Genomic DNA, 144,179 nt, shown 5'->3' on the forward strand with positions numbered 1-144,179 from the left:
GAGTAAAAATCTATAGAACCTAACAACGAAATAATTTTAAACATTTAATTTAGAAAAAAATCAAAGGAAAGCCATGTTTCCTTCACATCTGAACTGTATTTATGTTAGGTACCTACAAAATCAAGTTTGGAATCTTCAATTGAACACATAAAATACGGTACCTAACAAAATCCGTCGTTCACAGCCACAGAATAAAAATGTCCTGAATAGAAATACGAGTCGACCGTACATGTATTTTCAGATAGTCTATGTTGTTTTTTCTGACTGCGCGCAACATTGTTGGTTTAGACACATCTTTTTGTTATCCCAGCCTGAATATGGAGGTAGAAAAGTTATTTTTAGAGTTTTCATTGTGTATGGGTACCATGTGGGTACTTATTTGTTTTCATAGGTTTTTGAATTAAAAATTCTACGGTAGTTTCTTCAAGGTGCAATAAAGTTCATAGGGTCATATTCCTAAAACACACATGGTAAATATGGTTGTAGTGTTCGCCCTACCTGTGTCTCTGTAATTACCATCCGATAATTAGGATATCGGCTCGCTTGCCCACATAACGTCTTACTCCCGTGCCACACACTCTCCCGGTTTCCCGCCAACTGGCCATAGAGTATAGTGTGCACTCTCCGCGTCTATGCGACAACGAGACGACAGATATCGGTGATAATACAGTACACTACATCCCTTCCTTTGTTTAGTAAAAGCAAATTAAACTCCGTCACTTTGCCGACATCAATAACCAGTCTGGTGATCAGTCGATGGACACCGATATCCCGCCTGTTAGTCCATGTGGAATCAAACAGTCTCAAATATTGCTGCACGTTCAGCCAACGAGCACTCATCTTGCTTGGTCCGATTCAAACAGTTTATTATCGAAATCATCTACTTATATATCTAGGCAATGACATATTCAGGTAGGTATCTCATGCTCGAAACAATTACGAACACTTGAGATCCACTAGCGGCAAAATCAAAATGAATATAAAAATAGATAAAACCAAACTGTACCTGCCTATTAATGGAATATAATAAATCTTCATACTCCCAGTGGTTTCCTCACATTTTACTCTAGCTACCTACTCCTTTCCCTTTCCCTTCAAATGACCAAGTATTGCCTTTGTCCTTGTCGGGCTTTGACTGAATAATTTTACTTCACTTACTTGAAAAACAGTTTCAGAATGCATTGTCCCAATGTAAGAATTTTATTTCTAGCTTCAGAGTTGAAACAATAATGATGAAATGAAGTTTTTCCTGACGCTTCGTACTTGCGATTAAAGCCCCGTAATGACTTTTACGTGCATTTTACTAGCGTAGCGTACGTTTGCTAGTGTTTTATAAACAACCGGACAACTTTGAAATGTCACTACAGTCGAATCGTTTTACACTGACGATTTATGGAAATTATTACCTTTACCTTTTACTCACACATTACCTTACCATTACCACTTTCAATAACCTTACCAACAAGTTACCGCCGCGCCGTTTAAAGCAAACCTTTGAGTGTTACTCAAGGACTCCACGACAGTGGAACGTGACTTTCAAGTCCATGCCAGGCCCTGCCATTTTATACTTGCACACAACATATACGAATCCTCGCGAACCTTGCTGTTCGCACCTCGTAAAGCTGTACAAGACTTGCACACAACATATACGAATCCTCGCGAACCTTGCTGTTCACACCTCGTAAAGCTGTACAAGACTTGCACACAACATATACGAATCCTCGCGAACCTTGCAGGTCGCACCTCGTAAAGCTGTACAAGACTTGCACACAACATATACGAATCCTCGCGAACCTTGCAGGTCGCACCTCGTAAAGCTGTACAAGACTTGCACACAACATATACGAATCCTCGCGAACCTTGCAGGTCGCACCTCGTAAAGCTGTACAAGACTTGCACACAACATATACGAATCCTCGCGAACCTTGCAGGTCGCACCTCGTAAAGCTGTACAAGTTCTCGCCTCTCAGGCATATAGGTCTATAGGTACATATGATAGTTCTACTATCTAATACTTTCGCGCAACCTTACGATTTCTCACGGACCTTACTGTTAGCAACAGTGGAACGTGCCTCGCAAAGCTTTACGAATATAAATATAATAGTTCTACTATTTAATACTTTCGCGCAACTTTACGATTTCTCACGGACCTTACTGTTAGCAACAGTGGAACGTGCCTCGCAAAGCTTTACGAATATAAATATAATAGTTCTACTATTTAATACTTTCGCGCAACTTTACGATTTCTCACGGACCTTACTGTTAGCAACAGTGGAACGTGCCTCGCAAAGCTTTACGAATACAAATATAATAGTTCTACTATTTAGTACTGCCGTACGATCTCTAGTTTTTCAAACATGTAGGTACATAAATACATAGTAATTATGATCACACAAACGTACGTACCCGGTTGACTTCCGCAGTGGGCTCGTGAACTAGCAGATTTCTGCCAGTACTTACACATACATAATGACTAAAAGTAGAATTTAATTTAATATTTCAGAAGTTTTTTTTTATTGATAACAACATAACACAATAATTTATACGGTTGTACCTAAGTGGTAAATTGTGTCTACAAATGAAATACCTTTGTATTTCCAATCTGCTTTTCAACGTGTCTAAGTGCCAGTATACCTATTATACAATGTTTAAAACTTAAACGGTCGAAACGCAGCTCTCCTGACGGAAAAGATATCTCGTTTACTCATGTTGTATCGTTAACTATTCTAAAAATTGTACTACTAGGGGAATTACATTTAATCTCGATGACAACAGAGCACTAACAGTTTAGTGCACTACTAATGTGTTAAGTAAAGGTAGGTATTCCTATTAGACTCGGAACCAACCTACCTAGCAATCATGTTTACATAGTTACAGATCGCTTGGACCAGCCACCGTTCACATTTAATTTGACACCCCATTGCAAAATTATTTAAATTATTACAAATGAAATTAATAGCAAATGCTTAAAGCATAATATGAATCAAACTCAACTAATTTTGGTAACAGTTTCCTTTTATTAATTGAGAGTGGAATATTTCAAAGCTTAATTCCTTATCTCAGCATTGCAACAAGTAATCCGGTTTTCAACCGTATGGATCAGCACTGGCACTTGCATGCTTCTGCAGATACACTCTCTAAAAGAATTCTGATATACCTAAGCTTCGAGCGTTCTACATCAATGAGTGTCCAGGGGCGCAATTCTACAAATTTAACTTTAGTGCTATGTGTACGTTACGATTACAACGTAGGCACCTATAAAGCCGTTGCTTTATAGTTACGTTTAACTTATCAGCTTTTTAGGATTTTAGTTAACAACTACGTCGTGCAACGAAACGCGCTTTGACAGATGTCATCAGCTTTGTAATCTGTAGCTGTGACATTCAGTGAAACTACAAAACACAAACAAACACCTTAACATAGAATAGAATCCATCAATAGAGACTCTCAACTACCGTTCCTCCTCCTTTCATCAAAGTGAACAGCAACTCACAAACAGCGCTCCCGTCGATGCACAATTCCCCCTGTAGAAACGATCGCCGACCCCTCTACAACGTCCGTCCACCTATAGATTGGCCGCAGGATTCCCAATTCATGCGCCCAGCAACGCCGAATAGAAACCTAGAACCTATGAAGTAGGTACCTACTTAGTGAACAACCAAGCGCCGCAGATAAAATGCAGGTGCCACAGGACCCAGGCAGCTCGGTGCCGCTGCTTTGAAAATTTCAAAAAACTGTTCGGTCAGCAGGCATCTCCAGGTTTCACAAGTGGGTGGCAAAGCAACAACAACAATCAGTATGCCAAGAACATTTGTATCCAACAACTGAGAAGGCTACACATTGTACCTACTTCAAAAGATAGATGTATTAATCTCAAATCAATAAATGGATTCTATTTCATGTCTTGGTTATGTTATTCTCCCAACAACTTTCTATGTAAGTTTATTTAGTTTACACTTATAATTCTTGTTGGGCACTGCAATACTGTAAAGTATAATTTACAAATAAATAGCAATATTACAATGAGGGCTACTCTGTTAAACTGCACCAATGTCAGTCAATTGTGATACCAATTAAAATCCACTCAAGCCTGAATCTTGAAGGTTATATTTTAGAAGCACAAGCAATCACCAAATTATGAAATCTAAATCATTAGACAGTACCCAGAGTAAGTATCTATATTGAAACTCCTTCCATGTTTCATTCTTTTAAGATTTTGTCACAGATGTGAAACCCCAGTTAGGTAAATAAAGCAGCATTGTCCCAACAAATCTTAATGGGAATTAATTAAAGTACAAAAATGCTCCATTGCTTAGTTCCTTAAACTTTTGGTCTAAGAGTTTCATATTCACCTAAAATACTCAAATTAGGATTATGAGTTAGGATGTTTACCAAAGATTCTATCTATTGAATACCAAAAGTTTTGATCCACATTTTCCATCTAATATTGCTGTTTGGTACTGTTTTCCTGTTCTGCATCTTCTGAGATATCTCTGTTGTAACATAACAACCTCTTTAATACTGCAAAACAAACTAAATTAAAAGGATTAGAATTATATTCAGGGTGACTGAGCAACCGTTATAATTAACATTAACTAGATAGGCAACCCACTGGAAGCGTTGACGGGTTGGAATGTTGTACATATGTGCATACATACCAGTATAGCTGGGTAAGTACTTCAACATACATAGTCCAACTTACAATGGTCCTTCAATGTGCTATTTGTTTAACTAAATACCTAGCACATGTTTGTCATTTATAGAACAGTTGACTAAAGGTACAAAACCACCAGTTTGTTCTTGTAATATCCACTATATTGTAAGCAAGTCTCTTGAAGTAAGTTGGTACCAGAACAATGTAGCAAGTAAGTAGTTAACTAGACTCTGGGAGGGAAGCTAGGTTTGGAAGCTTATATTATCCAAACCACCAGCACAGAAAATCTGAAATTAATCAAGATTTAAAGAAGGTACTCATCCAGATTAACTTTCAAATACTTAAAATTACTCAATTCAAAACAGATTATTTAGTAGAAATAACTACTTAATTATTGTAGTAGGGAGTCGCTTACAAACTCAAGGTACTTATAATATTATGCACTCAGTTCACCAAATATTTCACTATATTACAAGTTACAAATTAATTTGAAACTTTCAGTCATAATTGCATTCCCAGTTATTATTTCTTTTGCTTTATATAACTTGGTTTGTTTAATTTATTAACTTCTTAAAATAGTTTGTGTAATAATTTTCTCTTATAACTTCCTAGTTCAACTTGCATTGTATAACTTTCTCAAAGTCAACCCAAAAAATATTGTAAACATTTCTTTTTCATGTTATTATCGTATGTATCAATACATACAAATTGTAACACCTATTATGTTTTTAAAAAGAGTAACCATGGAGTTTCTTGCCCGTTCTTCTCCATAGGAAGCTACTTTTGGAATGGGCAACTAGAAGCAAACTTATTTATAATTTTGACGTTCATAAGTGCTTGTAAAGGCCTACATGAAATAAATGATTTGATTTGATTTGATTACTTTTCACACTTTTATAGTCAATGGGAACCAAAGATTATTTACTTTATGATAGGAACTAGGAACACAATGTAATTTATCTTTCATAAAGGAAATTACTCCCACGACAGGTGTTTGGCTGTATGCTGTAATCATAGCCATCATGTAGCATCACAGCATTAAAACGATTTACTGATTCGCACCAATCTTAAAACAAATGAATGTTCTATGTTCAATTGGTGAAAAATGAATTTCATACGCAATGTGATATTATGATACAGGCTTTCTGGAAAACCCTTATGTGATGAATATACAGTACAATTACTAACGTACAACTTACTTATATGCTTCAAAGAACACACAATTAAACTTTCCAAGTAAAACCTAGACATGAGCACTGGTGTGAGATTCTTTAGTCTCATACAATAATTTATAGTCGAGTCGGTGACTGGATACCATACTAGCATCCTTACTAGAAACTTTAACTTGCACGTTCTTTGGACAGACGGCCAATTTGTTCAGATTTCGGCTGTTTAGGGGGACTTCTAATCCGCAAACTGAACTTACCATACCTGCCCCTTCCTTTCTTTTCAATTCAAAAGAAATAATGTTCGCTACTTACAGACACGCCGCCAATATCATATTTTCACTCGTCGCCAAATGTAGTGTTCGCCCTACCTGTGTCTCTGTAATTACCATCCGATAATTAGGATATCGGCTCGCTTGCCCACATAACGTCTTACTCCCGTGCCACACACTCTCCCGGTTTCCCGCCAACTGGCCATAGAGTATAGTGTGCACTCTCCGCGTCTATGCGACAACGAGACGACAGATATCGGTGATAATACAGTACACTACAATGGTCTAACAATAATACTACCCCTCGATGTTGACTGTTGCTGCCCCGTGCTTTCTTTCACTTCTATCAGAGAGTCTGGACCAATTGATTCAATAAAACCGCAAAAGCTAAAACCTTTTTGTACATAAGGTACGTTAGTGACGATTTGACAAAATGTTACAAAATATAACGACAGCACTACTGTTATCTTTCATCCCAAATAAAGAAATATGCTTCCATATTATTATCATCTGAATTTCAAAATATATTAACATTTCTAGTCCTTTCGTTCGCCACCGTGGCACAAACATGAAACATATAATTTTCTCTTAATAATCACAAACCTGCATTATAACTTGGCGTATGTTTGCAGTGCATTAGAGACGGTCGCCGTCGCCGGCAGATGGCGTTCACGTCGCTAATGACATCGCTCGCACTAAATTATTTTTACGACTACCCGCGAGACGCGATATATACCACTAAGCGCAGATTCTCCGCACTATTTATAATATTTTTAATGCGGACAGAATGCAACAGACACTTGATTTTATTTATTAATATTGGTCGTACTTGTGTGTTTAAAAATAAACAATATTCACTGGACTGAAATTGAGATAAGTTTGAATCATTGCGCGTCATATGTGGTTGGTATGTTATGAATTATGAATCATACATAATGAGTTTATGGAGCGTGAAGCAAAAAAACGAACATTGCCACAGCATGTAGAGATTTTGATAAGATATTTTATGTGTTAAATACAACTGCAGTTCATTAATTGGGGAGCTAAGTTCGAACTAATAAATAAGGATGTTATTTCTTGTATTTAATTTATAATGGTGCTATATTTTTTACTGATGGTTACCTTCTTCTGAACAAGCATATAAAGTACTCTTTCACAAAAGAAAATGTCTTGAATAAAGGTGAAACTGGTACCGTGAATGCCTCCGTTGCACTAACAAATAAACAATTCATAGGTTTACAACACACTATGCTAAACAGGTTTATCATCACATTTTAGGGTCCCTGATATACCTAAATAAGGTCTATATCGGGTGTGTCGTTCACAATCACATTAAATCATATCGCATATACTTTATGATATTCTATGGCGAATTGTAAAAAAAATAACCTAATCCATTCAGTGTTATAACCACAGGATTCATTTTTCGTTTTTATAATTTACAACATCATGTGTAAAGCAGAGATAAAGTTAGGTATATCGAATGTTTTGATCAGTTGACAGCTGTCAGTTTTCAAGGGAGAATTTCAGTTGTTTGTAGTGACTGACTTTTATATGGTGTTCTAATTTTCGCACATTTTTATTGTATTTACTTTGTTTGAAAAATTCATTTTTTTATTTTTACGTGTTTTTATTTTTTCTTTGTGTTAATCGTCATATTTTAACCAGTACACTAACGCATTTAATTTAATGTGATTGTGAACGACACACCCGATAGATAAATACATTATAAGTACTGCAACTAGAGCTACAAAGTTGCAAAGGCAGCATCACAAAGTTTACAGCATAATCCTACTAATATTATAAACGCGAAAGTTTGTATGTATGGATGTATGGATGTTTGTTACTCTTTCACGCAAAAACTACTGAATGGATTTTAATGAAACTTTACAATAATATAGTTTATACATGAGAATAACACATAAGCTACAATTTGTAAACATATTGTTCGAAATACTAAACCTGCGCAGACGAAGTCGCGGGCACCAGCTAGTATGAAAATATTTTAATCGTCCCTTATCCCAGGTGTAATGAAAGTGTTAACTAAGGGCGAGCTAACAGTTAGGAACTGACACAACATACTCGTAAACTGTGCTAATAAGTTTATAACCACTGGGACCCGTGAACTATCGTAATGTAGGAATAGTAATATGATTACTTTACTAGTGTAGTTATCTATGACTACTAGAATCCCAAGTCTAAGGCCGTCTAGCGGATGTGAGTAAACTGACACTAGGGCTCGTTAGATGTTTAAGCACATTAATAACAAACATAGAAGGGCTTAACAAACAAGTAGTAGACGAGCACAATAAATAGGCGGCCTTATCACTAAAAGCGATCTCTTCGAGACAACCTGATGAAGATGAGCAAGTATTGAATTTCTTCACTTTCACTATGGAAGAAGAAAACAAATGCTGGGCCGAACCCAATTAAAATTGGTAAAAGAGCAGAATGATGATGATTTGCACAAAGTCCATTCAAGCATTGGTTAAATACCTAACTAAAGCCCAGATTCTCAGACAACATAAACGACCGTTTTCTTTAAAAAAACTTTAAAAAAATTACGTAAACTGTATATAGTTATCGGCACGGATATTGAGCCCTGACCTTCACCTGCGCAGAAGCAATTTACTGCCTTATTGCCTTATGCGTACGGTGCGCAAAGCGATCCCCACTCTTCCGCCGAGAGCTCGATATCCGTGCCGGTAACTATAGCTGGGTGTTTTTCAGAAAAGAATACCCTGTGACGCACAGGAAATTTTTTATTTTTATTTCGTGAATTCTATTATATTTACTCTAATATTAAAGAATATATTGTTAACTAGCTAAATCTGCATTTTAAATTAAAATTATAAGATGATTTTAAGAAATATTAAAGTTTTTCTGTCAGCGTATGATGCATAGTATTCCTGAACGTCACAAAATATAATTAATTAAAAATAAAACAAACAAGTATTAAAATGAAATCAACTTATGGTAGCATAAAGATATACTTAAAATCTTTTAAAAACAAACAAAACGATAGCATAATTCTATAAGATTATTAAATAATCAGCTAAATAATTTCACTTTCGTCACTTCTTGGACACATCTCACTAGAAAAGTTGTTATTACTAATGATATCCGCTACAATTTCCAAAATCAAGCCTAGTGAGAAATTTTAGATACTAACAAAATACTATGATGCCAAAATAAACGCTATAAAATGAAAAATATATATTTTAAAACCATTTTGTAACATCCAGAATATGGGACAGTGACTATTATGAAAATTTCGTGATGGATAAGAATAATTTGAGCAATGTCCACACTGCCGTTTTCAAAACACAATTACAAAGAATAAAGTATTAACTCACAAATTTTTTAGATATAAACCTTTACACACACATATATAAACAAAACCGATTAAATGTAAGCCTTTTCGTTTGATACCTACCACACGCGCGGACAGGACGCTCCCATAAATTATTTAATTGTACACTAAGCTTTACAATTCAAGATCGTTACGATTTTGTTCCGGTAGTATGTAACGTGACGCACAGGAGGTGACGTTTTCATCTCACGAGACTTTTAAAATTGAAAATAACTAATATTTATTTAAACTACCTTGTTTTTAGCCTTACTAATCTAATAATGATGAGTTGTTTATGTTATATACAGTGTTATAGAGTTAAAAAAACAATTTATTAACCTTTTAAATACTGCCACTATCCGGACCAAAAATTTTGCGCGCCGATGACACCAACATTGTCGTCACAGTTTTCGCCTTAACTGACTTTAAAACGGCAATGGCGGAATCCTAATACGATCATAAAGTTGCCAAGAAGGTAGAAAAAACACAAATTAGTAGATTTTGTCTTCAGTACGATATCAAATTCACCGTGACGAAACCGGATTTTCCGGAACAATGATTTTCGTAGGACAACATTAAAATAATGATATTTCTTAAAATAACAATAAATGTATGGCATAAAAATTAAAAATACGTTTTTAGAAATACAGAAACTAAGTTCAAAAACTTAAACATACCTAAAAACGAATATTTTAGAAGTTAGATGTATTTGAAATCTCCAAGAGCGCCATAGGACACACGATATTTATACGTCCTCTTCAGGTTTATTTTAAATATAAAAATAACTATCCACTTTTTATGCTACATATCGATTTAATTGTACATTAGTTTTAAGTTGTATATATAAGTTTATTTTTAATTTTTAAAATTAATGTAAATATTATGTAAATATTTGAATAAATATGTATATAAATAAAAAAAAAAAAAAATTGTACATTATATATATACCTAAATTAATCAAAAACTCACTTTCACACGTGCCATATAAAAAAATCAAATTAAAAATGTTTGAATGTGTGGGACAGGCCCATTTTGCTAGGGTCAAGTTTTCTGAAAAACACCAAGCTATAGTTGATTTCACCATTATCTCGTAGCACGTCAGTCCGTCACGTCGTAGCCGCGTAGCACCGTAGAACATAAACTTTAACGATAATTAGAATAGCCATCGCTACGCAAACCGACAGTTAAACTATCTAACAGATTGTCACACGTTTTTGTTATTAAATGGGCGAAAGACGTTTTGTGAGTGATTGGGTTTTATTTTATTGTTATGTAAGAGGGTTAATGTTTATTTGACGTCTTCATTATGCAGTAAAATCTTACTTATGTATTGTATTTTTCAAAACATTAGCTAGGTTATAAGATTCCTTATGGAAAAGGAAACTTTTATATCAGTAATTAGTTAGGTTATAAAATTCCTTATGAGAGAGGAAATTCTTATACCTATCAACATATAGATACCTATTATAGCCTTGAAAAGCTTAAAAATATCTGTAATATAGTAGTTCAGTCAGTCAGTGCTCCTAACTTAATGACCCAATACTTATTCATCTAATATCTAGATACCTATACAAAAACAACTTAATCTTCGCAAACTAAAAAAAAATGCTAATTCCGATCGACAATCAGGCAGATGTTTTAGCTTAAACAAAGACACAAAACTACCTCAATAAACGCGGTAAGTTCAAGTAAAATCAGTAGCCTTTGTTCGTATTTAATTCGGCAGTCTGGCTTAGTGTCGCAATGAAACTGTAATTAAAGGAATAATATCGTGTCGCCGTCGCCTCAGCCGTACGACGGTTCATGTAGGAGCCGTTGCAGCGAGACGTAGGTTGTCATGGAGCGGATAGTACATGGAGGATTTAATGTACCTAATATGTGTAGATGTTCCATGTTATGTCTCAAAAAATCGAGCGAAAAAATGTACATGCATATTGTCTATGCATGTGTAAATTTGGAAGTGCTCAGTAGCACGTAGACGAGTTACGTGTCATTACTTATAGATATAAGAGTACATTTACACATACGACCATAAGGCTCACCAGATTTCACCAAATAAAATTTTCTGAACTAAACAATGTCTAGCCTAAACTTTCTGGTTTTCAAATGGCTTTAGTGATCAACAAGCAGAATTGTTGAAACTTCATCATCTTTATTCTTCAGAATTATATAGAAAAACAGAATTCAAAATCCCCTCCATGCAGTGGTCCAAAAACGGTATTTTTCGAATCCAAAACAGTATGTTTTTAGATGAAACTCAAACTACAATTAAACGTTGCAACCTCCAAATTAAAAGTTAATCCTCCATTTCCTCTCTCCTCCGTTACAAAAGTGCAGTTTCGAGATAATCGCTGCAATAACAACAATTCTTGAGATCTAATTACAGTGAATCCGAATTCCGAGCACCTTAGAGTAGTATTAAACATCGTTTAGCCAAATAGCATGTTCAGTTTCGGAACTGCACGAACATGGCGTTTTTTAATTTTCAATTTGCTTTTTTGAATACGTTTTGTGCGGAAAACGGAACGTTTATTTTACTCGGGTTATAAAGCAAGCAGTTTATAGTTTCTTTATGAAAATAACTAGCTTCTGCCAGCGGTTTCACCCGCATCCCGTCGAAGCCTCTGCACGAACCCGGATAAAAAGTAGCCTATAGCCTTCCTCGATAAATGGGCTATCTAACACTGAAAGAATTTTTCAAATCGGACCAGTAGTTCCTGAGATTAGCGCGTTCAAACAAACAAACAAACAAACTCTTCAGCTTTATAATATTAGTATAGATAGAGAACGAAACAATCTAAACTATAACTATAATTAACTTATTGCGTATTAGCACAAAAAAAATCCTTTAAGCTCATTATACAATTCTGACCATATGCCTAAAGACGTCATATCGGTATACATAAAAGGAACGAATCCTTTGTTCTACATACTTTAAAACTACCCAATCAATCAACAAACCATTTTTTAAACATCCCATAGTCAGTCTAAACTTAACACTAAAAAAAACATTCCTCTTCTAATCAAGTTACGTAACAAAACAAATTAACTATGAATAATCTACCCTTGAACCCGTCAGTCAGTCAGTCAGTTAGTCAGTCTGCAGTTAACCTATCATTAACTAAAACTGGTTTACGACAGGGTAATTATTGCTAACATCGACCTGCTAAAATGAAGGTTAGGTTAGTGGTTCAATTATTAAATATGAATGGGTTTAATGTATTTTAAAAATAAGGTGTGGGAAAAACTAAGGTCTGTGAAAATATGGGTAAAATTACTTAAGTATATCTGTTTCAGCTACATAGATGTGAAATGTGCGTCTTGTATTAATAGTTGACAGACAATTCAATACTAATTAATTTCATAGGCTTGACTTGCTAGCTTATGGCTAATTGCCGGTTTCATTTTTAAGGGAAAATAAAAAGGTAAAACGCAGACAAAATTGCTGAGAAACCCGACGATTCATTTTGTTGTAGAGCTTAAATTGGTTGCGAAGTTCAATCAGGGATAGCACATAAGTATTGTGTCTTTCGGATTTAATGTGATACAACTTTATCGGGTAAGTTAAAGGTCGCGCACGTACCTATGTTAAAGACAGCTATACGTACTTGTCTTAAATTAATTTAACACTTATAGTTCATGATCAGAATCAGTCCCAACAACTTGACGGTTTAGAATCTTGAAATCTCGCCTTTCAAGAACTAAATTAGATAGTAATAAACTAATTAAAATTTTCGATATTCTAGAGAACTTTTCAACATAACTTATAGTGCTACTTAACCTGGAAATAAGATCATCCATCATCTACCAATTATTACCGTTGCTAGTTATCTATATATACCATAGATAACTCGTTTATTACACACCTGGTTATGTCAAAATTTCACGCCTCACCGCTCATAGACCTACTCGCAATTTAAACCTACTTACTTATTATCTATCCATACATTAGATATATCGCTCTGATAGTAAATTATTACCTTTTAATGAATACCCCGAGCGTCTAGCAAGTTTTTATCGGTTCATCCACACGTAAGGAGTGTGCCTTATGATTAAGGCAAGTTATATTAAGTTAAAAGTACCATTAGGGAAATCAAATCACTCGCTTCATTGGCTTGATTATACCGTTTTTAGTGTTAATCGTCGCTTATATGAATTAAAGTGTATTTTATGATGAAATTTTAATTTAAATATTATTTAAATATGCTTATTTTTTGTTTTAGGTAGTTTAAAGAAGATTATAGAACACATACATGTACACGCAAGACGATTAGATGCGGCTAAGCAACATATTATTGGTAAGGGCTTTTCGCGATTAACGTGGCGGCAAATTTTATTCGAATTTGTGGAGACTACCTCCCTCACTCGGACCAGCATGTGTCCTTTTTCAGGCTATCAACTTCCTGCGTACCAAGTGTACATAGGTACCTGTATCATTCAAGACGTCAGTTTTCTGCAAAGCAATTTTATTAGTGTTTATAGCATTTATATTATTGGTAAGAATTTCATCAAGATATGATATACAGCTTATCAATCTTTATGAAGAGCCCGACTTCAATTCACAAAATGATACGCATTTTCATCATCATCATCCTCCGAGCCTTTTCCCAACTATGTTGGGGTCGGCTGCCAGTCTAACCGGATTCAGCTGAGTACCAGTGCTTTACAAGAAGCGACTGCCTATCTGACCTCCTCAACCCAGTTACCCGGGCAACCCGATACCCCTTAGTTAGACTGGTGTCAGACTAAAGGTAGAATTCTGTGGGTCGCGGCTTACGACAGTCGTCGGCCGCGCGCGACAATAGTCAACCTATGAAAATGTATGGCGCCGCTGCCGAGGCTCGCGACAGTTAAAAATAGGGTCGATTGGTAATCTATTTTCATAATACAGCCACAGCAATACGTCATCCTCTTCTTCTTCAAGGATATCAATTAGCACTTCGACTAGAGGGAACGGACGAACAAAATCTACTAATTTCAACACAATGCCGCGCGCGGCTTACGAATTTCGTCGGCCGCGCGCGGCATTGTGTTGAAATTAGTAGATTTTGTTCGTCCGTTCCCTCTAGTCGAAGTGCTAATTGATATCCTTGAAGAAGAAGAGGATGACGTATTGCTGTGGCTGTATTATGAAAATAGATTACCAATCGACCCTATTTTTAAAAAGTAGAAATGATACCCAATACTGATTCAAAAGCATTTGTATTGTAATGAAAACAAAAGGAAGTTTTGCCGACTAAATAAAATTACTAAGCGCTAGTAGATGTTACTAAGCGCTAGACCATGTTGAGATGCATACGGCCGCGCGCGGCTTACGAAATTCGTCGGCCGCGCGCGACTGTCGCGGACCTCGGCAGCGGCGCCATACATTTTCATAGGTTGACTATTGTCGCGCGCGGCCGACGACTGTCGTACGCCGCGCGCGGCTGTCGTAGCCGCTATCCACGGAATTCTACCTTTACTCCGTCTTACCACAAAAACTTTTTAACGTCAGTTTAAAACTTGTCTAAAAAAATGTCAAATTATGACGTTGACATATGGTTCATTTTGGAGCCACATTTTTTTTAGACAAGTGTAAAACAGTGGTTAAAGTTTTTGTAGTAAGGCCAACTGGCTTCTGACTACCCGTAACGACTGTCAAGGATGTTCAATGACAGCCGGGACCTACAGTTTAACGTGCCATCCGAAACACAGCCAATGGTGTCTAAGATATACTTAGATAGTACATACAAACTTAGAAAAGTTGCATTGGTACTTGCCTGACCTGGGATCGAACCCGCGCCCTCATACTCGAGAGGTTGGTTCTTTGCCCACTAGGCCACCACGACTTTTTTTTTTTAATTTTTTAAAATATTATTAGCAATAGCAATACGTCGACCCTTTTCAGTAATGGCTAAAAAACTACACATCCAAACTAATAGATACCTAGTTAATATAGAACCGTCTGGACATTTTCAATTCAATGATGGAGGTTTGAAAAGAAACTAATTCGGACTGCAAGTTGATCCCGGAGCCATTAGAATGATTGCTGGACAGCCAGACGGACGCTGATGCAAACTGAAGTATAACAGGCGCTCTTAACAGATTGAATTTTATATACGAGCCATAGACAGGGTTGTAACTAAGTTGGTTCGTTGGTTGGTTGTTTATGTGATAGGGTAGTGATTTGTGAATTAGTGTTTTGGGATGGTGTAGAGAAAGATGATTGTTCTGTAGTGATTTTTTGTTTGAAAAGCTTACATCCGAATTCTGAAGGAGTTTCTTCACGCATCTAGATACAAAGTATATTTTTATGGTATCTCTCAGGATCTAGCCTGTCTATGTACTTACTTACCTTTATTAATATAATCGTGATAAAATCCGTAAAAGTAGTTTTATTTAAATTGTTTTACGTTTACGTTTAGAAATAACCGTGATGCGTATTTATGTATTTGGCAAGCCATCGACTGTCTACAACTATTGACTCAATTTTATAGCCGCTGAAATCAGAACGCCTTGTTGACGAAAATATGTGCGCCATATTTTTTTCTAGATAATATAATTTTATGACTTCATACTACGATGACTATGTCTTGCACAATTGAAACCATAATCTAAATTTTTAATACATTTTTTTTTTATTTGATCAAAAGTAATTTTAACACCCTATTTTTTGATTTAACGTTTGTGTTAATAACGGCAGATTTTCGTTTCCAAACGATTTCCTTGAAAATTTTGTGTAATCAAATAGGTTAAAGTAGCAGTACTTTCAATTAAAATTCCCAGAGATTCTCACTAGTCGTTTAATTCTATTCCACGTTAAAGTAATACGACATTTAAACATTCTAAACCAGTAACATCGCAGCCACTAGACTTGCATAAACGCCAGCAATTCCATCTACAAACGAGAAGCAAACGTTTCAAGCACATTTTTATACACAACGTAAATAAAATTACAATTTTCAATTCAGGGACGTCATAACGCGATGCAATAGGTACGTTGGTACGTCTAAATTTGTGAGGAGAGCGTTAGGTCCCCAAGCACTCGGCAAAAGAGGTGTTTACATGTATTTTATACCGCGGAGCCTCTTATCAAGTCGCTACGTTAGCGCGCCTGGCGTCGTCAACCTTCTAGAAATATTTACTTGTAAAAGCCCTCCTTTCAACTTTACGCGGCCATATTCCACGTGAAAATTGAAAAAGTCTATGTTATGACTTTTTTTTAACATCTCTGAACGGAATGCCGAGTTTAATTGATGTACCCGAGACTCTGCCCCAAGTGGCAACATTCATAGAAAGTATGAAATGTTCGCCCGTAATTGCGTTCTATGAATTTAATTATTAGGTAGTATTCTAATTATGCGTTTAATTGCAGAGACTTTTGACATTTTAATGCTTCTGTTAAGCTTTCATTTTCGGGATGGTGTAGCTTTTTAAACAGATTCAGCTTTTATTTTTAGTTTCATGACACTTTAATTCTTTAAATGCTTTATTTTGAGTTTGCGGCATTATGTTTTTTTAAGGTTACACTTCCACCCTTTTCACGTCATCGACTCATGCGAACAAGAAACACAACAAGGAAAGATGGCTCCTGATAATGTGACCATTACAAACGTTCCCGAGCGCAAACGCATCTCCAGACGCGTTCGCTCGTAAAAATGATATATTATTACAGCGTTCACTGAATTTAAAAAATCGTCTTTGCTTCAAACTACAGAATATGAGGCTCTAAATCATATAGGAAATGATTGTCTTTTATTTAAAATGGCTGGGACCGCCCGCTGCACATAATGTTATCATATTTTTATTGATTGGTATGTGATGGGTTTGTGATTTAGCTAGTTATTAAACAGTTTAGGTGTCATTACCTGCCAACGAACGGATTTTACTTTTTGCTGTACAAAACCCGATCTTCACCCTTTCTTCCTTATCTTGACAACGATATTAAAAAAAAGCTTCCTGACCACAAAAAATTTGGGAGAATACAGCCAGTTCAATTTTCGATTTGAAGAAGTCTACGACATGTGCTATGAGTATTTAAAACTGCTACGGTGCTACGAAACTGTGATACACCAAAATTCTTCTATTGGACAGTGGGTGTTACCTCTAAATTGGGTATGGGTAAAGTTACCAGCTGCCTACATGACGTTAAATCTAAAACCATTAATACTAAAATCATATGATAAAGCTGAAGAGTTTTATTTTATTTAAATACAATTCAAATTAACAATTTCCACCACCAAAATGATTAACGTAAAAACCTTAACCGCCTATAACAATTAACTAAAACAGATAAAAATACGAAATAATCGCGAGAGTTAAGGCGTTTTCAACTAGCACGCGGGAAAGCGGAACCTCTCCAAGCTTGAACAAGCGAACAAGGTGTAAAAGGCGCAATTAAGGACTCTCCACACTTAGCAGACTCGAGTTATCTTAGCTCTCATCTCCTGTTTGCGCCTCGTCTCGTTTTTGAAGCTTCCTTAATTAAGATCTCTGAGTAAACACATTGGTTACGGTACAAGTTGTTTTTATGATAAAATAGTTATTTTTGAGTTTATAAATGTCCTAAGGGATGCTATTGTAACATTGTCGAGGCTGAATGGTTTTACAAAAAAAAACAAGGCGAGAGTATAACCATTTACTTAGTAGATAATCTTAGTAGAGAATCTGTAGCTGTCATTATAAATAGGATATAGGTCAAAGATACATATGTATGTACACTGTTCATACTACCCAAATCCATTGTTATTTTCTAAAAGATAATTCAACGAACAAATTACTCCCAACGTTATTGTCCATTCAAACAATAATTGCTAAAGACACAATACTTCTTACTGCGCAAAAAAACATCACTTCCTTCCCAAATTAATTAACGTGGAATTGCCTGATGACTAAAATAAACGTAATTAAAACTTTTAGAATTAACTTTCGCCTGATTTCTTTTTTAATTTGCCCCGGACTTGCCTAATTTTGGCGCGCAACGGGGGTTTGACACACCCCCTAATCTAAGCCTGACCCTTTGTCATAGAAAAAAGATTTTTTAAAGATTCGTAAAGAAAAGAATTTCGTCCCTCATTCACTTGGCTAATTTTGTTTTGATAAAGGTAAATTGTAAACTTAAGAAACAGTTGGAGTTAATAAATTATATAGATGAATGGGGTAAAGTGTAGGGTAGATTTTTGTAAAGATATAGCTGTTTTAAAATTACTTAGTAGCCTGGAGACAAATCAGACAATTAAACACGAGACAGGAATAAGATTTGAAATATAAATTACCAATTTGATTACATAGGAAAACATACTAAAAACCACAATGAATTCTTAGTATACTTTTTTTTATTTATTTATTTATTACAAAATGTATACAGATGCATCTTATGCTAGGTATACATCTTATGCCCTGTTAGGGCGCAGCAAATTAACTTAAAACTAAAAGTTATTTATTTATATTATAATTATTACTCTTAGCAATAGAAAAATAATTTGTCCAACGGCATATAAGGATGCCAATGAAGATAATGGCCAAAAATATAAGCATTTAAAAATTAAAAACATAACTATCGAATTTTCCGATAATTTACTTATTTACAGCCGACCGCCCCACGCAAGCTATACCACATCCAAGCGTCATTATATAGCTTACAAAGGTCCTTTACCTGTGACCGTCTATTTTACACCGCTCAGTAGCTTTACGAGTCATTACTTTCGCTGACCGAGCGGACGTGTACATCAAAGTTGTTGTCTGCACACTGTCTGAGGCGAGGCGAGGCGATGCTATAATATGTCAGGTGATAAGGTGAAATGGTGTCGAAGATTTTTTGAAAAGGGGCTGTTGTTAAAAATGAGTGATTTATAAGTAGAGACTTCTTCTATGACATCTATTATTAATTGGACGACGTTGCAGCGTAAGATCATGCACAATGGTCATCCCTACGTAGGTAACATTTTGTAAACCAGTGTCTACAATTGCAAGTGTGTACAAGTGCGTTATTGGACGCCTGAAACCCAAAAATATTGTCTATTAAGTGATGATGATGAAATAGGTACAAAAAAAATACACCAATCTGCGAGGATTCGTCTCACCTACAACAAGCTATACTATACAGCGTCACTCTCGCTTTCGTCTCAAACACCTCACGCGGGTGCAACATAAAACCATTTTATAGACAAGTATAAAGTCTTAGGGAGTTCATCAAGGCTCCAGCCGTCAGGGAGATTGCAAAACGATAGGGTCCCAAAGACCCAATTTTTATTGCTTGTTACGGCCCATAAACACGAGGTGGCGGTTACAGATAATGTAGGCTGAATTTTTTTTTTTCTTTTGAACATAAAAGTCGTTTAATAGGATAGTGGGTGACGTTATTACTTTGTCTCTTGTAAGGGTCGGGAATTCGGTGTACGGACGTAAACCGAAGTAATTGATCAGCATGGTTCAGCGGTAGTCGGCAATAAAATGATACAAGTATTTGTTGCTGAGATATCTCAGTATTTATTCTTGCACGAATAAATACTCTACCTATAGTTCAATTCGACATAGGTTAAAAAATAATAAGGAAGTACCTACTATGTACCTATTATTAGTTGACGGTTCGGAAAGTAATAAACTTAACTAGCTACAGCCTAAATCTATGCATACTTTGTACAAAACAGACAGCCCCGACATACCCATTTTCCCTACAATTTAAACACTACAATTTACTCTTTCCCACATAGCTGAACATCGCAATTTACTTTTAAAGTAAACCATTTTACGAGCAGTAAGCGGTTCGCATGACGTCTAGTAACTCGTAGACTTATGCAGACAAATCGTAAAGTTGTAACAAGTCGTTAACTTAACGTGTTATTTAGTGCAGTGTTGCCACTAAGTTATGTAAAGTACATATTATGTATGCAGCTTTATTTTTAGCTCAGTACATAGTAGTATCATGCGGTATTGAAATGTAAAATGTAACATGCTGTTAAGTCGTAAAGAGGTTATTTGAGATTAACACTCGAAATAGTCTGAAAGTCCCTGAGTGTGAAATGCTTTAGATATTCCTTTATGTTGCAATTTTTATTAGACAAACCGCATTGCATTGACAATATGTATAGCCAAGCTCATTAACTTTCAAAATCAAGGTACAGTACCACTGATGTGCAGTCTACCGTACATTGATTTTAAATTGTAAGAAATAAATAAAAAATAAACTCTCTCATCATTAAACAAATCACTAGAAAAATTCAATCACCATAACATGACCACACCATTTTAGAACCAAATAGTTTCAAACGAAACCTCCTTAAACTCTAAACGTGCTAAAACAAGCTAACAAGCTAAGCTAAGAACAATTGAAATCACGCACGATCGCACTAATACGTACTTTCTGTTTCATACGATAGATTGCTAATAGCCGACGCACGAACGAGCCTGCACTATTCTATTAAGTTAAAACAACTATGCTTTAAGTAAATAAAAAAGGCACGAATCCAATCAAGTTTGTAAACAGAGCAGAGTGGACAACTATATAAAATGTTATGTGATATGCGATCGAACTTTTAGAAGGTTTTGTTACTGTATATACAAAGGATTAGATTTATTTCTGTCGGGAAGCTGATTGAATAACGTTTGAAGAAAAACTGAAAGTTAGGTAAGTAATTTATCATTTGTTTATGATTATTGCAATGACAGTTAATGTTTATGAAATGTAAATAGCATTATCAATGACGTGTACGAATAACATAATAAATGTAGGTGTAATTTAGATAATTACGTTAGGTACATCTATCTACTTTCTTACACTACTAAGATAAGCGATGATAAGAAAATTTAATTAATAAACAGGTACAGTCAATCGGAAACCATCATCAAAAAAACAAATAGGATCTATCGATACTTCATACAAAGAATAATCGACAGCGAACATCCCTATTTTTAATCCATATTAAATGTATACGAACCTCTTTAGAGCCAACAGGTACTGCTAAATAAATAAACCATAGAGTAAATGCAACTAGATTATAGTAGTGAACATAAAAATGTATTACATAGACGCAACACGCAGGATGCGATAAAGTTTTTATGTTTCACGTAAGCCCGGAAAATACCCTGAGGTCTTGCCCATTGCCCGGTTTATTGCCCAGCACTTTATGACTATCAAATTTCTGTAAACTCATGGTAAACATATCTTTACCTCCTCCTCCAATGACCACCACACTATGGTCATACAACCATGAAAATTTTACGGGGGAATGTAAGTGAAGGCGAGTATCAAGATTTTTATCGAGAAGGGTTGATAATCATGAGTGTTAATGTCGTTCTAATGAATATGTATCAGCATAATGTAAACTATGAGTAATTGTAAAGAAGGTATCACCTATTAAGTGCCTTGCAGTTAGTCATGATAGGTAAACCTACTGCTTACCAAAGAATCATGCGTATAAAATGATATCCGTACCTATTGATATGATTAATGCAGAAATTACTCGGTCGGTCTGTCTGCCAAAACAACTAAACTGATTGTTGTCATTTTAAATTGATATCTACAAAGATAGCCCAGAGCCTAAGAAAGAACATAGGCTACTTTTATCCGGCTACAAGAAGTAGGTATATTCCTCGGGATGGGTGTCGATCCGAGGGAAAATATGGTTGAAGATATATATCGGCCTGAATGCCGATATTTAATACATAACTACAAAATTTAAAATAAAACATTCCTGAAATACGATATCTTACTTATATTATAAATGTGAAAGTTTGTGAGAATGTATGGATGTATGTTTGTTATTCAATCACGCAAAAACGGCTGGACCGATTTGATTGAAATTCGGAACATAGATAGGTGATAACCTGGATTGACACATAGGCTACTTTTTATCAACACTCCACGCGGGCGAAGCCGCTGGCGGAAGCTAGTAATTGATAAATTAAGCATTATGTAGTTATCAGAAATAACAAAATTGTTCGCTGTTGTTATCAACACCGACTGTGGCTTGTGGCTTAATTCCACTAATTAATTTGTGGTTTTTGCGGTCCACCTCCCAAAAGTTACCTAGCTCGTATAACCAACTAACTCTTTAAGCTTACACGAATTACTAACACTTAAATATATCCACCATTTAAGTTTATCTAACTAAATTATCATTATACGAAAGACCTTTGCCTCCTTTTAGCTTTAAACGAGATTCGCAAATGCACAGCTCCATTTGCTAATTGTAATCGTAGATAACCACCCTTTGATTTAGTACTAGTCGTTCCCTACAGTGATGTCTATGTGAAAAAAGGATTATTATGAGCCCACATAAAAAGCCACTATTTAAATGAAACAATTACTTACCTAATAACTTCAGGTAAATATAGCTTTATCCTGCAGTTTCACTCCAGTCCTGAGGGAACCTCTTGAAGCAGTCAGATAAAATCCTATGAAACTGTTAATTCGCCTATCCTTTACAGTGTATTTAGGTATTAATTAACTATACAGACCTACATACATACATATTGATTTAAAATATAAGTACAGATAAAGTGAAGAACCCTGTAGTTGGAACTAAGCTTCTTGTTAACGGTAAGTAGCCATAAACAGATTATGTAGGATAACATTTATCACGTTCGATTCGAGCACGGGTCAGAGAGATAGAAAGTTAGCCTAAGTAAGGGTCTGTGTAAGATTATTATAACTTTTACTCGGACATTATGAAGATGTTTGATTATAGAAGGGGAATATTATGAGTTGTCCATCTGAGACAGTAGGTAATTTGTCTACCGTCCTACAAAACTATGTGTAACATATTTCAGTACGTACCCAAAACAGAATTACAACACTCTAATTACTGTATATCACTGTATTCGATACTAATCTAGCTCCATAGATAAAATCATTGTTTATGCAAACTCCAGCTACACCTTTTAAGCCTAATCACTTGATTACTGCTTACCCAAAATCCTCGCATTTTACACTGTGATGCAAATTAAATTACCCTTTAAACCGTATCGTGACGCATGTTCGCAAGTAGGTAATTCAGTAAGGTTATCTCGGAATTAGGAGCTCAGGATTAGGACTACAGAAACGTTGATTCTCCAAACGACGGATTTTAATCCTTTACGAGGGTGTGTGAGACATTGCTATGGTGTTTTCGAGACATTATTTACTCTGGTGAAAGGCTGGTTTAGTTGGAAGTTACCAGGAGCACATAAACTAGATGGAGCTAATACGGTGTGAGATTAGAGAAGTGACGCTTGAAATTGTTATGGTGTTTTCCAGATTCAGGCTCGAAAATGGGAAATCCGGTAACCTGTCTTTGTCTATTTGCAAGGTAGGACCACAGATTATATAATAGTTACTACGTAACAAATAAATCACTCCATACAAAAAAGTTCATACCTACTGTTATAAGCACCTACAAGTTCCCCAACTACCTACAAATTCCTAGCTGCGTTATAAAATGAACCTTAAAAGTTCGAGCGCTTGATTGTTATTCCAATGCGATAGCGCACAGTTCAGTGACCGCAACCGTGCCGCGGCCGCGCTTAGGGTTGCTTCTTACAATTTATTAACATTTAAGTAGGAAAACAAAGTTACGCTTATTTTAAGATAGCCTTTTTTAAAACTGAAAAGTAATATCAAGAATATTTTTCTTTAGTTAACTATTGTATTGCCTACTAAAATGGAGTATGGGTACATATTACTAAATATCACTTAATACGTAAGCATAGGTAAGTACTTAAGTAAAGCTTTCGTCAAAATCAAAGGCGGTTTCCAACTATTTTTCGAGCACAAGTGCCATACCCCATATGGTACAACTCCGTCGAGTGTTGATACATACTTACCTAAAATTGGTTTCTGCGTAGCGACACGCGTAATGTGCCGAGTCGTCATTAAGTTGGACCAGAACTATACCTACTTACACTTGAGATGTGTTTTGAGCTACAAAACTCACAATACAATTCATATAACTAAGTAGGTATCTAAAGTAAAATAAGTACCTAATGTTCTCTGTTGTTAAAATCATAAAGTAGATAAGTATTAATTTATTAAAAAAAAAATAGAATTACTAGATAAGTTCATAAATATAAAATGTTTCTAAATCTTACAATAGTCGCATATAAACCAACACAACTCAAAATAATCCATCAGTTTGTTAGGTAGCTTAAAAAACCTAACAAAAACCAACAGCATAACATGCCACGAAATAAAAATAATAATATTGGAGCGCGCGCGGCGCGTGTGACTGTTGAAAGCCCTGAGCCGCGTGGGGTTACCGGTAACCCAGCGAGCGGTAGGCATTTATCGCGCGCAAAGTACGTCGAGTGACAGAGGCCTGGTAGGACTATCGTGTGGTAAAGCTTAGAATTTGATGGATTCTGGTATTTACTAGTTTTTAGCATTTGTATACCTAAATATAGTACCTAGTTAATATTGATGTGCCTTAAGCGCACTACACACCAAAGCCTCCGACCCGGCGACGCAGCCCGCCGACACGACCCGGCGGCTTATGTTGAAAGAAGCATGTCGGCAACCTGCGTCCGCCTGCAATGACTAAAGCCGCCAACCTAGCCCGCCGACAAAATGTTGCCGACATATGCCGCCGGGCCGGCGTCGTTGGTGTGTATTGCGCTTTACATAGGTACTCATACGTTGATATCTTGTTACGCATTGGCTTTCATTGTGTGCATGCAAAAAGGACTTCTTGGCTTTCGTTTGCCTATCTCGAACAGGGTTCATTTTCAAAGGTCTTTTCGGTCATGGCCAACTTTTGCAATTTTGAAAAGCCTTAAATGTATGGTTGCATTTTGTTCTTCTCGTTTACTAACATCAAGAGTGAGTTTTATTGCATGATAGGTCAGGATAAAAATAATAGTAAAAACAATCCAAATAAAACACACGATTATATTTTTTATAGATTTTATTTTTATAAAGGTTTCATTGTATTTATCGTAGGTATAGTGTCATTTGAATATTTCATAGCTAAATCAGCTTTCCAATCGATAATGTGTAGTAGGCGATTACGTATAATTAAAAACAATGGTAATAAAAAAAGAAGTTGACAATCGAACAGTCTATGAAAACTGGTCTACAGTACAATTAGTAGAAATGAAAAAGTAACTTATTGGGTTATTCATTGTGCATTAAATAACTAAAAAAGGTAAATTATTAAAATTATTCTAACTTAAGTTAAAAGCTGCTAAACATAAATTGTAATAACGTGCCTAAATCGGCAAAGTAAATAAACGATTTTATGTAATATGGATTTATTTCAACTAGTTTTTTTTTTTCAATGTTTACTCAACATTTACGCCCTCCGCCGGCTATATTTAAATGTCTGACAAGCCGTTGAGTTGCCAATACAGTATTGGTACGAACGAACAAGATGCAGGCAGGGTTCAATAGAAAATGAGGAGACGCCGGCCGCGCCCCGCGTGCCGACACTGTCGACAACGCACTGCCAACGAACGCTCGCTAAAATAATTTCCATTCAATAACAGTCAAACAAAATTGGACTAAACAACAAGGAATTTGTACTTTGGGAGATGTGATATATAGAGAATCGACTAGGTCCTCATCAAAATGAATATTAAATACTTAATAAACATTGTATCAATAATATATAATATAAGCAATATAAAACGTAACATAATCGGAATACTAGACAATAATATAATTCTGCTAAATAACTGAAATAATTCAGGATGATCGTCGGTCTGTGAGGGGACTCGCGACAGTATGAACCGCGGGCGGGTTGGATAGTGAAGCCGACGGTACCGACTAGAATCGGCTTTCGAGGAGATCGCGCGATCCACGAGCCCTCCGCTACAGAACCAACAACACAGAATTGTCTAACAATATATCATAAATCGAATAGAATTAAAACTTTGCTAAGATTTTTGTACCGAAAAATGTATCTAGCGTCGTATTAAAATGATATGCTTGCGAACAGCAACACTTTGGTAATGATCACAACTGCAGGGATGCTGCCCGCTCGTCGCCCACGTAAACGAAAACAACATAATGCATCCCAAGTCAGTACCCACTACACATTCTGCTATTGATCAGTGTTGGCTGCTTGTTCGGTAGTACTGCGTTTTATCGATATCATATATTAATAATAAATGTCACAACATCAAGCCAGTATAAAAAACACTAAGCCTACTAAACCTACTACCTCAAAAACTCTTTTAAAGAGCAAACTTACACCTATTTTCGTAAAGTAACACAAAGTCCGCCCAAGTGGCGTACAATATCAGGATCCGTATAAAATATAACATGTTTTATTTTTTCGCCTCTCCAGTTTTATTACAATTTTCTGAAACAACCTTACAGCTAACTTCTCGCTTTCCTCAACTTTACAATAAAGACAATACAACGCTCACTATCGTTACAAAAATTAATAGCTTTTCCTCAATATTTTAAAATCGTTACAAAATGGAACTTTTTCATCTTAACTTTAGTCAGAATTATCTTATTTACTCTTAAAATTTTATTTGTGCCAATTCCTTACGCATCGACTCCGAATATACAAAAATATACGTTGAGACGTATCCAAGTTTTAATAATATCAATTTTCAATGGTATAGACGTATTTAATAGTATATTTTTTAAAACGATCCTTACCGATAAATCAAGCACTTATACTTTACTTAAAATTAATCAATTGGCGTTTCCATCTGAGCATCTCAGCATCGTTCCACGACTCTTACCTTATTTCAGTTAAATTGTAAGTAAACAAGAGATCATTATAGAAAAGAACACTTACATAACACATGACCACACTCATTATTAGTAAATATTACGAAGATATCCATTGTACCTACACAGGACAACGGAAATATTATAAAATATATCGAAGTTATTCATTCATTCAAACATACATTTATAGATATACACAGTTATGAAAAAATGCTTCATTAGTGTTGAGATGCTTTTAAAAGACATCCATGTTCAGTACATTTGTCATTTAGTCTGGCCGCGGAGTATCGCTATTATATTTTTTACTCGATAGACAAGCGATGAATCATCGCTGCGGTAATTACTCTGGTACGGCAATACGGCTGAAATATTTCACTTACATTTCTCCGTAACCAGGATCACCGAAGCGAACACGCTGCGGTTACATTAAAATGCATCGATATCATGCTGTTTTTTGCATTCCGATAAACGAAAATGTATCCAATTAGAGTGACTTTTACAAAGCATCCAATCAAATAGAAAATGCACAAATATTTAAAGACTTACTAGCCTAATTACACGATGACCTTAGAGCTGTTCGTCAAATGTTAAGATACAATCTTGAAGACAGTTCTCGTGAAATCCATATGAAATAGATGGGAGATGTTCCGACAAGATTGCCTCTCAGCGTTGGACGGACAATCGGTCTTACACAATACCTATTATCGCTGTGATACACGTACGAGATCGAGTCTCGTTTGTCTTACAAAAATACTACATCTACGTTTCCAGTAAAAAAAGTATATTACTTGATGTTTAATTTATGCATTATACATATTAATAGAAAAAGTTTATTACTAAATTACTCGTTACCGTTACGAAAGTACAAAAGTTTTAGTTATTACAAATTATGACACTCATACCCTGATGTACCCCGCGCATTACGTAGTATAATCGTTTAGTCTAATTGCTACGCAATAACTTAGTTATTATCATTAACCAATTCGTCACTTTATCACCAATTTTACATGTGCGTACAAAATGCTCCGGATTGGACGTCGGAGTCCGATTTCGCGAGAGTTCTGTCGGCTAACTAACTTGTATTGACTTACACCGTACGCGCGTACGCCGGGGTCGCCGAGGCAGCCTCGTCCGCCTACAGCCTAATGACTGTAATGTAATATCACCTTTCACAATCGTATCGCATTTGATAGTTTGGAGAGCAATTTACTTGAACTGGCCCGCTTCAGTATAAAAATAAACCGACCGAACTACAATTGATCAGACTTACCTACTGGTCCGTCTCAACTACTAAATGCGAACGAGCGCGACGTTAACCCTACCTATACAAGTTAATACAAAAGATTAATACGAACTTACTACATTAGTGTAGAAAACATCGAGTATCAAAATATAATTAACATGTTTTTGATTTGCATCTTTTTCACTAACCAATAACAGCCGTATACTAGAATCAGCCATGCGTTTTGGAAAATTTTGAGCTTATGGACGCCGGGTATCATTGGATGCTGAATGTCACATTGATAACCTGCCTCGGACCTGGGTCTGCCTTCAGTTTTACCTTACGCGAGATATAAAAGCGACATCCTATAAAAATATCAATGAAATGCTGCACGGCCCTTCTCATAAAGTTCTGTTGAATTTATTGCAAAGAGATTTTACTGTTTAAGTCATTATCCTTTGTGTTTAGTAGCAACCAATGCTCTGGTAGCATTTATTATTGGAATTATAGAGACATAAACATGCCATCGCTAGATTTGCGGTTTAATTGTGATTTTATTCGGTCGGTACAACAGAACGTTACGCATTGGACACGCGACGTCTACCGTTAAACATTTAATGTCAAAAGCGGCAGTGACGAAGGCAGGCATAACACCGAGTGCGTTTAATATACGTTACATATCACGGGAAAATTTCTAATTTAATTTCACATACTTGGGCGCGAGTGCACCACCTATGACCAGAATGTACACCATTCATAATAACAATACTCGCTTGGCACGAGATTACCATTACCGATAATCATTACAATGAAGAGAACAAGACAATGACTAAACTTAATTATAAGTGTGACCACAGACATTCATCCACATTCATACCAATTATTATTAATGAAAGAAAACCCTACGACTATAAATAAGAACTACAGTGGAAATAAGATTTGATTAAATCTATATTCAAAAGCGAGACGTATTATGCCGACGATGTAGTCCTACTTATTGAGTGCTAGAGGTACAATGTACGATTTCTAATAAGTATAGCATTCGATAAAATACGTGTCATAAAGTAATGAAGATCAAAATAATATAATATAATTATAGTTTTTTTTTTTTTTATAATAAGTAACAATTTTGCTCCTAAATTTTAACGAACATAAAACAAAATTCCTTTATATTATAAAAACCAATAAAACTGTTAATATTACATAATTCTGTCAAACAAAAACAATTGCGGTTATATTAGGATTACAGCAACTATTTCATAAAGATTACCTAAGATGAGGGTTAATTTTAATAGGTATGTATTTGATTTACTTTATAAAATTTGCAAAAGTAACAAATTGTTTCTTTGTACTTTTAAGCAATTCACTAAATTACACCACATTAAAATTCAACATGAAGAAATTCGAATGTCGGTTTCTAAATAAATTGTCATTAATTACAAAATTTAACAAATATGTGCAAATAAACTAAGAAAGTTGGCAACGTTTGTGTTAATTACATTTATTATTAAAACTGAACAAGTAACTAAGTGTCTAAAATATGAATAATCAAACACATATTCAGATTATGTATCGTTTGTGTACGAAAGTTAGGAAAGACCGAACTATTGTCCAGATGAACGTACATCTGTGTACTATTCAATTATCTATACAACCTTTGAAGTGTCAATAAAATCTTCAAAATAATAAACATACTCTAAAAGAGCTCAATTTGTAGGGGAGCTATAAATGAAGATATACTCATATCATTTCAAATAAAACGGGACAAATACTGTAAAATGTTCAACTGCTCCACGATATGAGGTCCGACAGAGCTGAATCCCAGGATATTATTTTTCAGTGGCTACGATAAACATTTACTCTGGATTGTATATTTTCGCAGTCGAGTACACAACTTTGTCACTGTGTGTACTGCGACTCATAACTGTAAATATTCTCTTAACACAATTTCTGGAACCTCTCTGCTTGACACTATAATTTACTATTTTTTTTTGTATCTAAAGAGGTAATGTTTGTCAAAGATTCATCAATATTGAAATATCTATAAAATATGAAACAAACAGCCTTATTATTGATTCAGAGAACTTTGATATAAACGTCTTATTGGAATTTGTTTTCAATATGGCGTTTGAAAATACTTTGTTTTTGTACCGGATAGAGGGGGGAGTCAATGACTTGATACTTTCGATGAGTCACCGTAAACGTAGTACCTACTATGATTATACATCTACATAGATGGCTCTGTATTTGACTATTAAACAATATGATTTTATAATTTGTGTCGACTATGCGAGCTCGCGGCACGAACGCACCACACTTACTTTTGTACATGGCCACCATCAGATGATCTGGTTCATTTTTAATATTTTTCTAAATATACCAACAACAGCTCGTCTTAATCTTTTTTTTTTTCAAATACTTTATTGGATACATACATTTATTTAAATGTATATTTAAACTTTTAAATATAATTCTATATTCGAACGAGCAAACTTCGATAAAATTAAAATTGATTAACATATGTTGTGTGTTCGTGTCGCGGCCGGAACGCTTTAAAATAAGTAGGGATCTTTGATATTATTGAAATTATGTACTATCGATTTACTGCTAAACTAGAAATATGCAATAATATCTCATTAAATACTTTTTGTTAAGCATCTGCGTGTAGTAGAATAAACGGCATATTTACAAATATTACGCCATGCTATGATAAATGTCTTGTCTGAGATATATTTTAAATCTTAGAATAACTTTTAAGCAGAGGATACTAATATAAAAATATGTAAGAGGTATTACAACCACACAAGGCGACCGGCGACTATAGTCCGACGGATGTGCGCAAGCGACGATCAACATTGCATCGTTAAATATTTTATGAAAGCTCAAATTGATGATTTTTATTATTATGTCCGCGTTAATTTCTAATAATTGAATAATTTTAAAGCGTAAAAGCAGCTGCCAAACTGTGTTAGCGAGTTTATTTTACTATGCGAGGTTGATTCTACTAAATTTCCTTAAACGGGAGCTCAATATATTTTAGCTATCTTTGGATCTTTTCCAGTCTTAAAAAAACTACTGAATAAATGCTAGACAGTGATAGCTTATAGCTAAAAATGGAAATCTAAAGCTTTCAATAAATACTTAACAAGCGTGTCCGTGCTGTTGAAATTTGAACCTTATGTGTGTGGACATAGAAGCCAGTCTGCCGTCCACTCAAACCGTGCCGTGATGACGATGACGTAATGAGGTGCAGTGATGCGGATGATGGCGTGATGTGTTATGAAGGTGAGCCTATAACTACACAACAGCACTAACTAGTCGTAGTCAGTCCAAAAAAAGAACAAATACAGTACCTAGTTTTGATTTTGTGGTCTGAGTTGGGAATATCGACATGAGTAGAGCAATATTTATTTAGTACGTTATTTTTTTGGCATGATTTTTAAAGAATGTTTTATCAAAATATTTTTGTTGATCTATTGTTTAAAAAATATATCAAAAACTACCAACAGTCAGACCAAAGAATTTTGACAGAACTAGGCAATGTATCGATTAGATTAGTAAAATGTAAATGGCAGTATCGATTTAAGAAGGATAATGCGAAAAATTTTTACCTATAAAAAGTGTCAAGTCTTCATTAGAATTATTGCCTAACATTGCGGACATCCGCTCATTTTATCACTTTATCTGTATACTCCCCTATCGCCTAACTATCCGCACCACTTTTTAGTTGTTATTATATTTCATTAATCGCTAAACACGCACTATTACTAAGAATTATCACTTGTAATCACTTTGCGAGTAATAAGTATCAAATGTATAAAAACCTTACCTAAAACATTAACATTAAACAGTTACTGAGTAAGTCCGTTCATCACTTAAACGCTTAGTAAATGTCGAAGCGCTATTCACTTACAAATAAATAGACATTCATGATAATAAGAAAAACCCTTAAACCTAAACTATTCAGATAGCCAAACGTATAGACGATAGTATTAAAAAAAAACGTTTATTCTTTGTTAAGAATTAAACTTCTCTCAATGATTAACGGTATTCACTTTTTTTAAAATTTTATTCCAAAGGAGTATTTCACCTTCTTTCAACTGATATGGCACTATTCCAAAAAGTTTATATTTGAATATTTTTTTTATAATTCCTCATGCAGTCCGTTAATCAATGAGATATAAATATTTAGAAACCTATGTAAAACAACAATTCGACATTACATAAGCCTACAATAAATGTAAGTCATAGATATAGACAGGCTAATCATATTATTGGTGACACAGCAATTAGGTACTTACATTTAAAATCCTCTACCATTACTGTTTAAATAAGGTATGTATGTGAAAATACAATAAGTAAATGAAACTGATATTAAAGACGATAACCTAACATGGCATCTTCAGCAGAAGTAGACTTCCCTTACACTGCAAAGTGCCATTTGGTGGGAGGAAATAAAAGTTCACAATAAACCTACGAAAATATTGTATAACACTTAAGTTAGGTTTAAAATTTTGCTAAAATAAAACATAACTAATAAACTAAATTGAACTAAACAACACTCCACGCGAACGCCCCTATCAGATAGGGTCATCAGTATCACTGAAATACAAGGTAATCAATAATTTAAAACTCACGCCGTTTACTTCTCCAAATGGAAATATACTTCCCAATTTAAGATTGATCCGAAACAAAAAATGCAATTTCTGGCATCACTAAACCGCTAATTATTATTTTCGTTAAAAAATCAACTCCCAATCAACAAAGTGCAAAATAAAATTAAAATAAAATCAATAGTACAATCTAAACTGACACATAAAATTATTATCAATAATACCAACTTAATTTAACAGAAATTATGTCTAGCGTCATCGGACGCAGTTAAAGTTCAAGAAACAAACATCGCAACACAGAAAAGTCTATCGGCGCGTCAGATCCAGCACAGCACAGGATTAAGCAATCTGATTCAAGTAGTCGATGAAGTCGTTGGAAAACAGCTGCAGCGAGGGCTCTGCGAGCGGCGTGCGGCGCGGGATGCCGCAGCCGCCGCCCAGCCGCTCCATGGGCCGCTCCACCGTGCGCTCCACGGGCTTGGGGCGCAGCGTGGCCAAATAGCGCTCGGCCAGCGATTCGCCCAGGCTCATGGCCAGCGTTTCGGGGCTGACTCCTAGCAGGGACAACGACTCGGTGAGGCTCGCGAGGGTAGGCGCGAGGTACTTGGTAGCGGGTTCTTCAGCGGGCGGGTCTTGTGAGCGGGAGGCCATGCTAGTGTTGATGACGGGACGCAGCGCGGGCGGGGAGGCGCGGCGCGGAGGCGACGGCGCCAGGCCCCACGTGTCGGAAGCAGGGGGGGTGCCAGGAGAGCCTCCTGGCACCGCCGACTGTTATGGCCACTGCTGGAACAGCGGGAAGGCCCTCTTTGTGAAGCAGTAGCTGAGCGGCTTGACGAAGTGGGTGTCGAGCACGCGGCAGTGCGGGCACGTCACTGGGTGCGAGTAGTCGGAATAGTTTAGCCGCTGCTGTGGGTGGAGCAGGGCTTTGAAGCAGTTGTTGCACTGTAGACAAAAGAAATATAGTTTATTACACACAACCTTTACAATAAATGCATAATATCTAAATAGACAAGCTTCCAATGTACAAAGCATTTTTCTACGCCCTTATTAAGTGACTCTCACCTTCAATCTTTCAGCGCAGCACGGCGTAGCCATGAAGATATCATAAGAGTACATGGTGCCGAGCACCAGCGAGGAGCCGTCCCACTTCTGTCCGCAGAACCGGCAGCGGATGGTGCGCTCAGGGTCGCACCGCTCCAGGCAGCCCATGCACACGCACGTCAGGTATTGCGTGCGACCTTCCACTTTCACCTGTAGGACAATAAAGGTATTTAGCATATACACCACCTGGGTTCTCCGAAGAACTAGCCTTCTAAGAGCGTGTACATTAATAAATCAAAAGTTGTGATTAAATGCAAGATATCAGTTTTTTTTTTGTTGTTGTTCTGTCTCCTAAGATTTTAACAGTATGATATACCAAGTGCAACAAAGAAGTTACAAAACTTTCTTTTTTTGTTCTTAGGTTACATCAGTTGAGCTGAGTCCGGGATTTGGGACCGTGCCCGGACCTTCGTCACGGTGAACTGAATACCGATACCAACGAACTATGATCAAGGAAATGTCAGTCAGTCAGTCAGTCAGTCATCTGTCAGTACTGAGAAACATGCATAGCAGTGCTTTCTAGAACCTTCCTATTTGCCTAATGATAACAGGTGAACTCATGGTGTGAGGTGAAATGCTTTATCATTTGTTTTCATATTCGCGTTAAGAATACGTAAGCTAGTTATCAAATACACTAATGAGCGAATTATGTAACTTTCTTTGATTAAACAAAAGCATTTATATGAGAATTATTCAAAAATAAAAATATTTTTTTACATGTTTGTATAAGTCAATCACATGAACTGAGTTGGAATGGACTGGATACCCCGAGATAAATCAACCAATCTGACAGGCATTGGATGGTTTAATATTTACGACGACTTCTGTCAGGCTTTATCCTACACTATAGTTCAAATATGGACCTAAAATGTTAAAGTTTAAAGCTTTTATATGAATTGTGTAGAAACACACGACTATCGGGGGCTCCATGCTAATTCTAAGGGCAAACAAAAGCGAGAGGCGACTCGTCTCTAATCCGACGAACAAACAACTTCACAAGACCTGTATGACTACGTTTGTCTCGTAAACAAACTGCAACATCTTATTTAAGTTTTCGTACTTAAAACGGCTGGCTTATTGCTGTTTTTATTACGTGTCAGCAATTTAAAATTTGAATGTGAGAAGTTTTGGCGTCGGATTCAGTACGGAGTTAATATTATTATTATACAGAAATGAGTTGCCTTAGGGCTGTATTTAGATTTTCTGTTATATGAGGTAGGATAAAAAGGTGGAGCTAAAAATTGCCTTGTTGGACTCTTCGTGTAAATTCTCACAAAACTGCAATGCTCAGGCCCTTTAGGAGAAATGGTCCTTCGGTCTTCATTGACAAAATGTCAGATTATTGTAGGAAATAATTTATAAATGTAAATACATACCTCAACAGCGCCGCTGTTATGTTGGCGCGGGCTCAAGAAGAAAGTCCCATCGACCAGTGGATACCGGTCGAAGACATGCAGGGTCTCCTTGCAGAGCGCGCAGGTCACCCTAGGCTTGTGCTGTCCAGCCAGCGTCGACAGGATGAATAGCCGCGTGTCGTCGTTGCCATGGTTGCCCTCGTCCTCAATCTATAACAAAAGAAGCGACATGGTAAGAAATAAATTGGATAAGCCAACATCGAGTAAACATTTCGAGTTTGCCGTAACTGCTAAATCCGCCTTAGAAATTGAAATCATGACAAGAAGCTTTTCTTGTAAGCATAATAATGCCCTCAAAGTGATAATACAGCTAATAACCGTAATTTTCTACCAAAAACAATAGAGAAGCACGCCCCTATTCGCCCAGGGCGCAGACGTTATTGTAAATCCACGCCCGCAATTTCAATATTTCATATCCCCACATTTACATATTACGATTAATGCATCCACCCACGACACTTACCGCAGCAACTCTCCCTTCGTAATAACACAAGTAAATGACTGCATAAAGTTGAATAATGAAAGGCTGAAAGGCAATTACGCTGAATTCGGAGTCGAAGTCAAACAAAGGCTCACGAGCCACGGAGATCGATTGTGAAGCACAATTCGTTCACGTACGAGCAATTTGTGAGAGCGAATAATAATGAAAGTTTAACGAGTTACTGTTGCAGCGTAGGCACAGCGGAACGCCTTAATTAAACATAATATTATGAGCTGTCAAAGCGTAATACGTCCAAACCCATTTTCTAGCCAACGACGTATTGATTAACCAAGCATTGTTCCTCCTTTGGGTGCATGATCATGTCTGGCAAGTCAGCCAGACTCGTTTACAACTGAAATTAATATTATCGGCCAGTTAATTGTCTACACGCTGACTACACATGAAACAGAATGCTAGATGCATAAGTAAGGAACTCTTCTTACATTCCAGTATGCATTTATTGATGCTAGGCATTCCTATCTATTATTAGAGTGACGTCGTGACACCAGGAACACATAAACGTACCCGGCGAGAGCGTTGACCTACGCAAACAAACTCAGTATGATTTGCAGTATAGTGCAGTGCAGTTTGCCAAGAGACGAGCGGGCGGGGGCGGGCCATCCGGCATAGCAAACACCGCCGCGATATCTTGCTACCCAACTCCAACACGAGCGCCGTCTATTCCGGTCGTGTCGAACATTTTGTTATTTAACCGATGATCATAACATTCGCCACCGAATGTTAATGCTCCTCTCCATTTGTAAATTGCAATCGTCAGACTGGTGTTGTCGTTTGAACGTGATAAATAACTGGCCGCGAGTGCCGCCTGTGCGGGACTCGCGTGATTGATTCAACCGAGCAGCTGCTCACACGACACGTAGCTACTTTATGATTGATAACACTGAATCGCGAGACCACTTTGTTGGGTGAGAGAAACGCGACGCTGCACCCACTGGCTAATGAAACGTCTATGAATTACCGTGTTAATTAAAACGGCGCTAGACTCAACGCCTTAGGACTAATGAGTGACAATTAAATTGTTAAGTGTCGCGCACACGACAGTTTAGTGAGGTTGCAGGTCCCGGGCGTCGAACCCGCGGTGAGTGCTGCAAACTTGCACAATTTACTTTTGTTCTGCAAGATTGATGAGCACTCCGACGCAGACTATTTATTTACTCAATCCGATCACGCTTTGTCTCGCAATCGTCGCCTTTTATAGTTGTCTACGATGACTCGGCGAGGCACTAAACCGGCACATAAAACTTTCAGCCGAGCTTAGTAAAGTGCATGTCCTTTACGTAGGTAAAACCAGATATAGGAATAGAGCAGAAAGCGATTTGGTCTAGCATGGAGTCAGTTAACAAGAGCGCCCGAGCCATTCGACTGGCGTAGACGATCGTAGCTTCCTCTAATTACGTCTACTGAATTTACATAGTGCGGGGAAACTTGGCAGCCAGTAAACTTTGCGGTTTCAATGGTGTCGAAACGTTCCGATCCCAACCGCCGTATCCTCGAAACGACTTCCGTAACAGAACAGTTTTAAAATAAAATTAAACTTAAACAAAGAATTTTGCATTACCGGAATAACGCACAAAGATGTGATTCGTTGTCGCACAAATTTAATCGTGGTTCTGTTCGTTTGTTTCGATGTTCAAACAACAAGAGCGAGAAGAGCTCGTTTCGACGAGGAGACGAGAGCTATGGAGAGTGCTCGAAGCGTCGTTAGTACTTCACGTCCCGCAGAACGAATGTACACACATTAAAACTTTCCGAATTGAAGGTGACGCAATAATTAAAGAGCCGCACGGGGTGCCACCCTACACGCAGAGCTTTTACTGCACCCGGGAAATGGAAAACAACAGTATCAGATCAACATTACTTAAATCACAGTCTCCGGTACTATAACGAATATTCAACGGAACAATTTTAAATATAGTCATCAAATATCAACAAATGCTTTCCATATTTGCTGAAAAGTAAAATAAAAGTAGTAAGCAAAGTGGATTCGCTTTTCATTTGTATTTTCTCTTAATAAACAGTTGTAAAGGTATTCACGCTACACTGTCAACATCGTTTCCCATTGTTCTTAGTATCTATGTACTCAGTAAAACGTTCGCAAACGAGCTTTTATTATAAAACAGCAGACATAGCCGACCTTAGGTTGAATAACGACGATAAATCTGGATTGTACCCAGGGGTGGCTTATTTTTAATTAGCCAAATGAAACTTTTCCTATTATATTTCGCCGTCGTCGGCAGTGAACACTTAAATATAGTAAAGATAAAAATTAAATACAATGTGCAGCGAGCGAGTGCTGAAAGGCTGAGGAAAAATGTGAAACCTCGCCACAATCCAATTAGCCGCAACAAGATATCCAATACTATGGATCTGATAGCAGCAAAATTATTTAATTGAATTTTTAAACGGATCGATTGCTGACTAAGCATTGTAGATAGCGATTATGATGTTGAATGAAGAAAGCTATTCAGACGTTAAAATATTTGGAGTGATGGTAAAAGGGGGAAGCAATTTTTCAGCAGTGCCATCTCAAACAATAAGTCTGGGAGCGGATGGCGGATGGTATTTGTGGGGCTCGATACATTTATCGTGACGGCTGCGTTGCGTTCGCCTCGTGTTTGCCATTGTCTGAGAGCTTCACGTTAATACTTTGCTCTTTGTATCAGCGTATTCTATAGTAATGCAATTGCAGTATTTTGCACAACTTTCTTGAACATTCGCGCTCTGTCAAGCATGTTTCGGTTGAAGTTTTGTTTAGAATATAAGCACTCAAATCACTAACAAGATGTATTTATGTTGGAGTTAGTACAGAAAGTTTTATCTCGCAAGATAAATGAGAATAACACAGTGAATGCTATCTGAATCACAGTTACCTAGCCCGGAGCACAGGGCAACGTAGATTACCAACTTTCTAAAGGAAATTATGGTTTTATTCCATCACACTGGTTATTTTCAAGCGTAACTTGTCTGCTCATCAGTATTCGACTGTCAAAGGACGCAGCGGTTTATGTAAATCTTGAGCATTTATTACGCTTGCAACTCTGTAAACGTCGATACTCGAGGCGAGCGGGGAATTCATGAAGCGAACAATTTGTTAATCTTCGCAAAGAGAAATACCTCAAAGAGGAACGTGAGGGCCGGTATTGAAGGCATTTCGTGTACGGATATTTGTGAAATGTTGTCTACACGTGCGTATTAAGTGTGAATATTTTGCCAAAAATTCAAATGTCTTGCGAGACATTTTCTCGCGTGAATTAGTCGCGTCCCGACATTCCACATTACGCGGTGATGCTCGCGATGTGAATGTCGAGATATTGTCGACTGACAAAAGGCATCTTAATTCGACGCTAACTGGCGTCGAGAAAACTGACGTGCAGTCCATATATCTTAAGAGATCTTAAAATTGAACTATGCAACAAAGTCGTTATTATTTTATTGCTCCGTCTCCGGGGGATATGAAGTGTCTGAAGAACCGAGTCTCAAGTTAAGTAAAATTTAGATTCAAATGGGTGTTAAAAATGTTCGAAAGAACCGAGTGGGTGTTCGGGGTGTTTTGATGCGATTTTGATGAGGTTCCCGTCGAATGCTGCCCGAGACTGAACGGTGACATTTTTATTAAAATGTTGTCTGACAATAAAACGATGTTCGATGAACGAGATGTCGTAAATTCTTCGGAGGTAATTGATTGCGTCCCTGTCCGAATTCACCGGCTTGTTTGAATGCTGCAATTGGAATGAAAAAAACTGATATTGCTAAAAGAATGGGAACGTAGTGAATGTTGCGTTGTTCTGTTGAGCCGCAGACGAGACGTTTCGTTCTCGCTACATGGAAAACTACTTATCCTAACTTGGTTTTATCGTTAGCAGGATTGTTATGTCAGTACTGGCCATTCAGAGAACGCGTCATTAGTGCCACGTAGATAATGTGCCCTTGGTTTTATACTTAGCTATTTAATAAATAAAATAACATGCTTACAGTTGTCATTCGCGACCTCTTTTTCCATTGTATAACTGTCATTAGAGCCCGAGATATGTGCATTTAATTGCCGCCTAATGCACGAAATTTGAGGCCGTCCATAATTCTTGCATCCTCTAGGTTATAATATTTGTTTGGAGGCTAAGCTATCCATGCTAATTAACGATCTGTTATTTCATTTCATATTGCTGTACCTACAGCAAAAAAAAAATAACTAGCCGCGCGAAAGTACCTCATCTGCCATGCATTCACCAAAACCGTTTGAATACAAACATGAAAAAAATACGTTTTCAATTTCCACAAGTACTGGTACGGTTCTATCCATCATATTAGTTATTTCGAGTAGCGCCAAACTCATTCACTTAGCAAACATCAGTTGAGCGTTTGCTCTGTTAGTTTGTTACATACGCCTACATAAGCGTGCAATGTTCATGAATAGTCCATGAATATGCATTTATCTATGTTAAATGAACTTAAAAACTAAAGTTAAGCCTTCATGTGGTGGATCTAAAAATATTTTTTAACAGAAAATATTTTATTTCATAGGACGTGTACAAAACAAAGTGATCTATTTTCTAATGCTAACGCTCAACACTTCTCCGTGTGAGAGGAGGCCTGTGTCCAGCAATGGAACGATAAAAAGGTTGTAACAGGGTATTTCCAAATGAGACCCTAAACAAACGATTATTCCGCCTCTCTGAATTCCGAAATCTCATTCAGTATCGAAGAGCTACCAAACCTCCATAAGGATAACGTCAGCTGTCAAATATTGACTATCGGTAAAACAACAAACATCAATATGAAATCGATTAAGAAAAATCGATAATCGCAATCGTTTCGCCATAAGGTAATATTTATTCTGAGACTATATAGTCATGAGTGTTGTCGCGATAGTTCTCAACGTGGTGAGCCACGTGCGCTCGCGCACCCAGCTGAGTCAATACATGTGTATGTAGAAATGTCTGTCTGTTGGTCTATCTGATATGTCTAGTGGGATCTACACTTATCTTCAAATGGACACAACAGTCTTTGTTGATACTATTTTTCATAAGTAAAATGTATTTATGGAACCGTCCCATAGAACTGAGTAATGCTTTCTGCCAGGCCCAGTATGGCAAAGGATATAAAATATTCAAGAGACATATTTGTTTATTAACCCATTAAACAATTAATTGAGCTATTAAATACTAAGATAATTGTCTAATTTTATCTGTGCAGATGTACGACCGATCTGTGGTATGAATCGTAAGTACAACTAGTAAACATCTTTATTATTTCCAACTGCAATCGTATTACCCGTAAATTGTATTTTTACGACTTGTTTTAGGGTCTGAGTCATGTTCTGACGGTCGTACGAGTAATCAGACGAAGAAAAATATACCAATGTTGTGTAATTTCAAACATTTGCAAAAATTTGATACATTCGACAAAATTGTAGCTCAGTATAAATAAACACATTTCACATCACTAATTTTATATCCCACGTTTACGATGAAACATTATGAGGTATGACAGCCAAAAGTATCCAAAGTTATTACTTTACATATCTGAAATCATAACAGAGATTAAAATTATCTGGGTAAATGCTTGTGGAACAATTTTCATGCTAATGTTTAGAAAAAGGTTCTTAGTTCGAGATTTTGGTAAGTGTCCAAGGGAATAAAGAGATTTATTTGATACATTTATTAGTTTTCGCTAGCTCCGTTTTGCGCTGACTGCGTCGTTTAAACTTGATTTTATGTGCACTAGAAATACTGCAGTCATTTAGTACCCATACAAACAAGTAGTGCTTCAAAAGGCTAAATATACATAAACACAATTATGTCTTTGTAAATCGTTTTGTGTTCAAATAGACAGAAAAGATTTATTTAGCAATTCTATTTTTACTTAATTGTACTAAAGCGAGCAGCTTTAAAATGTTACCAAGAATGCTTTATTATCTGTGTAGGATCAATTATCATCAATTGTAGAATATTCATGGTAATTTTTACGAGAAAGGCCTCAAAGGAACGGCTGCGCTCAAAGGGATGCAAAGCGTTTAGATGCAATAACATGCAGGATACAAACGCCACAATAGTTCAGATATTCACATGTTCATAGCAATGTCGGAACCACATGAGAAAAATTGTATCGAACTAATACTTTAATTTTACAGAAATGCGTATGGACATTTTCTTTTCTTCAGGAATAAAAATGGAGCAACGACTGAGTCACCATTATTTCATTTTATAGATAACAGGTAAAATGTATGCAACTTTTTATCTTTGTGATTATTCGGAATTTCGATAGGAGGTGATTCTATTCTGAATATGGTTTCCAGAATTTTATTTTAATTTTTTACAAATTAAATCAGCTTACAAGTTTCAAATGTTTTGTACTTTTAGTTGTGATGTGCATTTGCATACTTAAGCGAATGTGTAGTTTAAGTAATACCATATTCCTAGAACACCGACAAGTGACAAGTAAACGGCCTCAAAATATTTGTATCACCCATTACATGAACCCTGCTATAAATAATAAGCACGTTACTAAACTTGTAAATAATTCGCATTGATTGTCAGAAGCTGTTGTTTATAGCGACATAAATCCATCTAGATAAGTATTCCTATTTGTTGTATGAATTATAGTCATAAATAGACACGGCATTCCTATAGGCTGGCTCTAGCGCCACTGAATGGGGCTTTGGGTAACGGTTTTTCAGACTGAGTTCTTAATTTTTGCCTTGCTTTTGTATAATGTTGATTTAGTTAATGTGATACAATGCATTATTTGTCATGCACGAAATTGAGTTCTGTGCCTTAAAATAAAATGGGTACACTTTCCTTCTAAGAAGACGGTTGATTTTTGGGAGCAGACTTCTCTATTCTTTTAGAATTTGTGCAAAAATATTTCCATGCCATTTCTGTACGATGGTTCAAGAATTAACTATCTCCTATACAAATGCAGTAAATAATTCAAACCGCAGCCCTAAACTATGAATCACAGTTTCACTTTATAATTAGACACATCATTAATGTAGATATTGATCCGCATGACAAGTGGAAAGCCTGCCTCAACATACTTCGAAAGACACAGTGACGCACATGTTATGTAGTGCCTTGTTATAAATTTTACTTGCCTACTTTATAAGGAAAATGTTTTGATTTTCACCAGGTAAGGTTTCAAAATAGACTGTCTCTTTCAGGACCTTCAATGGCAACGCTTAAGCCATAGCTTGCTTTTAGATGTCACAAAACCTATTTAATGGTCATGTTTTTGAAAATCAAAGTTAAGTAACCATGCAGGTTTTAATGAAGTAAACAATGAACAAAGCAGTCTGGAAGTGACACAGTCTAACGTCAACTCTATTATTATCACAAGAATCAAATGAAACTTGCTATGGCTAGGTTTGATAAGCTGCTAACAAAGGATTTGTTAATGCAAACAACAGAGATAATTTGCAGACTTAAACCCTTTTAACGCTTAAGGAAGGCGAAGGTTAAAACAATATAGGGTCGTTAATAGTCGCAATTAGTAAGAAACAAGCCATTTCTTTTTGCCTTATCTCTGTCACCCATTTAATTGTCATTATAATACCTAAGCCTCCACATATTCTGATCATTCTAGAAAATAAAGGACTAGCATAGAAGTATAATCCAGGCTTACTGTTCATAAGCCGTAGAAACTTATTCTGTCTTATCTATGTGTAGTAGACATTCCGTTATCAACTAAGAAATCAGTCTGCAAAACCAGATACGACAAGCACTGCATATTGTTCTATGACAAACGACGATCGCAACTTGCATACTTCTCGAGACTGATATATTTATATAGGTACTATGTACGCACGAACAAAAACAAACTACGATTACACTATCAAGTGTATGATACGAGTATAACCAGCCATTTGGCTTGCACTGATAACCCTGCACTTAGCGCTATGTCACCTCGGAGCACGTTATCTGTTTTGCAAAGTTGCCAACAACAGCCTTGTACCTTATCTCAAAACGAGAATAAGAGTGACAATTATATAGATAAAGTGAAAATTAATAAATAACTCAACCAAATTACCGTTCTACTGATATGAAACTGAGAAAGCTGTAAATATGAAATGTTAGTGTTGCGTACACGGTTCGCTTGATATAATAATTTGTATCGTCTACAAGTTTTCGATTGATGTTAAATACTTGGGTCCTATAGTAAATATTGACATTGGTATTTAAACAGGAAAATGCGTATTTAACTTTATCATTCAAAATAAACAGTATTATCATGATTTAAACTCGAATAATGAATTTACTTGCGTTATTTTCCGATTTGTTAAGTGGTGTGATTATGATAGGCAATTAAATAATTATTTATAGATGGTAAGTTTACTATAATCGCTTTATCTTTATGGTAATTGAGATAAATATATCTGATGACATTAGTCATTCCCATGACTGCGTCATGGTTACTTATTATGGAATTTATGATAACCTTAGATTGAATTAAATTACCTACATATCGATTATTATTGTATTCAAAGCTGCTATCCTTGTATTTTTATCGAATACATGATGCCATTCATAAAATATTTTAATGTGACCTACTGTCTTGTTATTTGGTATCATCGTTAATGACATATGGTGGGTGGTATAATTTAATTAGAACTCTACCAATTATACATATACCGAGGATATCAGATAAACTATATGAACAAAAAATATGCCATGACCTACATTGTGTTAAGGAACGTTATAAAAATAAATCTGCGTGTGAACCTTCAAAAATCATCTCCGATACTTTCCAGAAAGAAAACAGTAAAACAAAAACTCATGGTAAAGAAACCGGGCCTTACACCCAGCTAACTTTATTCCTACGTAAGTTGAAAGAACAAAGTATATTGAAAGAAAGAAAGAAAGAAGAAACATTCACACAACACATTCAACTGCCGTCATATTACGCATCGTATGAACTATATTCATCCATTTATTGCATTAGTAGAACCGTCAGTGCCAACCTTTATCGACTCGATAAAACAGCCACATGATAAATTAAATTTCTCCGCCGTGAGATTGATAAACAAGAAAATTATTGGTTCGATTTTATTATAAGCTGTTTTATTAAACTGAGTACGTACTTTACATTTAATACTTTACATCCTTTGCTGTTTTATTGAGACCCTATCTTTACTTTAGTTGTTGGGAAGTTAAGACTTTTCCCGAGAACGTAGGCTACCTATATGTATTTTGGAATATGATAAGTAAAACTCCCGGAACGCGTGTGAAACCGCGGATAGCAGCTAGTATTTTATAATAACATAGGAACGCATAGTAATAATAATTATTTTCTTTATTTCACTATGTGTTTTTCAATTTTAATGCATTTTTAAGTTGTATATTGTCCCTTCTTGAATCTAAGCCAATAATTTTACTATTAAACTGACGCATACAAAAATTAAATATCCAAACAAATAACCTTATCACAGTACAATTGCGTTTAAGTTTAATTATGTACGGTACGGTAATTGCTATTAATTCAATAAAAACAATAATTAACCGGAACAAATGTGGCGTGCTCGTTAATAAAGTAATCATTGCATTTGTTCGTATGAAGAAAATCTGATGGAAATGTTTTTATAATTTTACATAGTTATGTAAGGGGTTACGTCCTCAGGCACGGTGGAGTGATGACTTGCGCAAGACAGCTGGCAGGAGCTGGATGCGAGCAGCCGAAAATCGATCTCAGTAGCGTGCACTTGGAGAGGCCTATGTCCAGCAGTGGACTGCTATAGGCTGATGATGATGATGATGATGTAAGGGGTTTTGTTAGTGCGGATTGTCTTATTAAGTTATCATAATAAAAGTCTATGGCTACCTACAGTATGGGTACCTACACTACTTAGAAATATTGGGTCTCTTAATTCTTTAGAACGATAAAGGTAAGTAGCTCATATTTTGCAATTTTAAGTGTAGGTACTTACTTAATGTTTGGATGCACTGCGATAGCACTTTGTAAAAACATAATTGTTTTTATTATTAAAATAAAACAGTGTCTTTATTATTTCTCTATAAATATACACATACCCGGAAAATGTAATCTGATAGTTACAAAGTAATAAAAGTTTAATAGTTGCCTTCGATATTAACACTATAGTCTTTCAATAAATGTATTCACGATTCCCTTTATATTGTGTAATTAACTTCCATTAAGTACAAGCTGGTATTGTTTATAATAATTATGTAATAATAGTAGTGATTTAGTACAATAATAACATTATTATTGTTATACAAATCAATAATAATGCACTTGTGTTTGTTCGGCCATTAATTTCGATTTTATGTTCGCATAAATTCACGCCCGTTTTACTGGTATTCTGGAGAAACTGATATCATAACAGAAACTCAAAAATTATATTTTTTATAGGAACAGTTCAAAGTGAATTCCTAACCTACCGTACCGTACCGTACCTAACTGAAATCGGTTAATCCGCTATATTTCAGCGGTTTTACCATAAATGCGAAACGTGACATACGGTTCCATTTGAAATTACAAATACATATCAGAAAGGGTATAAACTTTTACGTATTAAATAAACATTAGCTATTTATAATAAACTTACTATCACATAAAATATAAATTATGTAAATAAAACTGTCCTTATCTCCCATAGTTACAGTTACCTTCTTAGAAAAATTCTAGAAACCCTTTTTAACTCCGATAAAAATAAAACAGTCTTGTCAAGCGTTTGAAATAGGCTTTTTATCGCGAGTTATTGAATGCACACAAATGCTTTTATGTAAACAGAAGTAAAGGCACGCACATAGAGGCAGATAAGCTTTCGTCCGGCCAACGTGTGGTTACGATAGCCCATAATCATATTAAAAAAAAAGAAAAATGTTTTTATAAATAAAGGTGTCAAGATAAACTTTATCGAAATCCTAAAAAAATTGTTCATTACTCAATAATGTTTTGATATTTTCGCTATTGTAAACACACAGAGATAGCTAACTTTAGATAATTAATTCTCGCAATTTTGTTAATTCATTGCTAAAGATTTTTTTTTGTATAAAAGCGGTTAATAATCACAAAACTATTTTAAAACAACGTCAGTCAAATTTCAAATCCGCTCAGTCGCGTATTTGCAAAGCTCGCTCTAAGCGATGCGTGTAACATACTCTTTGCATCGATAAGCCGCGTCCCACTATCGCGGTCGCAGAGGATAACGGCCGCGCCAAGGCGAACGTATACCAACAATAAACATGTCCGACCCTTACATAACATACTGAATGTTGTACTACGCTAGCCAACTACAAATTGTCTACATTGTTACAGCGAAACCATTGAGGATTGAGTGATGGCAACTGCGATTTTGTGTTACGCTTCTTCTATTGGACGCGAATACAACATGGCGGAATGCAGTTTTAAGGAGATCTACCACCACCGTACGGAATTTATTCATGAGATTGCTATCTCGAAATGCAATATTGCAACATTTTATGCACTTCTAAGTAAAAAGCTTTACACCAACAACATAATGATTAAGAAATTAAGCAATTACCGCTTAATTTTAAGAATATTTACCGTCATTTACAAACCCGCCGACCAAAATGTCGCATATTGTCTTATTTGGCACGCCTCTTTTGCAATTTAAACTTTAATTAGCACCCTTATTTGGTCAACTACACGGTCCAATTTCGTTTAAATGTGTAACATTAAGACTAAAACGAGCATGCGGACCCATTTAAAGGTCCGACACCTCAATCCGACTATTCAAACGAGTTGCACTTAGCATACATGCATCCGGCGACCTTAATAGCTAAATAATATAATTCAGTACTACAAGACTAGTTAATACAAGGCTATGATACATAGACAAGTTGTCTATCGGTCATTGTACCGTGGTCCTTATGTAACTGTTGAAGTATTCGTCAAAAAGTGTATTACATGTTATCAAAACATCAATGGCTATTCATTTAAGTATTAGCGTCGAGCTTATCATTTACTATAACATTTTAAAGGTGGAACAATCGTGAACAATGCTATCAGTCGTTGCCCACGCGCTGATAGTTTAATCTATCTTGCTTCCACGCTCGTCTTTGATGCATTGTTGCACTTCCTACGTTATTATATTTAGGAGCAATGAATTCGGGTTAGGATTCACAAGAATTATAAACTACGTATTTTTTGGTATATTATAGCTTAGCAAAAGACATAAATGGAAAGGAATTGAGTCCCGTCTCTTTGCAAAGATTCCACATATTTCTTCATTAACAACATTGGCGCCAAACATATCTGCGTTGTATACTTAGCAACTAATTAACCGCATAACTGTGTGTATCTGCCAACAAAAACGTTTTTGTAAATATTGTATTTAGTAAAAACGTATGCTGTTATTGTAAATATTTGATAACATCTACCCTTTATTTCCTAAAGGGATATTGCGCATCCCTTTCGTCAAATGTATATTAAGTGCCTATCTATATCCATGCCAGGGAATACAGAATTCTGGGGCAAAAAAAAAACTTTTATTACCACAAATTGCTTTTCATAATATTTTAATTTTCAAATGTGTGTTTTTAAATTAATCTTTAAAAACAACCAAAAATATTACAAGCTTAATAATTAAAAGCCAAAACGATGGTATTTATAGGAATTCTAATCACATTTATCCTCAAGTAGTTAGCCTTCGAATTAGAGAGAATATTAGCATTCCGTTCCCATAATGAATCCATTATTACATTGATATGCAAATACATGCAACAAATTGTGCTCCTAAAGGATTTAGGATATAGTTTAATCGAGTTATCGTCGTATAAGCTTGAATAGTAATAACAACATGTACCTAGTTCTTTTATTTTTTTCTGCTAGCTTCTATCCCAGGATTTGTATGTGTTGTCTGAACAAACTAGTATCACATAATTTTAGTGTTAAAGAAAGATATCTGGAGTTGACTCCAGTCCATCCAACGCTTGTTATTGTCAATTTAAAAGAGGTTACATACAAACTTACAATATGTTTTTTAAATGCAAGATACATTATGGTTTAACCTTCAAATGAAACCATGAATCACGTACGTAAATGGAATATGAATAGATTCACACTCCTACGCAAGTTTTTTTTGTTATTAAAAACAAACAATGCTTTTATCGTACACAATGCAATAAAAAAATATATTAACTTGCAATAACAAGTGGAAGGTCACACTTTGTTTATCATATAATATTTCACGATGCGACCGCATTTGGCATCCAACACAGTGCCTACCAATAATATTACAATTATTATAAACGCAGAAATTGTCAGATGACTAACTCATATAAACAGAGACTTCATAACATTAACGTTATTTCAAATTAATGATCAGTGCCTATTACACACAGGATAAATTACTAAACTAGAGACCGTGGAAAGTTCTGTAGATCATAGTTATCGGTAAACTAGGTACGCGCATTACTCCAGTCTGTAACAAATCAATTGGAAATAACTTTATTATACAGTGAAAAGGAAGTAGAGAAATGCTGAACTGGGCGTATCGGTTGCAATAAAACTATAAAGCTGTCATTAACTTTAGAATTGGATTCGCAGTTATTAATTCATGCTATTAATATAATATAGGTGCGGTGGAGAGGCGAAGCGTGTACCGGGATGATGTATATCACAGTTTACGGCGATGCTCGACGCTCTTAATCCCAAGTATTAACCGGAGGCACCGACCCGCCACGATTTATCGTCCGCAGCCACGGCTAGGCGGGGCCAACTAACAACTAACACTGTTGTACCTCGCAACTTGATACCTCGTTTTGTATTTTTCTACCACTCATGATGTATTACTGTAATACTTTGTAAGAAACCAGTCACGTTCTTGAATTTATGTGACGCGAACACATGAATTATCCTCTGCTTGTAAATGTCGACATGCAACACCCTACACATCAATACACAGCTAATCCTCCAATAGTCAGCCAATACAATGTTACAGTGGAAGGTATAAGAATAGAAGCAGTTTTTAAGTTAACCCAGTTTAAAGTTTCGCCAGAGGGTGCTGGCACAGTCTTCCACGAGAGCCCTCGCAGTGTTTAAGCAGTCGATTCCCGTTTTATCCGCAGCCGGCAACTCCTCGGGGATGGTGAAGGATTTACAGACGAACAAAAAAGCTCGGAACTAAAAGTAGAGACTACGAAAGAAAGGCTAAGATTTCCGCCGAACGATTTCAGCGCAGATAACATCCTCTCATACACTATTTATTTTGTCTTACAAACTCTCGAATGGAGCGAGTGGTTCAAAGGATTTACAAGTAATATAGAGTGCTTTACAAATTACAAGCGTTGCACTCGGTGGCAGAAATACAAATCATTGATCGATACGATAGTGTGCAGGGCAGAATTAAATAATGGATGAGGTCTATGACCTATAAGTAATTCATAGAATGAGCGAGTGAACGTGAGGTGCGGTGCTCGGCCAGATATGGCAGGTGCGTTATGTAAGCGGCCTGCACCGCAGGCGCACGCTTGTGATACCAAATGCCACTGCGCTATTCCTATGCTGGCCGACTAGCGGCGAGCTCGTGCCAAGGCCCCGCAACAATTGAAAGTAGATGTCCAATACTTAACCTTTCGAAACAATATTGGAGTAATAGAAACAAAATAATCGATCCAAAACAAACACAAGATTAAAGGTCGAACCGTGAAAGGACGAAATTGCGCCACATTCATAACAGGTGCCGTCTGAACTGAACGAAACTTAGAAGCCAGACAAATTTATAATGATATAGCCCATTACCTCTCGCAAAGTCATAACGATAACCATAGATATAGTCGTTACCGCAGTATGCCCGAAGGACTTAAAAGCGGACAATTTAAAACATAAATTAGATAATGCAGTATCTAAATACGGGAGAACACCGGGAGGCAGCCGACTACCGGGTGGTTAGGGACGATGAATAACGAAGCGACAAGGATGGTGTATCGGGAGTGGTCGCGGAATGGAGCGAGACAAATGATCGGCCGCGGGTGCAGCAGCCAGAAGCAGTGCACACAGACATCGATCGATTAGTGGCCGAGCCGCCCGCCCGCCGCCACAGCCAATCTATCGACCTTTATGTTCACTTTTAAATTTGTGAACTGCCAAATTGTATCGATCATAATTGCTAATCAAATAAGTATTAATTATTCTGCCGCCGCTCTTGTTTCCGTCCCAAATGTGTTTGGTTTGTAAATACTGGCTGGCTGTGGGTGGAATTTGTTGAAAGCTAAATACAATGCAACATTTGTTATGCTTACGCACTGCACTGTAAAGAATAACAATAATGTAATTCTTCTACAAAGAATAAAAATTCTGTACGTTTCGCTGGAAATAAAAAAGAAAAAAATATCAAAGTTCATGCAAATCTATTACTAATATAATCTAAACTTAGGTACAAAGCTATCGAGGTTCAGCTCACGTCGTCGCCGACCGGTGATCACTTATTTAACTTGGAGGTGCCGTGATTCCATAGAATCGCACCGGAGCAGACACCACGCGCATTTTTTATTTATGAAATTTTCTAGTGGAACAGCTGCGGTAATGGAATAATTTCGATGAAACTGATCGGTATTCAGAAAAAACATCTCGGTGTGTCTACAACTTTCCCCCATCCGATCGGCTTTACAGACCGTCCTACAGATTAGAGCTCGATTGAATTTGAAATTATCGCTCCCTTAGAACAAATTGGAGGAACTAGAATGAAAGCTATGAACTCTTTCATTGAAGCATCCTTCGTTTAATTTTCTAAATTCATCCTCCTTTCAACAGCGAGATCAGTTAGTTTTAGTTCGTCATTTTTGGGAAAGCTCTTAGATAGATATAAAAGAAATTGGCTGTGACTTATAAGATTCAGTGATTTGTAACGGTCCATTGAATATGAGGAACAATTGTGTCTGATTCTTTGCTAAAAAGCTAACATTCCTACAGACACTTAAGTTAAATTGTCTACATAAAAACTGCTATCAGTGAAAACGGCTGTTCACGATAGTCATGGTGTAGAAACTAGGAAAAAAACTCGCAATTAGCTTGTTATCAGAAAAGAAAGTTTAATGTCGCTGTCAACGACTGACTAAGTGTTGCTTAGCAAGGCACCTTGTTGCAGGAAACGAAGGCAAGTGGAACTTGTCGCCTGTCGCCCAGGAAATGCCTCAACATATTATGTGAGTGATAAGACTACATCCGAGCATAGCACGCTAGGCTATACCTGACAGTCTGACACATTCTGATGTATTTGAAACGATAAAGCTGTTTAGATACATTGTAATGGAAAACTACGACTTACGTGACAAAATACCTACCGATAACGACAAAGGTACCTTTTAATCTTATCCAGCCAATTGTGAACAAACATGGCCGTGCATTTAATAAAGTCATAATAAAACATGCACTGTTTATTTTTCCTCCTCTGCAGAGACGCAAACAATATGAAATATTTTATTTGAGCGAGAGCAAACTTCGCAAAACTTTACTGTCGACCAAGTTCGAGGATCTGTTTTGCGTAAGAATAACTACGGGATCGCTGAGCCGTCGCCGAGAACAAAGCTCCAGCTAACTCAACAATGTGTTTAGTTTCCAGATTAGAGCAATCCCGACCAACACCTAAACACGGATTTTAGATAACATTCAAACTCCGACCGCACTGAATATAAATGAGATTTTAGAACGCCACAGCGCCCGTCTTAGGGCACTCGTGCATAATTACTAGACATTACAAACGTTCAACTACATCTGAACGCCAATGAATAACTTTAATGGATAATCCAATATAGAAAACGAAGAACTTCTATCAAGGGACCTTTTTTTTGTTTACAGAGAAAAAGATGAAAATCTATATCGGAAAAGGTCGGCAGGGCGGAAAGCGGGAGGCAAGACGGGCTTGCGTGAGGAGGGCCCGGTGTCCCGGCACGCACCCTCACTTCCCAGCTGTTTGCGTCTATTACAATTTCAATGTCAAGTCCGATCAATACAGCCGGGGATGTAAAATTCGGCTGGTCTCGGCGCGTTCCGGGCGCTACGAGCGTCGCTAGCCGCGAGCTTACTAACCTACCGTAATACGGGGTGCGTGCTCTCTGCACGATCAATAGGCGCCAAGTAAGGCTCGGCCCGTTTTATAAATAGTCTTGAACTTCACCTCGGTCGCGCCGTCGAGATTCGTGGGCGAAAGTGTGGAAATATCTTTCGTTACGTCACGAGGGCGGCCCTGTTTTGTATACCTACCTCTACATCAAAAATTGCACTCTTCCCTTGTCTGAAATGAATAATCTCAATACCGGTGCTGATAAGCCGCTGCAGCTGTAACACAATGCCGGGCATCTCATTATGCAGATGAGATGCACAATCCCCGACGGAGAAAGTTTGAATATCTCAATATAACGTGACAATCGGCAACTGATGTGAATATTTTACTAAGTTTCCATGTAAATCGCCCTTCGCCGAGTACCTACTGGCGTCGATGGCGCGAGGAAACCGCTGGAAAAATGTCAGAGGGAGCTCGAATTGGAAAAACAACTGCGGTGAATTTCTCTACCTAGACTGTAAAGGCACTCGAAAAGCCAATATCGCCGAGCTTTATACCTCATCAGCATGCATACAGACACTACTGAAACCTCAATATTAGGGCTTGTAAATTGAAATCTGGCAAAAAAAACGGTGCGCTCGAAAAATAAAGGTATTAATTAGAGGGATACAAAACCGATGAGATGAAGTGAAATCAAGCTGGAGGACTATAACAGTGAGTAAGGGGAGTAAAAGCGGTGATATTAAAGGACGAAAACGAGCGGTTCATTACTGGGAATGTTGGCAATAACAATACGGCTAATGGTCCTGGCGCGATCCTCTCAATTCCCGCTTCTGCTCGAATATCTCCCTCGCAACAAATCCCCGGCAATTGCAACTTACTTATTTTGATAGTATGATTGTCCTGTTCTGTATAAATAGCTTAATATTCTTTACATAAATTATATCTGATCTGCTATTTAATGGGGCAGGATCAATTATGTCGCATTGTTAGGTTACAACGTATCATTGTAATCGCTTGAGTTGTTATTCATAGTAATTATCATGCATAATTATTGTTTTAGGTATTATAGATAGCTACTACGTCTTAAGTTCGTAGAAGTGAATCGTGACTTAACTATGGAGAGCTGTCATAACTCGAGCGACGTGTTCCTAGGTCACGTAAGCCACTGTTCACTTGTTTTTTTACTCATATTTTATACTGTTTTACTCATAAACGGCCCGGTTGCAATAGATAGACGCAAAGTCGTTGATAACAATGTGTTTCTATGCATATATTTTTATGGCCGTTTTCTATACCACATTTAACAACTTCACGCACTACTATATTATTATGTTTATTAAGGTTAACGCAAGGATACAATGTAGTAATAAAATCATGAGTTATGACATCTACGTTCGACATTTAAATATTGATTATTATTTTAATTATCATGTTGTTTTTTAGAGCGTCAATAAGCATAACGTTTATATTAGGCTGGCATTACATTACCGTGGGCGGGGACAGCTATAATCAAATAACAGCACGATTAAATCAAGCGCCTCTCAATTTAAATACGACTATAATTATGGAACATTTAGTAGACGTTGATCGAAGATAGATAGACACAATTATTCAACATAGCCGTGCAATTTAAAGGAACATTTAGTAACAAGAAAACTGGTATACAGTATCCCAAAAGCATTTGTTGCGCAAATCGTTCCATATAAAGTCAAGCGCGGATTAGCACGAAAATATTCGGAAAATGTACTTTCAAAAGGCCAACGGGTAAGGGCCGCTTGCTCCAGTTTTCTACACGAGCTTCGTGAAACTAAGAACATTATCGCACGATAAATCGCTAGTTCGTATGTCTAGCAATCACTTTATCCATAAAACTTGTATCGTAAGATTGTAGTTGGTCGAGCGTGACCGTTCGCAGTATGCGCGATCACGCAAGTTTATCTCGTAGAGTTATAATAATTAGTTAGAGCAATAACGTATCCAGACCACACCTCGCAATTAGGTCTTGATTATATGAATAGTTTATGCAGCGGAGTTATTAAAGCTACACATAAAACATTCTTTATAAGGAAACTCTGAGATAAATACGTTGTTGATGTTAGGAGCTCACGTTATGTAACAAATCTTGAATCTTAATGTGGCTCTATTATTAGTATTTTGCCGTCTCATGGACGAGTAGACATCTCCTTAAGAGGTCATGAACGGATAAAATCATTCTGTAGATTCTATATGTATGTAATGTAAAAGGAAACCGGCCGCAGGATTAACGTAGTGGAATAGTACCCTAATGTTTATGACGATGTGTAAGTAGTAGTCGTTTCATGTTTATAAAGTTCTAATTATCGTTATAGAATCTAGATTGGTTTATGAATCAGCGATGCGGCATCGCTGCCAGTCATTGTTAATTAAACAAATAAGTAATAATGTGTCAGTCATAATGAAAATTGACGTCCAATTTATCAACGCATTACCAGGACCTCATAATTCGATTGGAGGTTGGCAAAAACAAAAGGATTTGAGCCAGAGCCAACAGTTACGCGTACGTACGTAACAAATCAAATCACACAATATGGCGGCATTAGTCGTTGCGATTCTATGCGCTAGAGATTTGCAAGCGGCGCGCAGCGACGTGCACTGTAAGTAGGTCGTGCGCGTGCGTCGACCCCACGCCCGACTTCAGGGTTAACGCCAAGTGCTTGTGAGTAGGGTTGCCACTGTTACCAGCTGCGCGGGAGATGGAATCTGTGTATAAACATACACAGGTTGTGAACGTACCACGATGTATAACAGAAGAAAAGAGGTCTAAAAGGGTTTAATGACAATTTTTAAGTAGCCTTCCGATGCCACCGTTCATGCAAATGCTCTAAAAGTATGTAGTTAGAAGAGAAAATTCTATATTATTATGCAGCTGAAATTACAAGAATATTTGCATGGCAACAGCGGATTTCCATTTTCGTAGAAACATAAATCTCTTGGACCGCGCTAGCTAATAAAAACCACTAAGGTGAAAGGAACGATAAATAAAAATTCCTTTGTCTAAAATCGGTTTTACTTGCAGGATACTTTTGTAAAGAAATCACCAGCGCGATATTTGGGTATTTTCTGAAGATGAATGTTGGCGATTAAGAATAATTTATTGTTAATCTATAACCATTAATTTTGGCAGAATATTGATGCAGCTGGAGCTGAATCACTGACAAGCAAACGCATTAGGATGATGTTTTATTTCAATACTTTATCTCTTTATAAACTTTTGAGACAGCAACAACCGTACATTATAATTGCAGTTGTATCGATTGGAAAGTATTGACTTTAGTATTGACAAGTAAATCTTACTCAATTGTAAGATTTACTTGAATGTGTTTAACATGTCTCCCCAGCAACATTAAATTGTTAAGAACAGCGGGCGGTACAAATATTACTGTCAGAAATTAATTAAGTCCTGGTCGTAGCGCTGACACAGTCAACCTACTCACTGCCCGATCTTAAACGACTTGTCACCGATATCTGTGAGCCTAGTACCGCACGCTTGTTACTTATCAATGCGCTTCGAAAATCTTAATACGTTCCGATATTATTAATTCGCTAATAAACCAGCAGTTTTGGCCTGAAATCATGCTCGTGTTTTCCAAACATTATTGCTGTAGTTATCGCGATAATAATAGCAGCACGGGTTCATTGACCGCTCTAGTTCTATTCTAGTTACGTTAAACTAGTGTTACAACTTTGTTTCTATGAATTTCGTGCGCTGAAATGTTTGAAATTTTACGCATCAGGGCAGAAAAATATTACACATTTAGAGCAATTGCATGCGGCGGATCACTAAGTACATTTGAAATAAATAATACATTTGTTGTATTACTGCTGTTTCCTCCGGACACTCAAGCGTCCTCCACATTCTGAACTACAATGTCAGGATATTCAGATGGGCCATTATTGTCCATTTTCTGATGAATTTTCTTCGGCTAAAACCGTTTAGCTTTTGTTTCAAAAACAAATCTCAAGGAAAAATTTAGAATGATTCGGATTTCACAAGAATGTGTTGTAGAATTACGTATCGAGAAAATGTTAAATGTGTTTTGATTTACGAAGAGATTGATGCTAACGTAAACTTGGATGATCTCATAATTATCGTCAGTTTACGTAAAACTAGGTTTACTAGTAAAAATAAGTAGGTGATCTGAACAAAACACGCGAATATTTATTTTAATAGTAGCGCTAGAACTTGTTACACATTTAAATATAGATTTGTTTGAAATAAAACTAGGAAGAATCGTGGCAAACTTAAAAAATATATAATACGTAAATGCTGTAATTAATTAGGATGGTTTGTTTATAGGAGGCGCATAGTTCATCAGTCATCTGTCATAATTATATGTAGGTGCGCACGCGCCGAATAAGCACCGAGCGCGGCGTGGGCGCGGCGAGACGACAGCGTCGACGCGAAGCTGCGCGCGGGCAACAAGCGTGGGCTACGTGCGGTGCATTATTCACGGGTATTCAGCCGAGAGCAATACGCATTCTATTTACTACGAAACCGATTACTCACGCATCCAATTCTTCCACTCCTTTACCGCTAAATAAATCAATTACCGACACTGAACCATTAGTTGCCTGTACATATAACACTAAAAAACGCAAATTATGGGCGCTACTGCGGAATATTACACCGAACGACTCCTAAATGTACGCAAACAAGGCGCATGCTTATCAAGATTGAATTCAACAGTACGATGCCAACAAAAACCGGCTCCAAAGCCCTTCCATATATGGCAAGTGTCCTGCAAGTGGATACTTGCGATAACTTTATAAAAACTTGATCACAACTACACGAAACGGTCTTGCAAGCCGCGGGTTGGCTACAGTTCGCACGGTTGCTGCCTTTTATAGGTCTGCTAGCCTATTCCAGCTGTGTCGAAAGCCAAACACGAAGAAAATGCAAGATACACTATCTGTTGCACCACACCATCACTGCGTGTTCGTAAATTCCTCCTGATTTAAAGAGATTCGTTCGTCATACTTAAATAGTAATAATTTATCTAGCATCTGTGTAATGGAGTAATTACGTTTATCGAGTTCTTACGAAACGACCAAACGATCTGATCTGAACTAGTAAGAACTTATTGCACGTCGTGCTTCATTCTACAACTTTTTGCAACGAAGGAAAGTTGCACTGCGAGACCTATCCAGCCCTATTGTATCTATTAACCGGCTACTTTCTCATTTCTTGCCATTTACGGTCCGTTGAGAAAATCGAGATGCATTTTGCAGTATATCAGCGCATGATGAAGAGACAGAATGACAGCATAACTTAGGCCCACTCACGGTCGGGCTGAGTCATTCATCGTTTAGCGTATAATTTATTTTTCAAAAGGCTATGAAGCATTTTGTCTCACAATACTTAGGCAAAAAGCATATAACCGAGAGGCAAAAAAGGTTAAGCGACTGTTGCGCTCGCTGAACAAGACGATTTAAAGAAAAACGCGGTGTTAATCCACATGGGAAGCCTTGAGCGCGGTGTCGGGTTGCGGTCGCGGCTCCGTCGGCTTTAGTTACATGGACGACCGCGCGCCCGCCACATCTTCCTACGTGCTCTTGAATAACACACATTACTTCTTATGACTACGTCCAAAATTCACTAGCTCCCCTTTGATCTAAGCGATAACGGTCAACCACTTAAGGCGTCACAGGCGAATGAAAACCTGCAAACATTTTATGAAGTCGTTCAGCTCGTTAGGCCACGTTTGATCACGAGTGGCGATATAAGTACATATATGCACGGTGGACGTGAAAATTACCGCTGCGATAAATTCATAAACCCGGCTTTGGGTCTTACGAGCAGTGCAACCGGTCGAAGCAATCAATATGCTGGTAGACAGCGGGCCACCATAAATAGAAGAAGTGGACTGGGATTTAATGATGCCGCTCCGCGAAAACGTGCCTTGCTTGTCGCTGTTATCAATCATGCTTACAGCTCAGTCCCAGTATCTCCGTATCGTTTCACTTGGTTATTAGATTCCAGTAGGAAGAAACCGATATTTATTTTATAGCATGCCTATTGAATTTTATTGCCGGACTCGAACGGACGTGGATTTATTTTTTACAGATCGAAGTAAACCAGTCCGTGATAAAGGTAATGATCATGTAAACGGTGCTGTTGCTTTAGGAAGACCGGGGGTAATATGGGGGGTGTGGAGAATTATGAAGTTTCCCTTGTCTGGTAAACGGGGTGTTCTCACGCGAAACGAGTCGGCTACAAGACAATACCGGTCGCGTTATTTACGCGATAGATAAGTGAAGAAAATGTTTTAAATTATCTCGCGTGCTTCAGTCGGTGCACGAGCGGACGTTACCAGCCACAATAGTAGCACTTCGCGCGTCAGAATAGCACGAAATAGCATTTAAATTACCGTCACTGATTATCTATGTTAAAATACTTACTATCTAAATTACGTTGAATATCTGTCTGACTGGATACGCAAATCGTGACTGAAGACAAAGACTTTTTTAGAAACAAAAACGGTTCGTAGATGGAAACTTAATTGATAACTAACAAGGTTCTTATTATTAGAGTTAATTTATTCATTGCTTGAATACCAATTTCATGTTCATTTGTGTGCTTAAGTATATTTCCATTAGACAAGTCAATTGCTCAATTAGACGATCTTTGAGTTAATCCGTAGAACTATCAAATTCGAGACATACATGGATAACCTTTTAGTTAAGTACTATTCATATACTTAGTCCCTGTTTAGCATCATCTAAGATTTTCCTGCGTTATTGTAGAGACTGTGAATGAAATGACTGTTTTCAAAGTGAATGACTTAAAATTATTTATTCTGAAGATCAAATGCCTTAAAAACTTCAGACCCACCACGCCCTCAGCCAGAAAACGGCGTTGACAAGACTTGTTCAGAAACCATACATTCACAAACTGAACTCAGTAACTGCGAACAGTCAAGCGTATGTGTTGAGTGTTGTAATAAATAACAAACAAACGTCGAGCAAAAATAGCTTGGAGCACGACGGGCAGGGGAATGACCGTCGGTTGACACACAACTGGCTCAAGGCCTGTAGAGATTAGATACCAGCATGTCGATTCTATAAAATATCACAACTCACTTCGACATCACTCTCACTTCGACTTCGATCTAAAGGTAGAATTCCGTGGACGCGACAATAGTCAACCTATGAAAATGTATGGCACCGTTGTCGAGGCCCGTGACAGTCGCGCGCGGCCGACGAATTTCGTAAGCTGCTCGCGGCATTGTCAAAAATTTAATTCTGGGGCCCGATTCTCCTAATTTTACTTAAGCAACATATGATTCATGTTCGACTCGATTCGACTGAGATCCAATCCCGACTCGATTACGATTGAAGCGTATGTGGCATTCCGCTATTTTTTCTTTGAAATAAACGTTTTTATCCTTTTCTGTCATTCAATAATGAATCATTTTGTCTGCAAATGATTTACGATTGCAAAATGATTGTACAGCAAACTACCGTATAGACCAAAATCACCAAAATAGCAGACCAATCGCTCACCAATCAAATGTCAATTGAATACGATTGGTCTTTTATTAGTAGCAGAATGCCCGATATGGTTAAAACGGCTATTGCGATCATATTGCGATTCGATTTCTATTAGATTTTGACATTATTAACTTAGGAGAATCGGGCCCCTGGTTTTACTAAAATTCTATAGATGTTATTAAGCGCTAGACCATGTTGAGAAGCGTACGGCCGCGAGCGGCTCACGAAATTCGTCGTCCGCGCGCGACTGTCGCAGCCCTCGGCAGCGGTGCCATACATTTTCATAGGTTGACTTTTGTCGCGCGCGGCTGCGACAATCGCGACCCACGGAATTCTACCTTAAAGTTTCGTGATTGACATTGTCAAACTACACTAGCGCTACACTATCGAGCGTGTTGACAAGTTGAACTAAATCAAAGTCGAGATTTTGACAGATCTGTCAAAATCTGTCTATCTATAGGGGAGGTAGGGGAGAGATGGGCAGTTGGGAGACATGATCAAATCAGAATAAAAGGGGGGTCCTTTTATTCTGATTTCTGATCATAGTTTTGTTTTTTTTTATTGGGTAGTTTACGTAACCGACTGGTAACGGTGTTCATCCATAGACTATCTGTCATTTCTGTGAGTTGTCAAGAACAAACACTCGTAAAAGTACTTAAATATTTTGTTGCGGTTTCGGATCGTTATAAAGAGAAAACTAATGAAAGGTATGTGTATTTTCTATTATTAATTATTGATTGTCAAAATCTCCAGTTACAATTATAGTAAGTCGATGCAATCCACACCTATTATACCTTTAGAAGAGAGTACTACAGCAATAGTTAATGGGCCCCACGTTTTTATTTTAGTCTAATATGACCGGGACCACCTACGTAGGTTGACAGGTAAGTAACTATTTTTTATTTTCTAGTTTTCAGTGCACATAAGATAAAACCGTTTAACTTAAAAGTTTTTTTACCGATTTTTTTTTCATAAACTAAGTCAAAAGTGTCCAATGCTCCCTATGGTAGGGAGGCTTGGACATACCATGTAATGTATAATTTGTAAATTTTTGCTCTTCTTCGTCAGTGAAAATTTGTGAGGTTATAAATCTGCGCGAAAAATCCTTTATAGAATCTTGTTTCAGGTACCGTTGCCAACTTGATCTAGAGACTATTATATTTAAAATAGTGTTTAAATAAAGTTCTAAGTGTTTTAAAGTGATTAAGTGCCTACCTTTAACGATGGCTAGAATGTTTTTGCTTAAATCTTTATTAGAAGAAGCTCATGATTATTAGAATTTAGAAAAGCGTCAACAATCTGCTAGAATTCGCAGTTTATCTTTATTAACTCGCGATGATGACTATGTGAGCATATATAGATTGTCAAAGGAGCTAATTGACCAACTGGAGTCTGATTTACTGCCCCTGATAAAGCCCACAAAACGTCGAGGCAAAGGACTTACAACTCGTGTAAAAGTAAGTATTGACACAGTTTATAGTTGAAAAATTGTAATCAAGCACACAATAATAAGAAAAACACTTAGTTCTTAATAAGGAGTATTCCCTTTATGTGGTTTCCCCGCCAGCTGATATGTTTTCAAAAGACTCTGTACTTCAGTTATAATATTGGTATTCTCTTAAGCATGAAAATAACCAAATTGGTCTCAATTTTGTTTTCACTAAATCCAGATAAAGTAGGTATTACATTTTTTATTGATTTATTGTTTCACAGATACTATGTACTTTATCATTCTTGGCTAGTGGCGGTTACCAGAAGGTTATTAAAGAGGGCATCAGAACTTATTTATCGCAACCGTCTGCATCTCGTTGCATAAATGAAGTAGTGGAAGCTCTGAACAATCCGGCCGTAGTAAAAAAATATATAAGGTTTCCTCAAAATCAGCAAGAAAGGCAAATTGGCGCTGTCAGTATTTTTTTTTCGTAGGGTAAGCATAGATTATATTCACAGCACGAATTTAGAGATTTCTGTTTATTTTATACTTAAAAGCTGCCTCAAATTCCTTACAATAACAAATTATAACTAAAACATCATATTTAGCTAAAATTCTGTGTCAAAACTGATAAAATTAAAAACTGATTAATCTCGGTTGACATTTTGTCGAGTGGGGAAGTCACTAGCACAGCATTGGTCGATGTCGAGCTCACTTCACTTCGCAAGTGATTAGGTGATGTTTACAGAATGCAAAATCAAGGTCGTTCTGAATCGAATGCGAAGTGAGAGTGAATAGCGAAGTGAAATGCGAGTTGTTGTTCGAATTTTATAGAATCGACGTGCAGGCAGGCCTTGGCCCTGTTGCGCCCCGCTGGGGTTGCTGACAGTATTCTACTTGTGTAGCCCTTTCATTTGATACCCATATTGAGGGGGCTGTGCCATTTTGTGCCGGTGGCCATATTGGATTTAATTAAAGGTGTATACAAAATTTCAGACCAATCGGTTGACAGGAAGAGGGTGAAATTTGAATTACTAAATTTGATCCAAGAATAAATAATAAAACAAACGGGGTGAGCTAAATAAAACCGTTTAAATATCTCGTAATGTTGAAACTGATTGTAATTTTTAGGAAAGCTCTTTCATTATATCTAGCCGAATATAAGAAATGGCAATAAAAGTTGATAATGATCTGTAAAATCTGATTTTTTATGCAATAAATTGTGAAAAAGTGCCCATCCCTCCCCTACCTCCCCTAAAGTATGAAATGACATTACGAATCGAAGTGAAATGCGAGTTGTTGATCGAGTTTTATAGAATCCCAGTACTGAGCCGCATAACAAATACACATAACGACTGACAATTGCAAAATAATCCGTGGCGAGAACAATTCTGTGATTGCTTTGCAAAAGTTTTGCGATTTGCGCGGTTTAGGCGAAAGGAGGGTTAATTTTGGGTGCGTTTAATTTTATTTTAAAGTTTTTTTTATATTTTGAGAAATTGGTGCTTTTGCAGTATGAAACTGTTAATAATGAGGAAATCTATTAAAACCTAACATATCAAGTGGTCAAATGAAGATTAACAGTTTTTTTATTTTTTTTATTTTAGCCACATCATACGTAAAATGAAAGGTGTTATCTTAATGAAATTACTACCGAATATTTTTACCCCATAAGATATGTATGTATAGTTTGCAAATATTCAAGAAGTTAATGATAATAATCAACAAAGTTGCATCTCATATTGAAGTATACAACTATGAAAATGCATAAAACAAAATGGCGTATAAATCAATTGTTATGTAAGAAATGTTCTTACCCTTTAAGGGTAATGAGATCAATAGGGTTAGCTTGCAGTGAAGCATAATTACATTACATAATATTACGGCACAAAGTCCTCGTAACGAATAATATAAACAATTGTTCTGCTCCACTGAAACTGAAAATTGTTTACACAATTTTATTTTAATTAACTTCAGTATAACGCACATACAATAATATTGTTAACGCTCCAAAATATTTTATACGGTAGCTATTTAACTTTGAAGGAATCCTCGAAAAATCCTCTTACATGTAAAGGGTCTATTAAAGAAATAGACAGTCATAATGATAAAAGAAAATACATATTTATATGGAGCTATGAAACTACCTATATGACCCAGCAATGTATGAATTAATTAGCATAAGATTTCTAATGCCCGTACTTACATAGGTCTTTCATTTCTACATATTCGCTGGCATAATTGCCAAAGCAATAAACATAGGATTTAATATCAATATTTATGCATGAAAGTTAGCCTGTCTGGTATACAAATAAATGATTTAACAATTTTAACCACCACAACAATATCCATGGGATACTTGGCTTCAATTAACACACGCGTGATATATGAGGATTATAAAAACCCCATCTATACTAATATTATAAAGCTGAAGAGTTTGTTTGTTTGTTTGTTTGAACGCGCTAATCTCAGGAACAACTGGTCCGATTTAAAAATTTCTTTCAGTGTTAGATAGCCCATTTATCGAGGAAGGCTATAGGCTACTTTTTATACACCGGTACGGGAAGTAGTTCCCACGGGATGCGGGTGAAACCGCTGGCAGAAGCTAGTGGTTGATAAATACTTTACGTTAATTACGAGCGAATCCACGTGCATTTACTAGGCTTACTAACAAGATTTATCGGCGTATAAAGTGACAACACAGGTAGAAAGACCGCTTAACATGAACATCAATTTCTCTGACTTGACTTTTACAAACTGCTACACGACATCCAATTGGAACTTGGCATTTTTTATCTATTTCTTACAATCAGAATTTTCTGAAATAAAAACTCTTGATAGTTGCAGATATATTGTGAGAAATTGCCATCAGTTAATGATAATTAGAAATGTATACGGCGTTCCATACAATAAGATGATGTGTTGATAGCGAGAAGAAATGAGATGCATTCATTTGTTTAGCCTGTTAGGCCGATAACATGTGTATTTTAATTAATAATGGACTTGTTTAATTTAGATAAGCTAGGGAATTTGATTTTTTCATTTCTTTTTATAGATTATTTTTTCTCAAGGCAATTGTTTAATATTCAAATCTGCGGCATATGAAGTAGACCACAAAACTCCTTGTACCATCTCTTGTACCGTCACAGGCAATTTACACGAATACAACTGGGTATCAGACTAACAACTAAATATACCCACTGTGCACAAACATTTACATAGACTAGACAAAAAAAAAAATTAAGAAGACTGAACAAAATCCGAAAAATATTTCCGTCCGAACTTAGTGATTCAGCCAACGTCCAAATTCAAACTCAGAGGAATGTTTGCAAAATCAACAGCATTCCTACTGGTGTTTTTATCGACGCTACTTATCTACTTTTCGCATTATCTACCTAACTGAAAAGCCATCAATTATATTTTTTTTTGTGAGCAACTCAGCTACTAATCGATTCGGTTCTGTTTCTGTAATGTGCTTATGAATACTGCACTAAAAGCTAGCAACAAATTTTAACAACATTACGTTGTTATTATATCGGTTTATGCAATGAATTAGCACACAAGCACTAATAACAATTTCATTAATTTTAAACAGACGCTTGAGTAGGTGCAAAGTTATGCGAACTCGAAATATGGTAGCGAAGTACTGGCTTGCATTCGTTTTGTTTACTTTGTTTGGAACAAGGCCATAAAGTAAATACTTTTTCTTATGTTTTTGTTGGCAAGTACTTTTGTAAAAAATAACACAAAAATATCATACATAAATATTCCTAGATTATTATTATTTATTACATAGAAAAATCGGCACTACAAAATAATCCTGAGAAATAACTTCCGTTGCAGTTTTGTGACCAAAATCTCGCGCGACATAACATAAAACAGCTTGAATTAAAAAATCTTGTTCTCTTTAAAATAAATTGTTCGAGCTACCTAATTTGAGTGCACGTAAAGAATATATTACCTGACCTGTAATAAAGCCACATCAAACTGTAATAACGTTTATTTAAAACACTAAAAAACGTCGTTTTACTTTCGTCTGGCGGTTGGAGGAGCGTCGCATAAACCACCCAATGGTACGATTAAATTACAGAAAAGTTACGTTTATTCGGTAGAAAATGTACCGGCCACCCCCGGCGCCACCCGTGACAGGATTTTATCGCGAAAAGTGTCACCCTGAGTTTTTATGGCGGCGACAACAAAAGCAAACTTTCACCTCCGCGAAGCTTTTGTGCAATAAAAATATTTTATTGGGCACCTCTACGACCTGCGTCCAGAATTCACGACTATCTCGTTCGAGAAAGATTAATTACGCTCTAAAGCTATACGTTATTTAATTCGTCGACAGTTAACATACGATTAGACAATCGCTTATTTCATTTGCGTTTGACGTCAATTGTTGGTTTACGCGAGCTTTTCCTAAAAAAAAAAAAAAACACGATCATGAATGAAATCTATCGCGCTATTTTTACACTAGATAATTGCATTTCAGTGTTAACAGTACTTTCATGTTCGGTTTTATACGTTGGAAAATACATAAAAATCCTATTTAGGAGGACTGTTTGAGTGTTTACGCTAGACTTTAAAGCTCCCGGGGGAATCGATCCTGTGTCGTTAAATTGTTATTTTCCTTTTTCTCTTACCCTATTCCTTAAGTAGAAGTACATACCTTGATTTGATATGAGTTGACTTTGTGCTTCGGTAGCAGATTGAAAGTAGAAAAGTCCAGCCTTCGGGAAAATATTCCGTTGGCGCCAGCGCCGGCTCTGCAAGGAAAACAAATAAAATTAAATTATAAATAAATAATACAAAAGACTTGCACCTGGGAATCTTTTTGTGAAACATTTCACCGTTGCCTGAGGTAAACCATTATAGCTTAACAATAATCTCGGTTATTACAACGCCAGACATCACGTTTAGTCCATTCCGATTTGCTGTATGAGCAACTAATATCTTTTCCGTTCCTCCAATCTCGAAGTCTTCCAACTTTTAACCCTTTCACCGCAGTGATGAATCGAAATCCAATTTTCTGTGTACTGCCCTTTGCGACGAGCACATTTCGTGCCGTCAGTATTGAAATGGTTTATGCCTAATCGCGTTACACGGATTTACAGCGAACACGCAGACTTGCGGATTTAATACAGACGGGAATGCAGCGCCATTTTTAATCAAATGACGTTTTACTCTTTTTATGCGAGAAGTGCAAAATTATGTATAAAGCTACATTCTACCGACAGTGTTTTAAATAGGTTGCAAGTCCTTGAAGCAAATCATTATAATATAAATGGACATCGCTAAAGGAAATCGCGAGCAACAAAAATAAACAAAAAATTATAAACTCGTTTGGCGCTTAAAAGCCTCTTAACATTTTTACACTACCACGGTATTTAAAGTACATAAACACCTTCAGATCAGGCCCGTAATACGTAATAAAATAATTACAAAAAAAAAGAATGAAAAAAATATTTTGCGTCTGAGTTAATAAACTGTAAACTAGCACAATATGCATGCATAGTTTTTTTGCCATCCACGCGAAGCAAAAAGCGGTCTCAAGGTTGCGCAAAAAACTTGTTTTTTCATTGTCAAGGCCAACAGATTTAGATACCGGCTTTCGTATCTCGGCGGGGCGTGTCAATACAAAGTATGTTTACATTCGGGTATAGATAAAAACCGGCGATTACAATGTTGACGCGGTTGTTTTGTAATTCTTTTGACGGGACTATTTAAACGATACTCAGTTTAACAGAGCATGTTTCATAAAATCCTGATGATTAATTGATTATTCTGAGTGACTGACGAACGGAATACTAATGTAATCAATCTCCTTTAACTAAAGCCTTCAACGTTTTTATTTTTATTTTCGTAAGTAGGTAGGTAGGTACAGAGCCAAGAACATGCGTGATGCATTTAAAATGGCCCTTTATTGTAAGAACTGGTGGCCAGTCATTTCGATTCACAGTCGCGTCGACTCGCGTCTGAACGGAAGTGCGCTTGACTTAATATGGGTGACCTTGGTCGTACAATAGGTTAGTTTAATACTTTAATTTCATGAACAAAAAAAAGCCGACAGACGCTGGCCCAGTTACGTAACGTGATCGCCTTAGTACTTACACGTGTAACATAAATTAGCGCATAAAATGATAACGTTCCGAAAATTGAAAACAGCTACGGAGAAATGAAGGTATTTGAACTGATATCGGTGAAATAAAATTTAATCTGCCTACATGACATGATTTTTGAAGTCGTGGTGGCCTAGTGGGTAAAGGACCAATCTCTCAAGTATGAGGGCGCGGGTTCGATCCCAGGTCAGGCAAGTACCAATGCAACTTTTCTAAGTCTGTATGTACTTTCTAAGTATACTTATCTTAGACACCATTGGCTGTGTTTCGGATGGCACGTTAAACTGTAGGTCCCGGCTGTCATTGAACATCCTTGGCAGTCGTTACGGGTAGTCAGAAGCCAGTAAGTCTGACACCAGTCTAACCAAGGGGTATCGGGTTGCCCGGGTAACTGGGTTGAGGAGGTCAGATAGGCAGTCGCTTCTTGTAAAGCACTGGTACTCAGCTGAATCCGGTTAGACTGGAAGCCGACCCCAACATGATTGGGAAAAAGGCTCGGAGGATGATGATGACATGACATGATTTTTGCAATATTTGCAAGCGCAAGAAAACAAGTCTCCAAATGCGCTCAAAAAGTTTTTATTTTTCTATCGCTTATTGACGATATAGGATTTAGATTGCCATCAATTGAGATTTAGTGTTCAACTTCTTTTATAACAACCAAAGTGCACTCAAAGCCAACTTAAGCGAATACTCATCCATCATCCTCTAATAATGATTGTAAAACACCTTTCAAAAACTGCAGAAATACTTATCAGCTTTCAGTAATGCGTTTCGGAAACATTTATTTTGTGAAAACTGTTCCCACGGAAAGCAAAAACAAACTTGAAATCAAGTCGACCATGTTTCGACAGATGGAGACGAAACGAATTTAAATCTGCATTATTGTAGCCGAAATATATAGGTATACCTATTTACTTCTTTTACACGTGTAAGCGAACGTGAGTCAGATTAGATTTGGTGCCTCGCATAATGATGTTTTGGAAGACAAAAACAAAAACTCGGCTGCACAGTGATTCGTATTAAAGAAGCACTATTATCCAACTAGTGTAAACTGGCAATATCTGGTTGTAGAAAGAAAGCTAGTTTGTTTATAAAAATATTTTAGGTACTTAAAGTCTTATAGTACGTTAAGGATACCTAGTAAAAACTACTAGATAGCTAGAAACAATAGTACCTACAGTGTGGTTTGTAAGTGCACCATCTTGGTATTCGAATGTTATTCATATAAAAGACCTTGTTTACAGGACCAACACTGTCGTGCTGATATACAGCGAATGCAATATGGCGGTTTGGCCTTGGCTGTTGAATAAAAATAACGATGTTTTTGTCGAGTTGATTTTATATCAGAAGTGCGGGCGGACGCGGCGAGCGAGTCGTGTGTGTGCATTCGACCAAAATACTCGGCACGCCTGCCTGCGCCAGCGCACCTCTACACAATGTTTACTTAGGACTAAGATCCAGTCTTAAAAGGCAATGCTTTGACGATATTAGACAATTTTAGCCTGCTCAGACTATTACCCAAGCGCTTTTAGCGCGTCAGTGTTGTTGACGTTGTCTTATTTATTAAGACGTCTCGTATTGACATTTGTGCTTGACAAACATCGCAAGGCTAGCCAGTACACAGACATTCGGTACTTCATGTAACTTGCGAAAAAATCAGACTCATCCCCAGCTATTTGATAAATGATGGATGATCAATTGTTTATTGTGCGGTCACGATTACGGCGATAAAATGAATTAAAAATGGTTTTCATAACCTCACTCCATTTATTTAATTGGAGTCAATTTAAACTGGTGGTATTTTGAGGCACGAACACCAGTTTTATGGTACAGAAGCAGTTTGTTGGGTTTAGTACTGAGATAAGTCGAATGTCTATTGTGATTTGAAAGTAGACACCTCAGTGGAAGCTGTCTGTGAACCGGTTCAAGACTTTCTCATTCATGCGGCCCACGTACTCCGACCAGCTTTACTGACACGAACCAAAATGGAATGAAACATTTTCTTGTACCTACCCACCTTATTATTAGATTAGAATCACGTAAGTATAGCTAGCATTGTCTGGTGCAAATTGATGTGCTTCACCATGAGGTTTTTACGTTGCATGAAGAAACACAATGAATTAACCCTGCCAATTCTAGCCCATAAAAAATGTAACAAAGAACGTCTACTGGCTGAATATCATAAAAAGAAACAAGTGAGCCTTTGAATGTTTTTTTAATCATAACAATTAATACAGCGAGCGGGTAATCTCTGCCAAATGTTGTGAAATATTCCGTTTATTTTTAACATTTTCTAAACACAAACTACTTCCCGTGGCTATTAGCTTATTTGGTCACACATAAACAAAGATCCTAATTTAAATAAAACCTACATTAAATAAATAGTACATACCAACGCATATTGGGCTTTAAATTGTGACATAAATTGAGCATTGTGCTCTATCTGATACAATCAAATAGTTTATATGGTAGAACGCTACAATTTACATGAGATGACCTCTATAAGTACTGGCTCCGAATGTTGATATGCTAATTCTGTCCACCAACAATGGCGTGGCATTCTTTAATATGTTAGTGTTCTCACACCGTACAAAATATTTACTAACATCAATTTATACCATGCGTGTATACCAGCGATCCATTTAAACACGTTTATTTTGGTCACGGTCCAGATATTTTCACCCTAAACGGACTCCCACAGTTAGCAGACCTTGAGACGGAACAATTAACGCATAGTATGACAAAGGAAACTGACGCTTAAAAACAAAGACATTTCAAGGTGCCATTGGGCGCCATTTAAACATGCGTGAAGCGAACGTGCTTCGAAATTTCTTGCGATTGCCGTCGCTTACGTAATTATTGGTTGGTGCCCATACAACGTTTACATGCAATGTGCAAGCAAATACGTTTATTGATTTATCGGCGAGTTGCTCAGAGAGCAGACATGCTCACTCAAGATACCAGTATTGAACGTCAAAGAAATATTAAGAACGCATCTCTGGCACGGCGACGTACCGCTTACACGGTTTCTAGGTAGGCTTTAACGATTCACTGAGTTGCAATAAGTGCCTGTTTACGCGCCAGCGACCAATGGACGCTTGCGACTATTCTAATCTTCGCGAGCGTGGGCCGGCTACTGGAACCAGTCGAGACGCCGGTCAGACGCGGACGAACTGACAAACTGTCCGACCAAATCGCGGTTGTATCTCGTAGTGGAACATTGGACATTACAATGCTTTATGTGTATATCAGCGGGCCTTCGCCCCCGCGGGCCCGACGTAATACATCACTTACGAGGCTACGTAACAACAACTATATTAATCTCGGACCCATAGAACGTGGGAGTTATATCCATAATACGTTACATCATTTGCCGAAACGCTTTAATTAAATTAACAATATGTAAATTTTAGTTTATAGTAACATTTATTAACAAGTTCCATAACAATAACATTGTGTTAAAATGTAAATCGTTGTAAATAAGAGATCGTAATCACACTTTACAGCTGTATACAGTAACATAATGAGTTTTACGGCTGTTTCGAAACAATTGTTATTACGAATTCGCCAGCCAAGGTCAATGGCGATACCTAACACAGATCTAGATTTATACTTGTTTATACGTTTTGGGTGTTTGAAAAAGTTTTGTCATCTACAATTAAATTGTAATAATTCAAAACGTAGTGTAGTCCTACCCTTAAGTGCAATTCGATTTTCTAAATAAATATTTGCCGTCATAAATGCTAGACTAGACTATAGACAATTCAATTTAAAGCGTTGCTTACACAGTAATCTAAGCTGAAAAGCCACACCCACTGGATATTGACACGTCTCGTTTTTTTGAACGCAACCTACCATTAAGGTGCGAGTTTTAGCGGTCGTAATGATGCATCATCATCGAATCGTGCGATGTAAACAACGCGGACCTTGGCCTCGACTGAACAATAAGACCCGTCGGCCCCACTAAATTCGATTACCTAACAGTCTCGGCTATTTCGCTCACGATTTTTGCCATAAACGCAAACTACGCCGCGATTTGCCGCCATAATTATTATACGAACGCGATTTTACTCATATTATAGGATTATAGGTACATCGATTCTTGTAAGTGGATTGTTTACAAAAAATACAACTTTAAATTTTATGTAGTTTGAGCATGATTTATGTAATTGAAATCAAGGCTGCGAAAATAACCCATGAGAAATGGACGATAGATAATGATTATGGACGGTTTTTACGGATGATCAACGTACCTATTGTTTGTTTAGAAGGTTATTCGAGAAACTATATAATTTATTCTATCTTTAAAAAAAAGCAGATTTTTAAATCCATTAAAATTCCAGAAGAAATTCCGTTAACAAACAAAGATTCCTACAAATTCACAACAGTTCGAACTAAATCAAGAGATTCCAATTAAATCAAAATATCTCCAACAAAGGTAAGAATACCGTGGCCAAAGTATTTCTAAAGAATCGCGCCCTAATTGACAAACGAATAGAATGTTTTAACGGTCAACAGCTTGTGTTAGGAATAATTTTTCCATTTATAAATTTCTCGTACGTTGAAGAGTTTAATTGAAAAATTGGATGAGAGTTGGGCCAAACAAACGGGTAATAAAAATAATAAGGCTATTAGCTCAATTGCAGGCGGGGGCGTGGCCATCGATCTACGATTACCTTCATTACGCATAGGGCTGCCTAATGATATTATCGATAGTTATTTTCATATTAAATTACTTAATTTGAATTATTCGGCTCCCTTTAAATTCAATCGGCAATACATTTAATTTTCACAAATGTGATTTAAAATTACTTTTAACAAATTATTTCAATTACTCTCTACATAAAGTTCGTCACAAAAATAAACACCTCACATCTTGCTTGCAATCACACAAATTGTGTGACTGTAATAAAAACAACGTTCGTTCCAATTTCATTCAATTGTAAACGGAGTACACAGTAACGTGAAATAATTTCCAGTGAAGTGGTGGTATACAGCCCTGGCATCATGAAAAAAGTTAGCTGACTCATTCAATCGGCTGTAACGATGAACAACAGTTTTATTCCTGGCCGGTTTGATTCATTGTAAATATAAATAAACGCGATAAAGCATGCAACAAAATGTATTGGAACTGTTTACTTATTTCTGTCCGCCATGTTATCAGGCGGCCAGTAATTACGCGTTTGTTTTACAAAGAAGGATAACTATTACAAACTTTTTATTAGAAGACTTTATTCTACAGAGAAGTGTTATTAAAAGAATTAATTTATACATACAATAAACTGGTTTAAATTAAGAACATAAATAGTGTTATTTTTTGTCTCAATTCCACTGATGATAGTTGCATGTGGATCAAAATTCGAAATTTAAAATAAGAATTCTTCCATTATAACGCAGTTTTGGCGGGAAGATAGATTATAAGGAATTCCCGTTTGCTTATCGAACTAGTTTTATTTTTATTCACAGCGCTTGCTATTTAGTTTGATACTGCCAAACGGGTTTCTCGTGATTAATCGTTATATTGTTGTTTCAAAACGATCAAACGATTACACAGAAATGTATAGTAGTTTAGTGAATTTATAACACAGATATAAAACTTTTAAACTTATAGGTACAACTCCTAATTTTAACCCGGTCGGGCCTCAAACGCGATTTATATTTAGCAACGAATTTATAAAGATATTATTTTAGATCAATTTTGTTATTGTTGCTCAGTGGCAAAATTATATTATTTATATAGGTACACTTGGAGATTATGCTCGGTACATTTGTCAGTGTCGTTATGCTTTTAAGAACTGTCGTATCTTCATGAATTGATGACTATATTTTATTTAAGAGAATAATTTTGACAAGTATCAATTTGTTTTGTATTATCGCATAGTGTTTTATTGTGTATTAGAATCCAGTGCCATGGACTGTTCTTGGATAATGAATTTCCTATAGTAAATAAAAATACTGGATGTCATCCATTACATCCCTAAACATTAGCACACAATATAATTTTGTTGTTTATAGTTAAATTTTAATCCTACATCGCCAGAAACATCACCATTTTTAAATAATCACAGCGATTCTCAACTAACAAAGGAATACAATTAACTTTTTGCACAAAAATGAAGTTATTTATATTCAACAATCGTGTTAACAACTGTTTTGTTATTAAAAAAGTAAGTATTACCAACAACAATATTTATATTTATTGCAAATCTTTGATAAATCTCTATATATTCGACTAGCCGTTTTTCCGCGGTTTCACCCGCGTCCCGTGGGAGCTACTGCCCGCACCGGGATAAAATATAGCCTATGTTACTCGCAGATAATATAGCTTTCTAATGGTGAAAGAATATTTAAAATCGGTCCAGTAGTTTTTGAGTTTATCCATTACAACCAGACAAACAAACAAAGTTTTCCTCTTTATAATATTAGTATAGATACAGGGGTCTTTATCTTTTATTTTATTTAAATAATAATTGTTTGCGACTTAAATGTCATATTAATAAGGATGTGGAATGTTCATGACAACAACGGTTTATAGGTACCTACGCTAAATGGGTATTGGATAGCTCGTTAGCGAAGTAGATCCTAAAATGCCAAAGGTTCAGTGCCGACACTATCCGATAAAAGTTATTCGAGTAAGAAAACCGTGCAAGGTTGGAGATTGTACCTAAAAACTTGCGAACTATTCTATTCTTATTTTGAATTCCGCGATGACAGGTCGCCATATTCTTGAAGTGTCAATTTCATGTGACAGTTTGGAATACATATCTATTCATGCACATCAATGCTTAGCAATACCTGGAAGAAATTTTATGTTGCATTTATCTGGCAGGTAGCATTACGTATCGGATAACTAATTGACACTTAATCAGTAGCTAGCGAAACCGTTCCTTAAAGTTGCGAGCAAACATTTATTTCACAACATGGATAATTCAAATATATCGAAATTCAAAACTATTTCTATTAGGTATGATAATCTAAATAAATAATCACTTAAGTTATTCTATTAGCGAGCAAAACACAAATCAACAACAATAATTTTCATATTACGACTGCGCTAACGTAAACGCTTAAATCACAAAACCTGTTGCACTGTGGGAAACATTACGTAATTATCACGACACAGCACAAATGTTACAGTAGGATCATTGCATTTCTTTTTCTCACAGACTTGGACATTGGAGATTTTTGTTTTCGTAAGAAGCAAAAAAAAGCCAGCAATTTGTGAACGTTTTTGATATTTATAAAATTAATAAAGGGTCCGATGATCGTAAAATTTGTCACAAAGATTAATCACGATCAGGAAGATACTTTTCACCCTTCGTTGCCAGTAAAACGCGGCAACAGCCAGTTATTTTTAGAAGAAAATGTCCTTTTACTGCACAGTGTACTTTTTCCTTTTTCGATGCAGATTTTTAGTCTTCATTTTGTGTCTGCTTTATAAGAGTTTCTGTCACTAAAAATAGAGCGTTTGATAGTCAGTGGTGTGAAATGATGCTTCCACGGATTCAGGTATTCGAAGTTCGACTAAACATCAATAGATTTCGAAGCAACGTAGCGAAACTTGGAAGGAATCTACAAAGTTGTATCCATCAAGTCCGATTAGCCATATTCAGAATGTTCAGTCGAATGTGAAAATGATAAATTGGAAGCAATTGTTAGTCGAAAATGTGAATCTTACGTTTCATGTAACTGCAGGGAACTATATATTGGCTAAAGTATTTTTGCTGTTTGACATTTAACCGTTCAAAACAAATTAAAATCAGTGTATAATAGTTCTCATACAAAAATAATTTACTGTATACTTTGTAGCCCCAGCTAGTCGTTATAGATGGTCATATTATTAAGTTTACTAGCAATTGTAAATGATTAGCGAGTAATTACAGTTGATTACATGCAACGGCAATCGGCGTTAACTTTAATAATATTGTATAAAAGAACTAACTAGTTTTCGAATTTACCGGTCCGTGTTGTACCTATCTACCTAAAGAATTACATAACTTTGCCTGTTTTAATTTAATCATGAATTTATATGAACAAAAATAAGACCGCCTGAAATATGGATGTGTCAAGTATGATAAGTTTAACGAGGGCGTGCAAAGAGGGTTTAAATGACTTAATTTTGTGACAAACAAAAAATAATGCTTTTTTGCGCCACGGTCTTGGTAGGAACATTAACTTTTTTTGTCTTTACTAATTTGCCCAGGTATAATTTAATAACTGGGCAAGAAGATAAAGTTGGTATCTTTATTACAATGTTTTTTTTTTTTTATTTATTTTGTTATCTAGATGAACTTTAGTGAATGTCTTACGAATATCAGTAACTGAACGAGGGACGGAAAATGGAGCAAATAATATGTAAATGTTATGGTCACGAGCCATTTAAAGATGTCCAGATCAAGATAGTGCAGATTTAAATCTAGATAAAGTCTGACCGTGGATCCATATAATTACAGAAGATCGAACGATCTTTGTTTACATATATATTACATAACTATAAATCAAAACTAAACTAAATTAAATGAAGTCGTATTATGTAAATTGGTCGACTATTGGGGATAGGTGTCAAAATACAATTAGAAGCAATCGGCGGCTTATAATTCACGGCTGGTTTATTATGTTTGTATAGAATAACTAGAAAAATACTTCAGTTCACATTACTCATAGTCAGCGGTAACTACATATTATGTTTCTGTCCTACACAATCATGTTTACGGCAGGAAATAAAAGTGTACTGTTACTTCAATATAGCGACAATTGCATGAACAAATGCTTTTATGTGTAACACATTGACCTTCGCTACTATGTATTTGTTGAGTATGGTTAGTGTTGACACACATAAAATACCATTTTATTGCACTTCAGGCATGCTGTAAACAACTCTGTGGTTTATTCCAACTATTGGCATATTTACGTGCGTGATGTCTGAAGGAATTTTGATAATTAGTACCCTTGGCACTGCGCACTGCAACTAGCGGTTCGCGTGGAAATGTATTCAAAAATATTCTTGAAAACGCTACACGTTAATACTTAATGCCACATAACATCGCAATAATTATAAACTGACCAGACCCCTTATGAAAATTAAAATGCATTTATGTTGCAGTATATCGTCTGGACTTCATTCTAGAATAATGTCATGATTTTCGCTCAACACGATACTCTAACAAAAATTTATGCACACAGACTTGGCAACATACAGTGCATTTTTCGTCTGATATCAAATGAATTGAATACAATGATAATAATATTAAAATGTCTGGTGAAACAAATACCCAGACTATTCGATTGCACTTAATACAAACAGTGGACATAGCTGTTAATAATAGCTGTGTAATACTTTGATACGATATCAAGTTAACGAGTCGACGCGACTATAAATCTGCTGCGGACGTCATTCTCGTAGTGCAGTGAGCAATTTGCAGCGAATATATTGCAAACAATCATGGCACGACCAACTGACTAGGCAATGAGACAGGGGACAAACTTAGAATTTATTGCACGTTGCGTTTGTCATTCAGTATTACATGTATGTTGTCACGCCCTTTGGCTTACTGAAAGTTCTGTGCACTGTGGTAATGGACGCTGCTGCAATTACACGATACTGATATTTTTAGCTTCAGTTTTCTTTTGTACTTTAGGACCTTTAGGTCTAAGTTATGATATTGTAAGTGATAGCGCTATAAAACAAACAATTAATTGTTATAAGAAAAAGGACTAAAAAAACACTCCAATTAGGTACAAGGGAAAATTTTACTAGACATTATTCTAGTAAATAAATTTTATCTATGATCATAATTACGCATAACAAAGCTACTTTCAAAGTCAAAAGTTTAAAAGGGGTTGCCTGATGATAAAATATTACTACAATTACGTCTGAGGGGAAAACTAACAAAACATAACTTTATTTGGTTAACATGGGAAGTAATTAAGAAAAACAATTAAATTATGTTAATAAGACAAAACATCCGTAATTTAGTATAAACATTACGTTAATTTTTGCACTTTCATGCATTTTAATTACAATATTTAAATACCTGTACTAGGTACAAAGCAAAACAAGTTTGAAAACAAATAGAATGGAACTGATTTGTGTTCCAAATTCGAGTTTCAAATTAAAGCGTTAATTTCCATAAATTAAAAAGAAAATTAAGTATATTCTATTTTTAAATGATTAACATGTGAAAATCATAAATAATAACATTAGCATTTTAATTAGGGTTTTATTAGTTATGTATTTATTTGCCAAGTAGCCAGTAGGTATGGGTCTTGGTAATTAAATAAAGAAAATAATTGTGTTAAGGAAAGTGATGCCGGTTTTATGAATTAATTAAGTAGGTTTAATAACTTATTACACATTTAAATATTTATGCTTTTCTGGGCCAACTTATTTTTTTTTACATTTTGTTCTTTTATAGGTATTCTAATTTTAAAATTATTTTTAGCAATCATTTTGCATTACTGCCAGTATTTTTATGGCCTTTTCAGTAGTGCTTCAAACCTAGGACCGATTGTTCGTTCTTTTGTTTTTATTTGTAAAAAGGTTTGAAGCCTAGCTCGCGTATTGTTATATTTGTAAAGCGCGGCGACTGCAACAGTAGATTTGACCTTTGCGAAGGGACAATGAACGCGATAGGTGTTCGAGCGCATTGAACTACTGAACTTTGCTTACTACAGCCGATTGCTCCATCCAACTCACGCTCCCTTCTTTAATGACATTCTCATAATCTGGGTACGGTCTCCTATAAATATAACAACAGTAGCAACAATGTACTGCAGTATTGGAACAAAAACATTTAATTTTAACCAAAATAATACATAATCAACTTACATTCATCATCGAAATATAAATTGACTTCCCAAAACAGCAATTCATTGGAAAATGAGACATTCGATTTTCAATACAATTTTACGTTAATTTGAATGAAAATGTAGAAAACAATACAAGTTTAAATGTATTTATGCAGTTTTGTGTATTCAGCCAAACTGCAGCCGGAAACTGCTTACAAAGCTTGTTGCGAAGCGGAGGAACAATTGGATGCAGGGTCTGAGAAGTGGGAATGCATCGAAAGTGGTCGCCTGCGCAGTCGGTCGGCACGGCAACGTCGCGCGATCGTCTTATATTTAGCGTGGGGAACATAAAGCTTCGTTTACAAATTTAATTGCATCGACGATCGCCCGCCACGAGACGCAAATAGCTACAACTCGTCCCTGAACCTACCCGAACTTTCTCCAGCTCGCTGCACAGCGAACGCTGTGAAAATATATTTGCTAGTGTGTTTTTGAACGCTCAGACTGCCTGCAACTATCCCACTAAGTGCACCGATGCAATACGAGAAAGGGACAAGCTTACTCTCCTCGTCTTCTTCCTTCGCCAAGCTACATTTTGTTCTTGAATTATTTTTATGGCAGTCACAATCCGAATCGGTACAAGAAACTTTCAAAGTTTCATGCAAAACTGTCGCTTACATTATGTCGAGGATGGTCATCGTGGTCTGGCGAGAGCAGAACTTCCAAGAGTCATTTTGAGAATTAATGGCAAAATTATGCATAGTTCGCTCTGAATTGTCGCGAGTACGACGCTCGACTGCGTAATGAACTTAACTGCTGTACTGACCATGTACGTGGGGCGACGATAAAATACCACATTTCATAAACATTTTCCAATGAAATCGAAGCAGAAACCAGTCGTAGAGTACAAATTGATAATGAACGCGGAGACGAAAGCGTCGCGCCTCGCTTCTATTAAATACATAGTTAAATGGGATGAAATAGAAAACAGGATTGGAATAAACGGCGAACACGCCACTCTTAGCCATTAATAATTTTCGAGCGGTAAAGTGCATCCTAGGGTTGCATCGATCATTTGCTCAGACAGACGTAGTCGCATGAAACAGAATGCTAGGGGGAACTTGCTGGCGTGCGGTACTAAATGCCGTGTAGCGAGTGGGGCATATTGGTGCGTGCCCACACGCGTACACCACACAATGCATACAATGCACACGTAAATACATCTTCGCCCGACTCTACTATGCATAATCACGTAAATTTGCAAGTAAAATGACGAGACACGGCACTTTTTAAGCTTTGCAAATGTAAAAACACAGCATTGTCTCGGCTAAACCGAGTTTCGGTCGACAAAGGTGAGTATCGTGTTCCAAAAACTTGGTACAAGGTCGACCGCAATGAATGCGTGACAGAGCTGAGTATTAGAGATGCAGGGAAAGGGGTTCGGGCGGGTTGTGTATTTGGCTGGGTGCAAGATGCAATTTATGCAGGCATGCGCCGTTGCGTCGATCACGCCCTAAAAACGGCGCTAACGAGCCGTGCCGGCTACCGGCGCACCGCGCCGCCGGCATGGGAACGGAAATCGCCGCCTCTTACTGGCGGGAAATCCAGACACACTTCAGACAATTGACCACGACGACGACCAACAGAAAAACATTGTTTGATCTGGGGAAATTACGGCAAACGCGCGGTTGTTACCTACCGTTGTCATGGCAACAAATTGGACCACGAACAAAGGGAATGAACAATATTCCAAATGAAAATGGAGCGCAGAAAGTCCGCTGGTGTTTGGGTGTTTATATTTTCGCACATCGTGGAGAATTCACAATGGACATATCGTGACTAACGAATAGTAGTTAATGCATTAGAAAATAATGTTCTCGTCGCCTCTATAAAACAATAACGGCTTTCACAATTCATAAAAATACAGTTATTAATTATTCATGTCGGCGTAACTAATCATGCGCGTTTATGTAAGAACACAGATTGAAATTACCGCAAGTGTTAAAAATGTATTTATTGACTCATTAACTTATGCCAAAAATGATGAATATTTAACAGAAGAATCTCTCTACATATGCAGATATTGCAGATTATTGTTAAAATAAATATCGGAAAACTATTCATCCTGATTTTATTCATATTACATGGTCACCCTTAATGGCGACGTCCTAAGGAATATGAAAAATATGTTTTTTTTCTCAGATATTGAATACATACAATTCTCATTTGTGCATGTATGTTAAATTTTTACTAAATGTTAGTGTCTTTGTTTTTTTTATTCCGTTCCGATTTCAGGTAACTCAAGCATTTTCTCATTACAGAAACGTCAGGATTGAGGAGCCACATAAAATGTGTTTATTTACAAAATTCACAGAGTTTTAGTAGGTACTTTGTCTGTGTACTACAAATTCAGCCACATTTACTACTAAATGTTTATGGGGTGTAATTTGAATTTGCCAATTACGATTCATGGGAATTCACACTTTCATTGTATGGGTTAAGGAGCAAAATGAAAAGTATTGTAACTTTTAAAATATCAATAGTACTGGAATCCAATTTTTGGTACGCAATGCGCTCAATTACTACTAAATCATACAAAATTTTTAAGAATGTAGATCGTATACTTTCTGTTCCAACGTGGCTCCTCAGTCCAAATATTTAGATGGAGGAGCCACCTTTATGGTCATATAACTTTTGAACTATTACAACAAATTCCGAGATTGATCCTACAATACTTTTTAACTTACTACTAAATAAGTACAAAATTTCGTTAAGATACAAAAAGTGGCTCCTCAGTCCATACGGACATAAATATTTGACCGAAAACAAAATAAAGAGCTGGCACACTAAGAAAGAAGTATGTATTGAATATGGTGCAGTGATATCCTTAGCAGGCCTCCCCCTCAAGTCTGCTTCACGCCCGACTGACGACTGAGTCACTGGTCGCGCCTCCGACTTACTAAGGATTGCACTTAAATGTTATTTAAAACGTAAACGAAGTCTTTCGAAGCAGTTTGACAAACATTAACCAGCTACTTAAATATACGTGCTTAATTTAATCAAGAGGCCGAAAAAGGAATGTTATCGCAACTGGATTTTTTAAATTTCAAATAAGGAAAAAAATAACGGCTTTGGCAATATTAACGATACAGCCTTCTAAATTGACCAATGAGAGAATTAATTTTTATAGATGAAATTGTTTCAGAATAAATACTTCGTAAGTACAGTCATGAGCAAAATTATTTTATATTTTTTTTTACTTTCTTACCTTTATTTACATAGATAATTTTTTGTTGATGAATAAAATAATGAAATTCTAAGCCAAAGCCTCTACCATAAGGCCTCGGCCTCGAATTTTGCGGGCAGCGGGGCGGCAGCGGCGGCGGCGCGGACGGTCACCGAGTGCACCGCTCGTTGCCCGCTCCCGCGCCGCTGTATTCGAGGGCCGGTCCATTTGATTATACGCGTAAGATCCTGCCGCCCCCGCGCCGCCGCCGCTGCCGCGCCGCCCCGCTGCCCGCAAAATTCGAGGCCGAGGCCTAAGACCAGCATAAGTTTGTTATTTTGTCAGTCAGGAAATGTAAAATACCAATAATATTTATAAATATGAATGAAAATTTACGATTCGCAATACTAACAAGGTCCTAAAGTCGTGTTTACGTCGATCTTGGCTCAAGGCCACGACGTGATACTATTTAATGCCTTTATGTACCGACGTAAAAACGTAATATGGTTTGTATCCTGATGTTTTTCAAAATTAATGTCTATCTAAGATATTATTGATAATTTTATTTTTATGTTTTGACTCCAAATAATTAAATATTATCATTTTGTTTTTTTTTTTAGTTTATTTCTTTTTTTTTGGTTAAGACAGGATGTTATACTGTTTGTGCCAGCTAAGTAGGAATAAGGTTGACGCAAAAAAAATATTCTGACAACATAAAAAATATACTACACCTACTTCATTCATAACTCCATAATTATACATTTATTAAATGTTATTTCACGCTTAATATAACGTGACACGTGATCCTGAGATAATAACTACATTATACTTTTAAAATTTAATGCTACGCTGCCAAAAATCTAAACAAGCGACCGTTTTTATACCGCATCACACGCCCACTCATTAAAATGTATAGAAACCAGTTTATTATGATCTGTTTTGTTATAAAAATATTCTTGATTAATTTTGATTGCATTTTAGAAGATATACTAGATATATTTAAAGGTATCTTAAAATGAATATCTTTGTTTTTAAATTAGAAGGTTTACTGTAACAGACAAAAATAGGCAACTGGTGATTTCAATAGAAATATTACCTACAAAATATATATATTTTTTTAATATGGTGTTTTAATGCATGTTTTTGTTTCACGTCAAGCCGTCAATGCTACCAGGCATTAATTAAACTTTTTAACGTGGTAGGTAATTAATATTAAAATTATAGTGTCTGCTAAACGCAATAATAGTAGGGTATGAATAAATACGATTAAAAATTATCCTTCATAATTTTTTGCACTATTTCTTATGTTATGACTCATTCTAATGTGTTCTTATTTGCTAAGTATATAGACGGCCTTTAAATTAATAAGCTTTATCCACCTGAATGATAGAAAAAAATCTGCCTATAATAATAGTTCTGAAATGATTACTATTGCCTAAGAATTTTTTTTGCTCAGGAAATAATTTGTTCACATTTTTTGGTTATAAACCTTGCGTAAGCCGATTGCACGAAGGTAGGCTCAAACGGTGAATGCAAAATATTGAATCATAGTTGCATTATGCATAACCAGCTGGTCATTGACCTGGGTAAGGAAAGGGCTACTTAAAGGAAGTTGGTTATAAAGCCTTAAAATGAGCTAAACGAAAAAAAATTGTGCTGATTAAGTTCATTCGAATAAATCCCACCCAAAACAAAAATGTGAAAGCCTGCCAAGTTCGATAATATGGGAATGCTTCGCCTATAAAAGAAGTGAGATCTGAATAAGTACCAAGTTCCATACACATACCTCAGTTAAAAATAGTTACTTTTTAATGATGTTACTTGGAAAGTTTTCATACACCTTGTTATAAACCTACTAAACGCAACGAATCAAGTATTTAATTTTCTATTAAAACTTGCCAAGTAACATCATTAAAAAGTAACTATTTTTAACTGAGGTATGTGTATGGAACTTGGTACTTATTCAGATCTCACTTCTTTTATAGGCGAAGCATTCCCATATTATCGAACTTGGCAGTCTTTCACATTTTTGTTTTGGGTGGGATTTCATTTATTTTTGTAAGGTTGTTTATTTTATTTTTTTTTCTTATGATGAAGTTAGTTAAAGGAATGTCTCATTTATACTATCTTTTAGATTTTTTAATATGCACTATGTTTCTTACAAAGAAATGAACTAGATTAACTAAATGGACTAGATTTACCAACTGACTGACATGACATGTTATCATATATTATGTTCGTGGATTAAAGTTACACATTCGTTATTTTCGAAAGTGATTCACACTTGGCCGTTTTCAGATTTTTACTTTACTTTGACTAAATACAAACCTTTGTACCATTCGAAGATATATTATATAAATATAGATAAATTTAGTAGTTTTAGTTCCTTAGGGGTATAAATTTACACCGGGTATAAACACCTTCATTATTTTGAAACCGACTCACACTTGGCCATTTTCAGATTTTTCCCTTTACCTTGACATAAAGACCTACCTCCATGCCAAATTTCAAGTCAATACGACCATTGGAAGTGGTCTAGGTTTTTGATGAGTGAGTCAGTGAATCAGTCAGTCAGTGAGTGTATAGTAAAAATAGCGATTTTCTGACGTCAATATCTCAAGACCTACAATAGGTATATTAATGAAATTTTGTATTTTAGATAAGTGAGGGGGTCTCAATAGATACTAGAAATTTGATATGCGTAAATAAAATAGATTTAAGTTACAGGGGGGTCGAATTTGGCCCGAAATGGTTCGTGTAATATAACCCACGGCCGGTGTGTCGCTTTTTTTGCTCGAACTTGGCGGACACACTGCCGTGTGTCTAGATCTACTTGACTTTTATGTAAGTAAAAAGCTTTCAATAAGTCTCCATTCCACATCTACGTAGAATAAAAACTTTCGACATGTATTAAAGTCCTCGGTTTGATACGGTGCATACCGTATTGACTAGACACACGACTGCTAACTGGTATTTGAACGGCTTCAACTACGTCTTTTTGCTGACAAAAAACCTACGATTCGAGATAAAGTTTACAATATCTTGTTGTTACTGTCTGTTATTTTACGAGTGTAAATAATAGGTGTGTATGTTCACTTCGCTTTCTGCTAGCCAGTTTGAATGGAGCCTAACAGTCGTCGCTGTTACTCAATAAGTTCACACAAGATGTCCTAAGTATGTGTACATAACACAATATGCGACGCACCTCAGACGGACGAGGAATGCAAATGGCTTTATTGTAAACAGGTAATTTCCTCTACTTTTATGTATATTGCAACAGGAATTAGTCATAAGTCGTCATATTTTCTTTATCGTCACAAACATACTGGTATAGAAAATTGCAAGGATTATTTTTGGGAATCAATAGTGATAAGTTTCGAAGCTCTAGGATTTATTTCTTCACAAAAACTCATTAAGTTTCCAAAAGTTTCGGGGTATAAAATTATATTATGTCAGTTCCAAAATCAATAAAATTATAAAATTTACGTCTGATATAAAGACTCTAGACATAATAGCCGGTATTTATGCGTTAGTAACATAATTGAAAACAAAACGATGCGCCCGCGCATACTAACCGCTTCATTTGTTCTGTTTGGAATCGATTTCAAACAACTTATTTAGTAGTTGGTGCCTCGCCTAATGACGTAAGATTTATTACGAAGGATTTGTGCGTTTGATAGAATTTTTATGTAAATAGTTTGCTTGTTTTTGGTAAGATTTTAAAATTCTATTTGTTTTTTTTTTATATTAAATCATAATTTAGATAATGATATTTTTTTTAAAATTACTAACTACAATAGGTAAAAATCTACAGTGAAATGGTCTGAGAAATTATAGTATATTCTTTATCAGGTCAAATAAAAAGAGAATATCTAAGAGATGTACCGGAGATCGCCCACGATTCTATTAAATGAATCGAATGCCCTAGGTCACTGGTCACCTACACTGGAAACGTCAGAAGTTGTGGACGTGACTCGTCAAATGTACGGATAAATATTTTTGTATAAGTGTCCTACCTAAATTTTAAACAAACTAAAACGCTACACTTTTCTGAAACCTACCTACATTATGAAGAGAACCTTAAATAATATATTTTTTTGTGTTTTACATGCCAAAAATTGCAATTCGGAACAACAGTCATTCTAGACCTTCATTATCTCACATTTCATGAAAAAAAACACTCTTTACAATAAAGAACAGTTGTAAAATCCAGAGTTGTTTAAAAATGTCGCGCCAATTTCACTAAAGAAAACAAACAGAAAAGAGTCTTGTGATATGAAACGTTATATTTTGAGTGCATATCAGTGATATAAAACTTATATCAACAAGATTAGTGCAGTCATTGAAGCGAAAAATACGGTCTAACCTCCGAATTTTTTTACTGTGAACCGATTTGCATGAAATTTTGGTATTAGGTTCATCTTACCCTTAACTTCAAAAGTGAATATGATTTGAACTCCGCCACCCCCCCTGGGGGGGGTTGACACCCCTTCTTTGGGGTGAATATTTTTTTTGCAAAATAACCTCGGATATCGATAGAAGACCTAATTTTAAGCTAAAGTTGTCTTTAAAGTTTAAAAAAAAATCCAATACTTTTCAAGTTATTGGCAATTGAAAATTCCCAATTTTTCACGTTTTTCATCGGTTTTTTGCAAATATCTCCAAAAATATAGGTTTTATCGAAAATTTATAAAGAACAAAATTGTAGCAGGTAAAACAACGAACAATTTGTTTTTTTATAAAAGGTCCTAAGTGCAATATTAAGCTAGATATTAAAGATCAAAGCCGTTTTTTATTTTGTCTGAAATTTAATCGACGTAGTTTATGCCATCTATTATTTTAGTAAGTTGATCAATTTACCAGTTTTATTATTTTCCGGTGACATATATACACATTACAATAGTTGTGACTCTTTATTATACTGCCTACTTTCACATTGCTCCAAATATTGACACTCCCGAAGTTTTCAGTTACTAAGTAGAAAAAAATATGACAAGTTTTTGGACCGTAACTCCTTCAATTTTCATGCTATCACAATTTATAAAAAACCACTGTAAAAGTAATTAAGAGAGCTACAACATCCATCATTGCAATATATAGTAAAGAACTTTTTTCTAAAACGGTGAAGGGTTAAAGTGCTTAAGAGAGGCTGTGATTGCGCTGCCACGCGCTCTTTAAACAATCATATCTCCGTCAATTTTTGTTCGACAGAAAAAACAAACAAACCAAATTGTTTGTCAGAAAAATACCTAATTTTTTTATCAGTACACTTTTATACGTATCTGTCGTAATTTTTGAGATATTATGAAAAACAAGTGGGTTTTTCTTTAATTTGAAATTTTGTTCTTTTCGTTAATCGTGACTTTTTTGAAAAATATCTGTCCTGAAGTAGCCAAACTGATACTATCTATCAAACTCTTCATAATAAAGTTAATCCTAGGCGGAATACGATTAATTTTAATTTTGGTGGAAATGGCACTTATGAAACCCATTGATTTAAAAGAAAAAATATAAGATGCTCCCCTTATTTGCAATACAGCTCACTTATTTTACGTGCAAAAGACTTTTAATAGTACTCATCTTAAAGCTTATTTCAAGCACTACAAAACCCATTTGTATTCGAATGCATAAAATGCATCTACTCGCCGCTACATGGCATTGACCACAACGATTAAATTTCAGACAAAATAAAAAACGGCTTTGATCCTTAATATCTAGCTTAATATTGCACTTAGGACCTTTTATAAAAAAACAAATTGTTCGTTGTTTTACCTGCTACAATTTTGTTCTTTATAAATTTTCGATAAAACCTATATTTTTGGAGATATTTGCAAAAAACCGATGAAAAACGTGAAAAAATTGCGAATTTTCAATTGCCAATAACTTGAAAAGTATTGTATTTTTTTTAAAACTTTAAAGACAACTTTAGCTTAAAATTAGGTCTTCTATCGATATCCGAGGTTATTTTGCAAAAAAAATATTCACCCCAAAGAAGGGGTGTCAACCACCCCCAGGGGGGGTGGCGGAGTTCAAATCATATTCACTTTTGAAGTTAAGGGTAAGATGAACCTAATTCCAAAATTTCATGCAAATCGGTTCACAGTAAAAAAAATCGTAGCAATAATGCTTCAATGACTGCACTAGATAAGATTACCACCATGACACTGAGATATAAAAATATTATCAATGCATAATCTGTCAACGTCAAAAAGAGCAATTTTGGTATTTTTTATTAGGTATGTATTTCATAATTTTACCTTCATGTTCTAATAGGTAAATTACATTCAATAAAATATGGACTCAGTGCTAAGTTGTTAATTTATTCATTCATATGTTTTTCTATTAATAGGACAATGTTTACAACGAATAAGGATAATAAAGTCTGTTCCATATCGTGTTTGTTTGTATAATGTAAGTATAAAATACTCGAGGAATAATTTTGTTATCGACTGTACTTATTTTTATGGAATATCGTAATATTTTTTGTGCAAGACTTGATATCCATAAATGCAATATTGAAAGCTAGATGACTTCCGTTGACATTTGACAAACAGAATAATATTTCAATCAGTTAATCGCTTACATAAATTATCAATAAAATACCGAAGTTTAAGAATTTCAAATCATGTGACTCACGAATTTTAATAACAAATTAGTGTTCGTTTTCAAATGCGCTGCGGTGAGCTGTTTTATGGCGAATAACGTCAGGTGCAGTCTTTTTGGTGAAAGACAACATGGCAACAACAATTTGGCTAAAGGACAGCTGCCGTAATTTCGGGAAAAACGCACTTTTGCCAGGAAACGGAAACCAGCTGTGCAGCGAACCGCGGTTAATGTATTAAGCCGACGAAATTGCATTTTTAAGGCTCCACCAATTTGGGCGCGAATGAAACTCGACATTACTCATAAAAACTTCTGTGACAAGTAATTACTAATTGCATTGCGTGCTGTCAAATGTTTTACATGGCCTTGCATGTTTTTTTTAATCGTTTCCTTTTTATTTGACAATAACAAATCAATTTATTTGGCAACTTGTACCAGATAACATCATAAACAAGTGATTAGGATTTTATTTGATACATTCTAATTTCAAACTCGTTTTATTTACATGTGGCCTTAATTTAAATGGGATTAACTGTTACAGGTTTTTTCAAATGTTAAACACCTATTGTAATGTTACAAGGTATCCGATTTTTTGTACATTACCCTACACGTAAAAAACTGCGCAAGGTTGTACGGTAACAATAGCTCACAAATATCAATCATTTGGTTCAGGAAGTGAATGGTTGTTTTATACGTTTTAAGATAACAAAATACTCTAATGGTTTGTTTACTAATAGTGTTTTTATCAATGATTCATAGTGCCTGTAAGGTTATTACATAAATATTTTCGTAACACACCCACAAACACCTTCAAACTTTTTGATTAAAAATAAGACACGTTTGTCAATTTAATTTTGAACACAGCAAAATTTAAGGTAGGTAGCCGTAGGTATTCGAACCTATTTTCTGATGCAGCTAAACAATTTATGTCTCCATGTTTTTATAAAGCTGCACTAAAGTGCCATAGAGAATTTAGCTTGTAATGCTACTGCTCCACCTGCGTCTTAACGCGTTAAATTTTGGCATTACGCAGATGTGGCCAACGTTTTAATGGCAATTTATACTAATGGCATTATTAATAGCATTAAACGTTAAGCGATAACTCGGGTGTCGGTTTTTTGGACACATCAAAGGGTTTTAGTGCGTAGCTTAGAGCGCTAAGTGATGTTGGCTACATTAATGCCATCTCATTGCACGCATGCAAGGACGAGTGTAGATACTTTGTTTAAGTTGTAACTGCATTTTACGAGCACGATAATGGAATGGTCAAATGAGAAAGCTTTAGTTTTTAGAATTATTTTGTGTGTCTGAGTTTAACCTCTTTAATGTGTGTTAACGCGTTACTTCATGAGGGATTAACTCTTTGCGGAATTGTACCTAAGTGTAGCCAACACGCATTTTTAATGCAATAAGTAACGTGTAGTTGGCCATTGACATTAACGTTAACGCTAACGCAGGTGGAGCAGGAGCATAAGCCAGTTTTTATCGCTTTAGGGTTAACCAAACATAGGTAGGTGTATGCGGTGCAACTTGCATGTTATCTAAATTCTATAGCGGGGTGTAGGGCCGCGCCGGCCGGTTTCCTCGCGTTCAGCCGCCTCCAACACTGCTCCAACCAGTTCTACGCCAATTATGTGGGGCTGCTATTCGATACGATATAAACAACCGACAAGAAATGCATTCAATACACACACAACACACTCAGATACGACGCTGTAGGAGTACCAACCTACACAAATAAAATTCAATGCACTCGGCGATCTGTCAGCTTAATGTGTTGTAATAATATTAAACTCAATGCATAGCATGATTATGTACCTACATACGTTTGGCATTTTAATAAGCGGCAAAAAAATATTTTGTGATAAATTAGGTAGGTACCGTACGTAGTAGGTATTGTTTTTGCCGGCTTTGAATACCGGTAATGTTTGTACACAAACACTGTTAGGTAGGTATTTAATCCGACTTTGAAACGAATTGGCTTGAAGTTACAAATCCAATAAGAAAATAATAAGACAAAAGTTTTGAAGGTTTCTTACCTGATCCGGTCGGAAACAATTTCTGGTTTGGATATCTTCTTAGCCGGAGTGACGGCGTGCGTCGGGGCGTGAGTGGGGCTGGCCGAGGGTTCGGAGAGCGCTGATGGCGGCGAGCACGAGCCCGAGCTGGACAGGCTGAAGGTGCGCGAGCGGCCGTCAGCCGCGGCCGGCGTGCGGCCCGACCGCGTGCGCCGGCGACGCTTCTTCTCCTCCTCAGCGCGAATCGCAGCTCCCGGAGGTGCCCAGTCCAGATCTTTCTTCAAGTGCCCTCTGCCGCACCTGCAGCCGCAAGCCTTAAAAGCCAGATCGTACCCTTTCTTGGTCCATAAATTCTGATGCCTCTGGCGTTCAGACCACGAGCGCGCTCGGCCGCAGGATTTGAGATAAGCGAGAACTCCACCTTCCCATTGCTCGAAGCATTCGCGGTGCATGTACCGGCCGGCGGCGCACGTGTCGTTGTTGCATAGCACGCGCACGGCATCTTCGATACGCACCGGTTCCCGGGGGCGAAGGCACTCGCCGGGGACGCAGCACCCGCGAGCCTCCTCCGCCTCATGCTCGCCGGTGGCGCCTTGCCGTCGCGGAGCCATGCCACGATCGACTTGCCAACGAAAACGAACGTGCCGCGCGGAAGTAGTGGAGCGCGTCACGCGAAACACATGCTTGTCGGAGCGCGCGCGGCCGACTAATAACTGCGGAGTGAACGAAAGCGAAATTTCAAGAGCGCAGCGCGTCGCCGCGCCGCCGCGCCACCCGCCTGCACGCGGGGCTGACCTTGCGGCGCGCGGAGGGGCGCGCGGCAGTGCAGCGAGGGGCGGGCCGATGCGGCCGACACGCCGGCGGTGGGGAGAAAGTGCCGAGCGAATTTTCACTTTCGCGCGGAAGCGGGAAGCGGGCGCGGGAGCGGGCACCGCGTCTTCCTCTCCATCCAGCAGGATAGCGAGTCGGGGAGCCAATAGCGTTGCAATGTTATGTGCACGTCCAACACCTGCGTTTGTTGGTTTTGATGTAGGTACCTAAGTAATTCACAAATGCAGCAGTTTTTATTTATATTCGTGGTGATTTGGAATCTAACGATATTCGCATAGGTGCTTTTTTTTCTTTCATAGATATATACCTAGGTACTTAATTAGTAAATTCAACATTGTAAGCTCTTATTTCTTGTGTGTAAAAACGGAACACTCGAGAATGAACAAATTATGAAATGGAAAAATAGAAAGATAAATTAATAAGGTTAGAATTTAGGTAGGCAATTATAGCATGTAAGTACACATTTTGACAGAATAATAAACATTGCTTGATTGAAGGCTTCAGTAAGATAAACATCTTAACCAGAAACTTATGCAGCAATGTAAATAGTTTTGTAAGTATTTTTTTTAGTAATTATGTACTTTAGGGCAAAGCTCGTGGTTATGAAAATCGCATAGGTAAGTACCTACTTACTTAGTTTTTCGTATGTGTACAGACGTCTATACTTACAATAAAATAAATATTTTATTCGTACCTATGTAATTCCTATTGTCACTAATTTACTGGAACTATTTTTATTTGTGCAAGACGCACATGCTATGTTCCCGGCTCTCCCGGCATCTGGCTGGTTTTCCCCACGACTTGTCCTAGTTCGAATGAAAGGCGTTCCAAGAAAAGGATTAGAGAGAATGCTGGACGCCTTTTGAGCAAGGGAGAAACCCAGGTGAAAAATATTAAGCTGAAGAATAGATTAATTGGTTTTGTCTATTAATTAGTTTTTTTAGGGTTCCGTACCTCAAAAGGAAAAAACGGAACCCTTATAGGATCACTTTGTTGTCTGTCTGTCTGTCTGTCTGTCTGTCTGTCTGTCAAGACCCTTTATCTCAAGAACGCGTGGACGTATCAAGATGAAATTCACATGAAATGCTCAGGTCTGTTGTCCCTTTAAGCTGTGAAAATATCAAACATCTTAGCCAAGCCAATCCAAAGATACAGCCGATGATGTCGATATTTTCAACAAATTTTCGACACTCGCAAAGGAATCAAAACCTACAGGATACTTCCCGTAAACTCAGAGTCTTGAAATTTGGCATGAAGCATATAATGCAAATATAGGAAAAATTACGAAAATCTCATTTTTTTAGTTATATAATATAAAAAAAAATATTTTAATAAAATGAAACTTACTACCTTATTTCTCACGAACGAATAAAGGTATCAAATTGAAATTTATACCAAATACCTAGGTCTATTGTCCCTTTAGGCAGTGAAAAAATCAAACTTCTAAGTTAACGCGATCAAAAGATACAGCAGTTATACCGACACCTTAGACGAATTTCCGTCACACGCTAGGGAATCAAAACCTACAAGGTACTTCCCGTGAACTCAGAATCCTGAAATTCGGCACGAAGCAACGTTATATAGTACAGATAAAGGAAAAATTGCGAAAATGATAAATTTGAAGTTACATAAAATATTAAAATATTATTTTGCGCTTACATGACATAAAATATTTTTTTAATAATTATAAACTTACTACCTACCCTTTCACATGAACGCGTAGAGATATTAAAGTTGAAATTCATACCAAACACTTCCTAAATATAATTGCCTCTAAACTGTGAAAAATTTTAAATCATTCAAAGGCCATTGGGCACCTTAGTATGGAAACCATACCCACGGCGGATACGAACGAAATATAGCACAGTATAATGATAAAGGCTTTGATTTACTATGGCATTAGTCGCATCAATGTGAACCATGGGAATCTAGAGAAAATCAGGTGTAAACATCAAATATTTTCCTCATTAATAATGGGGAATTTAAACGATCAAGTTTCACGGATTGATGATTTGAGAAATCATTTCTTTGTAGTGAAAGAGTATACTCTTCGTTTATTTCCATTGTCATCAGGTCAGGATCTGATGATGGAAATCCTGAGAAATCGAGGGCAACTAGCAGAAATTGTAGGCATGCATAGGATTACAACTTGATTCTCAGATGTATGTCTGGTGATACTATCAAACAGTGAAGGTTTAGAGCTTACCTGATGATGGAGACGTGAGAAAGTCGAGAGAACTCCTCAACGGTATGTTTTAGTTACGTCGTGTTTGGGCTTATATTATTCGTATTGACGAGAACTTTTCACAAAAGTTAAAAATTGACGACCTCGATGGCGCAATGGTCACCATGCCGGACTGCCGAAGCTGAGGTCCCGGGTTCGATTCCCGGCTCGGTCGACATTTGTGTGATGAGCATGCTTGTTAGCCGTGGTCTGGGTGTTACAATATGTATTCATAAATATGTATATATGTAGCTATATGTAGTTTATCAGTTGTGTTAGGACCCATAACACAAGTTAATTAATAACTAACCATGGGGCTAACCGACCGTGTGTGAAAAGGTGTCCCGACATTATAAAAAAAAAAAAAAAAAAAAAACTTCTAAAAACAACAAGAAAACTGTTTATATGCATCGGTCTAGATCTCGGTGATTAAATAAATATAGATGCATCCTCTAGACACCGACTTCTAGACCGATGCACCTAACATCTTTTTAATTTCTTTCTTGCTTTTTTATATGTTTGAAGTTGGATTTGTTTGTAAAATGCTACAAAATAAAATAAAGCCGACTTTATAAAACAAAGAAAGGGACAGAATTACACTTTTGTCAAGGCTCTAGAAACGTAAAGCCAGCAGCCCCCAATCCTACTCTCTAGCAGTCGTTGTTACAATTCGACAGTTACAAGTCGTCAGGCAGTTTCGAACAAAACCTGAAACTGGGGCTCATTAGGTGATTAATCCCTCAAAAATAAAAGATCCCATTAGTAGTGAATTCTCATCACCTAAAATAAAATAAGCTCCAACACAAGGTTACGTTATAAATTGTAAAGGAGTTCCCATAACTATATCTGATCTTTGCTATCGATCCCACAATGGCAGTCAAACCTATCTATTTGGAAAGTCTTCGCCAATACCTACGAATAAAATAAGCCCAAACACATGGTAGTTGCAACATACCGTTCAGGAGTTCCCTCGACTCTCTGTAGTCTCCATAATCAAATCAGCTCCAAACCTTCACTGTTTACCAGTACCCTCAATTTAGTTATATTATAAAATAAAAAATATTAATTATTTTGACTCTCACGAAATTACCATAACTATGATTGTTCTCAATTGAATGGTTGGCGCGAGACTCACTTTTTAGCTATACAGGATTTGTACGGAACCCTCGGTGCGCGAGTCCGACTCGCACTTGGCCGGTTTATTTATTAATAAAAATACTAAAATAGCCTTGTAAAAAAACAGCAAATAATCTTACAGGAATGGCGAAAGGAGACTATCGGTTTCACGATTTTTCGTATTTTAGGGGTAATTTGTGTGTGATTAATGCAGCTATTGATTTTTTTATTGATTATTAAAAGTTTTCATGTTTACATTTTTTGACAACAATAAACTTAAAATGACATCTATATAAGTAAGTATGCTTACTTTCGGAAAACTTAATTTACATGTAAGTACCTTGAACTGAAGAAGTGATCAGCAGAACAACTCATTGTTATCACCCCAATTCACAGGTTATTATATTCTAAAAAACTAAGCTCTTATTGAATTAGAATCCGTCATTCATGTGAATCGGTGTGACGATTCTAAGCGCGCACGTGTTTAAAAAGGGTCGCATATAAAAGGACTAAAGGAACAAAATCGTCTTGTTCTGAACCGGTCCAAGGCTGAGGGCTCGAGTGCTTCACTCAGAGGGAATAAAGAAACTAGTGGCGTAACGTGTGACCCAATTTTATTCCAACTGACGTTCCTCGCAGCCAGGTGATAGGTGCATTTTATCGGGAGGGGAACTCACAAGAACACGTGTATCGAAACACCAGCCGAATTATGCTCAAACCAACATACTATTACGTGTAAATATCATGTGACATTGGGAAATTGAACCTTATGCACACCAAAATAAGGAGCAGAGGTCATCGCGATAATTTGTCTTATAAGAATCAATACATTTGCAAAGGAACTGCGTCGCAAACAAACGAGTTTCAGCAATATTATTACGAAGCTTTTGTCTGTAAGGACCGCCATCTGTATGACCTCTGAATAGCCATTCAATATTATTTATTCATAAATAAATACGTAAATAAGGATAAGTACTGTGCATCTGGCTCTTTATATTCTGAATGGACGCTATTTAAATGCATGTATTCTAATTATGGACCTCATATTTTACCAGAAAAATGCCAAATAAAAGCCAATAACGAAATTCTTTTACGTCTGAATGCAGCATTTCATTTTAATATTTTATGTAAAAAATAAAATAAATAATTGCACTGAAAAGTCTCGCTGCGTGCGTCATAAAATTCAAAAAGCAATCATATTGGAGTTTGCGTAGTTAAATTATTATCGTCAATGAATTTTGTAATTGCAATATTATAATTTCTTGATATTAACTTTATGTATTCCTGTAGCAAACTGGATCAAATTATATATGTACAAAATGATTACACTCAAAAATAGTATTAATGTTGTTGCAATAAATATTGACCTTTACATTTTATAGTGTTTATGTTATGGATGCATACTTTAATATATTCCAATAGGTAGGTAGGTAGGTGTAAAAACGACAGGAGTTGTAAATTTTTACATAGAGCCCCCATTTCCTTTCGTGCAGCCAAGCGGACGTGCAACGAAACATAAAAAAAAATACGTGGGTATGTTGGTCAAGTGTGTTGCTACGCAGTGCCTTCGGACGACGAAGGGTTCCGTACAATTATTACTGTGAACCACTTGAAACTTGACCAGTATTAACACCTTTATTTTGGTCCTTTTCTTATAGTCTAGTCTTTTATATAAATAAGATATTTTTTTGGTCCTACCTTAATGTGCAAAGATGCTGTCTTATGCAAAAGCTGGTAGCTCACCCCTTTCTAATGTTAGAACTTGTTTTGATTTGTAACTGTGGGTGATTTCTGACCTTGGCAATACAGCACCTCAAGCAGCTTTCTTTGCAGGTTTTCAATGAATAAATGAGGGATTTTTACGACAGGTCCAGAGCCCAGCAAGTCTTTAAAAGTTTGATTCACAAGAGAACTTCAATTGAATATATCATATTTATATGGAAATTCAGTCACATAATAGTTTGTTTCCCATTCTTTATTCCCAATATGAGATGTCTTTGTCGGTCGTATTCAATACAGACTGATTGGAAAAGAAAGTTGAACGAATTTTGATTTAATAAAAATCTGTCACAAGACTACGCGCACCATGTAAAAAGAGCAACTGAGATGAATAAAAAAATGCAACAAAATTATTTTGATGTAGTTATATTTTTGCATGTTAAAATTTCTGTCATATTAATGATCGAAAAATTCAAACGAAGTTTTTGAAGCTTATTACTTAATTGCCATTTAGATAATGAAAACCCACGCTTTTTATCTCACTGACCCTTAAAACGAGTTTTTTATTTGACCCACATCTAAGGGATAATTGTCAGGGAATAAATTATTTAATTATTGCTTTTATAGGTCACTGCATAACGCTAGCAGGTGCATGCTTGGATGCACCTGCACTTTGTAGGGGCTGTTCAAGGTCTTGGCAAAATGCGTCATAAATATGTACTTATGCACTACATACCTACTTCGCGAAAGTAGGGTTAGTAGTAACAGAGTTTTTATAATAAACTACCTATGCAACTGCCGCATTATTTCGCGCCAATAATAATGTGCTTAGACATTTCTTCTGCATTGTGCGTGCATTTATTCAAGAAAAACTCTCGAAAGATATATTTTTAGTACTTTGGCTTTACACCATGTCATCATCATCCTCCGAGCCTTTTCCCAATCATGTTGGGGTCGGCTTCCAGTCTAACCGGATTCAGCTGAGTACCAGTGCTTTACAAGAAGCGACTGCCTATCTGACCTCCTCAACCCAGTAACCCGGGCACCATGTCACTTCTGGTTAAAAAACAAAAAATCCTATTTCCTAAATTCATCAAAAAGGGACATATTTTGGTAATCCACAATCCTATGTTTGATGGCTGGATGACATGGTGTAATCAGGCTTAGGTCACTTATGTGAAGGAGCACAAAAGCAAAACAAAATCTACAATTGGTCTACGATTCCCTTATAATGATTATTTCATACCCATAACCTTTAATGTTAACTGTACATTCCTGTTTACTAAAGACACTTGAGTACTCAACGAACACATACCTACATTTTATATATTAATTTAGTTCCTTAAATAAACGTGTTGTTGTTGCAGTGGTTAATACGCAGTTCAGTTGGTACTATGCCTGTAGTTAGTTTATTATGTTGGTACCTATATAGGCAGACTGTTTGGCTTCCACGATGGGAAGGGGATTTTCAAGGCCCGTCTTTTGCGTCGCAAAATTTCACTCGAGTAAATGCTTACTCCCCTTATCTATAAACGTATAGGCATACGTACACTACTATTTATTAAGTATAGCACTCAGTCTATCTATCAAGCTTTAAAAGGACTGCTATGTTTATTCAGATGTTGAATGATGCCCAGTGCTGGCCCTTGAAACGTGCCAGCACGAAAATTACGATACGGGTTTTTTCCAGGCTTTGTCGCGTGTCAACTGTCCAACCTCTGAATGATTCTAGCAAAAGGATTGATAGTTTTATCCGAATACGAGAATTATTTCCTTTAGTAAGCGAACCGACGAAAACCAGTTTTTTAAACCGCGATTACCTTAGACCTGTCTGGGTGACCTCCTCCTGTTTGGAGAGTCGGAAAAAAACACTTTTTACATAGCCATCAATTTTGATAATAAAAATACTTCAGCAGTTAAACAAATAGTTTTCTTCAAGACAAATATTGAATAGTTACACATGCAAGTTGTTTACTGTAAACTCAGGTGTTCAAAGGTGTACTTATGCAACTTACGCAAGTTTCATTTCCGTGCCTAAACAAAGGAAAAAGACTCAAAGGGCTGAGAGAGATGCCAAAGCCAACGTTCATAGGTGGGTACAGTGTAAAAAAGGTGTGTTGGTGCTTCGTTTGAAGAAACCATACAATTTTAACCTCAAGTTGCATTATAATCTTTAAATTAGAAAAAAGTAATACACTATGCGATTTGTTGGTAATATGACAATATTAAGTTTTACATTAGGTACCTAAAACGATAGTTTCGCCTACTATGTATTACTATCAGCTTGTGTAGTACTTCTTAAATTCTATTAATAACATTCTCCTTGAAGTTACCAAAATACATGCGTATTTTAATAACCGCAGCCTACCACTTGCATAACACCACAAACAAAAGACCGTAACCGACATTCGAAATCAATTACCTACCCACAACACGATTTATTTTTCAACAGACCTTATTAATTCCATTCATAGCTGGCCAATTACAAAATCGAAATTAAAAAATTGTTTTTAAAATTCGAACCTTCATTCGTATCGATTTTAATTTTACAACATTGTGCGTGCGAGAAAATGTTTCGGATGACCACAAGCGACGCATCGATCCATACACAAATATGTGTAGCTTATAGGCATCCTGCAGAACCGGTGGACCTTGATATTACAAAGGGACCCCTCGATCTGCGAGCTAACCTTGAGTTATTTTTAAACCACGCTGGCTGCATACGAATCCCGTCCGACTACTCCTTCCGAGTATTACATAATGCGAAATTATAGTTTTTTCTTTTTGTATAGCGTCTCCTTGAAAAGCGTGTGGCCCTGTCATTTCGGTTTTATACCCTTTGTTTTGGCTCTTACATATTTTATTTCTTTTCTTTGAATCGTAAAAGGAAGAGGCAATGAAGGGTTAGCGTTTTTGTGTAGTGGATTATTTATGGTGCGGAATAATGGGCGTTCGAGTTCGCCGCGAAATATTGGCTACAGCTGCGGTGTTTTCGCAAATATGTAATCGTGCGTTTTCGGTCACCCAGAAAGTTGTTACAGTTCAGTACTCGTGCAAGCATTATGTACCTACGTATGCACCTACAGAGGTGAGATGTGTTATTGTTGCCTTTGTGTGCGCAATGCGTTTGCTCCGCGCCATTATCACGGTGGCTCGCATCCCCGTCCCCCTATTTTATTGTGTTGTTTGTTCACTGAAAGAAATTGGATATCTACCTTATAAAAAAGATACTTCGGTAATACCTGAACCTGTATAACTTGTTTCGCTTAATACATTCGTCGTTTCATTCTTGTTGGTCATTTTGCGAGGAAACTGGAGATACGACTCTCGAGTATGATTGTTTTATTATATACATTATAAATGATTGCGAATTGTATAGTTGCATCTGGTGGAACAACTGCACAGTACTTACATATTAAAACCAAATAAAAATTAATAATGTGGCTTTGTGTCATGTTGTAAATTATCGCTTTGATCTAGGTTACCACATGGTTCCTATTTATCAATTGAACAAAGCGAATTTAAAACTTTAGTCATGTCATTGTCAATAACATACCTGCCTAATTAATTCGTCGTCTATAAATAATAGAACTATCGAAAGCACTTGAACTCGGCTAACACAATAAGTTAAATGTTAATCATGCGTATGAATCATCTATTGTAGCTAAACTAATAGAAAGCGAGCCCTACTAATGTCAATAAACTCCGTGCCTCGGAATGCAAAACTAAATTATGAGCGAGATTAATCAGCGAAATAAATCCTCTAAACGTTAGAAGCTATGCTCCGAATCCCGGCTATGTTCCCATATCGTGTTCGAATCAATAAAACCTCCAATGTTTTTCTACAAAGCACGTTTCTCGGAACAATCTCGCTGGTAAAGTTTCGACGTGGTTGCATAACCGTGGCTCTAACAACGCCACACATTGTAAAGGAATATTGACCTGACCTTTATAAAATTCGTCGTAACGCTGGAACTATTTGGTTATCTGTTTATTAGTCATTATTTTTAATAATATTTACGTTATCGACAAAGGATACTTGAGTAGAAAAGTAAAAACAGCGTCGCGTCTTGGGACAATATGTGGAGCAAATTAGGTGCCATATGTGAGACGTGAGTGGCGTGCCGAGAGCCATCGATACTGAATCGGCATTGTTTATGCGCCTGATCAAGTGTTCGCGCCATGTTCTTTATTTAAAAAAAGAGAACAACAAACGTATGTCCAGTTATATTGACAATAAAGGGCCACTTGTTGTAGCGGTTAGCAGAAACACGTTATCGATTGCATCGAAATGCCAATTTGTTTCATTTAATTAAAGTAGCTGATTTTATAACTAAAGTTTCATAAAATTTATGTTGGCTTAACGTTGAAATAAGCGAGATAGTTGTATTTGCACCTGTTTGATATAAATACGCAATTGTAATAAAAACGGGGAAATTTAAATGTTACTTGGTAACGAATGCGAGTCTGCTAATATTTGTTAAGGCCGTCTTTTGACCAAAACTGGACCGAACCAATATTGAATGTTTCGTTATTGCTAATGTACACGTGCATCAGCAATACAGTACAAATATTACATGTTCATAAAGACCGGTTTAAAAGGACCAAAAAAATTATATGAAAGTAAAGAAAAATAAAAAATATTTCACTGATATTACTCCTGTAAAGAGTGTAACACAGTTCTTTTTTTTGGCGCAATATATTCCTTGGGTATATTTTCATAGAAGACCATTGCCTCATCAGGGACCCTTCATATAAATGTCCGAATCACTCTTGGCCTGTGCTTAATGATTCCCAATTACATTTCGAAGGCCAAGAGGGGCTGGAAGTGACTCGATGTTTACATTCTGAGCTGAAGGCCGAAAATTTTCCAATGTAGTCATAATACGGAATGTTGCGCACGAGCATAATATCTCATTAACCGTCTTCAAAAAAAGAAAAGTTCTATGTACTTTACTAACCTCTAGTTAATAAGAAACTAGCTCTTTTAGCCTCAAGAGAGCTAGTTAAGAATTTTAAGAATTTCGCAAATTCAAAACAGTATTAGATACTTACTGAATATTCCAAGTTGTTATTTATATCGTACACGATTAGACCAGCATGTTGTGTTATTGGACGGGCTTATCAACGCACTATCATAACTGGTACAAAATATCAAAGAAATAAAGCTCCTTTGTCTCATTTATAGGATTGAGTTAATATTCTCACGGTACACAGCCACATGTTTTTCATCGCGTATATTTTTGTTCTTATTGGACAGTCCTCCTTATGACATCATGTGACTATAAATTGGAGCAATTTTTGAATCAACTCGTGTTGGCAATAAAATTGGATTTGTTTATTTTGTTTTTAAACTCATTATAGTCATCTGTTGTAACGAGTGCACTTTACGATGCTCGTTTTTTTCTGATTAAATAAGAACAGAAATGTCATCGCTTCAAAATGTCACACGATATGTTCAACGGTAAAAATAATTCAGGCTACTTTTTCCCATAAAAATGTCTACTAAATATCCTTGCCAAAATCATAGGCAGTTACACAATGTAAATGAGAATTTTATAGCGGCACGGTGAATAACATTAAAGGTACCTCAAGTAGAGCAATAAAAATAGGAAGTGATTAAAAAGATATAACATTTTTTTATTAAAAATCCCTTTGATCCACCGTTCATAATCACTGCGACAGGAAAAAATATGACATCAGTAAAATTATAATGGGCCGCCTCGTAAAGCGCACATTTGAATAGGAAAGTTACATATCAAAAATTTTCAGTGATCCGTGTTTTACGAGTTTGTCGTAAACGTGTACTTAACGGGAAGAATAAAAGGGCCCCTTCAATACGGCTGTGTTTAAAAATCTATGTGAGTATACGAGGGGACTCGAACCCGTAATCAGTTCGCGAACAGCAAACGTTTACGATGTTTCCACATTTTAATATCAACATAATACGTTATGGATTTAACCAGGCCTTTCAAAAGCACCTATAAAAATAACTTGAATCGTTTCAAAAAACCGGTCGGTTTCGTTGTGTGCAATGCGTAAGAAAATGATGGATTTGTGCGTAACTTCCGCTGGACCACTATTGCACTATAAATCAAATAAAATTGTTGAGCTATTAAAACTTATCGATCGCTTAGTCGTTATATACCTATCTATGAATATCGATAATAAATATCGTTTAAATGTATTACTTCGTAATTGTGTATTTATATTATGAGAAATAAATACAAGCACGATTTACAGTAAGTAGCGTACCTACTAGAATTAAGCGAACAGAAACTTAAAAAACCATTGTAAAACAGTCATAAATATAAAATGAACTCGATCCCTCAAGTAACCAGATGCCCATTGAGAAACATAATAAGATTTACTTATTTTGAACTCGTCTAAAGGAAATACAGGTGGACTAACAATACGATAGCGTCCCTTGAGGCTTCCCTCTTTGACTATTTTAATAAGAAAAAAAATCCCATTGCCTCCCAAGCGAATTACTTTGAAACGAATAAATAAATGGACTGAAGGATCACGAGATTGAATTAGAAAAATAATTCGTGTGTAATAAAGAAATCTGTTCATTCATAAAAGTTATGAGGGTTGATCACAATGAGGAAGTCGAAGTATACGATGATCTGAAGCGATGACAATGACGGCAGGTATTGAACTGGAAAAGGGATTAGTTTTCCTTTTGATGTCACTTCAAAAAGGCCCTTAAAAGGAGAAGCCAATATCGGAGTTAGTGAACTTTCTGAACTCTCAGAAATTAGGTTAACACTTAGGTATATTAGTTATAGTATATTTACACAAGCTTTTGATCTTTGAAATGTCGTTCGGTGATTTCCAACTAGAAGTGTTCGATATCACCTTTGTTCGCATCTTGATCCTTCATCTTCGCCAGACGTTATTCAATGTGGATTTAATGGATTTCATTCTTTCTTTAAGCACCAAGCTGCACAAAGCCAGAGGTGTATTTTTTACATACAGTCATTATTTTTGAGGAACCAAGCCACAAAAATCATATTTTCGCCTCAGCACTCTCCCTTGTTTTACGGTTTTTTCATTGCAACCGCTTTACGAGCATCGGTGATGGGAGCCACTCTTCTTTTATAACCAAGTAACAGTATTCTGAGACCTCAAAGATCGCGTGTTTTGTACTAATTAAACGTCTTCATGGTAGTTCGGATACGTGATTCGTCTGGCTGCAGTGAATAATGTATTTCTTACGACGTTTTTATAGAGCCTTACCGTAGCTAAAGTTTCGCCACTCCAGCAAGCAAAAAGTGCATGACATATAACATATTGCATTCACGTGGTAGTATCGAGGGGATCAAATGAGATATTCAAATTTAGCTTCTTACGTCACCGGAGATGTTTTTAAATTAATACTGATTGTAAATCTTGTCGCGCATTAGAGATGTCGTCGTCTGTAAATTGGAAACACCTCGGCTTCACGCTCAGTCGGGGGCTCCACTCGTTCTATTCCTGTTCCTGACACAACCGCCCCAGGACACGACGCGTCTTTGTTACAGACAACGCAACGCGTTCTAATTATTTCCACTTGTACTTTAAAGTCATCGTCTCGATTAGTTAGAGCGTTACAATTTGGGCTTGGATTTATAATATAAACACGACACCAACAAAGTACGTTGCTGTGTTGTTTTTTGTTACAATCCAGTTTTGATTTCTCTCCTCATGTCTGGGTTTGAAATATGATCCCCATACTCGGTTATAACAATAATCTCATATTTCACTGTAATTATGTTGATTGACGACGAAATTTCAATAGCTGTAAATATCATTACATGTAAGCCATCAACATTTATGTTCCTTTTAATCGAACCGCCTTTCGTGCGGCTCTCACGAGTGGATATTTATCTTTAGTCTGTACAAACAAATGTAGCCGTGAAACCATTTCATCATTCAGCACATTGTCGTCAGCGGCATGCGAGATGGGCTCTGACGCAACCGCACACGACTGCTCCTTGAGGACAAAGAGTAACACCATCTTGAAAAAATATTATTTTCTTAAATTTGTGTTGTCGCGGCTGTCACCGGTCGTGATTTACGCCGAATCTGTCGAGTTTGGAGACAAAGAAGTCTTGTTGAAAATCGCGGGAGCATGACATCATACGTTCAGGAACCGCCTAAGCCGTGGCCCCTAATTAATAGAGCGGCTTTTACGGCCCGCTAGGGTAATATCGTTCCGAGATGTTTCAAAGAAAAATAAGAAATATGCGTGTCAGCCAGCGTAGTTTATGGGCTGTTGTTTATTGTGAACGCTCCAAACCAAAGCCGAAGTCAGAACCGATTCTTTGTTTTGCTGGGAATTTATTGCGAGTAGGTAAAGTTCGTGAAATCAATTCAAAGGAATGGCTCGTTAAGAGAGCTCACCTTTCTATTTCTACTTTGTTTCTTATTCTACTATCTAGCTCAAGATTTGATACAATTAACTATTTCTGGACCTGTATAGTTGTGATCAAATAGTTTTTAAGTGTTTGCAATAAATTAGATAAACTGGAATCACTTGTACCAAAGTTCATTCTCATATCGTTATTTTGTATAAACTCTCAAGTAAAAGTATACAGGACACCCACGTTATAATCGTCGAACATCGCGGCAAACATTTATAAATAGTACTATGTACTTGCAAAATCTAAAACGCAAATTAACATTACCATATCGCAGTGGTTTAGAGTCTAGACAATATTTGCAATAAACCAGGCTTGATCAACGTACGTTTTTCTTAGAACTAACTTGTGACAAAATTGTATGACAAAAAGCAAGGCAAGTTTTATCTTGAACATCTTAAAATCGTGCAGGAAAATGCTCAGTCCACGCTTTGTCATGATTTTTAAGCCTTTGAAATCGTGTGTTGGGTATTAAAAATTTCAATTCATAATGTGACGGATGTTTTCGACTAAGTTTAACTGAACTGTTAGTGACAAGGTATGTTGTTTATTTATATGCAGTTGAGTGTTAATGGGCTTGATTGTTCGTAGATGGATTCATGGATCTAATAATATGATACGCTTTAAGTGTGACAGCGACAGGAAATGACGTTAGCTGCGTGAAGGATTGAGTGTCTTACAAAATGTTACTAGTTCATTACAAATAGAGATGTATTACAGGCGATATTAGGGTCTACCGATGAACACGATAGATCAAGCTGCTTTAATAGGATATTTAAAAGCAAAAACTTTAAATTCATGAAAGCTGCGGTTTTCTATCTAAGTTCGTGCCAAACAAAATAGAACAAGGAAGGTAAAGAAAGAAATTCAGGAAACAAACAACACAGCTTCTGCGTGAAACCGAAGCGCAATATTTTCATGTAAGTAAGTCTTAGCTTAAAGAAAATATTGCAAGTGGAGATAGTACTTACTGAGTATATCTTTACTGTCGCTTTAGATCTTGTAAGTATGGGACTGGTTGGAATAAGAATGAAAAGTGGTGGTGTTTGTGCACAGTGCATCTACATTCAGATGAATTGAATTAAAAACGTTTCACGTAGGGTGCAAATAAGGTTCATGTTTAAGATAAGTTTAGGCCGCTAAAATATAAATGAATATACATCTATTTTTACGAAAATATTATTCTCACCAGCTTGTTAAGGTAACTATATTTTTGTATTGAACTAATATTAGTTAGCAATTTCAAAGTAATCAAAATGTTTGCATATGGTCCTAACGCAAACCAAGTCATTTAATGAAAAACATTTGTAAAAAAAAAAACCCGGCGTTTAGAAACTGCGACCATTAGCGAATTAAATAAAATCTTTCACGTCACGCGCAATGTTACTTAATTTTGTTTTCCCACAGCGGGAAGTTTTCTGTTCCTTACCAATACAAATACCTTCTAATGAATGAATACCGTTCAATACTTGTGACGTCTAGACGGTAATTGACAAGTTGGTATCAAGTAAATTCTGGATAAAATGTATCAGTTTTTATTCGAAGTTTTATTTAGGAACAACTGACACGTACACAAATTATTTAGGTAAGTAGTGGCAAAAATCTGATAAAATCTAGAACTCGTGATTTTCCGTTCCCAAAAGAGTCAAAGTCAAGTTTTTTAGTTATATGTACAATACATACATAACTTAACAGCCATACATAAGCTATTCGTACACGTGTTGTTTATTTCCTAAGCCAAAGATTCCTCAAAACCAGTCCACGTCTACGAACTAATAAAATAACAAAGGCCACATAAAAGCTATCTATAAAACACCTCTAAGTGGTTTTACCTTAATACACTATCAGACTTGTCAAACTTACTACCAACAGCATAATAAATTAATTACTCCTTTTACCTCAGAACGCTAACTACTCTGTAAAGTTCTGATATTAAGGAACTAAAATCCGTTTAAGGGATGTTGAGGGAAAATAAATCAGAGGCGGCGCCTGGTCGTTCGTCGAACTCTCGAGTTGGGAACAATCGGAGCCGAGATGTAAATTAAATCGAGTGGCTGGTCTGTCGCAAGCCTGGGCCCTATAGGGCATCGACTCGCAGAAGTACAGGTGCTAAAATTATCGAGTCGTGTAAGTCTGTCGTTAGACGAATGTTTTAGTAGACATTCTTTGATGGAACGGAGATCTTGTTATAAAGGTCTTTTGTGTTGCGCATCCTTTTGGATTCTTGCGATTGAAATTGCAGAGGGAACGAAACAAGATCTGAACATACATTTTTGGTTTCTTTTTTTAAGTCATCAGCACGTTTTGTGTTGCACTTGTATATTTTGGAACTATTTTCTTATTGTTTCTCTATCTACATATTATATCCGTATATTAAAACTGGGCATATTAATAATTTTTAAGGATCTGTTGTCTTTAGCTGATTGGAAGAACTCAAAATTACGTATCCTTCTAAAAATGTCATTTTGTCACAGATTTTACTACTTTTTTATACGTTTCCACGGGCACAACTGATTTGGTTTACTACCGACCACTTTCCTGGCCCCAGTACTCTCTTAACATCTTCTCAACGAGTTCTTTTTAGTTTTCTAACAAGTTTCTCGCAGTTTCAAACGTTTGTCACTTGGAGTGGACGTGGAAATCTCCAGTTACCAACTTTTAGATACGTGTTCACATATTGAGCGGGAATGCTAGTTATTTGCACTTCGTTTTTTTTTAATGGATATAGTTTTAGAACCATTTTTTTGGGTATTCCTTTCTAACACTTATTAAGTACCTCATTAACACTGAGGGGAACAGGTAGTCAGAAGTAAGAAAGTTTAAAAACTGGTTTTACTTAGGGGTATCGCGTTGCTCAGTTGATCGGGTAGAGGAAGTTAGATATACAGTTGCTCCATGTAAAATACTGGTCCTGCATCGCTTTAGTCTGGAAACCAGCCTGAAAATAGTAAAGACAGGGCTGATGATGATAAAATCAATCAATCAGATTAAGAAGACATTTTGAAATAAAGGGTAAAATAAATGGCAGTAATGGACGATTACTTGACAAAGATAGTTAGTGTTCGAGACTCCTTAAGTCCTTACAATTTATTATATTAACTTTAGATACTGCAAGTGCATTGCACATAACCCGAACCACATGCCACATTAAGATTAGTACCCATTACTTACACTAATCAAATACAAACATATACAAGTCTAAATGCATACAGGAAACCGAACATGTTTAAATTAATTACATTGTTTTATGAAGCGATTATAGCTAATAGGTCATAATCAGCATAATAATGAGCTAATGCTAATCTTACAGGAGAAACTTAACCCACCCAAAACAAAAATGTGAAAGGCTGTCAAGTTCGATAATATGGGAATGCTTCGCCTATAAAAGAAGTGAGATCTGAATAAGTACCAAGTTCCATACACATACCTCAGTTAAAAATAGTTACTTTATAATGATGGTTCTTGGCAAGTTTTCACATAACTTGTTATAAACCTACTAAACGCAATGAATCAAGTATTTAATTTTCTATTAAAACTTGCCAAGTAACATCATTAAAAAGTAACTATTTTTAACTGAGGTATGTGTATGGAACTTGGTACTTATTCAGATCTCACTTCTTTTATAGGCGAAGCATTCCCATATTATCGAACTTGGCAGCCTTTCACATTTTTGTTTTGGGTGGGATTTCATTTATTTTTGTAAGGTTGTTTATTTTATTTTTTTCTTATGATTAAGTTAGTTAAGGAAATGAGTCATTTATACTATCTTTCAGATTTTTGATTAGCACTATGCTTCTTACAAAGAAATGAACTAGATTAACTAAATGGACTAGATTTACCAACTGACTAACATGACATGTTATCATATATTATGTTCGTGGATCAAAGTTACACATTCGTTATTTTCGAAAGTGACTCACACTTGGCTGTTTTCACATTTTTACTTTACTTTGACTAAATACAAACCTTTGTAACGAATTTCAGATCGGTACGACCATTCGAAGATATATTATATAAATATAGATAAATTTAGTTCGTTTTAGTTCCTTAGGGGTATAAATTTACACCGGGTATAAATGTACACCTTCATTATTTTGAAACTGACTCACACTTGGCCATTTTCAGATTTTTCCCTTTACTTTGACATAAAGACCTACCTCCATGCCAAATTTCAAGTCAATACGACCATTGGAAGTGGTCTAGGTTTTTGATGAGTGAGTCAGTCAGTGAGTGTATAGTAAAAATAGCGATTTTCTGACGTCAATATCTCAAGACCTACAATAGGTATGATAATGAAATTTTGTATTTTAGATAAGTGAGAGGGTCTCAACAGATACTAGAAATTTGATATGCGTAAATAAAATAGATTTTGAGTTATAGGGGGGTCGAATTTGGCCCGAAATGGTTCGTGTAATATAACCCACGGCCGGTGTGTCGCTTTTTTTTGCTCGAACTTGGCGGACACACTGCCGTGTGTCTAGATTCTAAGCTCGATAAGCTAATTAAATTGAATTATTGATCGAGCTTTAAGCTAAGCGTCCACTTGTCGGTATCGTACGCATCGGACGTAACGCACGCAACGGATCGTAGTATTATTTATATAGAAACTCAAACAAGATGTGCGATGCGTACGATGCGGACAGGTGGACGCACTTGTTTGAGTTTCTATATAAATAATACTACGATCCGTTGCGTGCGATACGTCCGTTGCGTACGATACCGACAAGTGGACGCTTAGCTTTAGAAACAACAATCTATAAAGCAATTCTTGTTAGGTGCTTTAGAAACCTCTTAAATCATGATTGACTCATTTGAAGATAGTTTTTAGTAAATATGAAATGACGTTTAATTTTTACTTCAAGGAATTCTGGCTTCACTGTAAACAGTTGAAGATCAAAAGCCTACACATTCCTCGAAGTGAAAATTCTTGTGCAAAGAAATGACAGTTTTTTTTAATTCGTTACGGCAAACGCAAAAGGTATGAAATACATTCACAGTATAAAGATTCAACATAGTTACCAAAGTTACCTTAGGAATCCAAATATAGTACTTAAGTTTTTTAAACTATCAATCACATGTTTGAAGTACACCTATAGCTATGAGTCATATTATTACAGTAATATAAAAATAATTCCACACGAAAAATGTAAGCTGTTCTTCTCCTCGATGAAGAGTGATGTCGACCGTAGAATGATGCAATATTGTATTGTCTTAGCTTACCTTTTTGTTACAATTAGGAGACAAAATTGGTAAGGAAAGAAAATATTCTATTGCTGTCTTCCCAACTCTTCGGAGTGTCTGTTGCGTTGATATTGATGTCGACGGCCCGTTGATTGTAGCAATATTGCCGACAGCTGTATTACCATTTTTGTTGAAATTAACAGACAAAAGTGGTAATAGTCGGCATTATTGCCTTCCGTTGCAGTGAAGTTTTTTCTTATTCTAGTTGGTCATATGGCTATAATATATATGTGTAACTTAAAATTACAACCCAAACAGAAGAATGGTGTTATTAAGTCATTTGAAATAATTAAAATTAAAAGCTAGGTTTCTTAATAGCTGAGCTAAAAGTCTTGTGCTGTGAAAGTGATGCCGATGAAGTGTAACTCTGCTGTTGATGAGAATCTGGTGTTGTCTGCAGCAATTTTGCCCCACTACTTGATTACCATTTTTGTTGAAGTTAACAGACAAAAGTGGTAATAAAGAGTCGGCATTATTGCCTTCCGTTGCAGTGAAGTTTCAGCTAATAGTTGGTTACATTTACGACTAATACATAAGTCTTAAGGATGCTTGTGTCATTTAAAATTACAACCTACATTAAAGAATGATGTTATGATTTTAAAATAATTAAAATTAAAAGCTAAGCTTCTTAGTTGAGCTAAGAGTCATGTGCTGTGTAGCGCCGCTGTTGAAGATGATGTGGCGTTGTTTGCAGCAATTTTGCCCCACTACTTGATTACCATTTTTGTTGAACTTAACAGACAAAAGTGGTAATAAAGAGTCGGCATTATTGCCTTCCGTTGCAGTGAAGTTTCGGCTAATACTTGTACATTTAGAACTAATACATTTACATAAGTCTTAAGGACACTTGTGTTGTTTGAAATTACAACCTAAACTAAATAATGATGTTATAAATTATATAAAATAATTAAAATAAAAGCCAAGCTTTTTTTAGCTGAGCTAAAAGTCTTGTGTTGTATAGCGCTGTTCTTGATGTTGATGTTATGTTGTCTGCAGCAACATTGTCGACAGCATTATTACCATTTTTGTTGAACTTAACAGACAAAAGTGGTAATAAAGAGTCGGCATTATTGCCATCCATTGCAGGCAAGCTTCAGCTAATACTCGGTTAAATATTAACGACATATACATAACTACATAAGTATTTATTTTAAATATTAAAGATACTTACATGTGTAGGGTACTTGAGATTACAATCCAATTTAAAGTATGATGTTCTAAATTAAATCAATTTATAATTAAAATTAAAGAAGCAAATGCAAAATATCGCACCAGTATCTAAGGGTGCGTCCACATCTGGCAAATGTGCCGCGAATGTGCAGCTCGCGAGCCGTTTGCGACCTGCCCGCGAGCTGCGCGCGTGCATTTTTGTTCGTGCGCCGCTTCTGCGCCACCCGCGCGCCCGACCTAAGCGCCCCGTAAACGATCAGCGCGCAGGCGGCGCGCGACGCGCTCTTTATTAAATAATAAACGGAACTGTAAGGGCGAGAACTGAGTGCGCGCAGATCGCGCGCCGCTCGCGCGCTCTATACGAGCCTTGCATGAGTTGCGCTAAAGAGGCGCACCAAGCTATTGCAGTGACTGCACGCGCGCAGCTCGCGGGCAGGTGGCAAACGGCTCGCGAGCTGCGCATTCGCGGCACATTCGCCAGATGTGGACGCACCCTAAGAGTCGTTGTTGATGTCGACGAGGCGTTGTTCGCAGCAATATTGCCGACAGCTGTATTACCATTTTTGTTGAAGTTAACAGACAAAAGTGGCAATAAAGAGTCGGCATTATTGCCATCCCTTGCAGCGAAGCTTCGGCTATTTGCTTAAGTAATAACATAACAGGACATATTTATAATAAATGCAATCATTTACCCAAACATATTGTTTTTTATAAATTTTAAAGATAACTTGGTTAAAATGACTAGTCTTTTAAATTAGTAGTCCTTTTAAGGCGATGGCGATGAAAATGCAGCGCTCACGTTGATGCTGATGTGGTGTTGTCTGCAGCAATATTGCCGACAGCTGTATTACCATTTTTGTTGAAGTTAACAGACAAAAGTGGTAATAAAGAGTCGGCACGATTGCCGTCCATTGCAATGAAGCTTTGCCTATGTCTGCTAAAAGAAAATATAAGATGCATTTAAGTATAGAAAAGTAATTTAGTTTTTAAAGTCATGAGAATCCACGTAATATACAATAAATTGAATAAATAATTACAAATGATTCTTCTAGCTGACGAGCCGACGAGTGTAGATCCTTGCAATATTGATCTATTCTTTTCTTGCCCCATTTTTGTAGAAGTTAGCACTCAAAAGTGGTAAGTAAAGAATACACAGTATGTCTATTATTGGAAGTGCAGACAATGGCTGGCAGCGTAGCAGAGACATGCAACATTTCTGGATATCAATGAGGGTTTGTTCGTAGCAACATTGTCGATAGCTGTATTGCCATTTTTGTTGAAGTTTAACCGACACGAGCCGGCCTACTTCCAAAGCTGGCCCCATGGTTGAGACCAATGCCATTCTTTAGACCCACACGACGGACGAACAGCGTTGGGGCCTATATTAAGGCCAATGCGTTGAGTTCCTCCAATATAGACTTCAACGGTACTCACCCAACGTCTGGATCTACAAAATGGCATTGGTCCCAATGCTGAGCAAGCGCTGGCAGTAGCCCGGCTCGTGTCGGAACAAGCCTGCGAGAAACATAAATATTTAATACAATGATTAGAGACAAACAACGAGGGAAACATTCTGTTTTAAGTTTTGAATAAACACTTGGTACAGAATAAGAAATTATTATAAAATTTAGAAAGAGTCTAGCGACGAGCTGCGTCACGTTGATTATTGCGATATTTACCTAACTATCCTTACAACTACGCAATTGGCTAATCTCCTTACATAACTTTAGCCGGTACTTAATCGGCTTGGAGGATATCATCATGTTCATTTATTTTTTAGTGTCAATTAAAATAATGGTCTGCATGGACGGCATCTTGCTCTTATTTGTAGATACGATTGTTGATGATTGCAATAGGGTGTTGTCTTTTGTTACCATTTTTGTTATAATTTCGAAACAAAATTGGTAATAAAACTTACACATTATCGCTATTATTTTCTGTGCGGGTCGGAATACCTGTAAAAACCTGAAAATAATAAATTATGGAAAATAAATAATTAAAAATGGAAAATAACAATTTTTATTGGAATGAGAGATTTGGTGTCCAATGTGATGACTTATATTGTTATACTAGCTGTTGCCCGCAACTTCGTCTGCTTGGGTAATATAGAATCGTCAAAATACTACTTATCCCGTAGGTGCATTCTTTCACGTGACAGTATAATTAGGATTAGCACTTAGCAGTCGCATAGATTCATTGATCAAGGTTGTGTTGTGGATGTGACCATTTATCTAAACAAAAGAAGTAAAGTTTGTGACGTTGTTCAGCCAATTTGGAAAATTATTACGTATGGTGCGTAAGTAATTTTCACAGGAAACAGCTATAATCTATGTCTACATGCTTTGAGTCTGACAAAGCTGTCATTTGTACATTTTCTGCAGCTGCTGCGACTAATTAGAAGCCAGAAAGTCTGTCAGTCTTACCATGGATATCGTCTTGTGTAGTTGTCTGGATTGTAGATAGGTAGTCGCTCCAAGCAAAATATTGGTACTCAAACAGATTCGGTGACTGGAAGCCAACACCAACATAGTTGGGGAATAGCTGGATGGATGATAAAATGAGTCATCATCATCAGCAGGCGCATAGGGTAGGATAGTTTCACTTACTCACTATGGTAAGGCTGACCCCACATTAGGCGTGCGCGATCCTCGGGCGTGTGAGTAGCGCGGGCGTCGCGAGCGCGCTGCGTGAACGTCGCGTTTTGCTGCCCTGCGGAATGTGTGAAGAGTGCAAGCGACGCGCCCGCGGCGAGCACGCGGCGCTCGAGTTGCGTTCTTACCCCTTCGCCCGCTATCCCCGCCGCCTGCTAAACGCCTTAGCAGTTAAACGTCAAGGAGAGCGGCGCGTGCGCGCAGCGAGCGCGCTGCAAATGCCGCAGGGCAGCAAAACGCGACGCTCACGCAACGCGCTCGCGACGCACGCGCGGCGCCCGCGCTACTCACACGCCCGAGGATCGCGCACGCCTAATGTGGTGGCCTAAGCCGGGACTCCACCGAAATGTTTGCATTAGTTCACGAATAGGCAAAATGTACGTATCTGTGAGAGTCCACTTCATGTGTTCGTACTTGAAACCTGCAGTTTTGCCAAGATTTTCAGAATGTACGCTCGCAATTTGTCATTTCTTGGTGGACCCAGCAAATCAAAAGAAACATAAGTGTTGTATACTGTGCGTCACTACTGCACACCGGGAAAATTTCGCTCTTGCGGAAGACGTTTATATACCATATTTTGTGTCACACGTAAACAGGACGACAGTAAGTATCCACCGAAACACTTTCAAAGATCTGATGAACGAACAAATCAGACCTGACTTGGTCACCTGGGGCCAATCAGAGCTCTATGAAGCGATAATACGCTTTGGCTCCTACTGTTATTGTGGTTTCTGCAAATTTATTCACCTCATTCTACGATGAATGTAATTCTGATGGTACTATTAAGAACACTTGCTTAGCGCAGAAGATGACGTTGGCAGGTCAACTCTTTTGACTTCTCGAATAGGATACCATTGGTTTTTGTGCAATGCACACCTGCAATGCATTCTGGATTAGGATAGGATATAGGTGGATAGGATTTGCAACAGAGAACAATTCTGTCTTTGTGATTAAATGACATCAAACGTAGTTTTATATAAAAGGTGTTTTTTAGGGGTTTTAGACTTGGCTCGGGTCTTACTGAGACTGTTCGTAATCGTGAACAGTGTATTTGCGATCAGAAGTTGAAAGTAAGCATGTCTCTGGAATGCGACGCGTAATTTGTACGTTTTCAGACGCATAAAGCATTTTACGTGTGTATGGTATTAAATAGAGAGAGCTCCCATTTCTTATCTGCACTTTGTATCTGGGCTTGTTTTTAAAGCTACAGAATCCTACATTACCTACCTCACGCTTAGCAGCGCTTGTGAGAGATAGATCCTCATTTCTTCTAGGATTAAGTTTACATATTTTGCATCAGAAAAAATAATTAAGGTCTACTTAATACTACTCACTCAAAGTAATTTGTTTTAAGGCCACCACATTAGTGGAAGATAAGCTAAACTATGTTTATGAAAAAATCCTGATATGAACTCCATCTGTAACTTTAAATGATAATTAATTGTTCCACTAAAGTCATAATTTTTGACATAATGTTCAAAAAATAATTTAGATGGCACCGTTTTAAATTTGGCTGAGAACTATTAATTTTCTTTTCATCAAGGTAATAATTATAGTTGGATTTTGATGTGGCACGGCAAACTGACAAACACTATTGAAATGTCTATCGAAAAATTACACTACGTGTTAAAATATGGTGAATTACGGAAAATACACAACTCCATCTGTTGAAATAATAATCCTCTATAAAGAATGTATGGTAATATTGTCATTTACCACCTCGCTCCTTTGACAAATTTGATGTATTTTATTTACCACAGATGGAGCTACTTTAACCTTGGCTAAACAAAATTTTCATATTTTTTTTTTCTTCCAAAGTTACTTATAAAGGTGTGATTTTCTGTGTAAAGATTAATAATAGGCCGATCAACTAATATAAGTACGGTAGACTGCACATCAGTGGTAACTGTCGTGCACCTTAACGCAATAGTAATAAGTACGATTTTCCTATAAAACTGTTACCACTGACCTGCAGTTGACTGTACATCATTCAAATGTACAGTTTTGACAAATAGATTGTGTGTCGTAATATTTTACATCTTGAATTCACAAAATTAATCATATCTTTTGATAGAGTGAATCGATTTCGATGAAACAAAAACTAAGTAATACCCCAAGTTACGTAGAATTTTTGTATATAAGCATTGTCTGCATTTAATTCGTAGATTTTACGTGAATCGCGAGCAAACAAACAGATAAACAGACAAACAGACAAAAATGATGGAAATGGGTTCTGTTAGTTATCCTTTAAAATGCTGGCAATTTTTTTTGTAAATTTCTTCAATGTACAAAAATTACTTTTCTACAGATTTATTATATGTAGGTATAGATATAGATTGATGACAATGAGTCATTCTCCTATGAATACCTATTGACATCAGGCTGATTAACATTGTTGTTAAAGTTCGGATGCAAAAGAGTTTATAAGGAATCGACACAATTTGATACACCAGTGTTACTTTTTGATGAAGAGTACGTATCTGTTAAATATAGTGGCTACATTATTATTTTTTATGTCAAATAAGCAATATTACAAAACTCAGCAATATTACAAACTTACACATAGAGTATCATAGTCCATCTTCTAAATGGTGAAGAGTTGTTGAATTTTCAACAAGGACGCCGTGAACATCGTAAGCGACAAGCCTAGTCGTCAATGCCTATCGCTTAAGTACCATGTTTTTTTGCATTCAAAGCGTCGCGTCGCGTCGCATCACACTCGGCACTCACGTAGGATATTCCGATATCGACCAACAGTCAATGCAGCGTTTTTTTTTTGTTGAATGACGATGATGTTGACGTTGTCTATAGCAATATTGCCGACAGCTGTATTACCATTTTTGTTGAAATTAACAGACAAAAGTGGTAATAAAGAGTCGACATTAGTGCTTCTTTCTGCAGTGACCGTACGTATGGAGAAAGGTGATTGCTGAAACACACTTAATTACACTATTCTACAATACAATATTATGAAAATGTTATTCCCAGTATAGTAGCAAATAGTTCCATGAGGCGAATAGTGACGATTCGGCGCAGTTGTCGACGAGGCGTTGTACGTAGCAACATTGCGGACAGCTGTATTACCATTTTTGTTGAAGTTAACAGACAAAAGTGGTAATAAAGAGTCGGCGTTATTGCTGATTATTGAAGTGTGAATAATAGGTATAGTTCTGTAATAAACACATAGATTTTATGACATTTTACAGATACATTTTTACACATTTTATACACAAAATAGTATCAAAGTAATATATATAATTATTTAAGTAAAATACAGTTTAACAGTTTATCTTCTACATTGAAGTGTAGGCGTCGACGTCCACCGTTGATAGTAGCAACATTGTTTTGTCTTTTATTACAGTTTTGTTTTATTCGCACACAAAAGTCGTAATAAAAGAACAAACACGATTGCTACCCCCGCTGCGTAGATAAGCTTCTAAAAATATAATTACCTACAATACAATCACATTTTTTTATGAAATGAAAATGCTGAATTGATGATATTTTTTATGAAATATCTGGATTTTTCGTATTGATTATTCCAGTGCAATAATATTGCATATGACTAGGTTCTTCTAACTAAATAACTATAATTTTTTCTAAATTCCTAATTTGATTAACTATGATGACAACCCCCCCTTGAAAGAAAAAGATAGGATTTAAATTGGTATTTATTTTCAGTTTTTTTTTATATATACTACCTCATTTTATATAAATACATATATACTGCATATGCAAGCTACAAGGTATAGAAAATGCGAAGCTACATCTAAATCCAACTAACTTTCCTATTAACCGGAATTACAGTTTGAAAAGCAAGACTAGACTGAAAAGCAAATAGGTAAGTATTCCAGAGAGATCTTACTGAAATTACACAGCTGTACCTTGTGGGAAACTCTACGATTTTACTGAAAGCTAGGAAAATATTACACAGTCCTTTCACCGTTACGTTCAACATATTTAATTCGGTTAAAAGTCTTTATCAGCGTAAGTAAATGTTTGTTTTTATGCTTGAGCACATAAAGAAATTGATTTTGTTTTTTCAGGACAAGGACGTTTTATTATTTTATTTATTTCAACTCCGTGAAAGAATTGAGTATGAATTATATATTTCTTATTTATTTATTTATAAAAAAATGTTTTATACACTACTTGCACGTTTAAGTACTATCTACCTAGCATCAAGCAAAATTTCACAAGAATAGCTAAAGATATCATTAATGTACCTCCCTACGTTACCTAACCATATCAAAAATATCATTTCTAAAACTTCGAAATGCAAAACTTTAATAGAAATTACTTCTATACAGCCAAACTTGGCGCTCTGCAAACGCCAAACGCAATACGCGTGATGACTGTAATATTATCATTCGAAGTTATGCCAACAATACACGCTATGATTGGAACAGTCGCCGCAACGACAATCCTTAAACAGCTTGTGACTGTGCAGTCATCGCCCCCCAACCCCGACCTTCCTCAACAATTGGCAGACGACCATTTTCCGTAATTAGCATACCAGTAGTGCAACTGCACTGAAACTGCAAGTGCAGTACACGATCTAACTTTAATCGAAAGAAAAATTATGTAATTATTGTGTATCGCCCAGTTTTCATTTTTCCATCATGAAAGTTTAAGCTTGCCAGCGAGACTAGTAGAATCATTCGAATTATCGAGAGGTTTGGAAGTCAAATGGGGAATCCTTTGCCCAGCAGTGGGACATTAAGTACCGATTAGGAAAGAGAAAGATATAACTAATGTTATGTACCTTTCAGAGAAAATTCTAGAATAAACATTTACCATACTGCAGTTATTTTATTTCATGATCGGCACAACATCATTCTATTTATACCCACGGCGTAGTACCGACACGGTCGTACTTACTACGTTTACGTCCATCTATTTTTACGTAACGGCGTAGTTCATCACTTACCTACCTCAACCCAGTGAGTGTTATCGCTCTGACTATACAATGGTCGGTTAGGTATACATGTTTACCTAGACTCGATGGCATGACGATATAAGTACTTAGGTATTACATAACTTCAATGCCACTGCGCAATATCAAAGTACGAATCAATTTTTTACACTCTTTTCTCTCGGCGTTCATAAAATTGGTACTTACACTAGTACATAATAAGTATTTTTTATGGTTTGTTCTTCGTACTTATGTTATCAGCTATTTACTTCACGCTTATGTACTTTAAACCATGACCTACCGCAATGGTTTTAGAATTTTCTGGAATATTGTAAGTGTTCATTTGTTTTGTGAGTTTATATCCTTTTGTTAATAAAAAATCTATTCTTAGTAGACAGTTTATGTATTTGTAGCTGATATAACCATTATCTACCAAAATTGCTACAGAAGATTTTAAGTGTTCATTCTTAACAATTTTATTGCTATGGACGCAGTTCTGATGAAAACCATTTGACTAGATTTATTTAATAGTCTATGGACGAATAGCTAACAATGATCTTTGCCTATCTCAATTACTGGACGAGTTTATTACCAACGATCAGAAAGGATTGTAATAGCTCATTTGAACCAATATTAATAGTTCCTAATATTATTAGTGTCTGACTGTCGCGCTTTCATGCTAAAACTACTAAACAGATTTAAAGGCAAGCTGGATAGTCTACTGACTATCCGTAACGACTGCCAAAGATGTTCGAATTACAGCCGGGACCCACCACGGAAGAATACATAATGACCTGATGGAAACCCATCCACGAAACGACCTCGCCATCTGTTGCTTAACCTTATAATCGTTCGATCCTCATTTAGCAGGCTTTGATTTAGCTCTGAGCTTTTTAATTTTATTTGTTTTAGGTTTATGTATATTAATTGATATTTCCTGACAAAGGGCACCTTGGCAATACATACATATGTATGAAAAGTATTAGGCATAACAGAATGGAATAAAAGCGAGCGCTCATTCGGACCGACACAGCTCAACTGTTTGAAAATGTGACTTCACTGTAGATTGGAGCAATTTTCTCTACATACAGCCATTCTTGTATAATGATTGCAATAATTTCCATAGGGTTTATTACACAACATTATATTACATGTATCTTTATGTGAACTATAAGTAGAACATATAATTTTAATTTCTAGACGCCCTTCGTGTTTCGGAAAGTACGTCAAATTGGTGGGTTAACCATCTTTGCACTTGAATCATAATATGTATAAAGATGGGTATAAGAAGATGTATTTATGTTTCTATAGGTGTTTAATTAATGTTAAAAAATACAAATATATAACTAACCACTGCAAATAAAAGATTAACCATAAACATTTCTGTCGCAAAACCATTCAATACATTTCTAATAAATAAACAGCAGATCAGTGCACATATTTACAAGTATAATAGTTGTCTAACGGTAATGGGGACCCTATCAGATGGTCTCAAGGACCCTTTAATCTGTCTGATTGAGCTCCCACAGCGAGAACGTACTTTTTGTACCAGTCGCCAACGCCTAAGGTTTTATTCATAGCAGAGTCTTATATTTACAACTGGCAACTTTTATTTTATTTTTTGTAATCTATTGAATGGATGTTTAAAAGGTTTTTTTTTTCTTTTGATATTTGATTGGCTTGTGGATAGATTCTTTTTCGTTTTTAAATATTTTGAGACTAATCAATGTGTGTAAGCGAAACTCAACCTTGTGGTCAAATATTAGGTGGTTTATTTTGCTATTTCTGTTTGAATGATTTTGCCTAAATACATCTAAAACTTGTACCGGTTTGGATAAATGAAAAAATCTGCCTCTATCTAACAAAATTAAAACAAAATCAAAAATTCATCAAACCCCAATAAAAAATTACAAACTTACATAACAACGAAATTTTTTAATTATAACTAGGGCGTGACCCGGTAGCTCACTACCCTTACTACCCTCTCAACAGGGGATGAAGATGACGTCACAACTGCCCCTGCAGTATGACATCATACGACGCAATGCTACTCCGTGCTACGCAATAACTGGCAGGCGCAATCGAATTACTCACAATTTTGTATGACAAATACAATTTTCCGTATTGAATTACTGTTTGTATTATAAGTTTATAACTTTTGATTCATTGTTGAGTTTTCAAGGTTTGTGGTTGATGTCGTGAAATAGTCTTGTTTTGTATCTTTCCGTGGAGGTGTTACCTAGTTTTTTATTGTGCCTATACCACAAATTACTCATAGGATGCACATTGTTCTGAATTAGTAACTTTGATATAATTAAAATATTTTAGGTATTATAACTATCAGTAGGTATGACGTGAACATCATACTTAACTAGTATTTACTTGCATCTGCAATAGCAGATGCTAATTGCTTGACAATTAAAATTAATCACCAAACCGTTATTCTGGGTATCTATCGCCGTCCAGGCGTAAGAAATATCACGCATTTCTTGGAATCCTTAAATAACATTTTAAAATCGCTTTCGTCATACCAAAATATTTTCATTACCGGCGATATCAATATAGATATATCAGCTTCTACCACTGATAACAGAGCCGAAGACTATCTCAATCTCCTCGCCTCACATGGACTCATGCCTGCGCATTATATTCCGACACACTCTCGATCATGCATCGATCATGTTGTGGTTAAAACTAGATTATTGGTCAAATGTTTAGTGTCTCACACAACTATTACCGACCACTACACTGTCATCATAAGTCTTTCCCATTTACGATCAACGCATCAGCTGCGTACAAAAACAATTACCCGTACAGATTTCGCAGCCCTGGACAAGATGATGCAGGTATCAGACTTTGATGACATTTACTCATTAACATGTGCTGACGATGCGGTATCTGTTTTTCTAAAAACTCTTAAAACAATGATCAATTGTTGCACCAAAGAAATAACTTTACCAAGACGTAAGCGAATTATTAAACCGTAGATTACTCCAGGCTTACTGCGCTGCATGCGTAAGCGCGACAATCTACATCTTAAATGTAAAAAATATCCTGACGATATCAATAATAAAATAATATACTCTCGCTACCGTAACTTTTGCAATAATATCCTAAAAAAAGTTAAACAGCAGTATGATGGGACAGAACTTTCGAAATGTAAAGGCAATACTAAAAAAATGTGGGACACAATTAAAACAATAACATCTACTAAAAAACAGAACACCTCATGCTTAGATTTGATAGACTTGAATAAACCACATCAATCATTAAATAACATCAATCAGTTCTTTGTAAACATAGGTTCTTCATTGGCCGGCTCCACTTTAGGGTTGTCTAACTACAATCAATATCCCATCCTACCTCCTCGTGATTCTTCTTTTGTACTTCTGCCAGTTGATGCCAGTGAGATAAAAACTATTATACTCTCTCTTAAAACCAGCTGTGCTCAGGGACTTAACGATATTCCTAGTGGTATCATTAAGAGATATGCTAACATCTTAGCGCAGCCGATAGCATATATTTGCAACATTTGCTTCTCTACAGGCGTTTTCCCTGCGGAGCTTAAAAAATCCTTGGTTCATCCAATTTACAAGAGTGGCAGCAGGGACTGTGTCAATAACTATCGTCCAATTTCAATTTTGCCAGTTTTATCTAAAATTATAGAAAAAGCTATCAACATACAGCTAATAAAATACTTAGAATCCAAAAATATATTATCTGAAAACCAATACGGTTTTAGGAGAGGTAAATCAACTTCTGATGCAGTTCACCAATTAACTGATACTATTATAACTAAACTTGATGAAAACAAAAAAGTCCTTGCAATATTTTTGGACCTAGCAAAGGCTTTTGACACAGTCTCGGCACCACTCTTGCTCAAGAAACTGGAACACGTAGGCGTACGCGGAATCCAACTGGATTTATTGCAGAGCTATCTTAGTGATAGATAACAGCGCGTAATAGTCGAGGGATGGCAAAGTGATGATTGCAATGTCAATATTGGTGTCCCGCAGGGAAGTATTCTTGGACCAACCCTATTTTTAACGTTCATAAATGACCTGTGCCAATTAAATCTAACTAACGGAAAGATCATCACTTTTGCTGATGATACAGTACTACTCTTTCATGGAGATACATGGGAAGAAGTCTATAGCCATGCTGAAAAGGGGTTTTCTGTGGTCGGAAGCTGGCTAAATAACAACCGTCTCACATTAAATACTACCAAAACAAAGTATATCACATTCACACTAACAAATACCCGCTTCCTATCGAATTCCGCTCTTGGTATAATCGCCCACTCTTGTAATAATCATTCATCAAACAACTGTACATGCCCTAAACTTGAAAAAGTGGACTCTATTAGATACCTTGGTGTTGTTATAGACAGAAATCTAAATTTTCAATTACATATAGACCTATTATCGAAACGATTAAGAAAACTGATATTTATATTTAAAAATCTTCGCCATGTTGCGGATTTAACAGTACTTAAAGCGGTTTATCTTGCACTTTGCCAATCCATATTGTCCTATTGTATCACAGCGTGGGGAGGAGCTGCTAAGATGCATATGATTAAAATTGAACGAGCACAAAGAGTAATATTGAAGGTAGCCCATTCGCTATCATTCTTTTACCCCACTACTGATTTGTACCAGAAATGCGGAGTTCTGTCTGTTCGTCAACTTTTTATCATGCTAACCGTTTTGCGGACGCATTCTCTTCTTCAGTATAACACAAACCTAAACGCGCATAAGCGTAAGAAAGGTAAGGTATGCTCAACTAAGCTCTACAAAAGTGCACTATCCCACCGCAGCTATTGTTTTCTTAGCTCCTATTTATATAACAAGCTTAATGCTATACTAAATATTTATCCACTTACTAAAGTCAAATGCAAGCGGGTGTTAACCACGTATCTGCTAGATCTAGATTACGTTACAACTGAGAATCTCTTAACTATAGCCATATAAGGTATACACTCACTGACACCCACATCTCACATACATACATACACGCACTCCTCACCCACACATCCACTTACACCCTCTTACACTCTCACTCACATTATACTCCACATACTAACACACAAATCATATTTACTTAACACCAGGAAATATATAAATACATATTAATAAATACACTCAAGCCACAAGTAGTTTTAATCTCTAAAATGTTTTCCAATTATTGTTATTTTTTATTTTTTTCCTATTTGATTTTGTTTTACTTGCTACAATTGGTTTTTATGTTATGTACACTTATAATATTGAGTTACACTATGTTCGTGGGGGGGCCTGGTAATCTGCGTGACAGGGTTTCCTAGTGCGGATACCAGTCTCCCACAAAGGACTGGTCTGAAAAATGTTGTGAACTTAATTTTAAGAACCTTTGTGGAAGAGAAATAAAGATTTAATTATTATCTGTAGATGGATATTTTTACAAACCAAAAATGATGTTATTTATTGTAATTTGAAGGCATTTTCACCACATTTGAATAAGAAATATCCATAACATCGAGTTTACAAGTAGATACTATTTCCTAATAGTTTATGCAGGAGACTGCAAAATTCACGTCGACAAACTCAATCAATTCCCATCACAAACTTAAAATCAAAACAAGTTAGTTTACTGCAAACTGCAAAGTTCTGCAGTCAAAACAATTTGCTCGATGTTTTGACTAAAATCGCTTAGAATTTAGTAGATTGTTAGACGAACAGCATTATAGTCTTAGTAAACATATAACGCAAATGCAAACAAGATTTTACACAAGCCATTAAGAGAAGCACACTGAAGACTAAACAGTCGGCCGACAGTTGACGTGTTGACGACACCCGCAACTCCTCATAGATCCAGTTGAAAACCCGCGTCAGACACTGGCTGTCTGGCATAATGCTGAACTGGACCTATTTGGCGCAACCTTTTGTTATGTTACAGCCTTTTTATCGTCCCACTGCTGGGCACAGGCCTCCTCTCACACGGAGAAGGATTGAGCATTAATCACCACGCTTGCTCACCTTTTGTTACCTACTTTTATATTTTTTATTTCAGTGTGTATGTTTGGCTTGTGTCAATAAATATTTTTTCTTCCTTTCTTTCTCTGATGGTTGTCAATTTTTTTTAAAGAATATCTCGATTCCAATCAAATTTTCAGTCAGTCTGATATCGGCTAAATACAAGATCTTTGTAGTGTTCGAGCTACTACTTATCTTCATACGGATTTATGATCCCAAACAAACTATCGGCCGACTAAAAGTTTACAGTGTGCTTTGGTAATTAGTGGATGTTTTGATCCCCATCGTGAACATAACCGAAATGAAATTATTATTGCATCTGTAAACGGTTACGACTAACATTATAAACTACCCACAAAGCAGTCGTATGAGGGATATGACAGAATTATATAATGCTGATATAGCTTTATGTCTTGGTAATATTCTGAGTTAAATCGTTTTGAATACTGTCGTAAATTGTTATGTTACCTTAGATTTTAATTGTTATCTTCTTTGTAGGGTAGTGGTGGTAGGGATACAAATGTACCTATCTATGTAATATGTTATATGGTCATTGTATAAAGTACACTGCGTTATGTTCCGTGCTAAAGTCATATTCAAGTGGTTAAGGTATACAAATACCTTTAATAGTTTGTTTAGTTTAGAGGACGTGTTTTTTTCCCTTTAAACATTTATCTAAGTGAATGCAAGTAATATTTCCAATTGTCATCGATTAATGTAAAATAAATTATTAAATAAATAAATTAAAAACAATTTTAGAAGTGACCATATGAAATGCTACACTTAATATGGTCGCTTCTTTATGCGTATATTTTTTCCAGATTATACACACTACATACATGCATGGCGTACTGACGACTGTGTTTCGGATGGCACGTTAAACTGTAGGTCCCGGCTGTCATAGAACATCCTTGGCAGTCGTTACGGGTAGTCAGAAGCCAGTAAGTCTGACACCAGTCTAACCAAGGGGTATCGGGTTGCCCGGGTAACTGGGTTGAGGAGGTCAGATAGGCAGTCGCTTCTTGTAAAGCACTGGTACTCAGCTGAATCCGACGTTCCAAATTTAAATCCGTTAGACTGGAAGCCGAACCCAACATGATTGGGAAAAAGGCTGGGAGGATGATAATTTCAGGTATTAAAAAACAACTGAATAGCCAATTTTCTAACATACGTTCGTATATACTTCTAACTATATAGATGCGGACATATTGTGCGACAAAGCGCAGTTGAGTGCACGTCCCACGTAATGCAATTTCGTCTGGTTACTGTGTTGAGCCGTTATCTATGCATGTATGTATGTCTGTCCGTTGCAAGCAAAATTGCGTACATTTCATACACATATTTGATATAGGATGAGTGCTTTGTGTTGTGGGGACTCTGTGAATATTGTTTAATTAACAATCCTAATGAGATATTACATTCGTTTAGGGAGAAATCAACAGCCAATATTAGGGCCATGATTTTCTCTCGTAATGTTTATATCTGCTTCCCTAGTCTCATAGACTCTATCGAATTTTATTATTCATGTGGGAGAGTGAAACCTATTATGTACTTGTGATTGATAAATTTGCATTTGTTTACAAAATAGACATAGGTACTTGGAGTCTCTTAGATAGCCAAACTTTATTTCCCATTAAAAGGAAAGTTATTACCAAAACGGGTTGCGTTACGACCAAAGGTAAACTTAAGCCCTGCGTAAAGCGTTATAAAACGAGTATTTTTCAAATGGATTTTTGAGTACCCCAAACTTTGATGGCCAAATCTAAGTGTCCGTATTTACTAGATCCAAGAGGGTGGGATTTTACATTCTTTTTATAGTTAGTACCAATAAAACAGCGTATTTGAATTTCGCCTTAGTAAGAACATTTTCACCTTATATCGGAGATAACGCCTTACAATTTTACTTGAGCAATCAGACTTCGGTTTACAGCAAGTAAATTGGTTTTGCAAGTGCTACGTTTATTAATATTTGATCCTAATAAGTGTTATAGCAGATTTTGCGAAGTGTAGACAACCTTTTAGATTATTAACCTTTAGTCGGGGATTATGTTGAACTAAGTTCTATAAAGGAAAACTTTCTTGTTGTCTATTTTAAAAGAAAATGCAAGCATGTACTTAAGTAACTTCCTTGCTTTAAGAAATCCCTAGTTTTAAAATAGTTTGTTATACTTTTTTTTAATAGTAACTTTCTTGGCCTACTGTTTCTAGTTACTAGATGTATCTAAAGTAGAAATTAATAAAAAAAATAAACAATTAAATGGGTAGGTTATGATAATGGTTTTAGTAGCCCTTGCAGTCATAGACAGGATATGAAGCTATCCTAGGTAAAACAAAAGAACCGAAATCGTACAAAAATTCAAAACAAATACCAATTTACACGACCCAGAAAAATAGACGCTCAATTCAATACGATTTTCAATAAAACTTAAACGGATAACTACATCGAAATGGTAGTTTTAAAATCGATAACTTTCAATATCTTCTTATATATCTAGGGAGCTTTATTCTTATGCGACTATCTGTCTGCTGAATCGCTCTCCGAAATAGCATTATTAATTCCCTTTTATGTGTGTAAGACATGGAGAACAAAATGGTGAGCGGAGATGTCATAGGTAATAGAAAATCTACAAAGAAAGTAGCGTTGCCAACATTCGGGTATTCGCAGGAAGAGGAACGTAACTGTCTCCACCCATGCACGCCTTCTTTGGAACTCGCCCATTGTTAAACTAGAAATTATTGACAGAGTCTCAAGAAACCTGTATGCCTCACTCCTAACCGATGGTTTTGGTCACGCCCACTACTTATTTGACCTAGACGGCGTCTGGCCTACCTGCCTTTGTCAGCTCCATCTTTCCTCCCTCCGTGGTGCAAGCACATGAGACCGTATAAGCGATTTACGTTGCAGTATAAGGTGCCCTGGCTTTCTTTATGCAGTAATAAAGTAAAGAAGATGGAGGTGCTAAAAGCAACCCTTGGATGTGATATTTTGTTTTAATTGCACACAACTTGGCACCTGGTGCCCGTCAGTAATTGGAACCTTTTTAGAATAAATTGTATGTTTGTGATGAGATTAGGTACAATATGTGTTGAAATAAAGAATTAAGGGGTGTTTTAGTTCAACTTGCGTAATAAGTTAGCTTTTTATACTTAATTTCATTTGAGTTTGTTCGTAGATAACATTCGTGTTATGAAGTGACTGTTAACCATACCCTTAGATATAATATTATATTTCTATGGTTTGGGTCGGTTAAGATATTTTTTGGCAGATTTGTCTGTAAGGGTCAATTCCCACTGAAAGAGCAGCGGCCGGCAGCGGCCGTAAGAGCACGGACAATGTAAGAGCGCGGTCCGCCGCGCTCGCGCTCAATCACTAGCATTTACGGCCGCTGCCGGCCGCTGCTCTTTCAGTGGGGATTGACCCTAATGAGTATTTACCAATGAATAGGTACTGTACGGGTAAAGAAAAATGCTAATGCTGATCTTTGCTCAATCTATCTTCTATTTCAGAAAAATCTTATAGCTAATATCACGGTTTAAAAGACATTGATTATTATAATACACATGTAATTGTAAACTGCAATATGCGTCACATACGAGTACATAAATAATTAAATAAAGCGAGATCTTAGTCAATAACGACCTTTAACAGATAACCTTAAGCCCTACGAAAAGAGAAATTCATCTTTATCAGTTGTATCCGCGTGTATCAGTCTGTCAGTTTCATAATAACTACTTATAATATAGTGCGATAATTTATAGTTGTACAACATTATCGAGTAGTTTATTTGTTATTTGAAATAAAATTCTGATTTTGGCTTTTATTAATTATCTAAGTATAAGGTAAATATATTGACTCATCGATCACTCCGGCTACATATTTTTCCTAACATTTGTATCATGGATTTCCGCAAAGTAACGCAAAGCCTGATTCCATAATTTAGAAGATAATGCTTGGTTGTTACTTTATGTTACTTAAAATTGACTTACAGTGTAGTTGGCCTTGTAATATAACAATCAGATACCTACAGATTATAAATTAATATAATTTCAATTATTGTCCTTAGATTATCAACTTCATCTCCTTCAAAACTTGTTCCACCCAAACTTCATTATCAAACACTGGACAAACGACTCCCAATAAATTACAAGATAATAGATTAGAATAATATTCTTGAATTAACTTCAGATAAATCAATTGAAACTGTTATTGAACCGCAGACAACCGTAGGATGAAGATATTTGATTTCAATTTATTGATTGCTTTGCATAGGACTGGCTAAAGATTAATTGATTCTCATTTATTCAGAGTATTATTTATAATGGTAACTAAGAAGGATCTGATTTCAATATCTTGTTAAAATGAATCGATAGATATCTGATTCAAAAGAAGTTTGTAATTTTAAGGGTTTCGTACCTAAAACGAAAGACGGAATTGTACTTACCCAGCTAGACAGTTGATTTTTTATAGATAATGTATTTCTGTTTTAAATTTTATAACAAATAATATATTTAGAATATAATAAATATTTATACGTGGGACGGAAGAGGTAAACCGTAAGGACCAGTCGGAATCGGCCTGCATTCATACCCATACCTTGGACTTTTGTCCAACCTTAAAATTCAATAATATAATACCAATCATATTCTAACTACATAAGCAAACGAAATTATATATCTAAAGCGAGGTTATAAAAGTTCAGACATATACCTAAAGCATTTTTACAGACTGCAGCGATTTTACATCAACAAATTACACCCCAATTTAAATCGATTGAAATTGATCAACGATAGCAACCCAATACGTCATTACCCGCCCTTAGGGATGCTATTGGGATTAATTACGAACATTTTGATTACTGGGAGGGTTATTCTGCAAATGCAGCAGTCGGTACGTCACTGGCTATGCTGGAATGCTTTGTGACGTCATCGGTCAGTGGAGAGAAGGGAACGTACCTAGTTCATTACAGTTCAGTATGAATTTCATGATGGAGATTGCAGTCCAATTTGTAACTGCTTTTGATTTTCTTTGATCGGTTTAGTCCGGTGTTTGATGGTTACAAAGTGAGTGACCATAAAGGGATAGCGTCTGTAGATTACCTATGAAATGAAAGTCTGAATTTTAGAATTTAAAAAAGTTAGACATATTGTATGTAATATACCCCGCAGGATCCTCCTAATCAAGTAATTATCGCATAACATTCAGATTTTAATTAGGGTAAAGGCGGGATAGATGCCGCAGTGGGATAGATGCCCCATTTTTAAAAAACCTAACTTCCCATGCTCGCGATTAAGAAACAACCGTTTAACTAGAAGCCACAAGCACCCCGCACCTAAATTAGCCACGCGCCATCGAGGGATGAGGTCGCGTTTCGCTCGTGTATGAATTCATCTCCGCGGCGAACTTACAGCGAGCGTAAAATTTTTAAAGGTGAGTATTTGCTGTTGTATAACTTTATAAGTAGATATTAATTCCATCAATTTTTTTATTACGTATGTATATTGTTTCATGAAGTATACATTTTGATGTAAATAGTTGCTCTATTGTATTTATTTATTTAAAAAAATACTAGGGCATCTAACCCTGTCAAAAAGGATAGTTGCCCTGATTTTTTACGGTATAGGTGCCCCTAGGGGCATCTATCCCTCCATACACCACGTGTACCCTGAATGTATTATAAGTGCTTTGAATATATATTTTTCATGTGTTTATGTATAGGTATTTACACTTTTTATTGATTACGAATGATTTACAGTTCAAACAGTGAAGATGAAGACAATTCACTTAAGAACAAAGTTAAGGAATAGAAAACTAAAGGTTTGCCGGTGAAGAAGACTAAAAGAGATGGGCAGGATGAGCCTAAAGATACAAATAAAAATAACTGCATATAATGCTTTGAAAACTATGAATAAACAAAGTCTAAATCCGACTGGATTCAATGTGTAATGTGTCAGTGCTCGTTACATGAAACCTCTATACTTTTCAGAAATTTTTGCTCGAGATGTAGAAAACTTAAAGCACTGTCCGGTTAAATATTATGATGCTAAGTATATTGTGTTATTTTAGTTTTTAAGAAAGAATGATTTTTATGATTTTGCATGTTGAAACTAAATAATTAATATTTTATAATAAGTGTTTCAAATATAAAATACATTATTTTTGTTGAACAAATACTTTAAGAATATTATTGTGTTAATTTTAATTAATCTGATAATTAATATAAAAAGATTTTAAAAACTGCAAAATACTTTTCATTTCAAATAAATTAAAGTCAAAAAATATATAAATATTATTAATATAATATACTTAAACAGTATGAAGGGCATCTATCCCGCACCGTAGGCATCTATCCTCGCTAGTATTTTCAAGGTGGGGCAACTATCCATAGGGGTAGGCATCTATCCCCAAAAATTGAGGTCTACAAAAAGCTAAAATCTGCAAAACGTGTAGTATATAGGTCCAAAAAGACAAATCACAAATAAACATAAAGGATTAAACTAGTTACATTCATAGGTGTTATTAATGTAGAACCAATATTTATTAAATTATAAGCATATTTCAAAAAGTGGGGCATCTATCCCGCCTTTACCCTAGTTCTTTGTCTGGTCTGAAATCCCTGCAATAAGTAAGCCTATTTCTAGTAAACACATATGACGCACAACTTCACTGAACTATTATGTCGCTATTTACGTTTAGTCACATCACTGTAAAAAAAAACTTCAAAGCAAGACCAAATCAAATTAGCCAAAACGCAAAACTTTGCGAGTTCTTCACAAACAAATTCAATAAATAAAAAAATAGCAATAAAACAAGTTTCACCGATAAAATCGAATAGCTCTCAAAGTTAACTTAGTTGTTAGCTTTACATTGCTGGTTGCAATCGGCGGGAATCATTACCGGGCCATTTGCGGCAGGCAATCTAGTTAAACATTGACGTTAAATAATGATTCCTATTTCCGTTGGTTCCGTCGCTTCGAGATGCGAAGCTAAGTGATTTGAGACGAAAGTTTTTAGATGTAAATATTTTATTTATTGTTTAAGGATGTTTTATTTTAATCTGTTGCTGGGCCACCGTTGGTCTTATTACACAATTCTTCTTTTTATACATGAGAGACTTCGTACCTAATAAAATTATCCCAAGGTTATTATGCACTTTAGTTTTTGCCGCAAAAGCTTCATCCATAGAAAACTCTGCATTAATAAGGATTATGCTTACGGCAATCTGCCATGAAAACATTATACCATACATAAGGTATCAAGGAAAGATTCATATCAGCCCTTTTCCCAACTACGCAGACATACATGAGACACAATTGGCTTGTAGAGGTATACCTACTGCAGTGAGAGGTAAATGTTGACGTACCCTTACGAAATCAACTGACGTCAGTAACAGGAATATCCAAAAACTTATAATTAACGTAACCAAGAATTACGTACTTGGATAATTTTCTGAGAATAAACATTCGTGGGCCGTTTCATTCTATTGTAAATGATTATTATCACGGTCAATGAACGTTGATTTAATATGGAATTTGTAGTATTTTCCTGTAGTTGGCCTTAAGCGGCTGTCTCATGGATAATAACGGCATTCTTGTTCTGAAGATCTTTAATTAAGGATAACTTGGTTGTTTAAGTTGAGAAATACGAAAAATGTTACGTTCCGTCAATTTATCCTTAGTATTTTTACATACAAAACATAATATTTGTGGCATAAAATATTATGCACATCAATGCAAAAAAGCTTCCGATTTATTCTGAGTTCGGTCTTACTTTAAACAAAAACGAACTTAAGATTACATAGCACACTACCAATAAAACTCTTTTAACAACACTAGCTTCCCCTAAATAACCTGTATCCACAGTTGATCAAAATATCCGAATACAGTTGACCGATACTCAACGATCCATCGTTTATTAGACTGGACACGGAACAAACGATGCATCTCATCCCATCCCATCCCGCCCCCTGATTTATGCCCACCTCTCTATGCGCAGACGACTCTCATTTATATCAATGTGTAGAAAAAAAGCTTTTAACGTAAATGTTATTCAAAGTAAACGCAGTCATAATTAATGTTTCGATGCAAAAGTTCTAATGACAGTTGTGAGTTTGTCGTGATTTCAAAGTTGGTTGTGCTTCGTTTTGTGGTCTTTTTTTTAGTTGGAATACGATGAAAGTTTTAGTATTAATGGGAAATATTTTTAAGATTTTATTTTTCAGATATGTATGGTTTAAGTGGTTTCCTCAGAGAAAGAACATCTTAAGTGTCGTTTTCAATCATCAGTTAACTTTCTCTGAGGTATAAATATAGCGGCTTGCCAATTTTCTATACAAAAGCTGTCAAAACGTCAAACATATTCCTTACATTATTGTTATCAGTCTGGCGATGGAAAAATCGGTCCTTTAACACAGTCGAATAAATAGATTCAAATCTCACGAATCAAAATCAGATTTGGTTTTTGAATTCCTGCTTCAAAAATGACTCCATAATTTAGAACCAAAAAGTATTTTTAAAATTCCTAAATATAAACTTTACTAATACAAATGCAAAGGAAGCTCGCAAAAACTACCAGGGCACCATAAATCAAGTGTATCCGAAAGTGTTTGCGCAAATAGAAGGAGCTGGTGCTGCCCGGCTGAGGCTGAGACGCCCATAAATAATATTTAGGAGCCATCGATAACGTGTCTGACAGTGGCCGATGATTCTGAGCAATGGCCTCTATTCACGGAGTAATGAAAGAACGGAGATGCCATTATGAAGGTAGGTCAGGCCTTCATCTAGGTCCAATTCGTAAGGCAGGCATGGCTAAACGATCAAGTACGAGTTAATTAACGAGGCGTTTGGGTTCTTTGAGGTATATTCCACCGATTTTTGGTATTACAAAAAATGGTCGTTCCCAAAGAAGGTGTATAATGGAGGAAACAGCACCACCCGCATTTTGGTCGCGCTTCTTTCTTAAGAGATTTCTCGTTATGGCACCTCCACTAGTCATTTTGTTCTCCATGCCTCTATCTCTTTCGATATTTCAATATATCCCAGTAAAGAGCCTTATCTCCTGGTGGTTTTTGACGTTCAGTATTTGTATTGAGAATAAAGGAAAATGCTGTGTTTATTTTAATGTGAAGCTAGTTTTTTCTGTTATCATTTTGATTTACTTATTGTGCCTATAAGTAAATTATATAAGTAATTATGAATTGTCTACGTGACATTACGCATGTTAACTGCTACTCTCAGATGCAACTTATGTTCATTATATAGTACAAATGGTGACTATGTCGGTAATAGTTGATCATGTTCATGGAAACATATTGCGAGCGTCATATAATAGCGTATTGTACAGCCACAGAACCACACTTTCCCCACACACAAAATATTTTTTTTCAGTCATTTTATTATTATAAAATCCCAATATTTCGGTTTTATTGATTAATCATGAAATTAAATAGAAGGAAAATCACTCAATTGACAATTGACAGATGAATAATTGTATTTAACAGAATACGGGAAATAACTGTAATAATTGCATTAATGATACATTTGCTTCCTGATTTTAATAATGAGTACACAAATTAATATCCTCATGAAGGGGACATGCGTAGCTGTGACGTCATAGAAAATGTTTCATGTAGTAATCTTAGTATCAAGGTGTGTGTGTATGTTTTCACCATGACGTTAAGAATAGTATGGAGTAATTTATTTTTTTCGAGATTATGAATCAGCAACTTCTCTTCACAAGAGAAGCTATTTTTGCGTATTTTTTGCGGTGTATGAGGTCAATTACTTGAATTGTGATGTCATCGACTAAGTACATAGGTACATCACAATTTACAAGGCATGACTTTGTATTGAAAGTTAATTGTATTGACATAATGCGGAGATACGCACGATATATACAAAGGTGAGAAGAGCAATGCCTTGTGAATCAACGTGAGTTCAACGTATTTAGCTGATTAGTTATAATTGTTTAGTTGATACATCTAAAAACCATCATAAGGTTGGACTACTGCTACTCGAAAGACAGACACCATTCGAAGTCAAAACAAGCATTATCTGCACTTGGGATATCTTGTTTACCTCACAAATATGTTATTTTTAAAGCTCCAAACGCTCAACCAAATCCTTTTACATAACTCAATACAACCACAATGTAAAATCTCACACACCAAAAAAAAAAAAAAACTGCTGATATTTATTTGCACCACCGTCCAAAAATATCGAGCACAATTTTTGAACAAACAGCAAATATCCCAGCTTACCGAAACTACTAGAAACCGCGATATCGCTAAGACTAGCAGTCTAGTCTTCGGAATTATTTACCTAAGCTGTTGAGACAGTGGAAGAGGCCACAATCTCTGGAGCCACGATCGCCAATTTATCATGGCATCTGAGCTGGAGGGGATATTCTTAAAAATATAGCGATTTCTTATTCAGCAAGAATTTTGTTTGTACCTTTGAGTGTTATTCCGTGTTCTTTTAATGTGAGACAAAAAACGGGTGTGGGGGTTTTTGTTCTTATTTTTAATACGGTATTGATATTTTTATACATGTGAATTATGACAAATATTCCCCATAAAGGTAGGTAGGAAATACTAAACACATAAGGTATTCCCCTGCACAAGCATAATGCACTTTGAACTGCATTTAAGCGGTAAGTATTGCCTGGGTGCTTGGGATCTTTTGGTGTAATCTTCCTGAATTCTGCAAAATATTAATAAAATCTTAATAATAATTTAATACGATGATTTCATACTTAATAGTTTTGTCGTAAAAGAAAATATTATTTGTGCAGATTTTCCGAATTAAAGTTACCCAAAAATGTAACAAATTTTCTTAAATTGATGAAGACAAATGTCCTGAAATACATAAATAAATGAAGCTATAAATATAAATGAGAGACCAAAATAAATGCGGTCCGTGATTCGAAGATACACCCCGGTCGAATGCGCTCGGTCCGAAACTCCGAACGTTCGATTGAATACGTGCCTTACTTACTATTCTGCGATTTGTGGTCCACTATAGATATACGTACATACATACATGTGTTATATACTTAAGTACATTGTTATCTGCCTGGACTTATTTCTGCTTAGCGCAGTGTCTAGTCCAACTGGATGCAGCTGAAAACTGGTTTTACTAGTAGATAAGTATTTAAGGGCCTTACGTGCGACGATTCTTCAAGGTGTATATCCTTTGGGCTCACTTGAGCAGTGAAGATCTTGAATATAAAAACATACTCTTCTATACGAACTCTTTTGTATTTAAATGATTTCCCCCAAAATTACCAGTTTCATAAGCAATCATCATTAAAATCCTATTTAATTTTCCCATTCAGTACATTCGTCCGTCGTGTATTTAGCAAATATAATGAACTATTTCGCCGACTTCGGGACTATAATCAAATGCTGTAAGGCGGAACTGGGGACCCGATGAGATTAGCAGACGAGACCAGAAAGTTAATGTTGTTAATGCCTAAGCGAATTGCTTGAAGGAAATTGCGTTCCACTTGGGATAAAATTTGGTTGATTGGGCACTGGGTTACAGGTTTTTATAACCATGTATTTTTTGAGATGAATGACCCAATTCAGCGGTTCCCGAATTCTTTTGGCTTCGGAACCCTTTTCGTTTCACGATTTTTCGGCGGAACCTTAGCTTAAGTAAGAAGTAAACTAAAGACGTAAATACACTTAGGTACGGTTCGTGGCGCGTGGTAGCGCACCAAATGGTTATATGGTTAGAGACATATTCATTATACTCAGGCGTAGCATGGCTATCTGCCACACGGGCCAGAAAACAACTTAGCCGCCCTTGACTTTGTGTATTATGTGAATAGTTTTCAGTTTGACTACTGACAAAGTGACAAAGTAAACGCAAAAAGCAATAGATTGGGTTTGGGGCGAGCGAACGCGATTTTTTTGAACTAAAAGAAGAAGTTCCAAGCACCCGCTAGCATTGAAAGACATTCAGCGGTAGCCGGTATCGCGAGCGAAGCGAGCGCGATTTTTTTTTAGTTTAAGTACCTACACAAAATAAACAAAACCACTGTAAATTAATAAGGTCTCAAAAAGTACAATATCCACTCAAAAAAGCAAATGCAAATGAATACCTAAGCAGCTAGCGAAAAAAGCGCTATTGCTTTTTCTGAACCAGAGGAATAAAGAATAAACATCGTCGCGAGCGAAGCGAGCGCGAAATTTTCGGATTCGCGGAGGTGCAAAAATTGAAAATAATGTCACACTTTGATTCATGGTAAATATAGCCACTGGAAATACTCGTATGCCGTGTCATTTCACGTTCTGTCAAATGAATGAAAACGTATAATCCTGGCGATGAAATAAGCCCAAAAAATGCGGTGATTTTTGGCCGACTCGCTACCTGCTTTTGCCGATCGCCGAAGACCTGGAGGTATTAAGTTAATCCACAATTTGTAAAAAACGGGATTAAATTATCTGCTACCGTGGCCTTACCTCGCCACTTGTCGCGAAAGTACGAGACTTACACTCCCGAGTGGTACCCACCTACATGGTGCCTAAATGGAATTTTGGAATGAAATATTTAAAACAATTTAATTGAAAATGAATAATAATTTAATATTGTCAAAAGTGAAACGATTTACCATATGGAAATCTTGAATTTTCCACGGAACCCCTTAGGGCCTGTCACGGAACCTCAGGGTTCCGCGGAACCCCATTTGGGAACGGCTGACCCAATTGACAAGGTAAGTCGTTTTTGAGAATATACGTGTAGTGTAGGTAGATAAAAATATGGCTAAGGAAAGTCCAGAATAAATCTTAGTTTTGAGAATCAAGGAAAATTTCGCATATTGTGTATGCCTACCTCATTAAACTATATCGTTGGTATAAACTAAACAGTGCCATTAAAAAAAAATAACAAGCGTATGTTTTGACATCACATGAATTCGATATCATAATCGATTGCAGCCAATTTCCTCGAACCTCCATCACGGTGACATATTTAGAGCGGAACTGTGTACGATAAACCTATCGATAAAATAAAAAGGAAAAGTCGAATTTAAGTTTAAAGCGATTAAATATCAATAAAAAATATCTGTTAACTGTCTGCTTGTAATTCTTTTTTTGATAACATCTGATTCTAAGGGACGACTTTTCGACTGCTAGGTAAGTTTTATCTGAAGAATATGTTTGACGTTTTGACAGCTGCTGTGTAGAAAATATGTCAGACCGCCATATTAATTCCTCAGAAGTAATCTGATGATTGTAACAACGTGTCACTTAGCACAAATGTAAACCTATAATTTAGTTCCTATTTTCATTATAGCAATTTTCTTTATATTCTAATAGTAACGCTCACCCGTTTCCCAAGTTTGAAACCGTATCGAATCCAAACGATTCCAATGCGACGAAAACAAAAAGGTCGAAACCTATCAACACAGCGGCTTACAGTTCACAATATTTAATGATAAGTCACATAAAAACTATACAGAAAAGAACCTGACTTCAACAGATTTTTTGTGTATATTTAAGCTTGGTTTTGTACCTACAATAATTTTTGCCACACGGGTAAATCCGTGAGTCATTCTGCCGGTCGGATCTTGGGAAATGTTCATATCTATGTGAGGTGTATGCTCGCGAACAAGTATATCCAGTTATGTGTGTAGAGACAGCATCAGAAATTATCTATAGGTAGTGCTAAAATCTGAGAAAAATAATAACACTAATAATTTACAGTGATATGTGAAAAATAGTTTGGTAGCTCACTAAAAAGGTCATTTTATATCAGCTTTGATTTTTTTGTTATATTTTGGTATAACATTCTTATCATTAGACTCAGTTATAAGGTCATAAATATTACTCGTGTATGAGATTACTTTAATTAATGTTAATCTTCCATGCCTTTTTGTGTTAACGACTCTTCTCATTTAATATTTTTTCGGAAACAGAATTAGATGTATCTAATTTGTTTAGGGGTTTCCACAATTCGATTAATGTATGTCAACAAAGATCATAGTAAATTCCTGCCATAGAAAAATACCCGAAAGATTTAATGGTACTCGCGTCAGGACCAGTCAAAAAATCGCGTCATGTATAATTTAGTTGACGTAAACATGTATAATTGTATTAATGATTAATATTTACCGTGCGGACGGTACTAGGAACAACAAAACTACGTATTCGTTAGTATTTAATGTACGGACTTGACCTCCAGCAACCAGTATACGAAGTCGACCAACCAGCTGTGGTCGCATCACTATTATTTATTTATTTTATCAAACAAATTATAGTCAAACAAAACTTAGTTATACATAGGACATACAAGTGATGACAGTGTTTTTTTAATACAAAAAAAAGTGAAAAATAGTTATAAAAAAATGTGGTTCAGTTCAGTGTTTTTTGTTTCTACACTAATTTGGAGTAATGTCCGTAAGTATCTGAACGTAAATGACAAATAATCACAAGCGAATTTATACTTTAGTCATCACACATAAAGGTTATATTCGAATATTTATTTTTTTGGTGTTCTGAACAAAATATTTTGAACAAACGTAGTGTATGCAACAAAAATTAGATGAACAGATCAAGTCACGTTGTTATAAAATCGCATAACGTGATTTGAGTGAAGATAAAGATAGTTAAGATCCAAAGACTATGGTAATAATATGGATTGATTACATTTAATAAAGCTGTAACAAGGAACTAATTATAGATAGTGAGAATGTAAAAAACATCTCGTTATATTAGCATACTTCAATATTATTTTTATTTACCTCAAAAAAAAGTTGTTTATACTTTATTTTGTTGCTGTTCATAAGTCTATAATCATCATCATCATCATCATCAGCCTACCGCAGTCCACTGCTGGACAAGTCTATAATGTCATACAACAAATCTATGTTTTAACTTTTCTGTTTTTTTTTCTTGATTAATTAGTGATTATTGTTGTCAATTGATTGTTTATTTTATTTGAAAATATAAATGAGTGTGTAAAAATAAACACATACGTAAACAACTTCTATAATATCATATTTAAGTATTTGAAAATCCTAGCCCGTCTTACGTTCGAAACTAAAGTCAATACCAGACATCCTTGTTGCAATGTTAAGATAGTGGTTTGATTGAGTTCATCGTATGAATACAAATGAAAGTACTTATAGGAAATGTTTCTCACGACCACAATGCAATTTTGCATACTAGTGGGAAGCTGAATTCGCACGGCTGCCGATGATCTAAAACTTACTGGATAGACTGCAATTCTTAAAGTGTAATGGTATGTTGAGTCCATCATAGTATACTGAAGCATATATCCTTTCATCCGCACAGATTTAAGTCTATTCAATAATAACAAAATACTGAAATAAACACAACATTTCTGCATGGTAAAGGTACTACTTAACTAGTGATGTATTAGGGGATTTCCAATGCACCATATTTGTCGAACTCATAAATTAGACTATACATGTACCTATTTTGGTGTCATTCACTGCTACTTCAAAAATGAATGGTAAAGAACACAACACCTTATAATTAACCTTTCAATTACTGTTTAAAGCATATAAATATATTTCTGCTCATTATAAGAGGGATCTTAAAGGATACCTTGATAAGGCTTTCCAAGGATCGAAGTCTATAGACCTTTCAATATAAAACCATAATGTGCGAAAGAAATAAGCATAAAAAAGTGTAGTTTCAAGTCTTTACGCCTATCCAAAACTTGTTTGTTTAATGCGTCAATAGTGTATACTTGGACACAAGTTATTTTGCTATTTTTTACATTTACCTACTGTACTGTGAACTGGTTTTCAGTTCGTAATTGCATTATACAAAACTGTTACTTACTGGTGTCAATTGGTCCTGTCTATGCTTTATTAACTTTCAGTTGTTTTTCGCACAGAATTGCTTTAATTTGATTTTGTTTGAATTAAATATAAGTACTTTAGTTCGTATGTAAATCAATATGTCTCATTGATAAAAAAAAAATGTTTTTTTAGGTAAACATCAACACGAGATAAGTTGATGAATTATGTATTTTTAAGTAAATTACTGTTTTTTTTACAAAGAAGAAATATTCCTAAGGATAACTAAGAGACTGATGGTCACTTGGAAATTCCAAGATTCACCACGTGTCATATCAATAATGACCTAAGAGCACTTAGTTCACTGAAATAAATAGAAGTATGACATCCATGTTTGTCTATATATATAATTTACACAATTTATATAATTTAATTGGGCTGATAGGCTCGTACTTATTTCATATATTTCGTATAGCTTACGATTAAGCAAATTAACATTAAAAAATACATATAAGTTGTTATATCGAAAATAAATCTGTATACGTAATTGGGTCTTGAGATAAGGGTCATAAAACAAAAACAAAAAAGTCACTAACAAAATAGTATGTAATTTAAGACTATCTACGACGTTATAACAGAATCCTAGTAAATCAAAGATTTCAGTAGCCACTGTCATTTGGAAACCCTCAATTAAATTGGAAACCATTTTTAAAGCCGTTGCTGTATAATTTATTTCATAAATAAGCAGTAAAGTAAAGTAACAACGTTTTCTTGTATATTGTAGGTATTACTAAGATAATAATAGTGTTAACATTTCCTTATTATGATACTAAGATACTACACTGGGGTTATCGCATTAAAACGAGTCAACGGGTCATTTCAAATTAATAAAAAGCAGTCTTTTATAACAGTTACAACGTTAGATCACTTAAATATGGTAAATGAATTGTTTTGATAACGTTGGTAATGTTCAAGGAAAATTTGTTACTAAAAACAAGTTATGTTTAAAATGTTTACCGATAGTTCTTTCTGGCGATCTAATTTGTGATATTTTGAAAAATAATTCAAACGGAAATTTGAACTTGGGCAGAACCACCTAAATTAAAATACAATTTTGCATACCACGCAGTACCAGAAGCAGCAATATTTTTTCTTCAATTTTCTATCTAACTGCTCCTGCGTTTGATTTTTCCGGCGGCAGTGTCCCGTCAAACGGTTCAAAAAAAGCGCACGAAACAGGAGTACACCGCTCCTTCTATAAAAGAGAACGTATAAAACTCTGCAATTTCACTGGAAAAAAGTAGACATTACGGAAAAAGGTAGCAATATGCTAAATCTATACCTCCACCCGTTTATTCTTTACATAAAATACCGAAAAAGCCGAAACTCATTTGTGTGTCTGGTGATACGCTAATCAAAAATGTTTTAGGGAAAAAAGGTGAATGACTTCTTACGACATACGGTGGGATTTTTTCTCAGAATAACAAAACAATTAAAGTTCAATGTTTTTTTATTAAGTTATGATATTTCAATATGCATAATGTATATCTGCCTCTTCCGGGGTTGCGGGATTATTTGAAAGAGTTACCGCGGCCCTGGTACATAAAAGGCCTTAAGAAGGAACATGGCAGGTTTTAGTCAGTAAGAGTCTGACACTCCCTCACGATGCACCCACAGTGAGAGGGGTTATTTGTTGACTCCCATGAGAAAAAAAGATCTGCCCTTTTGAGGAAAGTGTTATTACCACGGAGGAAAAAAGACTAGGCTATTACCCACCTACCGATTTTATATGTATATGTACTCAGACCTTTTTAATGAGACTGCATCTATCTCATTAATAAATTAACGTAATTTCTCTTCTTTTATAGACAGTCAAAGCAGCTGCGTCACACCATTGGGAAAGACCAGTAATTGCGTGTCTCTCTATGACTGTTCTGCACTCCTGACTGCCTTCGAGCAGCGACCACTGCCAAACAGTGTCGTCAGCTTTCTGAGGAGATCACAATGTGGCTTCGAGGGCTATGTGCCCAGGGTCTGCTGTGGCCCGTTACCACCTGATGAGAATGTGCAACCAACGCCTAGGCCAACGGTAAGTGTCCCGAAGGAATTATGTCTGTATTAATATTATATGGAGGAAATCTTTGTTTGTTTGGAATTGATAAACTCAAAAATACTAGACCGATCTTAAAAATTCTTTCACCATTAGAAAGCTTCAATATCTGCGAGTAAGATAGGCTTCATATTTATACGAGCAGTAACTCCCACGGGACGCGGATGATACCGAGGAAAACGGCTAGTTGCAAATAATAACAGAGTTTCTGAAGTAGGTAAAAATCTAGTCTTGACAGTTGATGATAGTCTTGCTAGATTATCCAGTTACTATATTTACTGCTTAAATGTCTTTGGCTTTTTTTATTATTTTTGTGTGTGTGTAGTGTAGATACAATGTTTAATATTACTAACCATAAATAGCCCATAGGTGACCTGTCACACTATATATCATTAAGAGGAAATAAATCCCAAGGCGTTATAAGCTTGATAACCTTTTCCTTAAATGGTTTCCATAACAGTTGATCCTTGTTCGGACAGAACCGGAATATGTGTATAACTTTGAAGACTTCTCACCTATACTTATATGGACGTATTTTTTACACTAAAAAACATGAGGAGCTGCTAACATATTTGGTTGTACCTATTGAATGTTTAAAAATAAACATAGGCTACTTTTTACTAGGTTGAGGAATTGAGTGAAAAGGCGTGGAATTACTAGTGATAATATATAAATGACTTAGATTTTTCAATCATCAGGAATAAATATGGCGGATTGACATATTTTCTATACAAAAGCTGTCAAAACGTCAAACATATTCTTCAGATAAAAGGTATATCTGGCGATTGAAACACCAGCCCTTATAAATATGTAGACTCAAATCACAATATTATGATTGCACTTTGTAAATAACAAATGACTAACAAAACCTGCTTTTCTAACTAACACAGCCGCGTCCAACCCAGGCTCCGACCGAGGGCAGCAGCGAGGTGTTCCAAGAAGACTCGTCACCAGCTCCGAGGAACCAGTGCGGAGTGGACACTAACGGAGACAGGATCTACGGAGGAACGTTCACGGATCTAGATGAGTTCCCTTGGATGGCCTTGTTGGGGTATCTTACTCGTGAGTACCCGTATTTAAATGGTTTTACCAAAATTGAATATTGTATATTGTATACTTGTACACTATAAATGTTCTTTTTCGAAAGACTTCATCATCAAAAGTTCATTTTGGATTTGGATTGGTAATGAAGATTGTAATTCTATAGACTGACTGGGTTGAAGGGACACAGGACATATTGTGACAGCTAAACGTGTCTTTACAGCTAAATGTGTATTTTATGATCGATAGACTGTAGAATTCTAATAATACAAATTGATACGATTGATGTGCAATACCTAGTAATAAAAAAGTCATTGACTTGAAGATTTTTGAAGACTGCAGTAAAACCT

General features: G+C 36.2%; 2 protein-coding genes across 3 annotated transcripts in view; one reads left to right on the forward strand and one right to left on the reverse strand.

Annotated features, from left to right (window-relative positions):
- Positions 1-25,283: 25,283 nt before the first annotated feature.
- Positions 25,284-91,334, reverse strand: LOC124629509 (headcase protein). Its single transcript, XM_047162905.1, has 5 exons — positions 90,651-91,334; positions 66,542-66,638; positions 35,395-35,583; positions 33,980-34,168; positions 25,284-33,859 (listed from the first exon to the last, which is right to left on the reverse strand). Exons 1-5 carry the CDS (start codon positions 91,238-91,240, stop codon positions 33,689-33,691), a joined length of 1,236 nt encoding a protein of 411 aa, XP_047018861.1. The 5' UTR covers positions 91,241-91,334; the 3' UTR covers positions 25,284-33,688.
- A 47,769-nt stretch (positions 91,335-139,103) lies between these two features.
- LOC124630034 (phenoloxidase-activating enzyme 1-like) overlaps positions 139,104-144,179 on the forward strand; it is an 8,101-nt gene continuing 3,025 nt past the window's right edge. Inside the window, exons 1-3 of one of the 2 annotated variants that reach the window (XM_047163739.1) lie at positions 139,104-139,308; positions 142,547-142,767; positions 143,679-143,850. In XM_047163739.1, coding sequence (XP_047019695.1) covers positions 139,257-139,308; positions 142,547-142,767; positions 143,679-143,850 — 445 coding nt within the window. In that variant the 5' untranslated portion in view covers positions 139,104-139,256. The remainder of the gene's footprint in view (positions 139,309-142,546; positions 142,768-143,678; positions 143,851-144,179) is intronic. The other variant, XM_047163740.1, reaches the window with a different exon arrangement.

The sequence above is a fragment of the Helicoverpa zea genome, chromosome 4, assembly GCF_022581195.2.
Source record: "Helicoverpa zea isolate HzStark_Cry1AcR chromosome 4, ilHelZeax1.1, whole genome shotgun sequence".
NCBI lineage: Eukaryota > Metazoa > Arthropoda > Insecta > Lepidoptera > Noctuidae > Helicoverpa > Helicoverpa zea.

What these genes read in the sequence shown, in the direction of transcription:
- LOC124629509 (XM_047162905.1), bottom strand. Translation starts at nt 91,240, where the DNA reads ATGGCTCCGCGACGGCAAGGCGCCACCGGCGAGCATGAGGCGGAGGAG. An exon ending in ATTGTTTCCGACCGGATCAG is followed by an intron (nt 66,639 to 90,650) that starts GTAAGAAACCTT and finishes TTTTCCTTGCAG; the next exon opens with AGCCGGCGCTGGCGCCAACG. An exon ending in TCAACTCATATCAAATCAAG is followed by an intron (nt 35,584 to 66,541) that starts GTATGTACTTCT and finishes CTTTTGTTATAG; the next exon opens with ATTGAGGACGAGGGCAACCA.